The sequence below is a fragment of the Mytilus edulis genome, chromosome 3 (assembly GCF_963676685.1).
Source record: "Mytilus edulis chromosome 3, xbMytEdul2.2, whole genome shotgun sequence".
Lineage (NCBI taxonomy): Eukaryota > Metazoa > Mollusca > Bivalvia > Mytilida > Mytilidae > Mytilus > Mytilus edulis.
The window spans coordinates 50,215,166-50,327,493 of NC_092346.1; the positions used below are offsets into that span (position 1 = coordinate 50,215,166).

Sequence of the window (112,328 nt, forward strand, 5' to 3'; positions counted from 1 at the left end):
CAAAGAGACAACCCTCCAGAAGAGACCAAAATGACATGGAAATTAACACCTATAGGTCACTGTACGGCGTTTAACAATGAGCAAATAGTACTCAATTTTTAGATCACCTGGCCTAAAGGGCTAAGTGAGCTTTTCTCATGACTTGGCGTCCGTCGTCCGTCGTCCGTCGTCGTCGTCGTCTTTCATCGTTAGCTTTTACAAAAATCTTCTCCTCTGAAATTACTGGGCCAAATTAAACCAAACTTAACTACAATCATCATTGGGGTATCTAGTTTAAAAAATGTGTGGCGTGATCCGGCCAACCAACCAAGATGGCCGCCATGGCTAAAAATAGAACGTAGGGGTAAAATGTAGATTTTGGCTTATAACTCTGAAACCAAAGCATTTAGAGACATGTGGTAAAATTGTTTATTAGGTAAAGATATATCTGCCCTGAAATTTTCAGGTGAATCGGACAACCGGTTGTTGGGTTGCTGCCCCTGAATTGGCAATTTTAAGGAAATTATACCGTTTTTTGGCTATTATCTTGAATATTATTATAGATAGTGATTAACTGTAAACAGCAATAATGTTCAGCAAAGTAAGATATACAAATAAATAAATGTGACTAAAATGGTCAGTTGACCCCTTAAGGAGTTATTGCCCTTTATAGTCATTTTTTACCAATTTTTCGTAATTTTTTCTAATCTTTTACAAAAATCTTCTCTAAAACTACTGGTCCAAATTTAACCATACTTGGCCATAATCATCATTGAGGTATCTAGTTTAAAAAATGTGTGCGGTGACCCTGCCAACCAACCAAGATGGCCGCCATGGCTAAAAATAGAACATATGGGTAAAATGTAGATTTTGGCTTATAACTCTGAAACCAAAGCATTAAGAGCAATTCAGACATGGGGGTTAAATTGTTTTGCAAGTCAAGATCTATCTTCCCTGAAATTTCCAGATGAATCCGACAACTGGTTGTTGAGTTGCTGCCCTTGAATTGGAAATTTTGAAGGAAATTTTGCTGTTTTTGGTTATTATCTTGAATATTATTATAGATAGAGATAAACTGTATACAGCAATAATGTTCATCAAAGTAAGATCCACAAATAAGTCAACATGACCAAAAAGGTCAGTTGACTCCTTAAGGAGTTATTGCCTATATAGTCAATTTTTAATAATTTTGTAAATTTTGTAAATTTTTGTAAATTTTAACAAAATGTTTTCTTCTGTAACTAATGGGCCAAATTCATTATAAATTGAGATAATGAGATAATTGTAAGAAGCAAGAATGTTCAGTAAAGTAAGATCTACAAACACATCACCATCACCAAAACACAATTTTGTCATGAATCCATCTGTGTCCTTTGTTTGATATGCACATAGACAAAGGTGAGCGACACAGGCTCTCAAGAGCCTCTAGTTTATTTACATCTGTATGCATCTGATTTATAATATGAAGGGTACCAATTTTACTGCATCTTCTATAATGCTCGAGGTCAAATATTTGAATAGCAAAATACTAATACAAATTTTGATGAGCTAATCAAACTAAAAAAGTATCAAAAGAATAGCTAAATCCTAAAAAGGAATCAGAGCTTAGTATGAGGAATGTCTATTTCCAAATTCGATTGATTTTCAAATTTTATAACATCTAATTTCAATCAAGACAGTATTCGTCTATTTTCATGCGATTACTGAGGTCATGGCTAATGAGCCGGTGATACCCTCGGATACCAACAGTCATCCAGCAGAGGTATCGACACAATGGTAAAAGAAAAAAAATAAACGGTACCAATTTTGCTGCAACAGAGGCGCATTTCGACAATAAATGTCTCTTCAGTGATTTTCTAGGCAAAATATTTTAATATCCAAAGACTAAGACCACAGTTGAAGAGCTTATCAAAACACGATCTGAAGTATATTAAGACACGACAATATACCACCATGCATTTCTTTAACAAATAAATTACGAAAATCAGATGAATGTATGATGTATTAGTAAAAATGTTCATATAATTAAAACAAAAGAAAAAGGTAGAAATCGCATCGGAAACTTTCTAATTTTCATGCCTTCGACCTCAGTACACCTATACATGTTGTAATCAACACAGATTATTGCTCGAATAACTAGGTCATTTCTGTTGAGATAAAAGTTCCCATCTAAAATGGACGGAAAATTGTGTATTTTGGTATTTCTATTGTTACTTTGTTTTAGCTCCTGCATGTGTGGTGAGTATATTTTGAAATGGATGATGAAAGTTAAGACTGAAGATTGTTAAAAATCTAAATAGTCATCTTTGTAGATCTTGAGTTTCCTCGGTTTATTAAAAGGGTGGCCGCCGAATTCTTTCCCACTAAATTGACCAAAGCTCTTTAAGTTGTTTAAGGAAGTCAACATTAACCCGAAGATTATACTGTTGACCAAAGCCGAAGACTGACGAAACAGCTCAGTATAAGTTCTAATGTTCAACAGTCTTTGACCGAGCATAAAGTCAGTCAGTTGTCTCATACCACCATCCTATCAACTGTGTTTCTTATTTGTTTATCTGAAATCATACAAAAAGCATCTGTTGACAATGCAGAAATAGCTATAGTTTATAACACTTTGCATACGGATTCTAGCTCTTCAAGTCAGCTCTTGCACTTAAGGTAAGGAAGTTTTAAGTCAAAACAATTATTTCATTGAAATACTTCAATGCGTTTCGAACCAATTAAAAAAAGTTACGAACACAAAAACACAAATGAATAAAGACAACGGTAGTATACCGCTGTTCGAATAACAACGTTGTTATCTTTTTTAGTGGGCGTCGTTTTTTGGTATGATTTATATTTTATGCTATTATGAAAACTGACGAAATCACGTACCATTTGTACATTTCAGCTTGTCATAACAAGGTAGATTTGGTGTTTCTTGTTGATTCGTCAGGTTCTGTTGGATCGACCAATTTCAACAAAGTGAAGAATTTTGTTGCAAGTTCCTTAAACAAGTTTCACATAGGAAATAGAAGTACACTCGTCAGCGTCGTGACATTTTCATCTAAAACGCATGAAGAGTTTAAATTGAACTCTTTCCATCATAAGTTGCCAATGGTAAATGCTATTCATGGAATTAGATATGACGCTGGTACTACACATACCGGTGATGCCCTTAGATTTGTTGGCAGCCATATTTTTCAACCTTCCTCTGGAGATAGAATCGATGCAAGAAACATACTTGTGGTTATCACAGATGGACAATCCAATAACCATGTAGCCACTATTGCACAAGCCAATCATTTAAAGCACAATAATATACTGATCATATCAGTTGGAATCGGCAGAGGCATTTCTAAATCTGAACTTGACGGCATGGCGTCCGGTTCGTCATACGTTCTACATGTTGAAGATTTCGATGCATTAAGACATATTTACGATACAATCCACTCAATTGCTTGCGTACCGGGTAAGACTTACGTTACGTTATTCATTCTTAGATCAGAAATTTAAAGATAAAGAAAATATAATGCATAAACTTTTCGCAAGTGTCGATCTTTTGAAGTTACATTATAACTTAACGCCTACTTTACTATTTTTTTAAAGTTAAGCACAGTCGAGTCGAGATTATAAAAAGTAACACACTTTCTTAAAATGTTTTATACTTTCATATTAACCGTTTCTTCTCCTTTGTTTTCAAGTAACCACAATACATCATACTTTAAAACAAACAACAACTAAAACAGCTGCCCCAACAACAACAACCGTCCCGACAACAACAACTACTACAGCTGCCTCAACTACAACAGATGCCCCAACGACAACAACGACAACAAGTAAGTTGCGGTTAATAATAAATTGTATATTATAATTATCATTTGCTGTTATCGGAATTAGCAGAGGAATCGAGTCATTTCTGTGTCAACATTAATTATGCTATGAATTTCTTAAACACTCCTTTAGTAATTTTTTCTCTTTTCCTGTCCCCACAAGGATACAAGCCCATCTGGTTGCAGTACACAATAAAAAGGTCAGACTATAAACTGATCTGTAAAAGTACTATAGTATTACTCTGATGAGAAAATTGGAAGGAAGTTAAGGGTTAAATCCGTTATTTTCAATTTAAGTGAAACAACACTACTTAATATTCTTATTAAATTATCGTAAATTGGTCATGTCACCAATTCACTTATTTTGGTGACTTTTATATAGACAATAATAGTGCATTGACTTGACATATCAACGATATAAGGATGAGGCTTTGAAACGGGGAAATGCGAGGCTGTTCTGAGCATTTTCCCCGTTTCGGGCCGAATCCTTATATCGTTGATATGTCAAGTCAATGCACTATTATTGTCTTTATACTGCAATCTAAAAAAACATTTTCAATTGTTGTTTATTGTGTTAATGTTATTTATTTGATTTAAATATTGGGAAAAATCCCCCTTTAAAAAGGCCTCATATCACACAGACGGAGAAATATAAAACACGATGAAATGTACATCATTACCACAATCAATGATGAACGAATTCGTTGCAGACTAAAATATCATCAATAAACATAAAACATAATGATTTATAGGTTGCAAACAAAAAAATATTAATAAGTGAAATATGGTTTCCCAAAAATTGCAAAAGAAACAAGTTTGAGTCGTTAAACGCATCGTTGTTTACATTGGAAAAAAGAACATGTTGAAGAGGTCGTATGAATAATTAAATATAATTTCGACAATTTCTATTTAAATATTCATGAGGAAAAGTGATATCAGGTCAGTGACCGTATATGGCATAGAAATATACAGTCAACGCATTTTGACTGCTCAAATAGAACGAGTGCAGTATAAATAAAAATGCAACGGAGTTTGAAATTTGTTTATCTACATTATGTATTTCAGCTGAGAAGAACGAAACTTATATAAAGCAATAATTCATTTAAGTTTTTGAAATACTCAGGCTGTTTTACCTCAGGAATAGATAACCTAAGCTGTATTTGGCAAAATATTTAGGAATTTTTCGTCCTCAATGTGCTTCAACTTTTTTCTTTATTTGACTTTTTTAAGTTATTTTTATTCAAGTATTACTAACAAGTCTTTTGTATACGAGATGCGCGTCTAGCGTTAATACAAAATTTCATTCCTGTTATCTATGATGAGTGTATTCACTTGGCTTTGAATCCAAAATAGATATATTACTACTATCAGGATATTTTATCCTTTTAGGACCTTGCAATGATGTCATATCGAATTGTAAGCAGTATGGTGCAACAGTGTGTGAAGGAACTTACAAACTATGGGCATCCAGAAATTGTGCATATTATTGTAACTTATGTAATGGTAATTATTGTCACAAGTACGTGCTGCACACGAAACGTGTACCTATATTGGGTTTATATATGTTCGCAAAAATTAAAACATCATACATTGTTATAAAAAACAATCAGCAAATAAAAACATCAAGTGCTATTATACAGACGACCGACTCTTGTAAGGGTTTAACTATCTAACAGTTTTTATCCGTTCGTTTGATGTTTTGGAAATTTTGATTTTAAAACTTGATTCCAGATTTTTCATTTAGAATTTTCCTCGATGTTCGGCACTTTTGTTATCTTACTTTCTACTGGTCGAATGAAGACCAAAGTGACTACATTTCTATATCCCAGCCATCCTTAGGGTGATCAAAACAAGATACAAATATTGATAGCACATGTACAGCAGGAGTGCCCTGGTGCCGCTCATTTGAAATATATATCATAAACTATAGAATAGAAATTGTGAATGTGTCAAAGAGACAACAACCCGACCAAAAAGCAGAAAATAGCCTTAGACCACCAATGGGCCGTAAACACAGCGCGAAAATCCCACAGTGGAGGCAGACTTTAACCGGACCCTTAACAAAATATGTACAAGTTCAATGAAAATGGATGTCAATCCAACACAAAAATATGTAAATGACCTAAGATTAAAAAACATACAAGACTAACAAAGGCCAGAGGCTCTTGTTTTTAAGTCTGTAAATAATAATTTTAATCAACCTCTGTATATTTAGATCAAGGACTAACACCAATAACAAATGTAAGGAGTTAAAACATCATATAACAAAAGTGGTTATAAGTGTAAGTCCATGATTTGAAAAAGATCATTTGATGATGTAGATGATGTATATTGCTAAAAAAGAGGGACGTAAGATACCAAAGGGGTACAATTGGTTCCCATTGGAATGCCGACAGTTTGATAAAAAATATGTTTTCCAAAGTCTACAAATTTCAAACAAGTAAATGTCAATTTAAAATATATGATGTATTAATCTCCACCACATGTACTATTCATTGTATTGAAAAGTCGGGAAGCCTATATAAAGTCTCTTAAAAATTATCAGTAGTGTCCAAGTTTATTTTCTTATTTTCATTTTAGTTGGGTAAATTAAGATTAGCTGATTTTAACTAATTTTCATCATTTTCTTTTTTCAGCCGTACCAACACTATTGGCCATCATTGGAAAGTAGAGTATGACCGTAATATTAAAGTTTACAATTCAAGTATTTCATTCTTTATAGTTAAATCATATTAAAAGACAAACATTGAATCAGGGGGCCTATAAAAGCGCAACAAAGGACGAAATTACTAAACTCAGAAAGTACAAGAACGATTGATAATGTTAAAATGTACACAAAAGAAAACCTGAAATCTTTACAATTTTAAACAGATAGTACATAAAAAAAAAACACAAACATTTCACCAAAACATGTGGAATCATTTAGTGAGAATTTGTAAATGAAAATTATTTAGATATCTCACCTTTGAAATATCTTTCGACATACTTCTACATGTTAACACTGATACCATACATATATTGTAACATGTTCTTCCCTCTGAAGACAATTTAATCCTTTGACTTATAACTTTTTTTATCTGAGCGTCACTGATGAGTCTTATGTAGACGAAACGCTCGTCTGGTGTATCAAATTAAATTCCTGGTGCCTTTTATAACTATAATGATAGATTCATTAACACTGATACCATACATATATTTTAACATGTTCTTCCCTTTGAAGACAATCCTAACGGCTCATTTTTTCAATGTTCTATGCCATCCAACTTTATGTGAAAAACTTTTTGGCTTTAATGGTATGAAATTATAACCAGTGTTTAATTTAATTATTTTAGGGGCAATTACTCCTTAAAATATCATTGGACTATTTCGGACCAAATGTATCAAATATTCATCCTCACAATCAACAATTTGTTTCAGTTCTTATACATCTATATTCTATTGTTTAAGAATAGATGCCTTAAGAAAGATCAAAACTAAGATGATGAACTTGACCTTGGTCTTTATTTGGAAGATATGTTTAATCACCATATATTTGATGATTACATTATACAGTTTTACGAGTTAAACTAAGGCCTGTATCAAGTAAGGAATATGACAGTTGCTTAACATTCGTTTGATGTGTTTGATCCTTTGATTTTGCCATTTTATAAGGACATTTCCGATTAAGTTTTTTTTGTAATTTTACTTTATACCGCTTTACTTAAAAGGAAAGGGTTTATAACATTTTTTTGAATGTTACCGGACCAAAACTTTTCCTAACTTAAAAACAAACATTGTTTTAATCACTTTTTTTGTGTCGGAGGTGCGCAAAAAAAAAAACAGCTTAAGGGGGTTGGCGGGTCTAAATCATTTATATAGGATTTCTCTATATTTTTCTATAAATGAACTTTATCTTATAGTTAATAGAAAAATAAAATAAAAGTGGGGTCACCGTTCATTTGCGCTCACAATCTGCCTTCGAAAGAAGCATACATTTTTGTAAAGGTGGTTTTTTTCTGTTGAAGTAATAGGAGAAATAAAGGTAATATCGAAATAAAAAAAAGAAATTTATTACAGAAATCGCTAAAATTTTACAATAATTTAGTTTTAGTACAGCTTATATGGAAATTATATTAAAAAAGATAGGTCACCGATAAGTTGAAAAAGATATTTCAATTTTAGAGCCAAAAAATGGCATTTTTTCCACCAAAGGGAGATAATTTGGAACTTTTTCAATGATGTATACATTTTGAAAGTCATCTGGGGCCAACACAAATTGATTGTTTTGAATGATTTTTGTACCATATGATAAAGTAACAACTACAAAAGGAAATAAATAAAATTTGTAATGAAAAACAAATGTTTGATTTTTTTCTGAAATTTTTATACCCTCGAACCTCCTTAAGGGAAGATTGGTTTTACAAGGAAAAGTGTTGGGTTACAGGCTGTGAGTTTTAGAATCGCAATAAGTGTTCGGTATCTTAAAATCAAAATTGCACTGTCATAATTCCGAAAAAATATGGTGCAAGAAAAGATGATAGTAGATAAAAAAAAATAGACAAAAATCAAAAGATCTTTCATCAGAAGTGACAACCATTTAATAATTCTAATAAACAACTAATTCATCTCTTACTGGCATGCACATCCCGAGTATGGCTCGAGTCACTGATGATAGTTATCAAAGGTACCAGGATTATAATTTAGTACGCCAGACGCGCGTTTCGTCTTCATAAGACTCATCATTGACGCTCATATCAAAATACTTATAAAGCCAAACAAGTACAAAGTTGAAGAGCAATGAGGATCCAAAATACAAAAAAGTGATGCCAAATACAGCTAAGGTAAGCTATGCCTGGGATAAGAAAATTCTTATTTTTTCGAAAAATTCAGAGTTTTGTAAACAGGAAATTTATGTCAATGACCTCATTATTGATATTTACGTCAACACCGAAATTAGAGTCTTTTGTAGACGAAACGCGCGTCTGGCGTATATACAAAGTTTAATCCAAATATCTATGATGAGTTTATGATAGCGCACAATAGGAATAAGACACAATAAGGAATAATATCGACTAGGGCTCAATTTGGACAAGGATACAATAAGAAATAGGACACAATCGGTAAGAACCCTACAAGCAATATGAAAAATGTCAATACTTGACCCGTAAAAATTGCAAAATTTGTTAATTTTTCAAGTCTATCAAATGAATGTTAATTTTATCACTTTATGATAAGCTTGATATAATCTGGGTCCGTAGGTGCAGAATTTTTATGATATCCCTATTAAAGAGGGACAAAAAGATACCAGAGGGCATTCAAACTCATAAATAAAAAGTACACTGACAACGACATGGTTACAAAATAAAAAGACAAACAGTCAAACAATAGTACAAAACATAGAAAAATAAAGATTAAGCATCACGAAGCCAACCAAAAACTGGGGTGATATCAGGAGCTCAAGAAGGGTAGGCAGACCCTGCTCCTCATGTTGCACCCGTCTTGTTCCACATGTTATTAGAAACTCGGTAAATAGTCTAATTTGGTAGGTCACATATGTAAAAAGAGGATGGGATTGTACATTAGGACATCAGGAACATATCCGATATTTTCTGTGAAACTGATATTTCATAACGGTCAACCAACTCGTGATGGCGTCCTTAAAATTCACGAATGAGTGATTTCAACCTCCCCCTTTTTGAAACTCTTGGTTAAATAACCACCGTGTGAGCAACAACCCTCTATCAGAGAAACCATGGTAGGAAATACAAGTCCGGGAATATCGTATCAATTTGGAAATAATATATACTCCGTATTCAGGCGCTGCTGAAATGTTGCTACATAGAAATGGAAAGTTCAAAAGTTTTGTTTTCAACCGACATTCAGTTTCTCGATTAAGTCAAGATATGACGCAGCTTTTTGAATGGTTTTACACTAGTCATTTTTGATGTCCTTTATAGCTTAATGTTCGGTGTGAGCCAAGGCTCCAAATAGTTATCAAAGGTACCATGATTATAACTGAGTACACAAGACGCGCGTTTCGTCTACATAAGACTCATCAGTGACGCTCATGTCAAAATATTTATAAAGCCAAACAAGTACAAAGTTGAATAGCATTGAGGATCCAAAATTCCAAAAAGTTGTGCCAAATAGGTCTACGGTAATCTATGCCTGTGATAAGAAAATCCTTAGTTTTTCGAAAAATTCAAACGTTTTGTAAACAGGAAATTAATAAAAATGACCACATTATTGATATTCATGTCAACACCGAAGTGTTGACTACTGGGCTGGTGATACCCTCGGGGACGAAACGTTCACCAGCAGTGGCATCGACCCAGTGGTGTAAATAGTTATCAAAGGTACCAGGATTATAATTGAGTACTCCAGACGCGCGTTTCGTTTACATAAGACTCATCAGTGACGCTCATGTCAAAATAATTATAAAGCCAAACAAGTACAAAGTTGAAGAGCATTGAGGATCCAAAATTCCAAAAAGTTGTGCCAAATAGGGTTACAGTAATCTATGCCTGGGATAAGAAAATCCTTAGTTTTTCGAAAAATTCAAACGTTTTGTAAACAGGAAATTAATAAAAATGACCACATTATTGATATTCATGTAAACACCGAAGTGTTGACTACTGGGCTGGTGATGGGGAGTTGTCTCATTGGCACTCATACCACGTCTTCGTATATCTATCATCTATTTTGGTCCTCAATGCTCTTCAACTTCGTGCTTTAATTGACCTTCTTTAATTACTGATTTTATTCAGGCGACACTGACGAGTCTTTAACACGTGTCAAGTGATAAAAATTTGTGAAAAAAGGCCTGGCATCTATCATGAGTTCATTATCAGATTTATAATATTGAAATTAAGATCGAAGGGGAAGGGGGTGAGAAGTTGTGCTAGTATCATTTTCGTATATGAGAGCAAACCTGAGAATCCTACAATTTTCATAAAAAAATGCAAATCCGTCCTTCTCTCGCCGTTGGTATATATGAACATAAAAAATGATATTATCCAATATTTATACTTGGTAAGGGACCGTTCAATATTTATCAGATGGATGGGCCGGTGCAAAATGGGGCGGGGCAAGCACTTTTTTTGTGGAAATATTTAGATGGGCAAGAACTTTTTTTAAATATTTAGTAGATGGGCCACATTCCCCATTTCCATTCTCAATTTTACAATGGTGTCAAAAGATTTTATTCGTAAGTATACAGTGTATATGTTGTTGATAACTGGTTTTGTAGTTTTTATCATACCTATTATCGCTTCTTTTTTTTCAGGTTTATCAGAATAAATATCAGTATTTAATTGACGTTTTCTAAGTCAGGAATATGAGAGTTGTTATCCATTCGTTTGGTGTGTTTGAGCTTTTGATTTTGCCATTTGATTAGGGACTTTCCGCGGAGTTTTACGTTTTACCGCTATACATAATTAAAATGAGTCACTTTCATTCGCAACATTCTATTTCAATTCTCTTTTGTTCAATTTTCATATGAAATTATGTAATCGTGAAATATCAATCAAACATTGAAAAGAGAACAGCATTTTTTACAGAGAGTCGTAAAAATAAAACACAATATCTTCTTAACTAGTTTGTAGAGGGATAAAAAGAAATATTTCAGTAAAGTTTTATGGGATTCGAAGTGAGGAGAAAACTAGCAGACGTATGTATTTTCAAAATAATTAACGAAAATCAATAAGTGACGACCGCTTAATTACAGGCTCCTTACTTGATGTAAGCTCACATAGAATATCCAAACAATGAGCCCAAAACAATTATTAACCAACAATGTGTATTTGACTTCATCCAATGAATTGTTTTGCAAAACAATTTGGATTTCGATTTGAATACATTAAAGATTAATTGTTACGTTCAGAAGCTAGCTAAAGCTGATACATTATGATAAATTAATGAAGCTGTTAAATTTGATATTTGCCTTTTTGTGCTTCCTTGTTATATATTTGTTTGATTTTAAAGTGATCATTATTAGGCAACAACCATTTTCTTATCTGGTGGTGGGCTGGGATTTTCATTTTTTTTCAGAACCTTTTTTAGATAAAATATTTTTGTTCTTATGAGAAGGATGTTGCCTTATGTTGACTGCTGTACCCCTATTTTTGATATTTTTACCTATTGTAAAAAATAGATATAGGAAGATGTGGTGTGAGTGCCAATGAGACAACTCTCCATACAAATAACAATTTAAAAAGTAAACCATTATAGGTTAAAGTACGGCCTTCAACACGGAGCCTTGGCTCACACCGAACAACAAGCTATAAAGGGCTCCAAAATTACTAGTGTAAAACCATTCAAACGGGAAAACCAACGGTCTAATCTATATAAACAAAACGAGAAACACGTATGTATTACATAAACAAACGACAACTACTGTACATCAGATTCCTGACTTAGGACAGGTGCAAACATTTGCAGCGGTGTCTGTTTGTTTTGTTCACGCACCATTGTCAATATAATGGAAATTGATGCGACTATCATACAAGTGAGAGATTTAGCTAGCTATTAATCCAGGTTCAATTCACCATTTTCTACATAAGAAAATGCCTGTACCAAGTCAGTAGTATGACAGCTGTTATCCGTTCGTTTGATGTGTTTGAGCGTTTTGCCATTTGATAATTGACTTTCCGTTTTGATTTTTCTTTTTAAAGTGGTGGTAACTATAGAGAAATACCACTATGTGTTTGAGCGTTTTGCCATTTGATAATTGACTTTCCGTTTTGATTTTTCTTTTTTAAGTGGTGGTAACTATAACTACATTGAAAAAAAGAATAGCAACTATAGTTCAATAAAATATTATCTAATCATAAAATCATGGACCTTATCCGTTGATATTTTTGAATATTAGACATAATTTTCATTGACAAAAAAAAATTATGAAGTGTCTGCATAGTCTCAATTTTTTATTAGAAAATATTGCTAACAGAAATTAGAAAGCTAACCAGCAACTTTTTTTTCAATTCCAACTTCCCATACGCTGAAAGATAGATAAACCGATTTCTTCTTTTAATTTTTGTACATTAATTTCATTGTTTGAGTTCATGTAACGTATAAATACGTGGTTTAAATTTATTTCAAAAGTTTAGTTTCAACAAGTGTTTTCCATGTCAAATCTTTGCCTTGAAAAATCTCAAAATGAAATTTTTTTAACAGATTTATAAACAAACATTACTAGTAGATGCATTTAAATACATTCAAAAGGATCCATGTTTGTAACTTATGCTATATTTTTTCAGACTATACCCTTGAATTAAACAAAAGTATAAATATGTCATTTAATTTTGAAATAACCAAACAGTTCTTTTAGAATCAGTTCATAGAATGGCTTTATATTATTACAACAGGTTGGTCCTTTCATTTTTAAAAAGAAACATTCCCTCTCAAAAAAGAAAAGTAGTAAAATTAGTATTGATTAAGTTGTGACTAGCGGGTTTAAAAAAAATGAGTTCATCATGCCAGTTAGACAGTCTTGTGAATTCAGCGATCCTGATGAAGGTAAAGATAGGAAAGCGTCTGAATGTATACAATTTATAAAGTGTTGTTTTGGTTGGTATTTTTGTATTGTCAAAGAGGTGTATGACATGGCATATTGAATACAAACTGAAAAAATTATGGAACAAAATGAAAGAGATAATTCTAGTCCCTTAAAGCTGAATGTTTGAAGGCCAAAGGTTGAACAAAAACAGTTAAAGACATATATGACCAGAGAGGATCTAAGGATAATAGCCAATTTACCTGTGATTAGCAAACCAAAGAATTCAATAGTTAATCAAAACTTGCTTGCCCTTTGGAGAAAATGCGCTCACCATCAATTCTCAAATATCAATTTTGCTTGTAGTAATATGTACACTTGTTTTGCTTTTTATTTTTTATTAAAAAAAACACATAAAAAACAATGCCGAATCTTTTAAATTCATTATGACCTTTAATATACCTATATTATTATTCACAGGCCTATCTTACTGGCTAACGAATGAGCTTTTCTTTTAATCCGCTAGTCACAACTTAATCGATACCAATTTTTCTGCACGACATGATTTCAACAATAAGTTTTTCGAGCTCGTCGGTGAGGATCGATTCTAAATAGATGAAAAACCATAAGGTAAAACAGAAGAGCTGACAAATCGAAAACATAAACAGCTGAGGAAACAAATTTCTTGAAGAGATAATAAACTGAAAAGAGCTTAAATCATAGCCAAATCCAAACAAGGACTCATATATATTCCTTAATCTAAAATAATTTAAAACATTTATAATATCAAATTTCATTCCAACAATATCCATATGTTGTTGCCAGTACAGAAGGGGTGGCTACTGGGTAGCTGATCCCCTCAGGGATTCCACTAGCTGTGATATCGACCAAGTGGTATCAATGCACTCATCATGGAAACGAGGACACAGTGGTATTTATGACATAAACGGTACCATTTTTTTTAAACGCCAGATGCGCATCTTGACACTAAATGTTCTTCAATCCTGCTCTAGCTAAAATAAATGAAAACCTAAAACACAAAACAACCGTTCAAAATCTGGTAAATCAAGAACATTGAAAGATTGATGAAACCAAAAAGGTTAAAGAGATGATGGAACAAAAACCCAAAGTCAAGTCCTGACAAGGAACAATAACTAAAATTGTTTATATATACATTGAATTTTTTAGACACTAAGGTTTTAACTCCCTCACCTTGACCTTAAATGGAATTGGCTATTTTCATGTCCGTTTTTGTCATTTAACTGTGTCAGTTCTTATTTACCCTTGGCTTTCAAATGTTCGTCTTCCTGATGAAAGTTAATTCAGGAAAGCGATTCGGACGCAAAACATTTATAACGTATTGTTTTCATTTTGTAATAGAGTTTTAGGTAAAATACAAATACAGTAACTGTTGTTTAAGGTTGAAAATATCAAAAGTAGTAACTATATAGATATAGGAAGATGTGGTGTGAGTGCCAATGAGACAACTCTCCAGTATAGAAAGTAAGTAATAGGGGCAATGCGGTATGAGATACACTGACTGGGCTGTCGGTCCTATTGTGTGTACCTTATATTCACAAATTTAAGCGATATACTAAATGCGTAAGCATATTTCAGTGATTAAGGAGAGGGTCTATTATCAATTTGATCATATTTTATGGTAAAGCAAGACACATGGAGTGTATTCAATTACATTTCATAAGATCATATATATGTTGTAAGTGCTTGCTGATATCTTTGCATTTGTTTTATTTCTTTGAAAAGGCTTTTCACGATTAAGTCTGTCATTGAAATAGTGATAGTATAGTCAAGATATCATGATATATATGGGTCACTGAGATAAAGGGGTTAGATTATATTACAAAATGTTGAACTTGTTAAGTTATATTCTACTGTCTCTGTTAGTCTGTGATTTTAAGTTTATTGAATGTGGTATGTATTAATTACACTGCTGCTTTATCTTATATTGTGAGAAATTTTTTGCAGATCCATTTGTTTGCCATGAAGTGTGTAAGCCCGAGAACACAGTTATTTCCTAGTGTATTTCTTTTAGATAATAAATTCAAATTAAAAACAATCTCTCCATCTTTATCTCAAAACGATGTTCACATTGTAGTGTACTACTATTGGGACAAGTAATACCAAACTATAGAAAAGTATACCAGTTTTAACTTAAATTGTGGACAATTCTATGTTAAGGGGGTCTAACATTCAGTTTCATAGCTTCAGACATACTACTTTTTGACCTTTTTATGCCCAATTTACGGCATTATGTTTTCTGGTCTGTGCGTCCGTTCGTCCGTTCGTCTGTCGCACTTCAGGTTAAAGTTTTTGGTCGAGATAGTTTTTGATGAAGTTGAAGTCAAATCAACTTGAAAATTTGTAAACATATTTCCTATGATATGATATTTCTAATTTTAATGCCAAATTAGAGATTTTATCCCATTTTCACGGTCCACTGAACATACAACATCATGTCTACAATAAATTGACGTAATAATAAACAGTTTATAAAACAAATCACACAGCTAACAATTGAACAATCCAAAAAGTATCTGGGGTTAACTCATTGTGTTTTAATGGCTTGTTTTAGGTTATGAGATTGCAGAATTTACTGAACCGAAATACAAATACATGGCAAAAACAAAACTAGCAACCATGTACAAAACACTACATAGAAAACTTAAGAAAGACCAATTCAAACCAAATGCCCGGACAAGATAAACTGATTCCTTTGATGGAACCCGTCACATCTCAATTGTAAAAAGACATATTCAATGATTTCAAAATGTGGAAAAGACGATTATATTGTGTCAATTAAATTATAATGGCGGTCTGACATTTTTGATTTTACGACTTCAAATATAATTATTTCAAAACCCTTGTTTCAAACATTTCTTCGTAAAGAGCAACCTCTTTTCATGGAAATTATGGCAGAAAACGGAAGTCTTTGTATATATTGTCGTCTGTGAGATAATATCTTATTCTAGTTGAAATTGGGAAAGTTCAATTCGTCTGATTTGTCGTAAAGTTCAGGTTGCACTTTTTAATTACAGCTGTTCTCAAACCACTTCTCTTTTGGTGAGAAATAGAATATTCATAGATTATTAATTTTGTTTACATACTGGTTCCCAGGTCTGATCTGTAGGCTGCATCTCATAGAGACATAACTTGAGAATGTTACCAGTAAATATACATCTGAATATTGTTTATTTTGAAAGATGTGGTAACCCCACAGTCGAAGTTGGGGTAGTTAAGAAATTTAGTGTTAGTTTAAACTCTTAGAAGTTCAAGGCATATAAACGTTGAAAATATACCGCACAGACCTATATTTTGACCTTTGAAAAAAATAGTAGTGCATATGAACTTTCCATTCTAGAATATGATTGTTTTCAAAACTTCCTAGTAAAAGTGGTACAGTTTTAGCCGTAAAGGGAGTTCCTATAGGAAAATGCATTGTCAATATTTACAGAAATGCAACCTTCAGGGTTTATTTGATTAAAAATGTTTAATTTTTTCCGAGAAAGAACGTTATTTATGTAGCAGAACGTGAAGTTGAAGAATATAACTGGTTGCTATAGACGCCCCTGTATGTAGTCTACATTAAACGAATGAAAGTAAATAGTACAAGACAACTAAAAGAGATCTTGACATATGATTACTGCTGTTCTTTTCCTTTTTTGTTTCCCTGTTTTAAAAAAACACTTTCACCAATAGATACAATAAGATTTAAATAAAAATACTGTCAGTTTAACACGGCTGGTAATCTACACACGCAGAACATTTGGTTCTGCAATGAAAACCGTGAGAGGATTTTCCGGTTGTGCTTAAGTGGAGTAATTGTCACCGCTTCAAAAGGTATGTACATTTCTAAATCTCAATTTTCTTATTCAACTGATTAAAATATTAAAAATCAGAGAATGCTATGCTGTGGTGAATACTTTAACGAAGAAATACATGTAAAATTCACTGTGGTACGTAGAGTTGAACTCTTACAAAATCAGTTGCCCCACGAGATATTGCTTAAAAAAGTGACATTTCAATTTTGAAATGGTTCTATTTACAGACCTACAAGTTCAAATTTAGTTTTTTTTAGGGCAATGGGTATGCATGTTGTTTTTGGCGGCGTGAACGCTGTCCGGTGTTGATAGACGTCTTCATAATTCCAAAAACTACATTTTTTTCATTAAGTCATGCGTGAGGGGATCGGTTCTGATTGAAGACATCGTGTATGCGTGAGGGGAACTGCAAATTATATCTTTATATTCAAGCTATGAGTCGTTGAAACTTACCTAAATTAGGCTAGCTTGTTCATTAAAAAACACATAATAATTAATATGTGTGCTTAGAAAAATTTATGAGATTGAATTATCAAATAAATTGTGGGAACCTAGGTTTAATAATATGTTTCACGAAGAATAAAAACAAAAAATGTTGTCAACGATAACCAAAAATACTGCAGAGATGTTGGGGAGTATCTCATTCGTCTTGATTCGTCCTTTTCAAACCGCTCAACAATGTCCAAAAACAGTTCGAATGCAATATTGTTCAAAGGAAAACGTCCACTCTGTACTAAAATAAAATCAAAATTCTTTCCCTTTTCCCTACGTCTGAGAGTTTATCTAAAGCACTTTCAAAAACTTTATCTTCTTCCTCAATGTCTTCCATAAGGTCTTTCTCGTGGTCTACTACGTGGTCTTCTTCTATGACTTCGTCGTTGTCTAATACATGCTCTTCCTTATGGTCTTCCTCGAGGTTATCTTGGCTTTCATCGATGTTCGTGAATAATAAATTCTGTATATCTGCCTTTTTTGTTTCGAAAATTTCGTGATTTTGGGTGAACAGATTACGTCTAATATATATAGGTGTTGACGTTTTGATCGGCGATATACATTTCTTAAATATATGTGGTGATCTCTGTGACGTATATTTGACGACAGGACTAGTCCTCTTTTCCTTTTTCCTTGGAACAATGGCATTTTCTGAAATTGAACAAACAATTAATAGTTTGATTTCATTGAATCAGTGATCAGTTTACATCTATTAAAGTATAAGGATAAATCTGTGCTTTTTAATCAGCATTGATCACATTTATTGAGTCAACAAAAGTCACAAAGCCAAAGATTAAAGAAATGTGTGTCCTTCCCCTCACGCATTCACGATGTCCTCAATCAGAACCGATCCCCTCACGCATGACTTAATGAAAAAATGTAGTTTTTGGAATTATTAAGACGTCTATCAACACCGGACAGCGTACACGCCGCCAAAAACAACATTCATACCCATTGGCCGAAAAAAAAACTAAATGTGAATACTAGGTCTGTAAATAGAAACATTTCAAAATTGAAATGTCACTTATTTAGGCAATTTCTCGTGGGGCAACTGATTTTGTAAGAGTTCAACTCTACGTACAACAGTGAATGATACATGTATCTCTTCGTTAAAGTATTCACCACATCATAGCATTCTCTGATTTACAATATTTTGTTCAGTTGAATAAGAAAATTGAGATTTAGAAATGTACATACCTTTTGAAGCGGTGACAATTACTCCACTCAAGCACAACCGGAAAATCCTCTCACGGTTTTCATTGCAGAACCAAATGTTCTGCGTGTGTAGATTACCAGCCGTGTTTAAGGAAAAGTTATACTTTTTAAATAAGCTTGTTATTTCCACACGTAATTTGATTAACCATGAACCGTAGTGTTCAATGCTGATGAAATAAATGACTGATTTTTAATCATATCAATTAATTTGACTATTCATGCATATTTCAGCTTGTCATGACAAAGTAGACTTAGTTTATCTTGTCGATTCATCCGGGTCCGTTGGATCAATAAATTTCAATAAGGAAAAAGAATTCATCAACAATTCCCTTTCACAATTCGTTATTGGATATAATGATGCCCTTGTGGGTGTTGTTGCGTTTTCAACGGTTCCACATGAACAGTTTAAACTCAACGCATTTCTTGACAAACCTGCTTTAAAGTATGCAATTACAAAAATTCCATATTTGACTGGAAACACACACACAGCTGAGGCCATTAATTTCGTCAATAATCATATGTTTATACCTTCCGCTGGAGACAGACCAGATGCACAAAACATATTGGTGGTTCTCACAGATGGACGGTCAGGTGATCCTGCTAAAACACTTCAAGAGGCTAATCGACTTAAACAAAGGAACACTGTTATTATAGCTGTAGGAATAGGGTCTGGTGCTTCAAAATCCGAACTAAATGGCCTGGTGTCCAATCCTGCATATGTATTTTTTGTAAATGATTTTGATGCTTTGAAGCAAATTCATGATGCTGTCCATTCAGTAGCATGTAATCTTGGTAAGCATAATTTTATTTAAATAAAGATAGCTTGATTTTGAAACAATAGATTAATGATGATAATGTTAATAAAGATAGCATTAATAAAACTATAAAATATGTATATACATATATATCGGAGGGTCGTTGTATCTGACACAAATTAAGGCTTAGAAAATAAGCACGTCTGTTTGCAATGATACTTGTATTGGAACTCTGAATAGCTAACGTCACAACAATGGTTACGTCGTGTACAAAGAGAGCGGTAGCGGGAACACCTCATGTGTAATTCTTAACATTCTAGGGGCCCGTAAATGAATTTAAATACAATTAAATGAAAATAAATTATAAACATTTCACTTTGAATTACTGTCTCTGATAAATATAAAACTTTGAATATCTTTAACTGTCTTTGATAATGATCACGAATCAAATAAAATTATTTCAGTCTGTAATAAGGCACGATCAGTTAACAGTCCATAAAATTATACGATAGTCTCATTTGGTCCACATTTTTATCTTTTCTTTTGCATCGGCCTTCGGTCCTCCTGCGGGCAGTATTTCTTCACGGTCCTATATATTCTTCAGTTGTTAGTTCTAGCGGATATAATATAGCGGTTCCTTTTTAAGTCTTTTAATAACATTTTCTTTTCTCCATTTTGAAATCTCTTTGTTCACTGGTAAAGGTGTGTGATCATCTTTCCGGGATAAAGTATCGAAATGTCTGTTGTCATTGTTACTTATACATGTCTTCTGATATGAATCGAATACTTTCTTCTCGTCAATATGTTCAATACCAAATGATTCTGTCTTCCATAACTTCTCCGGGTTGCATTCTTATGTCTTTTGTGATATTCTTACATTCATTGTAGATGTGTGCTGGTTATTGTAGCTTGATGTACCGTGAATTGGTCCTGATAATAAATATCCAATTCTTGATTTCACGGCAGTAGGTCCCTTGCCTCTAATGACATGGTTTTCTACAATTGACCAATACTAGTCGGCTCCTACGAGTACTGAGACTTGAAAATTGTCGTTCGCGTTAACTGGATGTGCGAGTTTTATCCCGGATAAGTACAATAATTTAGCAGCTTTGCGGATGTAAGTTTTGAGCGGTGCGGCGATTTCTGGTACGAACAACACTCTGATCGGCAGTTGTCCTTCATCAGTAAGCAAATAAATAATTCTAGTTTTTAAGTTTCTAATTCTTGTACTTTCTGCACTGTCCCCAAATCCGGATAAGTTTAAAGTCTCTGTGCCAGTTATTGATAACTGTAATTTAGCGGCTAGGTCTTCTGTGACGACCTATGTGCTCCTTCATCAAAAAGAATGTTGGCATCTGAACAGTATCGTCCCGATCTTACAGGATTAATTGCAGTTTTGAGCAAAACATTTGTGGTTGCCTGTGAATGTAAAATTGTGTCCGGTTCTTTCGCGTTGTTTTGTATGGTACTTACGTTTACACTGTCTATATTATCATTTTGTGTATTCTCTTTACATAAACTCGTGTGATGACGCTTGTCATATTTTATGCATGATTTGAGTGACTTACAATCAACCAAATTGTGATGTCCCAAACAGTTGAAACATAGGCGGTCTCTTTTTACTATTGACATGCGGTCTTTATTTTCAGTAACTTTGGTACAATTTACCGAGGCATGTGATTCTTTACAAAATACGCATGACTTTATGTGCATTTGTCTGCTGGCTTGCTTGTTTTGTGTGTACTTTTGTACTGGTGTTAAATGCTGCAGTAGCGGTATGAGTTTCCGTAAAATCAGCGGATTTGCCTTCCTCCATAATATTGAGTTCGTGAAATATCACTTGTCGTAGGTCTGATAATTGCCAACTGGTCGAACCATGGTGTCTTGTTAAATTTATGCGTACTTCTCCCGGTAACTTTTTCAATATGATAGGGACCATAGGTATCCTCTGTCTGACCAAGGGATTCCAAACCACGTGCATATGTTTCTATTTTGTCATAATAATTACGTAAGCTTTGTATGGTATTCTTAGGTGACGTTATTTCAAGTAATGCATTCATGTACTTTTGTGTGATTTTATGAACTTGCCCGTACCTCTGTTGTAATAACGAAACTGCTCTTTCGTAATTTAAGTTTGTAAGCGCAAAGCCATTTACGGTTTGGAATGCTTCATCATGCAACTATGACTTCAAGTAATTGAACCTCTGGACGTTACTCAGTTTTGGATTTGTATGTACGACTGCTTCATACGAGTCCCAAAAGGACTGCCATTGTAGAATGTCGCCATCAAAAGTTGGTAGGTTGAGTTTATGGAGCTTATTGTACTCGCTAGCAATTGATGAATATGAGCGAAAATCTGAACGGAAATGTGTATTGTGCTGATTTTCTGTGCTTAAGAGATTACTACATGTAGGATCTGACGGCGGAACGTCGCTTCTAGAATTTGTAAAGCTTGTTGCATTTGTATTTAGCGTTGATGTTTGTACTTTGATATATTTTGCTATTTGACGTAGTTTTGTTTCTAAATTAATGGAATACTCATCTGAATCGACGATTTCTGTTTCAATGTCCTCTTGATCCAAATCCTGAATTATTTCCTCATCTATTTTCCTTAACAATTCTTGCTTCCTTTTCAAAGTGTCTAAAATGTTCGAAAGTTCATCAGAATCAACAGCTTCTGTTCCGTTCTCCCGAATTTCGTCGAATTTCTTGAATATTCTTGAAACGGCGCTTCTATGTCCTGCCATATCGACTTCAGCTTCAAATTCACTTGGCACCTGAAAGATCGGAGCAAGACTTGATGGTTCAGATAGTAATTTAATAATGGCTGACAAATATACAATTGGTATCGCTGTAGCGACGTTACGTAACAAGTTATTGTTCCGAAGGTTTGTGCGTGACGTTCCCGGAATAATCACAGATATTACATTCCTCCTTAACTTTGAATTAGAAAATGACTTTATAAATGTAAATTAAAATGTGTAAAAATAAAGTTTGTTTACATTAATTAAATTATCACAGTCTCTGTATTGTTCACTAATGTTTTTGTAATAAATAAAATATAGATGTTCACTTTCTCAATTTGTATAAATTATAATAGTCTCCCTAATGTTCACTAAATTGTATCGGTCTCCTGGTTCTTCTGCTTTATGTTTCAGTCCTGGTTTCCTGACTTTTCCAAAGTTCTCTTTATCCGCCCCCTCCCGCGCCTGTCTTGCGGGGGGCCCATAATTTTGTATGTCCACTGCCCCCTCCCGCGCATGTCTTGCGGGGGGCCATTTTCCTCATCTTCCTGTTTCTGTTTTCAGCATACCCTTTGATTTTCTCGTTGCATTGTCTGTCTCTTTCATTTATCTCCTCATATAAGTTTGAGTGATATCTTCTATTAATCTCCTGCTTAGCAGTTTTAGTGTTTTTCTTTTTTAATTTTGTTATTTGCTGTGTTTTGTTCATGGGTTTTCTAAATAAGTTCACTTCTGTATTTGCTATTTGGCGTCCTGGTGTGACTTGGTAGTGTTTAAATCCCTTATCAATAGCAAGTTTCTTAGAGTTGAAAGGTGGTCTATTGTCTGGTATTCTCAACTGGTTTTTCTTTACAAAAGAACCATCAGTTCTAATCTGTATCATCCCTAGCTCAATCAGAGTGGATTTGCTTAGTAAGGGTGGAGAATTGGTTTTTCCTTTTACCACAATGAATTTTGTCTCTGTGCCACATGTTTTGTTTCTTATGATAGTTTTAAATTCTCCCTTGATTGGTAATGAATTTTGCAGTGTGCTCAATTTGATTTTACTCTTTTCTAATACTGGATTGCCGTATGTTTTGCTCTGAAATTTTACAAATTGATTTTCATCCATTACATTTACATCAGCGCCACTATCAGGTTCCACCTTCACATCTACGTCGTCTATTCTTATTGTCACTGTTTTGTCCATGTCTCTACTGCCTTGTATGGTATTTACCTTTCGTATTTTCATTATATGTTTGGTCGTTCCTCCAAAATAATCTTCATCTTTATCATAATCTGATATATCTGTATTCGAATCTGTATCAATCGTGTCCTCCGATGTTTACTTTACACTTCTTCCTTCTCGTCTAAAATTGCCAGCTCTGTACTGCTGTTTTTTTTTCTTTTCCGTTCTGCATACTGATGCAAAATGATTATATTTCTCACAGTTTCTACATTGTTTACCATATGCAGGACATTTGTTTCCCTCACAATGTTCAAATCCACAATAACCACAATTAGACTTGGTTATATAATCCTGTGACCTATTATAGCTTGACCTGTTGCTTTGTATTTCATTTATGGAACTTGTACCTATGTCTCTGTGATCTCCTTTCATATCCTTCATCTGTAAACATGTGTCTTCCATCTGTCCTGCTTCTTCTACAAATTTATCTAAATTCCATCCTTTGCTTATAGCCCTCTTTATCAAATCCTGCTTTGTTATGGTTTGAATACAATGTTCCAATATTCTTTCGTCGCATGTAGCTTCAAACTCACACTCATGTGCCTTTTCTCTCAGTCTCATTACATATGTTACTGTGTATTCATCTCTAAATGGCTTCATTTTTAAAAATAAATACCGGGCATGATGTTTGTTTTTCTTTGGTAAGTAATATTTATTTGTTTTTAATCCTCGTCGCCATTGAAAGATCGGAGCAAGACTTGATGGTTCAGATAGTAATTTAATAATGGCTGACAAATATACAATTGGTATCGCTGTAGCGACGTTACGTAACAAGTAATTGTCCCGAAGGTTTGTGCGTGACGTTCCCGGAATAATCACAGATATTACAGCACCAATATCGTAGAGTGGTTGTATCTGACACAAATTAAGGCTTAGAAAATAAGCACGTCTGTTTGCAATGATACTTGTATTGGAACAACAACAATGGTGACGTCGTGTACATGGAGAGCGGTAGCGGGAACACCTCATGTGAAATTCTTAACAATGTATATTATATATGTACCCCTACAAAAGTTAAACTTTTGATTTTGACATTTGTTAATGGACTTTCCGTTTTTAATTTTCCTTGGAGTTCGGTATTTTTGATAATTTCCTTTTTTTATATATGTACCGCAATGACGGTTATCCCATATATACTCCTACAACGGTATGTCATTCTTTAATGTTCCCCTATACAACAATAATAACCATATATGTACTTCTACAACAGTATATCATAAATGTACTCCTACGAAGACATATCCTATATGCATCATTGATATACCGTTGTAGGTGTACATATACAACGGTATATTCTATGTGTACCCTTCAACGCTATATTTTGTATCAACCCCTACAACGGTATATCCTATATGTAACCCTACAATGGTATATCGTATATGAACCCCTACAACGGTATATCCTAAATGTTCCCCTATAACGATGTATCCAAATGGTGAAGTTAAAAGCATCCCTTTGTAAATCTTACGGACGCTATCGCGAGTTGGTTGACCGTTATGGAATATCCGTTTCACAAATGATATCGGATATTCGATTTATGTCGTAACTACGATCCCGTTCCCATTTTACGAATGTGACCAACCGAATTAGATTGTAAAACCGGGTTTGTTAATAACATGAGGAACACAATGGATATCACATGTGGAGCAGGATCTGCTTACCCTTCCGGAGCACCTGAGTTCATCCTCAGTATTTTGTGGGGTTCGTGTTGGTTAGTCTTTAGTTTTCTATGTTGTGTCTTGTGTGCTATTTTTTGTCTGTTTGTCTTTTTCCTTTTTTAGCCATGGTTTTAGCCGTGGCATTGTCAGTTTGTTTTTGATCTATAGGTTTGAATGTCCCTCTGGTATCTTTCGCCCTTCTCCTATATAAACCTCTACATCGGTAAATCCTGTATAGACACCTACAACGGTATACCCCAACCACGGTTTATCATATATTTACCCCATCAAATGTTAATCCTATATGTATTCCTACAACGGTTTATCATGTATGGCCCCTTGTGATTACGTTATAAACATATGTGGATTCTAGAATACTCTAAAGAATCAAGTCTGTCTTTTGAGAAATATTCACAAATATGTTGTCCATAAGACAAGTGCATTTTCAAAATATTAATTTAGTAAATGTTTTGTCAGAATCAAGTATTTTGCACGAAATACTTTACTGTTTGATAATGGTTTGTTTAATTAAGACAAGAATAAGATAACTGATAATACTGCCACGCAATCTGTAATTGAAACAACTGATGGTTTAACTACTAAAGGTTGACTAGTAGTTCTATAGCGTTACATAGAGATAATAATAAGAAGTGGTATGAGAACCAATGACACAACTATCCATCAAAGTCACAATGTGTAGAAAATAAACAATTATAAGTGAAAGTACAGTCTGTCAAACTAATGTGATTTTCTATATGCATCTTATTAAATTACATCTGTCTTTGTCATCATGTTTAAACAGTTGAATAATATTATCAAAATATTTTGATATATATATGTATATATATATATATCTAATCACAGGACCATGTGTGGATGGCGATCCAGACTGTAGCAGATACGGACCGATTACATTATGTACTACATACAAGGGATGGGCAGAGATCAATTGTGCACATTATTGTGGATTTTGTCAGGGTAAAATCCTGTTATCAATCAATCTAAACATCGATAAAGCTAGTTCAATTCTTTTTCCTTCTTCTCAACGTTAGTATACAACGATAACATTGATCCTTGTACCCAACAAACCGGATTTAAACGAATTTGAAATTAATTAAGGTATAACAAAACTAGAGGCTCTCAAGAGCCTGTGTCGCTCACCTGTTAATGTGTTTACTGATGTCGGCCATCTTCGTTGGTAGGCGGGGTCATTAGACACTTTTTTTTTAAATAGATACCCTAGTATTATGATTGTGGCCAAGTTTGGTTAAATTTGGCCAAGTCGTTTTAGAAAAGATTTTTATACAAGTTACAAAAATGACGAAAAGTTGTTCAATATTGACTATAAAGGGCAATAACTCCTTAAGGGGTCCTCTAACAATTTTGATCATGCTGACTTATTTGTAGATCTTACTTTGCTGAACATTATTGCTGTTTACAGTTTATCTCTATCTATAATAGTATTCAAGATAATAACCAAAAACTGCAAAATTTCCTTAAAATCACCAATTTTAGGGCAGCAACCCAACAACAGGTTGTCCGATTCAACTCAAAATTTGTGAGGGGATATATCTTATTCTGATGGACATTTAAATCTTGAAAGATTTGCCCTAAATGTCTTAGTTTCAAAGATATAAAGCAAAAACTGCATTTTACCACTATGTTCTAATTTTAGCCATGTCGGCCATTTTGTTTGGCAGGCTGGGTCATCGGACACATTTTTTAAACTATAAACCACAATGATAATTGTGGCCAAGTTTGGTTAAATTTGGCAAAGTAGTTTTGGAGAAGAAGATTTTTAGAAAAGTTACAAAAAATGACGAAAAGTTGTTAAAAATTGACTATAAAGGGCAATAACTCCTTAAGGGGTCAACTGACAATTTTGGTCATGTTGACTTATTTGTAGGTCTTACTTTGCTGAACATTATTGCTGTTCACAGTTTATCTCTATCTATAATAGTATTCAAGATAATAACCAAAATCTGCAAAATGTCCTTAAAATAACCATTTCACAGGCAGCAACCCAACAACAGGTTGTCCTATTCGTCTGAAAATTTCACGGCAGATAGATCTTGACCTGATCAACCATTTTACCCTTGTCAGATTTGCTCTAAATGCTTTGGTTTTTGAGTTATTAGCCAAAAACTGCATTTTACCCCTATGTTCTATTTTTAGCCATGGCGGCCATCTTGGTTGGCTTGACGGGTCACGCCACACATTTTTTAAACTAGATACCCCAAGGATGATTGTGGCCAAGTTTGGTAGAATTTGGCCCAGTAGTTTCAGAGGAGAAGATTTTTGTAAAAGTTTACGGACGACGGACGACGGACGACGGACGACAGACGACGGATGCAGGACGACGGACGACGGACGCCAAGTGATGAGAAAAGCTCACTTGACCTTTCAGGTCAGGTGAACTAAAAATGAAGGATAATTACCTATCACTTTACCCGGATTCTTTCACAATTTAAAAAAAATGAACGTAAAAGAGCTGAATCAAATACACCGAAAGCAACTAGCTGTTACCTATAGATTAATTCAGTATTTTGAGGCAAACTATTTGCAAAAATCTAAAGTGCAAAGATAAAGATAAAATTGCCTTAATACTAACAAAATTATAAAAACTATAAAACCAGAATAGCAGTAAATCAGTATCTATCAGTTGGCAGTATTCATTTCGACCAGTCTTAAAGCAATATAATAATCAATAACAGTACAACTAAATAATTTTAGAAATTCTTATAAATTATACATAGTATAAAACTTGTAAAAGAATGCTAAGGGTCCTTTTGATTACATTAATATCAATATTTTTATTTTTACAGTTAACACAGCAACAACTCATCGTCCTCCTCCAGTGACAACAATTTTAAAAACGTTACCTCCTCCTACAACAACAACAACAACAGCGACAACGACAAGTAGGTTACTAGTATGTTCTATTTAAAATGATAGATAAACAAATCTGACAGTGAACATTGTCTTACATCTCTTATATTCAAATGTATTTGATTTTTTAAAATGACAATGCTTACATCATACAATAGGCTGTCTGATGGATTACGTCTATCGGTTGATACGAAAAGCCAGTCCATTATCTCGTCATCACAATGTCACTAACAGAGGGGCGAAGGATTCCAGAGCGACATTCAAACTTATAAATCGAAAATATACTGACAACGCCGTGGCTGAAAAAGGAAGCAGAGAAACAGACAAACAATAGTACACAAAATACAACATAGAAAAATTAAGACTAATTAATACGTATCTCGGCGTGATCTCAGGTGCTCCGGAAGGATAAGCAGATCCTACTCCACATGTGGCACTCGTGGTGTTGCTTATGTTATTACAAACCCGGTTATAAGTCTTATTCGGTATGGCATATTCGTGAAAAAGGAACGGGGTTGTAGTTTCGTCATAAGGAATATATCCGCTCTTATCTGTGAAACGTTATTCTATAACGGTCAACCAACCACTAATTGAGGTATCTCAAGCATGGTTTCTACTATGGAAGAACATATAACTTTTAAATTTTCGAAATTCAAATATTCGTTTGTTATACGTTGGCAAATGAGAATTAATCAGTTGACCGCAACACCCTACCGAAGTGTAGGTTCTGTCATAGTTGAGTTTTAAGTAAACGAAACTACTGGTGTCTGGTGTATTGAGATAAAAATTTGATAGATTTTTCGAGTTTTGATAAAAACCCAAATTACAATATGACATTTGCTCTTGTACTATCACTTTTGTCACTTTCCTGTTCAGACACTTAAAAAATAATATAACAGATATAATTGTATGAAAATTATTAAATTGATCACAAGCTATTCATCTAGTCTAACTCCTTTTTTAGTTTCACTGATTTTTATCATATTTAACAAAAAGTGTTATCTTCGCAAAAGTGGAACCACGATTTGACTTTGTTTAAGTCTTATGAAATCACATGTTTGTTTATAGGTTCCTGTGTAGACGTAATACCAAACTGTAAACAATATGGTCCAACAGTGTGTTTAGGAACTTACAAACCATGGGCATCTAGAAACTGTGCATATTATTGCAAATTATGTTACGGTATAGTAAACAGTTTTTTTTTCTCTCTGATGTATATTCAAACAAACATTTAAAAGAAAAAATGAGTCTTCCAAATATTTATATGTTCAGATTCAGAAATGTTGTACTGCAAGTAAATAATGTCATGAAAGTAAGATCGAATGCATATTGTTTTACACAATGTCGTTATAAAAGGGATGGCATATAACTTGTGTTTTGTACAAAATGCAATGACCGAAATGAGAAAGATTGAATTGTATAAGTTTCAGCAGCAGAAGGTGTAGATATGTCGCATCGCACGACATACGTTTCAGTTGTTGTGTTAATTAAAACTAACAATATACAAGTTTAAGCACCCTTGTAAACAAAGTATTCTATAATGGTTTACTTTTTAAATTGTTATTTGTATGGAGAGTTGTCTCATTGGCACTCACACCACATCTTCCTATATCTATTCATTTATTTGTGAATTAGTTTTATAATAAATACTTATTGTATTATTTCTAAAACACACCAAGCTCTTTACAATTGAGTCAAATTATGTTTGAGTTAAACATTGAATTTATTTTTCAATATGTTATATTTGCAGCGCTGACCGCAGTAGTTCCAATTGTTGGAAAGTAGTAAAATATCGATTCTACATACAAAACAACGTGAATAAATTATGGAAATATATATAATTTATCAACATATTTGTCGTTATGATTGTTGACGCTTCAAATATAAAATGGCTTTATTATTTGTTTTTAAATTTTACCAATTCAAGCAAAACTAAATTAAAACGTTGAAACTGTTGAATTTGAAAAAAAAAATAATACACTCATACTTAATTGTGAAAAGAGGGCGATAAAAGTGACGAACATATCTCATATACATATGATCCGGATACCTAAACCTAAACTTATGGATTGATCGATTGATTGTCTTCATTAATGAAAAATTAACATCCAAGGAATTAATTACTGACGAATATAATACACAGCAGTTGCTATTACTTTGACTTTAAAAACATATTAAATGACTACATTATATGCAGATGCTAGATGTAGCTAATGATGATATTACTTTCGTGCCAAGTTATATGGAAAGATGATCTCCCGTCTAATAATAAATCAGTGGAATTGTTTCAAACGTTTTTGACCGATGCCATTTATAATTAAGGCAGCAGTAGTATACCGCTGTTGAAAAGTCATAAATCGATTAAGAGAAAACAAATCCGGGTTACAAACTAAAACCGAGAGAAACTATGAGAGGAACACAACGGAACAGCAGAAACACTAATTTGCAACACAAACCAACGTCTATCATAGGAACGGACTATTTGATAACAGTTGCCATATTCCTGACTTTGTACAGGACATTTTAAGAAAAAAATGGTGGGCTGAACCTGGTTTTATAGCTAGCCAAACCTCCAGGTGATATGGCAATGCTAAAAAATACTGTTAAAATGTACAAACAAACGCAAGTTCACTCAGCACAGAGAACTATATAAATAGATAATATAACACTAGAAGTATATTACAACATGTAAACCGGAGAATAATAACGGACATCTCTGATGAATTAATGACAGCACAGGACATTAGACAAACTGCGCATGAATGAAGCAATGCCACAAATTTCATACAATCATATGGTACAAGATAAAAAAAATCACATTTAGTTTCACTATACTAGTCCAAATAATAATCATGATTGTGATGGTCCTGAAAGGCTATTTCATATAAAAGCTGTGACGACGTTTTAATTTAACTAGTCTTTTTTTTTTGTAATATCCATTCGACGCGGCTCGGTACTTATATATCCTGTCATTGTATTATTGTGCTATGGTAATTTTGTATTCCTTTCTTTCGGTTATGCTAATGTACTTTGTCTATATGTCTTTTTGTTATTGTTTGTTGAAATTTTTGTTTATTGTTCTAGTGATTATGATTATAACACCATGATGACTGCTATACCCCTATTTTTTACACTTTTACTATTATGTTTGGTGTTTTTTTTCACACAGTGTTGTCAATACTTTGAATTCAGAAATTATTGCTATATTTTTATTTCTGCGAAGAATGCAACAGGATTATGATTGCAATAATTTAAACTCGCATTTTGAATTTTTTAATATGAATCAGGCAGGAATTTTCTCAATTTCGCAAAAATTATAATCGCATTTTAGTCTTAAATAACAAAATCGCAATAATAAATTCACGGAATAATTTCTGAATTTAAATGATGCAATTGTATACTGCTGTCATACAAGTCAGAGATTTAGTAAGCTATGAAACCAGATTTAATTCACCATTTTCTACATAAGAAAAAGTCAGGAATATGGCAGTTGTTATCCATTAGTTTGATGTGTTCGGGCTTTTGATTTTACCATTTGATTAGGGACTTTCAATTTTGAATTTTCTTAGGAGTTCGGTATTTTTGTGATTTTCAAAATCATTGAGTCAGTGCTATAACTGGTTAAGGTTTATTCTCGAGGTAATCACCAGGCCGGTAGTTGGCATTCTTATTATTTTGTCTTGTTATGTCATTTGTACAGTTATTCTAATTTGAATATCCGAAACTCTTTTGTTTTGTCGATTGTTGACCATTTTTTGGAATGTTCGACCTTTTATTGCTGTTCTATATCCTTGTGATTTAACTCTTTAACTGTTTTAGTTAAGAGTTCCATTGGTGAGTCTACTGTAAACGATACGATTGTTCGCGCAATATCATCAACAGAGTTCATATTTTAAAACATTGTCACCATACTAGAATACTTCCTCGATAGATATGAAAGTATATTGATGATGTATAATAATGTTTATGTAATAACCCACATTCGTGTGACTGTATATAACACATATCGAAACGAACTTGAAATTAAGAACACTACCTAAAATGTAAGGTGTACTTCATATCTTGCTATTTTTCTTGATATTGGATTTTTATAACTAGAATTTAATCAAAGATGAAGATTTCAAGTTCCGCTTCCGTCAGTTAGTATAGTATGATTTTGTAAGGATTTATGCACTGTCCCCTTTTATAATTTTACCTTTGAATTCGGTATTTTTTTCATACTTTTTGCCAACTACCAATTTCTCAGTATTCACATTCCGTGTGACTCATTGTTTGCAGTGTGCATATCTCAAGTGCTACGTTGTGCTTGTGTATAGTAAAAAAAACACAATTAACAGGTGTGTGATACCAAGAAAATTAATTCTAACAGTGTTATGAGGAAAAACGACTCACTGATACTCACATTAAATAGGTTTTTCGGTCTTCGTAACAAATTGATTGAATGATACGATGCGTTTATTTACACAACTGGGTCGATGCCACTGCTGGTGGACGTTTCGTCAACAGCCCAGTATATCAATAATGTGGTTATTTTTTTTTAATATCCTGTTTACAAAACTTTGAATTTTTCGAAAAACTAAGGATTTTCTTATCCCAGGCATAGATTACCTTAGCCGTATTTGGCACAACTTTTTGGAATTTTGGATCCTCTATGCTCTTCAACTTTGTACTTGTTTGGTTTTATAAATATTTTGATATGAGCGTCACTGATGAGTCTTATGTAGACGAAACGCGCGTCTGGCGTACTAAATTATAATCCTGGTACCTTTGATAACTATTATTTCCCAAACAAATCGAACTGTCCTCGTATTATTTAAACTTTGCATACCGGAAACGTCGTCTGATCTGTAAATTGCCGAATGATCACATCTTATTCTCTATTATTATTTTGGACTTAGTGTAGATCAAGATGCCGGATTGTGAATTACTTTTCAGAAGACACTTTTAATGTGAGTATCAGTGAGTCGTTTTTCCTCATAACACTGTTAGAATTAATTTTCTTGGTATCACACACCTGTTAATTGTGTTTTTTTACTATACACAAGCACAACGTAGTTTTTGGTGGGGTTCGTGTTGTTTATTCTTTAGTTTTCTATGTTGTGTCATGTGTACTATTGTTTTTCTGTTTGTCTTTTTCATTTTTAGCCATGGCGTTGTCAGTTTGTTTTAGATTTATGAGTTTGACTGTCCCTTTGGTATCTTTCGTCCCTCTTCTTTTACCACGTCAATGCACTTAATCTTAATATCATTCTTTTTAGAGTTCACTGATTATCATCCTTTAAGTTTTTACCTTGTTTTGTGTACTCTTAATGATAAGGAGATTCGAAAGAATCGCTTAACTACTGTTCGCTCTGATACATTCATTAACATGTAACATGGATTTTAGCGAGTGTTTTGTCTTATTTTTTCGTCTTTTTTTCCTACGGTGTTGCCATCCAGTCTAACCGGTTTACGATTGACCCCTTCGTATTTTAAAAATTTCTGCATTTCTTATTAAAAAAAGGTAAAACTACATAAAATCGCTATGCTATGTTAAAATCAGTTTGGTTCGAATTTCGTCAAATGGCATCTGTGATATTATTTCAGCCTCTAAACATCTTATCTTATCTGTTCTGTGACTGAATTGGTGGTAGCTATGTTGTTGTAATTTGTTTTGGTAGGCGGCTTACTATGTAGTAAAGATATATGTCAAGGATGTCGTGTTATAGGACAATAAAATGAAATTTAAAGATAATACTGTGGATTCATTTATTTTCGTGGGTATCAATTTTCGAGAATTAAAAAAAACTTGCATTTTGAGGTATTTGATATCGTGGTTTTGCCAATCTCTGCATAACAAGCCTATAGAAAATTTGTTATTTGTTTAACTTTGGATTCGTGGTTTACCTGTTCCCACGTAATAAAATGTATCCACAGTATAGCCGAATGAATGATTCATCATTTATTTTTCTGTTGCTTTTTTCAGGTTCGGATAAAAGTTAGTGTGGTGAGCTTGGACTTTTATAGACTTATTATCAAAGTCATGCATATGAATTTTAGTTTTGTTTCCTTTGAACATAAACGGATCTTCATACAGCTAGCCTGGCCGATAACACATTTTCAGACTGTCGTCCACTTGTATGAGATATATATATTTTCAGATAATTTTGTTTTCTTTCTTCTTTTTTGGTAAGATCAGGCTGTCGATTGTTGACAATTTTATCTTTAGTTTATATTCTATGCTTATAATTTCATATATTAAAACTTGCCAAATATAGATTTCGTGTTATATCATACACTGCCAAATATTGATATTAATTTAATGTCTTAATATTTTATTTTAGTTTTTGTGTCAGGCCGTGCATTGCAGGTTATTGGATAATTTATTTTGAAGTGAAGAATGAAATGAAACGAAAAACTCTAGTCTTTCAAAACAAATCTATCTACAAATATAAAAAAAAAAAAACAAGATGTGGTATGATTGCCAATGAGACAACTCTCTTTTAGTGCCTGTTTACTAGATGAAACCATATTGGATTTATTCCAGACATATAAGACATTCAAAATAATTACAATCTGTATGAATTTCTATCACCTATATAAGTGATAACAACTTTCCTGATAAGTTGCAATGGAAATGTATTGTATCACCGCTCCCAACCACGTTTTGAAATCTTGTGAAATTTGCGACCGTCTGTTCACTGACGTTTTCGTATATGCATGCTTGGCTTTACTTGTACATCAAATATGTATGTATAGCATTTGGTTGGAAAAATTTCTCCCGATCTCTATGTTGAACTAAGTGAATGTAATGATAAATCAGTATTTAAAACTTGTCTAGGGAAAGAGCATATAACTGTGCTCAGTCAGTGATTCAGACTTAGCATCATTTTAGGAAGTTCGATACTACGTTTCAAAATAAATAGCTTTCCATAACACTAGTATATATTGATAGGGGGGATTAATTGAGGAATCAATAAAGCAACAAAAAATATAGAGGTCAATGTGCTTGTTTTCGAGATATTAGCCATTGGAATTTTGGCAGTAAAATGTACTCTTGACTTATAATTATACATGTAAAAGATTTATCAAAAGAAAATGGGGGTCAATCGGTAAATTTTTTTAAGGCATTGAAATGGATAAAACCAGATGATATCGAAAATCTGACAACAATTCCAAAACATGTCACGCGACTTTGCTATGTCTATTTAATAAAATTGGCATCCGAATACAATCGTCAATTGCACAAAATAGTTTATTAATGTTCGCACATTTAATATCGACAGCTCACAATACATACTCCTGTACTCTTGTATTGTATATCTTTAAGATTGTCATTTATATGTAAATATTACGTATTATTCATAACTTTATGTTATAAATTAATTTATTGTTCATAAAAAAGTTCATGTAATTTCTATGAAGAGGAAATAAAGATATGAATCAATGACTGATGCTGAAGAATAAATTACATGATTAATTGAATAATCCAGTCTTGCTGAAGAATAAGGTCACAATCGGTAAACTTCGGCATTAAAACCCGAAAGGTAATTAGCAGCCAAAGATTCGTATTTACAATTACTGAATTCAGTATATATGTGGCATGTGTCCATTAATTTACTGAACAATACATTTCCAAGAAACTCGTTTCAAATTTTCGAAAAAAAAGTTAAATGGCTTCTTACAATTTCAATAATTAAATCACAACTATTCACAATTCTTAGTGACATGACGCAATAAATTATTAAACGTTTTGTTTTCCATTTTTTGTCTATATAACAGTAGAACTGAACTGTGTTTATGCAGGCAAGATACACATGTGACCACTGCCCTAAATGCAAACAAGTTATGCATGTGACCACTGCCCTAAATGCAGGCAAATAACGCGTATGACCACTGCCCTAAATGCAAGTAAGTTACACATGTGATCACTGCCCCTAATGCAAGCAAGTTACACATGTGACCACTGCCCTTACTGCAGACAAGTTAGACATGTAACCACTACCCTAAATGCAAGTAAGTTACACATGTGACCACTGCTCTAAATGCAGGTAAGTATACATGTGACCATTGCCCTAAACACTACGATACAGTAGAACTGAGTTAAGTATGTGCAGGTAAGTTATACATGTGAGCACTGCTCTAAATGCAGGTAAGTACACATGTGACCATTGCCCTAAACACTACGATACAGTAGAACTGAGTTGAGTATATGCAGGTAATTTATACATGTGACCACTTCCTTAAATACTCTGATAATGGATAATGTATGCTACTGTGAGTACAGACGTAATAACAGATATTAACACAACGTAAACATAGAAAAACACAGTGTCCATTCCTACAGCTACTATTTGCCATGTCAGTTTGTTGTCTTCGTGTTCGAATTCTCCTACATCTGTTTTTTCTAATATTTCAACATCAACTTTTGAATGTGATGTACATCTGAATAAAATCTTGAACACTTTAGGAATTTCACCGGTCGCGTAGTGCGCACGCAACACAAATATGGTCAAAACTACTGACATTGCAGCAAGAAATAAAACAAACGCCAGGTACAAGGCTGAAAAAGAAAGAAAAACACTTTCTTATATCAATATAGTAAGACAGGAGTCAAATTTTTTGTTAATCAAATAATATATTTGTTATTAACGTTGGATTATAATTGTCTCAAAAATGATGGAAGTTCTGTTGGGTTTTAAAATATTGGTTTACAGTGAGTGTTACCCGTAACTGAAATTCCCAAATTGTTACCACAGTTTAAATGTAGAAAACAACAGAAAGAAATATTATTGGAGATATGAACAATCATATAGTTGAAAGAAAAACAACAGCAATTAAAAAACAGCACCAAAAAAAACTACATTGCATTGTATAACATTATATATAAAGAATTCTTTTATATTCCAATTGTTTACTTTCAAAGTAAGATCTAACTAATCTATCGAGAACACCGATTTAGACATTGATAAAAACTCCTCGTTTGCATGAAGTAATTTATAAAAGATTTTTCAGCGTGATAATGAAATAATTAAGTCATTGAAGTAATTTACCTTCTATCTACATAATTATGTACAACTAAATATTGCCCGGTCTTTGAGATCAGAAAAATTCTGTATACTTACATAGATAGCAAACTGAGATAAAAATGCTTGCGAGTATTTTCTGCAATTACCTGTAATGATCATAATCATTTACACATAAATATTGCCCGGTCTTTGAGATCAGAACATATCTGAATACTTACATAGATAGCAAACTGAGACATAAGTGTTTAGAATATTTCATGTGCCCGGTCTTTGAGATCAGAAAAGTTCTGTATACTTACACAGGTAGCAAACTGAAACAGAAGTGCTGGGAATATTTTCCGAAATGATTGACAGATATACAGCATAAGCCAGAAGCACTGTTAAAGCAAATCCGTTTCTCTCGCCAGAGTCGACAGGAAGTTTGAATACCATAGCAATCAAAATGGCCATCAAAACAACTGGAAACAACGTATTTATAATGTGGAAGATTGGACGACGTCGAAGTTTGATATCAAAATCAACACTTGAAAACGAGGCCTGTCCAATGGGGGTATCCCTGACATCTAATCCTGATGCTGACACGAGGTCCCATTCTCCATTTTCTGAATAAAAATTTAAGATAACAGGATCCAAAGTCAGCACTAAAGATACCTCGTTGATTGTGTAGGCCTTTGAACTAACTTTAAGTTTGCAGTCTTGTGTATCTAATGGATAATACGTGGTGTCAGATTCACAGCTTACTACAAAAATGCCCGATGGGCTCCAAACAACCATTCCCCGGTTTGTTATACGCATGGGTGTTGATTTGTCGCTGATTACTCCCATGTCCTGTATTCTGTAAGTAAAGAATAGATTTTCATGATGTCATAATATGATACTAGTAGTCAATTATAAAATGCCCCGAAATGACAAAAGCCACGGTAAAACAATTCGAACAAGAAATATAACGGCCTGGTTCCGGTAGATAAAAACAATTAACGAAATACAAATATGATATACACAACAAACGACATACAACCACTGAGTTACAGTCTCCTGACTTGAGACGGGCATATAGTACAGAGTGTGGCAGGGTTAAACATGTTGAAGGCACTATCGAGATATCACATGAGAATATACCCCAACAAATATCCTTTCAATTTAATTTCAAAATGCACAAACTTTTAAAGGTAATCGTGCCTTCTGAATGTATTAAAATAATGACAAAGTCATCCCAAGAACAATTTATATACATAAGTTTCATAGATGTTTTTTAAAAAGGCTATTATACCAACTGAGACAGTTGATCGATTATTTGACAACATCGGTGCTCTACTTACGAATTTTCAATGATGATTGACGGTCTCCAAACATATTCTTCGGTACTGAATAAAAAGTCAACATTCCCATAATCCTGTGTGGTGTTAGTAGGGTCCGACCAATCTAATCTAGGGTCTTTCCAATTCTTAAGAAAAATAAATTAAAAATCAGGTTAAATAATTCAAAAACACGTGTTGGTAAGTTTCAAGTACCAAGCTATCGCAAGTTCTCAATTAACTTGCGATAGCTTGTACAACACAAATATATGAAACATTTAGAGAAATGGAACAAGACGTGAAAGATCCACCGCATTTTTCGCCTGTCCCAATTGAAAAAGCCTCTAACCTTTATTAGTCATGTGTGCGGTTTTTAGTTTAGGTTCGTTTCAATGATTCTGCGTTAAGTGTGACGTCTATTTTCGCTGTTATACATTATTGTTTAGAGACTAACTAAACCCCGCATCCAGGTGAGGGATTTTCTTGTTCCATTGAAGATCCATTGGTGGCATTGGGGTGTTTTCTACTCTTACATCGGGTAATCGCGTTATCCAGAAGCTTTGCCAAATCTGTATATGATTGAGAGAGAGACAACATTTGAGAACTGAACGAAATTTGTGACAACAGATAAAAAAAGAAGAGTGGATGCTACTACAGTGTGTGTGGTTTTTTTTTTTTTTTTTTTTTTTTTTTTAATATAATAGAAAACACAGGGACATGGGATATCCATCCATGGCACAATATCAGTACTTGCATACTCAGCAAAACAAAACACACAAAAAGTAAAAGAACAGCGCTTGTATTACAGTCAATAATCTCATTGTTACAATGAGACCTTCAACTCCTAGCACCGGATAGATTGGATTTTTTTTTTTGCAATAAAATTTTTGTTTTTGCTTTTTGGAGGGACGAGGGTGATTGTTTGTTGTTTTCTTTCTTTGTCAAAACATTTGTTTTGTGTTTCATCTTCAAATTCGTAGTTTATTTTACACTTTCGGTTCATTAAAGTAGTCAAATTACTTACAAATGTTAGATATCCTGATATAGAGAGTGCCTGGTCTTTTATGTTCTGAAAGCATAAACATATTATTTGTTACAGATATTATAGGATTAAACACATTTTTTCTAGAGGTTATTGATGTGTAAACCGGGGCGATTAACTCACAAACTGAATAAAAGTCCGAAGGACTTTTATGTTGAGTTTGTGAGTAAGAGCCCCGGTTTACACATCAATAACCTCTAGAAAAAATGTGTTTAATCCTTATAATTCTTCAGCCAAACATTTGTGATATCTAATAAACATTTTTTTTTTATGATGGCTACTATATATATATTACCATCAAAAGCACAATGGCAAGTCGTAACTAAGGAGTACGCCGCCATCTTGACTTTCTAAAAACCATAAATGTCAGATAAATACAACGGTATCTTAAATAAAATAGCACCTACCTCAAAAACTTCATTTTAATTAAATGTTATTCGAATTTGAAGCGTACACGTAACGAAATAATCTTTCCCTTGAAAATTTCTATTCGTATGACGTCGTGTTTTGCCATGACGTAAAATCGCCAAATCCTTCATGAAATTTCGCGGAATTTTATTAAATTTTATTTTTATACATTTTCGAAGCTTACTGAATTAAATTTATTTCTTTTTTTTTGTTATATATGCACTAGAATAGTCAAAACTGTTATGCAATTGTTTTTAAATCTCAAATTGCTGAAAATCATGGGATCACTGCAAGCTTGTGTATCGCGCATGAATAGATTACAAAAGTAGTTTCGGAAACATGGTTTATCGAAGTGTAAACTTAGAGAAAAATTCTAATTGACCAATCCAATTCAAGTATTTATAGATATGCAAATCATATAAGAATTATACACTGGTATCAAGCTTAAATGTTTCACACATATTATCAGATTATTACATGGCATTTTTCATATCGCCTGTATTATCAGCCCTAGGTTCAATATCAGCCCAAGAGCCGCATGGCTCGATGGCTGATATTGACCGAGGGCTGATAATACATGAGATATGAAAAATGACATGTTATGATCTTTTTATCATATGCTTCAACAATGAAGAAAAATCACAGATTCATACATTGATCCTTTTACGTGGTTCCAAAATAGAAGTTCAAAGATTGAAAAGTTCACGAACGTCGGACCCCAGATTTAGTACATTCGATATGAAATCTTTCTCATCGTATGCCTCAACAGAGAAGAAAAATTTATGGACGAATCGACAAAAAATATAATTCAACAATATACCTAATGAACAATGTTAGGAAAAGTCAACTTTTTTAAAGTAACTTTCTATATTATGTTTGAAACTTTTTATACAGTAAAAAATGCATTTATTTAATTTTTCATTTCTTGTTTTTTTTTTTTTTTTTTTTTTTTTAATTATTATTATATATATATGCTTTTCAGTATCCAAATGTTTGTTTTTTACACTACTTTGTCAAACTCCGAAACAGTGGTGACGTTGCTTCGCTAAACTATCATCACTGCCACCAGCACTTCGCATCTCTCGGGTCTCTTTAATAGAGGACTTCTTCCGGGATTCAATAACGTAAACAATCGTCTGCTGCATACACCAACCCAGCTTCTAAGATTGAGATAATGGTAAAGGAAACACAAAGCACAAATCGAATGCTATTATGCCTATTGCTATAAAAATAACTATTTTGACGGCACCGGCATTTTAAATTTAAAGAAGTGAAATTGCTGCTGATTTTGCCAGTTCTATGACTATGTAAAGAGTGAACATTATTTCAATATTTACTTTTGCACTACGACAATGTGCACTGTCAGAACAAGAGAATATGTTTATTATTGATATACAAGGCATATAGTTAAATAGGAAAAAACAGCTACCAATACTTGAGACACATATGATCGCTTTAAATTTATTTTGTCAATCAAATTTATTATAATAAATAAACAAATACAAAAAAATATTGAGAATCCATTTGCTGCAACGAAATCATCATCTATCTAAAACTGTAGCTGAAATTATTTCTACATGTATACATAATGCCATATAATAAGGTGTGTATTTCCTAAACTCCCTAGGTACCCTCTCTTCTTTTTATGCTCAAAAATAGCCTACCCTAAAGCTGTATTTAGGCAGCAACCATTTGATTTTCTGGAGGGGGCTATGGTTTTTTTTTCTGTGCAAACTTTTTTTTTCGCCTTCGGCGAAGAACAATCTATTTTTTTAGCGACAAACCGAAGACAAATTTTTCTTTCAATTTTAGCATTACATATAGTGGCAGCTGAGGGTGAAACAAACAATTTTTTTTACTCAGGGTCCAAAACAAATTATTTTTTTCACCAAAACCTGGAAACAAACAAAAAAAACCATAGCCCCCCAGAAAATAAAATGGTTGCTGCCTTAGCTGCATTATTTAATTTGTGCTTTCTTGAACAAAACAAATCACCATGAACATGATGAATCAGGTTGCCAAAAATTAGGTTATATATTTTTTATTATTTCTTTTGATAACATTATTTATATAAACAAAATGGAGGAAATTAAAAACAGAAAGCTTAAATGATCCGATCTTATTAATTTTCACATCTTTCTTCTTGACTAAGTCAACATGATGTCAATAATTTATGAATCAATAAGCCTTAATACATGTTATTTCACCTCTAGTCCTATAATATATGCCTTTGCATTATATAATTCACTATTTAATGTTTTCATGTTGATATTTTCATTTTTTATTTTTTGTCTAATGGGTGGCACTTTGATAGTGAAAAAAAAATCAGAAAAATAAATAGAAATAGTAAATAATGCCCCTGAGGTCATATGTTATAGGACTACAGCCTCCTCCATATTTTCTATTATGGTTGTGGATGAATTTAGAGGAAAAAATGGTAGGAGTATGAAAAAAGGGAATACTTGAACAACAATAAATAATGTTCACCAAAGATTTAAACTTAATTTAATAAAAAAAAAAAAAAGCTGTATTTAGCTGCATTATTTCATTTGCATTTTAGAAACAGAAACAAAAGATCTCAGTGGTTCACTTAGGTGTCAGAAAGCAAATTTATATATAGGATCAGGTAAATGTATAGTAATTAATGACTGGTGTTACACAGTTTACAAAAAATATCTTAACTTGGAAAAACTTGAAAGATTGAATTTTATATTTAGCCTAAATATTAGAATAATAGTAAATTTACAAATCGTTTTTTTATGCTTGCTTATTTTTTGTATAATAATTCCTGAAGTATTGGTTCAGGACAGGGACTAAATTCTTAGTATTTTGTATATTTTAAAGTAATAATCTTTTTCAGTTTTATTTTAACAAGCCTAAACATTTTAACATTTTAATGAGAACAAATATAATTTTGATCGATCATGTTGATTATTTCCAATTGTTAGGAGACCATTTTCATCACTCAATATTGATATTAAGATGATCAGATAATTCTAATTATCAAAACTATACAATTTGTCATCTCTTTTAGAAATGGAAAATAAAGATCATGTGCCAGATACCACACCAACAAAAGAAAACCCATTTGATTGCTGTTTTTGCCTTAGTTCTGGAATTTCTGTTAAATTTAATTTCAATGGAAAGAAATGTTCCGATTATGACTTTAGTTCTAAATTAAAATTAGTTTTTGGTTCAGATAGTTTTGATTTGATTGATGAATTATATCAAAATGAAGCCTCAGTTTGTAGAAATTGTTTTTCCTCATTTTCTCGTTTATTTGATTTTATTTCATCTAGCAAACATTGTTTTTCCTCTTTTTTGTCTCAAAAAACACAGAAGAAGAGAATGGCCAATTTTTCTCCAGAAATATGCCAGGATTTGGGGTAAAAAAATAGATATAGATTTAGAATATGAATTAATATATTCTATTTTGAATAAGCTATATAATTGTTGTAGATTTGATGCCCCACCTAGGAGCATTACATTTGTGTCTGTGGATTATTTCCTTCATCTGTTATTCTGTCTGTCCCTCTTTGAGTTTCAATAACAAGTTGCAGTAGTTTTAAATGAAGTTGAAGTCCAATCAAGTTGAAACTTAGTACACATGTTCCCTGTAATATGATCTTTCTATTGTTAAAGCCAAATTACAGTTTTGACCACAATTTCATGTTCCAGCAGTGGTGGATCCAGCAATTTTCATAAGTGGGGGCCCACTGACTGACCTAAGAGGGGCCCACTGCATCCACGCTTCAGTGATTCCATATAAAAGCAATCAAACCCCCCCCCCCCCTAAATCCGCCTCTGTCCGGTGAACATCGAAAATGATACTGTGAGTGCTGAATGGGTGTTCTATGAACACATTCTTGTTAACGTATGAAATATAATTGAATACATATAAAAGAAGAGGTCTGTGTCATGTTGGTCTCTTAAGGATAGTTACCTCATTGGCAATCATACCACATCTTATTTTTTATATATATGTAGGACTCTAAAGTGCGATGGTACTCTAAAGTGCGATGGCCACGCTAAAGTGCGATGGTCTACGCTAAAGTACGATGGTGTCTCACGCTAAAGTGCGATGGTTGTTTGTTCGCTAAAGTACGATGGTATATCATGCTAAAGTGCGATGGACCAAAAGGGTAAGATTCGAGGGATTAAAACATCGAGGTTAAAAAATAGTATTTTTGCAAAAGCTAATATGCTAACGTATAACATATTGGATATGCTTTATAATTTACCGGTAGTCTTAAATAATTGTTTCTAAATTTAGAAGACCGAACACGTTATAATTTCTAAAAGGGTAATTTATTTGTCGTAACATATTATATTTCATGTAAAATGATTTTGTAACAATTCGGAGCTTATTGCATATTTGGATAATTAGTGTAGATTGCCGTTCACACTCATGTTACAACCTCCCATGCAGTCGTCATTGTAAATAACAAATACAAAATTCGTTCATTGTCGGAATATGCAACATTGATTAGTATAAAATTTAATTTGAATGCGAGAGAAAGGCAATGTTCGCCGAGCTTTCTCCTTTTCCGTATTTTCCTACAAATTACAGAACATACTAATGTTTTAGAGCAAATAATTTATAATTCACGCATGCAAACATGTATCTCTATTTTACCGACGTTACTTTCATCAAAGTCGACAGCATTTTAACGAGGATCGCAAAGTAAACTGCCATTTAAACAATGATTCAAATGTTTCCGTTTGCTTCAAATATAACTTGACCAGGATAAGTATGCGTATACTGTTTTATATTTATATAGTAAAATGGTCGACTGTAAGATACAAGTCCTTCTTCCAGCACCATAAGAACAAACAATGTGCTTCATCCGACAAAGAACGGTTAAGTTTAAATCAATAACTAGTAAATCATGAACATTTGGTGTAAAAGTTTTTAATCAAATATTCATAATGTATCTTACGGCATGTTCATTTTTGGTTTGTATGTACGACTGTTAACGTCATAATCCAACTACGTTTCGGACGTCTAACCTTTCGCGAACCATCGTACTTTAGCGTATGAAAGCATCGCACTTTAGCGTAGACCATCGCACTTTAGCGTGACCATCGTACTTTAGCGTCCCCATCGCACTTTAGAGTCCTACATATATATATTATGTTTTCAAGATTACCCATGAGAAAAATAAACACCAGAAAACAGACTAGTTACCTCTATTTATGTATGTAAAAAAAAAAGGAATAAAGTCCAAAATTCTTCAAGATGAAACATTTATTCTGTACTTTTATTAAGAATGAATATTGGATTATGGATACAATAAATTGGAATTAATTATTTAAGAGACACTTTTACTTGTATTTATACTGAGTATGACAGAAGAACAAGTTTTTTTTTTAAATTTGTAGTTTAGAAAGACTTATTTTTTTTCAGATTCACATCAACATCAGTAACAGATGAAGTACCAGTCCCTGATGATACTTTGATATTTAGTCAGTAAGTTTTTTTGTAGACTTTTTGTCTTACGTATTCCTAAAAAGAAAGGAATCCAAAAAGTACATGTACAAAATATTTTGTCAATTTACACAAAAATATTACAGAAACGACTAGGCTAATCAAACTGTTATATAGTGTTTCTCTTAAAATTTAATATTGCATTAGGAAATGGAAATAGCCACAGACAATTATTCAATATAAATACAGCTGGAATTTACAACAACCTTGCAATAGCATGTAAATACATTTATTTATTGAGAAGAGACTGCCAGATATTTTAGCTTGCAGAGGAACTGTTTTTTCTTTTTCAAAAAATTATGTTTAACAATTAAAAAAGAAAAATCTGGCTAGGATTCAAACTCATGCGTCTGAGATATCATGACATATATAATATATATATATAAGTCTATAAAAAAAGGAGCAACCAGCAATTTTACTAAGTTACCGGATTGTCTAGGAGAGACGATACTGTGCAGATGAGGAAATAGGGAAATTTATAGGGAAATTTGCAAAAATATGTATATTTCAGTTTAGATGCAAGTATTGTACTACATCATGGAAATACCAAGGTTAAAAAGACTGTAGGGTTAAGCAAGTAAGTTTCATAAATTTACAAGCAAATTTTCTTGGAAGTTTTGAATAATCGAGAGAAAAAAAGAGATGCGTTTAACCGATTATGATCTCTTATGCTTATATAAAATTAGATATATTTATAAAATTATATTTTGATACTGCTTGAATTTTTTAAACAAAATTAATGCTTTTTATACATGAACAACCATGTTCACTGCAAATTATTTATATCATTTATGAAATCTAATTTACTTCTTCACGCTTCTTCAGTCTTCACGCTTAATCACAAATCCTACGACCATGGCTTGTAAAATTGTTTTCGACCTTGTGAATTTCTTCTCTACAAGCCAACATATTCCAACTATAATGTTCCAAAAAATTAATTTCGGGCTTGTGGACTCGAAAGTTAAGCGTGAAGACTGTCTACTTAATGTGTCTTAAAAATGCTGTAAATATAACTATAAATGTGTTGATATGCTATACTTACTGATTGAAAGTTAAACATATGCTTAAAATTCTTCTGCTTTTTTTGTTGTTGATTGTTATTTCCAAGTGTGACAGCAACATAAATAAAATCTACTTATAAATCAACAGAGAACATGGTTATAGCAAGACACCAAATATCAGAAGATCAACTGCTAGTGTTAGTGCAAATGAGTAAGTTACCTCTTCCATTTGATACTGCCAATCTTATGAGTTTATAATCAATAGTTACAAAATATGAAATTAAATTATCTCATCTAGCATGATTTGTTTAAAAAGGGGATGTTAATAATTTAAATGTTCAATAAAGACAAACAGCACCATAACCAATACATCTTGTATTAGAGCTATTTTCCTAAAGTATGTAGTTTAAAGGTTTGGTTTGGTTTGCTTGTGTGTTTGCTAATTTGTTTGTATAAATTTTGCTCAAGCATCCTATGGCATTATATAGCTTTAGCCCCAACTATCTTTTGATTGAAATTTTAAATTTATTGATTATTCTCAAAGAAACAGTTATCAAAAAAGAAAGCCAAACCTTTGAACTACATGCATTAGGAAAATAGCTTTAAAGGGTATTAAATAAAAAATCAATTCTTGATAACATTTTATATGAACTTTATTTTGATTGTATTTAACTAGTGAAATAGAAGAACATGCCTACAGCAGGCCCAAACCCCCCTCTTGTAGGGAACTATTTCAAGAAAGTGTATTGGACTCTTTTGTTGAAAACATCAGAACAAATGACAAAAACCAGACAGAACCAGGTATTTTGACTCTTAACCTAGTGGATAGCATATGAATTTAGAACATCTTACATTTACAGGATTTGTTTTTAATATTTTTTTTGTCAACATAAGAAATGTTATTATTATACTTCATGTTAAAATGCCATATTTTGATTGGCTTACACGAGGGTGTTAATTTACTGTATCACATGGCTGAGCGGGTAACATTTTTTTTTAATGTCACCCTCTTGTCTGGACCAATCAAAATCAATAATTTAAGGACAATGAACTGAATTACATCAAGTAATTAAATACAATGCTTAAGTTCTGTGTTTTAGCTAAGATTTTAGTATTTAACTGGCAAAATAAAAAAAAATTAAAAAAATCTTGCCTCACTTTTGTTATTTTTCTAATACCTTGGCTTCACCGCGATTGACAATGTTTTCTCAAGGTAACAATCTGCTCTATCACCCTCTCCGCTATGTGTTATTTATATAATGTTGTACCTCAAATACTATGTCAAGATTACATTTACAAAATACAACTGCCTGCATAATATTTATTCCCTGTTGACTTTCTCATAATAAATGAAATAAAACTGGTAACACAAAAAGAAGTACATTAAGTGAAATAATTTGTAAATTGGACAAAAATTTGAATGCTTTTATATTTGCAATGATTGAATTTTAGATGACATAAGAGTAAGTGATGTATTTATAATGCAAAGAGCAAGATCATTGATAAATCAGGAAGTTAAAAATGTAAGCACTAAAAGAATGGGAGAACAAAGTCTGCTACTAACCAGGAAAAAAATGGAGCATTTATCAGAAGATTCAAGTAAATTGTGTGATTCCATTATAGAAGAAATGAAAAACAGGTAACAATATAAATTACATTATCCTGATTTAGAGTAACTTCTCACAATTTGAATGGCTGATATTGCCCTAATAAATTTCTGTAGAATTTTTTTTTACTTCAATTGGAATTATCTCCCTTACACCATTGACCTAATGAAAACAATTGAGTTGCTTTATAGGCCTAAAATTTTGAATTTTATACAGATTTAGGTTAAATATGTAACATATATTTTGTTGATAGGTTTGGCTTCCCTTCACCTGATATGAATTTTATTGACCCGATAAATAATCGTACTGGGACAATTGAACACTGTGTAACTAATAATATAGCAGGTATCCTGCTCTGAGCATTCCTGTTAAAAAAATTTTTTTGTTTAAAACATTTTTCCAAGTATCATTCAGCATACATTTTAAAAATTCCAATCTTCTTTACAGTGCTGTATTAAATAATTGATTTTTTTTTCAGAAAAAAACTTCCATCACCAAGGGGAGATAACTTTATTGATTTCAATAAGACACAATTTGTGTTTCTTGAAGTTTTTAGAATATATAAATCATACGTTTAAATTAACAATGCTCAATATTGTATTCAATTATCAATATAATCATGTTCATGTTTTAACTACTGATTAATTTAGGACACCATTTCTATTGGAAATAATGCTGTCTGCATTTGATGAAAAACATCTACAAGGGCAAAAAAGCAGAATAACTGGATCATTGGCTATAGTATACAGCATTCTTATGTTTGCAAGAAATGCGGAAATGAGTGCATTCCAAAGAATGATGACAGCAATTTGTATAAGGGGACGAGCAGAAGATATGGTATTCAAAAAAAAAAATGTTCAGATACTCAGTTAATTTTTTATTTTGAAAAATTTATAGATAAATTTTATATTTACTGTAATACATGCAACTGAAAAAGTCTGAATTCTTAGTATCAAATGTAATGATTGATAACAAGTAATAGTAAATTACAGAACTATTTATACATTGGTCTGAAATGTATTTTGAGGCACACGTTAATCATGTTAATAATTATAGTTGTAGAAATATAAATTTAACAATTCATTAATCATGTTAATAGATAATAATTTTTTTATTCATAGAAGGTTTGATAATAGTGTCTTCTGTCCAAAATGTGTTTGATTAATTTATTACTTTTAGCACTTATATATCATTTCAATGAAAGATGCACATTTTGTTTTGTTTCATAGCTTATTACTAGATTGAATAGAGTAGGTGTTACATTGTCACCAACCAGTAAGCAGAGATTGATAAAAGAAGCAGGAGAAATCAGCCATAAAGCTCTGTGTGATTATTTGAAGGAAAAGCCACTGCTAAAAATTACTGGTGATAATCTGGACATCTACATTAAAAGTCGATGTGTATCAATAGATAAAGGAAATACAGATTTGCATTTATTTGCCTCGAATGCCTTAACTAGCAGGTTATCATCTGTAGACATGGACAACAGAACCCCTTTAGTTCCTGAAGTTAATAGAGATGTTTTAAAACTAACAGAAGCAGAAATTGACAACATGAAATATTCATATTCAATATTGGTAATAATTTAAGTAGATGAATATAAAGTAATTGATAAATAATGTTGAAATTGTTTTGTAAATTTTATCCTACTTTAATTTTAGAAAGGAAAAAAACCTTTTTGATTTTATTTATACACAACTTTGTTCGATGATTTCTTTTATCTCATTGTGGAGATAAGCAGTTTGAAATGGTAAGTATATAAACACATGCATGCTTTTCTGCTTATAAAAAATGCTTAGATGTATATCAGTTTTCAACTAACATCTAACATGCTTACATTAATGGTGGTGGCTTTTTGTCTTTATCCTTCTTTTCAGCTTAATTGCACTTACAAAATATATGTAAATTCAGAGTTTTAAGTTACTTACCTTAATTGAAAATTTATTTCTGTATTTCTTAAATGTGGATGCCAAAGGATATTATATTCAAAACTGGAATGATGTTTCAATTTTTAATTTAAGTTTTAATAACACCATGAATATCTGAATTTACAGTAGTTTGGTCAGTTTTATAGAAATAGTTAAACTCAACTAGCTTACAATTGCTGCTTAACATTTCCACTGCATTTATATGTTGCCTTTCCAAGCTTTAGCACTAACATGAAAATTGTACAAACAGAGTCTTTATCAGGTGAATACACATTTAATACTACATTTGTATCTAAATGTCAAATGAATGTGATTGTATTTAGAATTAATTGAATACTATTTTTCTGAATGTGATTTGAATTGAATGCAATACTATTCTACTGAATGTGATTTAAATTGAATGCAATACTATTCTAATGAATGTGATGATATTTAGCAGGTTTAGCTTGAATGTAATACTATTCTACTGAATGTGATTTAAATTGAATGCAATACTATTCTAATGAATGTGATGATATTTAGCAGGTTTAGCTTGAATGTAATACTTTTCTACTGAATGTGATTTTAATTGAATGCAATATTATTCTACTGAATGTGAAGATATTAAGCTTGAATGCAATACTATTCTACTGAATGTGATATTTTAATCGAATGCAATACTATTCTACTGAATGTGATTTAAATTGAATGTAATACTATTCTACTGAATGTGATGATATTAAGCTTGAATGCAATACTATTTAATGAATGTGATGGTATTGAGATTTATTGTTCAGCCCATGAATTTTATATGAATCTGACAAGTAATTGTTGGGTTGCTGTCAATAAATTTTAATTGAATGTGATGCTCTTAACTAACTTAAGTGTTATGCTTTTTTGATTCAATGTTATTCAGCGTTAATTGAGTATGATGTTATTTTGATAGAGTGTCATTCTATTTTGAATGAATATGCTATTTTGATTGTATGAGTGTGATGCTATTTGAATCAATGTAATGTTAATTTGATTGAATGTAATGCTATTATATTGAATGTAATGCTATTATATTGAATGTAATATATTCTGATTGAATGTAATGCTATTTTGATTGCAGACAATGCTGTTATATTGATTTTAATGCTACATGTATTTTGATTGAATGCAATGTTGTTAAATTGACTGAATGTAATACTTTTTTTTAATAACGATACTATTTTGATTGAATGGGCTGCTGTTTTATTAGAATATAATGCTTTTTAAATTGATTGTGATGCTATATAGATTGAGTGTTATTTTATTATAACTGAATGTGTTGTTTTTTTGTTGTTGAATGTGGTGCTTTATTGATTTAAAGTGATAATATTTAATTTAATGAGATACCATTTTGACTGAATATGCTGCTACATTGATGTTCATTAATGTGTTGATTTATTGCTTGACTGTGATGTTAAATGTATAAATAGGTATAATATAAAGAATTTTACAATCTGTTTTACATGTTTAAAACAGGGTATATTAACTTTATCTAAGAAACTATGTAAATAAATATTGCCTTCAATCATATGAAATGGAATGTGATATAGTGATTATATGAATTAGAAAGAAAAAAAATCTGTGATTGTAATTATTTGTATGTGGTGCATGTATGAATATATTGGTTTTCTATCTGTGACTCTATTTATTTTGATGTTTGTTCAAATATGAATTAATAGTATTTGTACATGTATAAAATAGTGAATAAACAATTATTGTGTACTCAACGTAAATTTATGATTTAATGTATTGTACCTATAGATACTGTAACAAGTTATATATCTGTTAAAAAAAAACCTTGTGCAAATACATATGATTAAAATAGGGTGGTTGGAAAACCTCTTGTTAACAACATTGGAAATTTCTATAACAAACCAAGTTAAGTTAAATTTCAAAACTTTGAAATTACAACAACTGAAACACTTAAGAAACCAAAGTACGTTCCAAAAACTAATAAAATTGTTTTCCTTGTTCAAAGAGAAGTTATGAAAGGCTCAAGTTAACAACTTTTTGTTATTATAAAAAAAATAAAAAAAATTGACATTTCAAATTGAGTTATTTCCCTTAGTCCATAATGTTACCTTAAAATTTCTTCTGTGTAAACATGCCAACCAGGCTATAAATCAGTAATAAATCGAAAAGAATAATGTATTCCACTTGAAATTGAATTAAATTAATTTTGTTAAATTATCAGAGTTCTGATAAAAGTGATTTTATGGCTACTGGTAATCTGTACTGCAATAGTGTGCATAAAACTACAAAATAACTAACAAATAACATTTTAACTTTCAATAACAATTTCAGAAATTATACAAAATACAAAAGCCTTTAAAAAAATCTAATGTTCAACAATGGAAACTTCTGAATTACCAGTCATCAATTTTGTGACATTCATCAATGACAATTGCGCCAACTTTTCCCTCCAATGCTCGTAACAATTTAACACCATTTTCTGCAACTAACAGTCCCTCAGGGTGTGTCAGAATGATACTGGCACTAAGTGATTCCTGTATGACTATATTATATACATAGATAAGTAATTTGTTCAGTTTGAGAAGTAAGGGCTTGACCTCAAAGGGATTCGATCCCATGCATCACGCAACCCTTCAATGTACATCAATGCCAATATCCATTTAAAAATGAAGATAAAGGCACCAATATGAGGAGAATCTTTTTCACTTTTGAGTATTTAATATTTCTTTAATAATACAGTAATAAATGTGAAAATTTTCTTAGTTTCTCAGACAGTTGATTTGTCATTAATCAAGTTAATGTTTCATTTCGGCAGAAAAAGATAAACCTCAATTATAATAAAGAGGTCTTTCCCATACTGAACTTATTACAGAAAATAAACTCAAATTATTAAAGTTATTTTAACATTTACATTCAGAATTGCTATAATGAAAACATTATAAAATAATTCCTTCTTATTCAGAATCAGGTATTGTTTAGAAACAAATGCAAAAAAGTATATGTTGCCTTCTTGATGTTATTGTTTTATGCTACATTTTGTATATTGTTTGGTTGCTATATATTCATCATGTACATATTGATAATACCATGAATACATACCATTTTCACAGCTGTCTTTGTTGTTCTCAATGATCTGGCACTTCTGGCTAAGCTGAACAACCTTAACATTAATCTTGTTCAATTTTTTACATTGATCTTCCATAATGGCATTTAGAGGAGACACCACCAATACCTTATTCTGCACTCTTCCAAGGTCTTCAAATATTTCTTTAAAAAATATAAACATTCAGAGATATACAACTGCAAGTAATATTTTTTGTATGTAGAATCTGTTGGCAGTTTGCATGAACTAACCCCATTGGAAAAAATCTATAGAGCTTAATCATTATTATTATTATTATTATTATTATTCAGAAGCATACATTTTAGTAGCCCAGAGCCCCTATCAAATATGTGAGCTGTAGTCACAATAGTTGTCCATATTTTTGATTTATCATATTGATGATTCAAAATAAAATTTGCTTAGTTTCAAGATGTCCCCAAAATTGCTTGGTCTTGTGTAAGAGAGGTTGGCTGAATCGCTAAAATACCAAAGAGATAATAAAATTCCAACAATTCAAAAATGAACTGAAAATACAATGGCTAAAACATGAAATGCAAAATTGACAAACAACAGTTACATGTATATCAAAAACACAAGATAGAACCTACACAGAACACCAGCCTAACAAAAACTGGTGGTGATCTAAGGTGCCCAGGAAAGGTAAGCAAATCCTGCTCCACGTATGGCATCCAATGTGGTTATACTTGGATACAAACAAAAATATGGAAACAATTATTCAGTATATCTATCAAATCCTGTTACAGGAAGCACTCTTACAGTTAGGTGTGTACATGTATTTTCCCATTTTGGCACCTGTGGATTTTTGAAATAAGAGAGCAAGATGCAATAAAATTCTTGTTTGGATATATAGCTGAGGATTAATTTATATGAACATGAAGATTATGTAATGTATGTAATCATGGTAATAGAGGCTGTTTCCTGTATGTCAGTCGGTATTTGCATATCCATACCAAACATTGGTCCAGCATATATTGTAAAGTTCTTTTTCAATTTTTTGGGGGGAACAAACTTTGTGATTATACATGTATATTAAGAAAAATAATGAGGCGAAATAGACCCATTTTTTATGTGATCATGTCATAAGGTAGATTACTGTCAAGAGTTTCTGAAAAGGAAACGCTCAAAGGCATTGTAATTCTAGTTCAGTTCAAAATTGAAATTTTATGGGGTATATGTGACATTTTCACCCCCTTTTCGCAATATTCCATGGTAAATAAATGCAGAATGTTGCTATGAATACACATAGAGGAATTATTTTTCACCATTTTAACTTTTGAAAATCTTTGGAAGATACTCATTACATACATATGCACATGTATAAGCTTTCGGGTCGATCCGGGCCATATTTAAAGTCGATACGGCCCCTCAAAAAAATAATTTATAAGGATAAGGAATAAAAATAAAGATATATATTAATTGTAATTCATAAATGTTTATGATTTATTATATACAACCCCGGCCAGGATTTGATTGAATTTAGTGATTACAAGTGGCATTACCTTAGTTCACAATCATCAGACAATTGTTGAATAAACAAACCAATTATAGACTAATGATTTCGTTTATATATACTGTTCAAATTTGTCACAAATTCCTCCATATAGTGAATATAGTTTATTCCTATTTTATTATCGGGCCGGATCGACGTGGGCCGGATCGACTTTGGGCCGGATTGACTTGAGGCCGGATCGGTTTGGGGCCGGAACGACCGGATACCCATGTATAACACAAACAGCTAAGGTTAAAGTATTACAAAGCCAGGAATAGAGAATGATAAAACATTTTGTGGTTCAATTTTAATTTTATTTTCTTACGGTGAATAGTGGAGTGCTACCATTATATAACTAAACCACAAATTAACAGGTTGGGAACAACCCTTCATATATATACTTCTTATATTTAGGGGTACATTTCAATTTTGTTGTAAAAACCCATTTTTGTTACAAAAGGGCACACATCTGTATTTTTGAAGATAAAATAGCCTTGCCCGTGTGACCTCACAATTATTTGAACTCATCTACATTGAATGTTTCCACATTTAAGTTATGTTTTTCTTTTTAATATATTATAAATGATCACTTGCAGACTTGGCCCTTGTCTGAGCCGAGGGACAGTGACTGATTTCAGGCCTGAGCGATTCTTTTTGTTAGGTGGTGTTCCGAACCCGATTTAGGACTGGACAACTATTTAAAAGAGCCGTCAAGATCGAATTATAATAAAAGTTATAGTGTACAAAAATATATATTTCCACGATGTTTCATAATTTGTTTGATTAGTTGAATATAAATAGTTGATGGAATTAATAAACTCACTGGGCAACAAATGGAATATTATACTCTTTCCAAACCCAACAGGCAGATTGACTATAATATTATTTCCCTGGAGAATGTTTTCTATGGAGGAAATTTGTTCATGTTTCAGTGTCAACTGTGGATACAGCTGACATTGTACGTTCCGTATCGTCTCTGTAACATCCATGTTGGATTTGACAAGGGTGAAATAAGTATACATACACCAAAATATATCTCCAGTTTAAAATATCATTTTCTAAAAATTACTGCTAGCTTATATTGTAGTCTTTAAAATCTGTATTCAATTATTAATATAGTATAAAATTCCATACAAATAAAAACAATTTGGACATATTTAATTTTTTTTCAAGAATGTTGAAAAAAACCTACGCTAGCGTTAGGAGTTGGTGGCAGTGTTTAAAGTCAACGTAGCGTAGTAAAGAGGACGTAACCGCTGTTTCGGAGTTCGCTACTTTGTAATGTTTTTCACTGAAAACGTAGCATTGAGGTGTATTTTCCGGAATTTGCCGAGTATCACCGGAATGCCATGCGATAACGTTACGGAAAGGCATGTGATAACAATCGAAGCATGTGATAAACTTTTCAGATCAGCCCGCTAAGCACCAATTCGACAAATATGGAGTTTACGTTAATTTAATGTTATTATCATACAGTAAAAATGATATGTTATTAAGTCTAAGTATATGATAAAACTCCTTAATAAATATTGTTCTGTTCTAAGATCTAGATTTAAATTGCAGTTTTATTATTCCATACTATGGTGGAACTTTCATCAATCAGTAAATTGAAAATTAAAAGATGTACGAATAGTCATACATCTACATACCAAAATAAAAGTCGAGACAAAATTCTCTATTTTTTTTATTTTTTCTATTATACATTACTGTGTTAATATGTATCTTAAGTTGGCATTGGATAAAGTAAATAAAAAAGGACACATGTTTTATTATAGTCAAATTAGCCGTTCAAGTATTTATAAAACATTTTCATTTTTGTAGTTAAATTTGAAGGATCGTATGACTTTAAAAATGATTTCAACAGTAAAAGTAAATATTTTCCCGTTATCAAAATATTTGTTATACTTATTGTAATCCATTGGTATGTCACTGAGCTATACATTTTTTTTTGTGTTTCTTTGAACTTGTGACTTTTAACTTCATATGTAAAGTACTATCCCTTATGTAAAAATATTTCGACAAACAATCTTTTTCTTTTATTTCCTCGGTTTATTTCGTCTTTTAATAATGCAAAATAAGCCGCATAAATTGAGATATGATGTAAACTTTAATATAAACAAACATCAAAAGATCAAACACAGTTTTCAACATTTGTATGGTTTTGTATGACAATATTCGCCTGGTACCTTGTACATGTCCTGATCAAGTTTATCAAAAGATCAGCAAAAATCAAGTCTTTAAAAAAAAAAGGTTCAAAAGAATAAACACTGTAAAAGTGTTTCAGACTTGGAACATACACATGTAGCAAGATTAAACTAACCTTTTTTTTTAGTATTCGACCCTCTATACCTTCTATTTCGAACAATGTTCAGTTAAATAATGGAAAATACAGAGCAGAGCCTACACGAAAGAAGATCTAAAAGAGTTTTGATAACTATAATACAGATAAAAAAAAACCACCTGTACCGAAAAAAAAATTTAAAAAAATTGTACACGTGAGAACACTTACACTACAATTTTCCGTATAATTAATATTTCTAGGAGACATAACTTTTTATAAATTGTCAATCGGCACTTATTTTCGAATTTGTCAAACTATAAATATATATGTTTATAAAAATCTAGGAGGAATCGTACACGTGAGAACGCTAACAGGACAGACGGACGAACGGACGCCCTACCGGTTGTTCTATTTCAACCGTGCGGGGGGAGGGAAGGAGGGGGATAATTTCAAACATTAGTTTACCATTATATGATCTTTGATAATATAAAACTACTAAGAATATGAAATAAATTAGTCATGTGTTTTCGATAAAGGTATAATTAGGATTAATAATGCAAAAATTAAAAAGTAGCCATGGTGAATACGTCACAGAAAACAACTCAAAAACACATCAAACGATCACATATCAGAGATCTAGAGGTCAATAAACGGTCTTCAACCATAAAAAGGCCTCGAACAATAGTCATGATAGTTTATAATTCTTTAACATAATAACAATATCAGCGTATCAATATAAAAATACAATATGTCCTTGAGGTCGTTTGGCCGATGGGGTATGTCTAATTCACACCATGATATTAAAGTTGATCCAAAACAAAAGCTTTTAAAATCATTTAAAAGAAGGTGTTTCATGCATTTGACCTTATTTTCGGATAATCATCAAAATGAGGAAATGAAGTGTTACTGCCAATGATACAATTATTTATAAAGATCAAACAACAAATATGAAAACTTATAACAGGTCACAGTGCAGATTTTTCAATGAGCAAATACATATATTTTAAAGTAATTAAGCTACCTAAAAGGTCTAATTATGACATAATGATAATGAATCAATTCGAAAGAGAAAACTAACAGTATGATTTATAGTACAACACTGAACGCAAAAACAAACATCACTAACAATGCAAAACAATAACCAGCATGTATTCAAGTTCCTGGCATGGGACGTGCTTTTAAGAATGTAGCGAGATTTATCATGATTATAAGCGCAAAAAACCTCCCCTCACCTGGGACAATGGCAGAAATAATTTAAGTTGGTAGAAGCTTGATAGGTACTAAGCTAAAAGAAAAAAAAAGAAAAAAACATAACAAAAAAACATAACAAAAGAAACAAGGTGCGGATCTAAGATGATGATATCAGGATAATGCAGATTTATCTGGCTACATGGTACGAATTCTATCTACTGCAAAATAGGAGGCAAAATCATATCAAATAGTAATAATTCTTACCAAATCGTTGATTGTAAGAATTGTAATACTTATTCTCACTATAACTTTTTGCTCGGGTCTTTGCAAAACTTCATAGTTATTAGTAGTGAATAATTCTGCTCGGAGTGCTGATTCTAAGCTAATCGAATAAGTAGGTCTTCCAAAACTGGTTGGTACAAATACTAGTGCAAGTAGTCCTTTAAAAAAGAAAGATATAAAAAACTGAAATTATAAAGTTCTTCAGTTTCTAAAATCAACCAATAACATATATATGTTGTGTACAAGTTGTAATGTTGTACAAATTATAATTTGTACAGATTTTTTGTACAAGTTATCAGTGTTTTATGACCTACTGAACACAAATGAATGATGCAAGCACACAGTCTTTTGCTTCGCATATTTCTGTCATATTTTCACAACTTCATGATACAGTCTAATACTGAGCATTGATACAAAAACATTATAAGACCACACAAAGATTTTGTATGTAGATGAATATGGTATAAGGAAAAAAAATAAAATTAGAATTTAAACCATTCAGGTATCCTCATTTCCAGTTTGAAGACAAGGAGAATAGCACTAAATGTTAGGTTGAAGTATAATATTTTGAATTTAAAACATTCCACTGGTACATTTTATAGGATACACCTGTATCACCTGTTGCAAGAAGGAAGGTGTCAAAAAACTTATAACTTGTACAAAAACCCTGTACAAATTATAATTTGTACAAACTTACATCTTGTACACAACATATATATTCAAAAAGATATTACACACTTGCTTTTCTGATTTTTTTCCTCAATAACTGCTATTTCTTTGTTAAATTGTGATTTTGGAAAAAAAAACTACAAAGAATCCTGTCGAGCTTTTAATTATTTGAAAATCAACCACATACTTTGCTAAATATCCCCAAGCGTCTTCCAGTTCTGCGGCATTAAAACAAAAACATATTGCCAGACTGCGAGGTTGCATTGCAATGTGCTAGAAACAGCTTTAACTTAGACATTTTGTTTCATTTGTTTAAAGATACGACATTTTCAGCTTTCCAAAAAGTAAAATCACAAAAACACTGAACTCCGAGGAAAATTGAAAACGGAAAGTCCTTAATCAAATCAAATCAAAAGCTCAAACACATCAAACGAATGGACAACAACTGTCGTATATAATAATTGATTATTATGTCATGACTAGGGGGGTTCACAAAAGAGAATTTGGTGTAAGGACAAATTAAAAAAGAAATTTAGGAATTCTTAGAGACTGTGTATAAATAATACACTTACCATATAATGTTAGTGGTAATCGTCTGCATTTCCAATCCATTTAGAATATAATACACTCGTTCAAAAAGTAAGAAAATCTAATAAATGTGTTTATGTATTCCTTTATCTTCGCTGATATATAATGATACTTTGTATTTGTCATAAGCCTATGTAGTAAGCTGATTCGTTATTACAGCCAGGTCATTAAATCAGTTCATTCAACCTATGCCAACATTTTGAAATTTAGGTATAAAATTGTATGAAAAAATGTTGGCATAGGTTGAATAATTTGTTAAAGATTAAATGTTATAAATACATAAATTAATTAGGGGCTAATCAATTTACAACCAGTGTAAACCTACCGTTAAAGTATACTCAATAAACAAAGTCTTTTACAAGTACAAGTTAAAATTTTGGTATAATTGTGTGTGTTGAGGATCCCTATTTCATATAGGAATTAGTTTAAAAACTAATATAATGAAATAATGAGAAAAAAAAAATCTTATGGATTTTTATTAAAGGCGCAGTCATCTAGTCATATTAAATATATATCAGTGTCATTATCGTGAGTAATATGAAAATATATGATCAAAATATTAAATTTTATATATATATAATAGTTTTCTTCAACTATACAATGACATAATACACCATTGAAACTCGTGTATGTAATAAATACTGACTCATGTAAAATATCTATTATAAATGGACACTATAAATTCCAACACATACATAGAATTTGACAAATTTCACTAATATGATTGTCTCAAAAGTCATACTATAAGATAAGATGCTGCATCTGCACAATCAACTGGTGTCATGTTATCCTTGGGTCTCATGGGCAAGTTTCACAAATATATCTCAGGAGTTAGACATGTCTAAGGATGGTTATATTCTAGTCCCGTTAGTGGGTTTCACAAAGTGGTCCTAAATTTTGACATTTTCTAAAGTTGGTCACAAAGTAAGGACTACACGTGAGGTTTCTTATGATGGTCTTAGCCGTACGGTGACCTATTATAGTTGTTAATGTCTGTGTCATTTTGGTCTCTTGTGGACAGTTGTCTTATTGGCAATCATACCACATCTTCTTTTTTTATATTTAGGATATTCACAAGTTTGTTTATATAAATTATTCTCATTTTTTTAGTAATTTTGCAAATTATCTATTTATCAATTCGGATGATGGAGTCCCACATTAGAGACACAAAATGTAACCATAAATCTCACAACTCAATATACAAATAAAACCAAACACCTAAGCTTTTTGAAGTATGTTACATATTAAATACAATAAAATAATCAACAAAAATTATCATAAAACTTTGCACCAATGAAATAGCTTTTTAACTCTTTTTTTCTCAAGTATTGTTATATTTAAGTGTTTAATTTCAGAAATTTAGTCTATTTTTTTATTATAAATTTTATATTTTTTTCAACACAAATTGCACAAGTTGCATGGTTCTATTTAACAATTTTTGGGTTTTTTTTCGATTTTTTTTAATTATTTCATTTTTACAGTAACAACACAATTTTGCAAATACTTTGTTTTTGTTTCTGAATTTTCAAAGAGTAATATTATAATGCTTAAATATACTGACTGTATTTTACCTTTTAGTAATTAATAATTGCTATAACAACACCTATTGTATTTTGTTTGTAGGCATAGGTTGAATATATTTTTATCAAATGTTGGCATAGGTTTGGCCACGAGCATCACTGAAGAGACATTATTTGTCGAAATGCGCATCTGGTGCAGAAAAATTGGTACCGTTAATGTTATTGAAGACACCATTAAATCATGCTTAAACAAAGCCGATTTTTAAAAATCTGTTTACGTGTTATTTAAATTATTCCTCTAGAGCGTAATCAAATTCCTATAGCACTGTGTCTAAACCACACCGGCAACATTTTATCGGACTCGATGGTATCTAACATCCGGCACAATGACGGAACATCAATAGACAGAAGAAAGATTGGTTTCTCCTTATTTTCTTATTTTTTTAATGATATCGAAGAATATATATACATATACAACTATTTTCTATTGTGATATGCAATATTTTCTACAACCGTTCTATATTCACGAAGAAATAAGTAAAAATGCATGTCAAAATGACGAATTGAGTGAACCTTGCCTCGAAATTGTTTAATTTCTCGTTAAATTGTTCACATTGTACGGAAAGAAAGGTACGGGAAGATAGATACTGACACAAAGATTGCAAAACTAGTCATTATGAGCATCTCAATACTTGTATTTCTGTGTATGGAACGAAAGAAATGGGTCATGTCAAATTAAAATACACCGGTTTCGTCATTGTTGTTTACTACACAACACCCGGTTTCGTCTATATATATCACCCGGTTTTTTAAATTTTTTTAAAACTAACAATTTATGAAAAGCAACGTTAACACGAATCTGAACATTGTCTTTCGAAAGAATTTAAATATATATTTATTATAAAGTAAACTTAGCGTGTTTACATTTATTTACATAGGAAATAATTATAGTACTACACATTTTCCTTATGAAAGTCGTATCCGTTATTTCACTGATCTTCAAACTAATTTTAAATGGAATATAAATACTCAATAGCAAACACTGATATCTAATTATTTTTATAACATTAACATTATGATATTTTTTATATAGGTTTTGAGATACATCGCAGTATGTGACCCCCCCTTTTTTTTACAAAGAAAACCTAAATAACGCTTAATAAACAAAATTTAAAACATCACCAAAAGTATGCAGACGTGTTCAGATTTATATAACTAAGAAGTGTGTAAAGTTTGATGCAATAATAATAAATCGTTTTGAGATATGGCGTGACATGTTAACTAAAAAATTCACTGACTGTCTCCTGTTTTACTTACAAACTTCTGTCACTTAAAAAAGATTTAATTTGATTTTCTCTAAAAAGTTTACAGATCGTTTGACCATTTCAAGAAATAACTTTGTTAAGTTTCATGAAAACTAGATAAGCTGTTCTCAAGTTAAGGTGCAACATGTTTGCGCTGGACAGAAGGATAGACGGATAGATAGACGGACGGACGGACAGAATGACTGATAGATGGAGAAACGGACGGATGGAAGGAAGGACAGACGGACGGACGGATGTATACAATAATACGTCCTGTCAAAATTGTGACGGGTGTGTAAAAACGCAATGAAATGAAAAAAACTCTGAATTAAAGGTCAATAAGTTTCATTGGGATATCGGCCAAGTCGATTTATTTGTATATCTTCTTGACTTCCTACGTCATTTTTGCTATATGACTTTTATACATATGTTTGAAAATAATAGATAGATTTTGACAAAAAGAACTTCAAATTTGTCATTTAAGAGCAGTGCAATAACTCCTTTAAGAACTAATGTGAGAATTTTATAGTAATTGGACAAATGTTAGAGCTCAACATTTTGAAGATAATCATCTGGCCCTTTCGAATTGTCTATGTCTACGGCTGTTTTTAAATAATTGACATCATGCACTTGCATGCCCTACCCCCCCCCCCCCTTTTTTTTATTTCTTAGCCATGAAGGCCATCTTGGTTGACAAGCGGTGTCACAGTAAACTTTTTAAAACTAGATACCCTAATTATAATTAAAAAAGACATATGATTTTAAATAAGGTTTGTTAAATGCAGTCTAGTAATTTTAGATGTGAACATGTATGTAAAAAATTGTATTGAAAGATAATGAACGACGGTCGACCGGTGCCAAGTGATGAAAAAAAAAACTTTTCCTGTTGGGTCAAGTGAGCCAAAACAATCAAGAATTCCAAACAAAATTACACCGTTCTTGAATTTAAAAAAAAATGTGTAACAACTGAAAATTTCAAATTTCACGAATCGGATCGGACATAGCAAACAACTTCACTGGCGGTTTTTTTTCAATAAATAAAATAAGACATATTATTTATATTTACATGTACGCATTGACATGTCACAAATGCTTAAATGGTCGCAATTCAATTTATGATGAAGGTCTGTGGCCAAAGGAAAAATAATATAGAAATGAGGTCAAGGGCAAGGTCAATGGACATGGCAAATTGGAAAAAAAAATCGTTAGATCTGTGTTCCATACTTGTATATGTTACAGTCAAACCTTCTAACTTTTGACATATGCAGCTTTATACAAATAGTACAAAACGCTATGAATTCGAATCACTTAGTGTCGTCGCTTGTTTAAAAATATCAATGAGAATGTTTATAATAAACATAATCAAACTCACATAATCCGATTTCGCGGTTGTCCCTGTTTTCTTATTTCTTACAATATTTTAATTCGGTATACACTTTATAAGATTATAAGTGGCGAAGAATTTATTATTTAAATTATTAGAAGACGCTTTAACCTCAATTTGCGTTATAACCTTCATTTCTATCTATTCTGCTGTTAAAAATGTTTGAATGCAAAGTAAAATTAAAATTATTTGTGTTCTATAAGAGTAGGAATTCTAGTGTTTGCTTATTATTTATTTGAATCTGAGACTAATCATATACTAGTAAATAATTATGCCGTTTTTAAAAAAAATTAAAACTCCTTTTTAACACTGAAGTTAAATTATCAATAATAATGCAATGCGATTATGATTTTTTTTATTTGACCAAACCGGGTTATGTATTGTGAAATCTATGACCAATCCGGGTGGTAAACATTGACGAAACCGGCCAGTTCCATTTTGATATGACCCATTTCTTTCGTTCCATACTCAGAAATACAAGTATTGAGATGTTCATAAAACCAAGTTTTGCAATCTCCGTGTCAGTATCTATCTTCCCGTACCTTTCTTTCCGTACAATGTGAACAATTTAACGAGAAATTAAACAATTTCGAGGCAAGGGTCACTCAATTCGTCATTTTGACGTGCATTTTTACTTATTTCGCCGTTAATATAGAACGGTTGTAGACAATATTGCATATCACAATAGAAAATAGTTGTATATGTATATGTTACAGTAAATAGGTGAAATTAGGAATTACACGTAATTACTAAACATTTCAGTAAATACCTGTAATTACTAGCCAATTTAGTAAATACATGTATTTACTAGTTGTTTCAGTGATTACTGGTAATTACTGATTTTTTTTTGTCATTTTTACAGCTATTTACTAACTTGATGTTTTTGTTTTAAAATGAAAAACATAATTCAAGATACCAAATACGAAAGTAAAGGGTAGGGATTTTAAGGGAGCTTACTTAAGGATGTAGGAATATAAGGCACATCAAAAGTGCATACTCTTTAGTGTTTATGAATTGAATCTGGAAAATGGTTGTTTTATAGGTCTTGTAACTCAGTCACGATATGCATTTATATATGCAAGACAATGATATCAATCCAAAATTGATTTTCATAATTTTGTTAACTAAAATCTCAATCATGCACTGTGGTTTAAAACTTTAAAATAACTTTCTCCAAATATCGTGGATCTCTACCAAACTTGGACAGAAGCTAAATGTTTATGATCATAAGATAATATCCGAAAGTAAAGTTTGTAAAAAAAAATCCTTTTTTTCCCTATATTACTTATAAACATCATAAAAGGTCCAATTTTTTTCCCAGTTAACATGACATACACTCCGCAGTTAAAGATTTTAAAACATTAGATTTTATAAACCATCCTGGATTTTTACCCAATTTTGACAGAAGCTTCTTATAGTACTTAAGTCAAAAGATAGTATCAAGAGGAAAATTTTAATATTTTTTCTTCATTTTTGTTGAGCCTGCGATTAACAGCAAAAGTAGGCGAGACTATTTGTTCTGCAAAACTCTTACAATTGTAATAGCTTAATACATCGATAACCAATCTCCAGCTAGGGGTTGAATTGAAGGTCACATGAATACGTATTCAATGAGGTCCAAATATTCACTAACAAGTACACAACTCATCAACCTTGTTTCGCAGCTAATTTAACAAAATAGAACCAGATTGGCTGCTAACAGTGAATTATAATTTCACTATATCATTTTTATTAATGATTTAACATATATATATTTTTTTATATCTGGAAGCTAATGCACATAACAGTTCATTCCAGTTCTTAACCTACATAACGTTATCTTATCTTTATAAGTTAATAAGTCTAAATATTCTTCAAACTCAAAGTTTTTTTTTTAAAGTTAAAACATAATGCTTTGAGAGAATTTTCCATTTCTGATTTCCATGTCTGCTGAAATTGGTCAAAAATTCTCTGTTTAATGCTCATCTTTAACCATTTTGGATTAAAACTAAAGTTACTCTGATTTAACCAAATATTTGAAAGTCCATATTTATTCAAGATATTTTTAATACAAATCAACTATTCAATATTTTAAACGTACTAACTGATCTTAAAGCTAGTATTACCATATAACTTTTGATCGTCTGACCATAATACAATATTGTTTTAGCAGTCAGTAAATAGGTGTAATAATTCATTTTAAAATTAGTAATTACTGGTAATAACTGGGCCGTTTAAGGAATTACTTGTATTAACTAAGTGCATCGGGAATTACCTGTAATTCCTAAATTTTAGTAATTACATGTAATTCCTAATTTCACCTATCTACTGTAACATATATATATTCTTCGATATCATAAAAAAAATAAGAAAATAAGGAGAAACCTAGCTTTCTTCTATCTATTAATGTTCCGTCATTGTGCCGGATGTTAGATACCATCGAGTCCGAACAAATTTTGCCGGTGTGGTTTAGACACAGTGTATAGGTACTAAGTACAAATGTTCGATTTCTGGTTCATGTCAATACTATAGCCAGACTATTTGCTGGGTATTAAAATGAAGATTCAAGTCGGTATAAAGTTTAACAATTTAATAAACGATCCAACAAGAATATAAACGATGTTACAATATTGAGTCCGGTGTTGACGGTTTAAGAACCTATCCAAAACTGAATATAGATTATTTTTAAGAAGTATATAAAACAGAATAATTTAGAAATACATGTAACAACGGAAGTCCATTATCGGATTAGTAGAAACATACATTTTAAACCAAAGATAATTGTGTGGGAATATTTAAGCTAAAAATGACAATTGAAAGATATAGTAATTAAAGTCAGAAAGATGATAGTCCAAATAATTAGCAAGCTTTTCGTCCGGTCATAATACCCTCTTTGGCATCATATAGTTTAAAGAATGTAACAAGCTTTGCCTCCCGAAAAAAAAACCCGGAATAGCATAAATGTAAAGCAGTATAGACATGAAAAGATTGTTGCTCTCAAAATAAGATAGTTGCATTCCACTGTGCTATGGTTGAATTATTGAAAATGATATATGTTATATAACCATACTTTTAGCATTGGTCACTATGACGTTTTCGGTTAAATTTTGTAGGGTCTGCTAACTTCGTCCGGGAAATACAAGATATAAAAAAATGCAGCGACGATAATAGATGAAAGTTGTGTAATTTTTTTTTAACTTGGGTACTTAGTTCATACGCTTGACTTAAGCCATTGATGGTCTGCTCCTACATTTTTAATGTCTTTTTTCTTTATCCTTTTGGATTGTTTTTTTTTTTTTTTTTTTTTGGGGGGGGGGGGGGGGTCTTTTGTGTATTAATCGTTTCTTACTTCAGCTATATAAAAATGTACTTACCATTTAAAAATATAAGCCAATTAATCTTAAGAAAAAGTTACCGAAATAATTAACCGGCGACGGTCAACTTAAGGTTGACGTGCCTATTAATACAATTAAATGCACAGAGATTAAAGAAGGGAATAAATTAAGATATGTATTTGTGAGGACAGAAAATGACTATAACCCATTCCGTTGTTGTATTTGTTGAATTGTTTACAAAACATAATGATCCAGAAAGAAGCATTACAAAATAATTTTTCTTCTTGATCCAGTAAATGACCTGTGTAATTAAATTGAAAAAGGTCCCTACTTAACTTATACATTTTGCATTTAGTTATCTTCATATCCGATTATGATGCATAGCATTTGGGATTTATGCCAATAAGTTGAAGGGAAAGTACTATTATTCGCTCGATTGAGTTTTTGTTTCGAAGTACCTACTCTGTATGATATACGGGTCCTTGCTCTTTGAACTAGAACTCTTTGGTACACGCATTTATAAAAGGAACATTCTTCCTACACACGAAAATTCGGATTAAACGTCTCCATTCCGGCCGGACATGGCTGCATACTTGGACATCCCACAGAGCTAAACGGTTTCCAGCCTTATAAAAAGTTGTAACTGTCGGATTGGGAAAAGTCCATTGAGCATATACCTATACCCCAGTCAAAACAATCTGTATTTTCCGAATATAAATGACTACTTCTTAATGATCACTTTATCATCAAAATATGGTCAAAGTGATCAAAATTCATATACATTGTTATTTGTAGGTAAATGTCACAACAAATGTTCTTTCTTAGCTGAGGACTGGATTCCTATTAGAATATTATAAGTCGGACTGTCCACTAAACAAAGAATGAGACAACAACTCTCCTGTAACTAGACATAAAAATTCCAAGATATATACAATTAAAACTATGTACACTTGGTGCACTATTGTTGGATAGTGCACACTGGAACCCCTCTTTTGTCAGAGCTTCTTTTGTAGCTGTTTGGGGTGGTTCCGCTCTTGTATTGTCCGGGTGAAGTATGACTACTAGTATTTATAAACTCTCTGGTTTGCTGGTTGTCGGTTTGATTGCCTCTAATTCGCCGATCGTTTTGGCGTAAGATGAAACTATGCTCTAGCTCATGCTGGATTTCGTCTTGAAGCTAGTCGATTTATGTACTCAGCCGGTAGGAGGGTCCAAAGCCGTACTTGCATATTCTAAAGTTGGTCTGACCAGAGAGATAAAGGCTGCATTTCTTACGTTCTTTCTGCATTCTCTTAGGAATCCGATGGATTTGGATGCTTTTTTTTGGTAGTGACTACAACATAATGTTTCCATTGTAAGTCCTCGCTGAAATTTATACCTAGATATTTGCTGGGTGGTGCAGGTACGAGTGTGGCCCAGTTGCGGATCCAGAAATTTTCATAAGTGGGGGCCCACTGACTGACCTAAGAGGGGGCCCGCTCCAGTGATTCCCTATATAAGCAACCAATTTTTTTCCCAAAAAGGGGGGGCCGGGCCCCCTGCCCCCCTAAATCCGCCTCTGTGGCCGTCTAATGTGTATCTTTTTTTCAAATTTAATGCTAGTCCTAATACGAATGACGGTGCATTTTTCAGGATGGAATTTCATCTGCCATTTGGCTTCCCAATCTTCTAGTGCTGAAAGGTCCTGTTGTAATTTGGCTTCGTCCTTGGAATTTTTTATGTGATGGACAAGAAGGCAGTCGCCAGCGAATAATTTGACCGTCGAATGTTGGACTGATTCTGGTAAGTCATTAATAAATACTAAGAAGAGTAAGTGACCTAACACAGTACCTTGTGGAACCCCTGAAAATGCATCTCAAAGTGATGACTGTCAGCCCTAAACTATCACTTGTTGTTTTTAGTTTTCTAAGAAACATTATCCATTTTAGGTGTTCGTCTCTAACGCCATAGTGGTTCAGTTTATAAACGTTCCCTGATTTCAGTTGTTTGGAAATTCCTCCGATTGTTGAAATCAGTTGTGTCTCACACGATCTACGAGCTCTAAATCCATGCGGTTTGTCTTTCAAGATATTATTCTCTTAAAAAATGTGATGATTGAGCTGCAAATGCTGCATGAAATAGAAGTAACGGAAACTGGCCGTTTGTCAATGGAGATTTTATAAAGTTAGGAAAGGATGGGAACCATTTCATTTGCTGCTTCTTTAAGTATAAGTGCTGGTATGTTATCAGGACAAGTCCTGTAGCTTTGTGTTGTTTAAGGTTTTTTAATAGCTTGTGTACACTATTTCGGTTTACATTAATTTTCCCAATGGTAGGATATGCGCTTGGTCCTTTGTTAGGTATGCCGCTAATTTCCTCTTTAGGCAGCAACCATTTGATTTTCTGGGGGGGCTATGGTTTTTTTTTCTGGACAAGTCGAAAACAATTTTTTTTCTTTCAATTTTAGCATTACATATAGTGGCAGCTGAGGGTGAAACAAACAATTTTTTTTTCTCAGAATCAAAAACAAATTATTTTTTTCTCCAAAAAATGGAAACAAACTTTTTTTCCAAAAAAAAACCATAGCCCCCCCCCCCAGAAAATCAAATGGTTGCTGCCTTAGGAGACTGGTTAAAGGCAGCCTTTTGAGAGCTTTCGCTATGTAAAAATCCATCATTGTTGGTAAGGGCAGAAACATCCGATGACTCTTGTTTCTTATTTTTTAAGGTTGTGTAGATCGCTTAGAATTTTCTGTAAAATTGTTGCTGACAACATCTTGGATGTACTTTCTATAAGCTTTTCGTGTCTTATTTTGAGTGTTGGCTTTCAGTCTTTGTAATTTTCCCAATCGGTAGAGTTGTTGGTACGTTTAGCTTTAGAGTGGGCTCTTTTTTTTCTCTTCTCATTGTTCTTCTTGTCTTCTTATCCATGGATGTGAGCGTCTGGTCATTGCAGGTTTTGTTTGTATGTGTTTTTCGATTAGATGTTCAAAGATTGCTTTGATTGCATTCACATTGCCTCCACTAGTCTGATATTTTGATTGCCAGAATTGTTCACCAAAGGCCTTAAGGAAAATGTTTATTGCTTTCATGTTAGCCTTTTACCACAAGAAAAGTTTTCTCTGTGTTGGCTGAAATCGACCTGGTTGTATGGTTGTGTCATACAGTACTATATCATTGTTGTATACCTGGAGATATAAAGGTAGTCTAACTAGTTGAGTTAGGGAAGATCTTCTTTGGCTCAATTGGTTAGAGCGCTGCCTTTAGATCCCGAGATTGAGGGTTCGAATCCCGCTGGTACCATCCAGGGATTTTCACAACAATGGCGCTGCGAGCATCTGCTACTGTTACAAAAATTTTTATATATAATATTGTCTGGCAGTGAGATGTTAGAATTGGTCATGAGGTTTGACCAGCCGGTCATGACAATTCTAGGTGACATCTAAGGAACTGGCCAGAGGGTTTCCGAGTAGAAGTCTCGGGGTTGTACAGTAGTGGACCTGTGAGTTGCTCGGATGGATGGTACGCAGCCCGAAAAAAGAAAAGGGGGAAGAGTGTTGTTTACCTGGAGATATAAAGGTAGTCTAACTAGTTGAGTAAGGGAAGATCTTCTTTGGCTCAATTGGTTAGAGCGCTGCCTTTATTAGATCCCGAGATTGAGGGTTCGAATCCCGCTGGTACCATCCAGGGATTTTCACAATATCATGGTCACTTTTTAGTCCTATACGGGCAGAAGTGCCTTACAATGGAAGGATGACTTGTAAGTATATGGTCGAGTGTGTTTTGGAGTCTCGTTGTAAATTTTACAATTTGTTCTAATGACATATCCACATACAATAATCTTGTATACAAGTACTGTAATGGTGCTGTAATGCATCAACATGAGGTCAGGAATTTTTGAAGATTTAGATCATAAACTCACTAACCAATTTACGTATAAAAATCTCATACCCGTCTTGTTAATAAACTGTGGAACAGACCTAATCCTGAATACTTCACCTGCTCCCAGTAGCATGAAAATAAAGCAAAGGTCAAGGTTAAGGTCGAGAGAAATGTGTCAGGATTCAGATGGACATATAATTACTAAAACGAATATCATATATTTGTCTAGCATGCTTTCGGGTCGATCCGGCCCCATGTCGATCCGGCCCCATGTCGATCCGGCCCACGTCGATCCGGCCCCACGTCGATCCGGCCCATATGTAAAGTCGATCCGGCCCCAATAAAAAATATATTTATAAGGAATAAAAATAAAGATATATATTAATTGTAATTCATAAATGTTTCTGATTTCTTTTAATTATAATGTAAAAGGTGTACGGTGTACGGTAAAAAAAAAAAAAAGCCTTTGAAAAATATTTTCTTTAGATGAGCATACAAAAAGGGTTCTGATCTTCTATCTACAATATACTAGAAGTAAAAAAAAATATGAAAGTTTCACCTTAGTGAAAGATGATGATGTCGGAATCGTTATATTTTTGTGTTTCGCCAACTTGAAATGTCTTTGATTGTCTATGTAATGAAATAACTCAAGTGATATTTGCATGGATGGCACGGCTAACTATTCGATACATGGGTGTAAAATGGCAACTTCATTCCTCTTGTGTTTGTGTTACTTCCACTTTTTATCAAAATGTGGGATCTGCTTATTGATTTGTGCACAACCCGAAGACTAAATCTCCAGCCCGAGGTAGATAAATTGACTTTAAATGCGCAATGCATACTGCTATTACAAAAATTTCATGATACTACAATCAACGGTTCAAGGTACTCAGATTAATTATATTTAATATATTTTTTCCGGAATGGTTACTATTTTCGCGGAAAAGTAAGGTATTTATTTCCGGAAATGTAGACTTTTTTTTTGCGGAAACGTAGACTTTTTTTTTGCGGAAACGTAAAACGCCGACTGTAATCCAATACGTCTTTTATCTTGTGTTATAACAAATAGCTACATGCACAACGGTACAGGCCGATCCCCAAGCTGATACATACAAATTTTGTTTTTCTTTTTTAAAAGTTCTTAAAATTCTCAAATTGAGAAATGTTGTTTGATTTGCCTAGTCCTTTCTATAAAAGAGAAGACAGAATGCGTTTGTTTTTATATCACAATGGCTTTTCCTTGTGTGTTTTGGGACCAACATGTGCATTTAGTGTCATTGGTTTGTTATTTTCTTGCAATAAAGAATAATGGATACTCATATTACTTGGTTTTTTTTTTATCTACACACAACTATTCAAAGTATTGTCAATTTTAAGAAAAAATAAATTGACTTTATTCGATATTACAAAAGAAAAACAAGTGTAACATGTGTTATAGAAGCCTCTGATGTTACCTTAAAAAAATACAATTAATTATTATTATATAAACACCAAACACCAAACAAAAGATCAAACTACAAAGACCTTGTTGATAACGTAACTTTAATTAATCAGGATTTGATTGAATTAAAGTGATTACGATTGGCATTACCTTAGTTCACAATCATCAGACAATTATTGAATAAACAAACCAATTATAGACTAATGATTTGGTTAAACAAGACATTAATGATGAGTTAAATTTTTACGGTTCCATTGGACTGTTAATATTTATTTAGCTACTCTGTGTGAGAAGTAAATAAAATAAAAATCGCCATGACATTCAAAGTCAACTTTGAAAATATCTTCACATTTTAAAATATCATTGGAGCTGCTGTACAAATAGACACAATAACTATAGTTCAAAGCCCCTAACAACTAATAAAAAAATCATGCATCTAAGACTAAACTAACACTCAGTTTCGTATCGATTTTATATAGTTCTTTAACTGGTACTTCAATACTTCGTTTACCTGTTGTGATCCATCATCGACACTTTTTGCAAATTCCGTTTATACAGTTCAAATTTGTCACAAATTCCTTCATATAGTGAATATAGTTTATTCATATTTTATTAGGGGGCCGGATCGACTTGTGGCCGGATCGACGTGGGCCGGAACGACTTGGGCCGGATCGACTTGGGGCCGGATTGACTTGGGGCCGGATCGGTTTGGGGCCGGAACGACCGGATACCGTCTTGCTTATATACTTAGGAATATAGCCAATTCTAACAAAGAAAGGACTTATGAACATGAGCACAAGATACAAGGTCATAGAAATTTGACCAAGTTCAGATGGACTTGGACTCACAACAAAAGTACATATGAAATTTGACAATCTTTCCTGCATAATGTTATCCTGGAAACTGAATCAGATTTTTGCAGTATGAAGGTCAGATGAGAATAACTGACTTGTATTAAAATGGGGCAACATTTTTCAGATAATTCTTAGACAATCAAAGCCTTTCATTTATCAACCTTTTAGATATGAATTCCTGCATAACTTTCATTATGTTACATCATAATCATGTTTAAATAATGTGATTTAAGAAATATGTATTCACTAACATAACAATCATGTTTAATAATGTGATTTAGAAATATGTATTCACTAACTAAACAATCCCTGATTATTGCTTTAAAACACAAAATTACTAAATATTTAAAAAAAAAACACATAAAGGAAAACAATAACTTGTGTCATGGCAATTTATATAATCAAAAACAATCTGTAAAAAACTTAAATCGAAAAGTAGTGTACAAAAACATCTAACACTACATCCATAAAAAAAACTTTTTATGTATTACTATACAAAAAAATAAGCAACATATAAGAAAAAGAAAAGTAATAAAATAATGCCACAAGAGCAGGATACATCTATGGTAGGCAATGGTTACAATCAGCTCACCTTGTCTAGGAACAGAACTGGATAGTATCCTTTTGCTGCCAAGATAAGTTATTAAGCTAATGTTACTACAATAGAATTATGTCTTTTTCATTCCTCAATTTGTATTTCCTTTCTTTGTAAGGTTCCTTAACTATGACTAGATAAAAACAAACACCCTCTGTTATAAATATATATTTTAATGTAAACTAATACAGCATATAATCAAAAACTTGTAAACTATTATTTATGTACATTGATTAAACGTAAGTATTAATTTAATTAGCACTGAAACAAGAACATGTACTCCTAGCAAACCGAGCTGCACCCACTACTTTCTTTCCATGTTCAATAAATCAGCACATCTTCATCAAAACCCTAATTTGCAAACGAAAAATGGGGCTATTGGTACTTTACGGAACGGAACGGAATTTCATTTAAGGTATCCAAAGGGGGCATTTATCAAAATTTCGAAAAATCTTTAAAACAAAACAAACTTTAGAATTTCTGTGTTTTACGGTTTTCCATATACAAATAACACAAATGTATACTTAATCTCATCTTCACAGGTGAAATGTGTAATAATGTATAACATCGGGAAATATTCTGTAGATGAATATGTCGGATTGTCCTGATAAATTATCATGAAATTAACGCATTTGCAAGTCATGCATTATGATATCTAGACTGACCTCACGTCGTCCTTGATTAGAGACAGTGATCAAAATGAATCTGATTTAAACTTTTTAATTTATTTTTCCGTTCCGTTCCGTTCCGCAAAGTACCAATTGCTCTGAGGAATTGGTATTTAACGGAAAAAACGGAAACAGACATCTTTAATGTAATTAAAGCAGTATGATAAAAAAATTGTCTGACACCTCTTTTTGCATGAGTGGTATGTGTTTTAGATAGCATTTTCGACTTGATCAATAATAAAAAATTTAACACAAAGGCAGGTTACACAAAAAGTCTTTCTCCTTCCATCGGTAATTATATTTTAAAAAAGAGGCCTTCAACAGCCCGTCCCGACGATGATTAGAGACAGTGATCAAGTTGAATCTGATGTAAACTTTTTAATTTATTTTTCCGTTCCGTTCCGTTCCGCAAAGTACCAATTGCTCTGAGGAATTGGTATTTAACGGAAAAAACGGAAACAGACATCTTTAATGTAATTAAAGCAGTATGATAAAAAAAATTGTCTGACACCTCTTTTTGCATGAGTGGTATATGTTTTAGATAGCATTTTCGACTTGATCAATAATAAAAAATTTAACACAAAGGCAGGTTACACAAAAAGTCTTTCTCCTTCCAACGGTAATTATATTTTAAAAAAGGGGCCTTCAACAGCCCGTTCCGACGATGATTAGAGACAGTGATCCAGTTGAATCTGATGTAAACTTTTTAATTTATTTTTCCGTTCCGCAAAGTACCAATTGCTCTGAGGAATTGGTATTAAACGGAAAAAACGGAAACAGACATCTTTAATGTAATTAAAGCAGTATGATAAAAAAAATTGTCTGACACCTCTTTTTGCATGAGTGGTATGTGTTTTAGATAGCATTTTCGACTTGATCAATAATAAAAAATTTAACACAAAGGCAGGTTACACAAAAAGTCTTTCTCCTTCCATCGGTAATTATATTTTAAAAAAAGGGGCCTTCAACAGCCCGTTCCGACGATGATTAGAGACAGTGATCCAGTTGAATCTGATGTAAACTTTTTAATTTATTTTTCCGTTCCGTTCCGTTCCGCAAAGTACCAATTGCTCTGAGGAATTGGTATTTAACGGAAAAAAACGGAAACAGACATCTTTAATGTAATTAAAGCAGTATGATAAAAAAAAATTGTCTGACACCTCTTTTTGCATGAGTGGTATGTGTTTTAGATAGCATTTTCGACTTGATCAATAATAAAAAATTTAACACAAAGGCAGGTTACACAAAAAGTCTTTCTCCTTCCATCGGTAATTATATTTTAAAAAAGGGGCCTTCAACAGCCCGTTCCGACGATGATTAGAGACAGTGATCCAGTTGAATCTGATGTAAACTTTTTAATTTATTTTTCCGTTCCGTTCCGTTCCGCAAAGTACCAATTGCTCTGAGGAATTGGTATTTAACGGAAAAAACGGAAACAGACATCTTTAATGTAATTAAAGCAGTATGATAAAAAAAAAATGTCTGACACCTCTTTTTGCATGAGTGGTATGTGTTTTAGATAGCATTTTCGACTTGATCAATAATAAAAAATTTAACACAAAGGCAGGTTACACAAAAAGTCTTTCTCCTTCCATCGGTAATTATATTTTAAAAAAGGGGCCTTCAACAGCCCGTTCCGACGATGATTAGAGACAGTGATCCAGTTGAATCTGATGTAAACTTTTTAATTTATTTTTCCGTTCCGTTCCGTTCCGCAAATTACCAATTGCTCTGAGGAATTGGTATTTAACGGGAAAAACGGAAACAGACATCTTTAATATAATTAAAGCAGTATGATAAAAAAAAATTGTCTGACACCTCTTTTTGCATGAGTGGTATGTGTTTTAGATAGCATTTTCGACTTGATCAATAATAAAAAATTTAACACAAAGGCAGGTTACACAAAGTCTTTCTCCTTCCATCGGTAATTATATTTTAAAAAAGGGGCCTTCAACAGCCCGTTCCGACGATGATTAGAGACAGTGATCCAGTTGAATCTGATGTAAACTTTTTAATTTATTTTTCCGTTCCGTTCCGTTCCGCAAAGTACCAATTGCTCTGAGGAATTGGTATTTAACGGAAAAAACGGAAACAGACATCTTTAATGTAATTAAAGCAGTATGATAAAAAAAAAATGTCTGACACCTCTTTTTGCATGAGTGGTATGTGTTTTAGATAGCATTTTCGACTTGATCAATAATAAAAAATTTAACACAAAGGCAGGTTACACAAAAAGTCTTTCTCCTTCCATCGGTAATTATATTTTAAAAAAGGGGCCTTCAACAGCCCGTTCCGACGATGATTAGAGACAGTGATCCAGTTGAATCTGATGTAAACTTTTTAATTTATTTTTCCGTTCCGTTCCGTTCCGCAAATTACCAATTGCTCTGAGGAATTGGTATTTAACGGGAAAAACGGAAACAGACATCTTTAATATAATTAAAGCAGTATGATAAAAAAAAATTGTCTGACACCTCTTTTTGCATGAGTGGTATGTGTTTTAGATAGCATTTTCGACTTGATCAATAATAAAAAATTTAACACAAAGGCAGGTTACACAAAAAGTCTTTCTCCTTCCATCGGTAATTATATTTTAAAAAAGGGGCCTTCAACAGCCCGTTCCGACGATGATTAGAGACAGTGATCCAGTTGAATCTGATTGAAACTTTTTAATTTATTTTTCCGTTCCGTTCCGTTCCGCAAAGTACCAATTGCTCTGAGGAATTGGTATTTAACGGAAAAAACGGAAACAGACATCTTTAATCTAATTAAAGCAGTATGATAAAAAAAAATTGTCTGACACCTCTTTTTGCATGAGTGGTATGTGTTTTAGATAGCATTTTCGACTTGATCAATAATAAAAAAATTTAACACAAAGGCAGGTTACACAAAAAGTCTTTCTCCTTCCATCGGTAATTATATTTTAAAAAAGGGGCCTTCAACAGCCCGTTCCGACGATGATTAGAGACAGTGATCCAGTTGAATCTGATTTAAACTTTTTAATTTATTTTTCCGTTCCGTTCCGTTCCGCAAAGTACCAATTGCTCTGAGGAATTGGTATTTAACGGAAAAAACGGAAACAGACATCTTTAATGTAATTAAAGCAGTATGATAAAAAAAAAAATTGTCTGACACCTCTTTTTGCATGAGTGGTATGTGTTTCAGATAGCATTTTCGACTTGATCAATAATTTTTAACAATTATTTAAGAGTGCTCAACTAAATAGAAATTTGTATAGTGAAAAAGTCTTCTCTATAATGATAACAATTATCTTTGCTGTTTCTGAACACCTCAAATATATGTACACAACTCTTAACATGGGCGATCTAATATTAAACAGAATTTTAATTTAACTAAACGAGTTGTACTATTACACCATTGCTCTTGAGGGGATAGAGCGCTCACGGCGACTTGAACAGCGCCTCATTATATAGATCAAGATCCGAAAGCGGCAGCTTTTAATTATGCGTGTTATATTTGTTTATTGCTTTTTTTTCTAGAAACCGGAAACGCTGTTTTTCTCGCTTTTTATTGGTTTACATTTAGTAGTGAGTGCAAGTAAAGGGGTCTCTTATAACTTACTATATTGGATGTGCTTTGTTCATGATTGTTGAATGCCATTAGGCATACGATGTTTTATTGGGGTATACATCTTTATTAGTTCGTCTTTTGATAAAAGTTGTCTCATTTGTAATCATACCCATTATGTCTGCTATGTTTATATAGACTACACTGCATTGGCTCTGCGATTCCAGTTTCCTTCTGTCGTCGTCAGGCAAGTATAATATTACATGAACATTCCTTCTGTCATCGTTGATTGAATTTATTTCCAAAAGAAGAATCATGAAATTTATAGTAGGATAAACAAAGAAGATTAACACATAAATTTTTTTTTATATATAACCAGGAAGATTTGGACTATTTGCGATTAGATATAAATCAAATTCAGACAATATATTTTAAGTGCTATAGTGACAATATATTAATCCGTTTATCAAACCTTTTACATTTCTTTGTGTCTAATTAATTCTATTGTTAAATATATGTTTGTCGTGATGGAAATCACTCTGACCATGACAAGCTAATCCGTTGGACACTAATCCTTTTCTATAGTAACTGTTTTTTATATATGCTTTTGTATGTCATTTTGTAGTCAGATTTAGGTCTTAGGTCTGGTACTGTCCGGACCTTGCTAATAAAGTTTAAAGTATTGGCATTCCGTCTTTGAATCACTATAACACGGAAAACTCCCGGTTATATATTGGTGGAGGACCCGGGCACGATCTTGAGCTAGTTCCCCCAAACTAGTAATGAATACCTCCAGAAGCAACAATATGGAAGGATCCTGGAATTACCAGCCTTGCAGAAATGGACACCCGTTTCCGATGAGAAAAGCAGATACTTGTTTGGACTTTCTATGCAAATATTGCGGTAAGACATTGAACGTTTTCACCTACCATCAGTGTTATGCAGTTAACGCTTATTGTTACAAGTGCAGACATCATGGACATTTTGCCCGTATGTGCAATTTTCACGTTAAGTCATGTGAAATCCGAAAACCGAGAAAAAGGTCAAAATCTAAAATTCAAAGAGACAGCGACAGAATGAAAATATTTATTGAGAAAAAACAAATGTCTCAATTTCCGTTTCAAGGACTTGAGGACAAGGAACTCTCCGCTTTTACGTGCTCCATACAGGACGAATCTGCGAAACTAAACATTAACAAGTTGAAAGAGTCTAACCGAAACTTCATCAAAGAAATCGCTGCGCTGAAGTGCGAAAATTCTAAATTAGATACAGTAATACAAGAAAACGTGATGTTAAGGAACAGTTTGGACAATTTAAATTTGGAACGTTTAAAACATGTTCGGTTAATCCAAACAATCGAGCTGGAGTTAGCTGAACATGCAAGTGGAACTCAAAATTTTGAAATAGAAATAATGCGTTTGAAAGAGGAAAACCGTAATTTAACCAACACCAGACAACGTTTAACAATGGAGTTCAAAAATTCTGACATGCAGTACAAGCGCATCTTAAATGATATGGAAGACGAAATTCAGAGACTTAAGGAAGAGAACGTTAATAATAAACGCGAGATTCAACATCACGACATAAAACATTCAAACCAAGATGTGCGTTCGACCCTTGCAATTTGCTCGCGTGGCAATTCTCAGCAACGTCATCGGCGAGGAGGAGGATACCCACGACGATAACAAAATTCATTCGGCAAACTCGGAGACCGAGTTTAGGTGGAGTAGTGGCGAATATAACCAGGAAGATTTGGACTATTTGCGATTAGATATAAATCAAATTCAGACAATATATTTTAAGTGCTATAGTGACAATATATTAATCCGTTTATCAAACCTTTTACATTTCTTTGTGTCTAATTAATTCTATTGTTAAATATATGTTTGTCGTGATGGAAATCACTCTGACCATGACAAGCTAATCCGTTGGACACTAATCCTTTTCTATAGTAACTGTTTTTTATATATGCTTTTGTATGTCATTTTGTAGTCAGATTTAGGTCTTAGGTCTGGTACTGTCCGGACCTTGCTAATAAAGTTTAAAGTATTGGCATTCCGTCTTTGAATCACTATAACACGGAAAACTCCCGGTTATATATATTCAAACCAAATTAAATCAAAATTCAAATCCCGTGTCTACTCTTAAAAAGTTTGCGTACAAGGATCTGACAACACTCCGTTTTACTTTCTGTCCTGGTAGTTTTTACATCAGCTAATAAAAATTTAAGCTTTCAAATTTTAAAAGTGTGTATTAATCCGACAAATTAAGAAAACCTCAAAAGATCTTTAAACAGAAAGTAAAATTGAGCGTTTTCAGATCCTTATAAGCAACGTATCGACACATTTTATATGATCTTTAGGGACGGACCATTTAACTTGCAGAGGGGGAGGCATGCGCGCATTTTATTTTTTATTTTTGGGAAGTGGCGCGACAAATTATTTTTTTCAAATTTAACATTATTTTTTATGGTAAATATCCTGTCAAAAAATTTTTTCTCCCTTTGCTGGCCAAATTATTTATTTTCTCTATTCAGAATCAACATATTTATTTACGAAAAAAAAACATGCCCCCCCCCCCCCCCCCCCCCAATTGCAAGTTAATTGGTCCGTCCCTTACTTTAGTCCGATTGTATTCAAACTGACGAAAAGGTCAGTCATTCGATTTTTTGGCCTTCGCAATAAGGTAATATAGCCCGGGATATTGAATTTATGTCAGTTTTCAAATTTCTTATGAAAATGAGATGAAATAATGAATTTATTTTTCTTTCAAACCAAACCCCCAATAAGGTTCTCGTATTGCTTATCTTTTTTTAAAAGATAGCAACCTGTTTTAATTACGGAGTGCAGGACTCCTCCAAATACGCGCCTGAATACAGTGTTTTTACTTTTAAAATTGCATTAAGACAGTACATATTCCAACTTGTTTGAGCACGCCTAAAGATTTTTGACGTGAAATTATAAGTGTATAATGATAACTTGCAGATTGGATGCATTTTATGTTATAATTGGCCTTATTGGAATTACGATCCATGTCAACTTTAACTTGCATTAACCTCGGGGTCATTCGTATAAATAAATAAATAAATAATTAAATAAGAATAAATAAATAAATCTTTATTTTAAGAGAGTAACTCATTTGGATTAAATCAATTTTCAATAAGGCTCTCTATAGACACAATATTAACAACATGAATAAACATAATCTACTACTACGGGTTTTTTTAACGACCTTGACAAAAGCCCTTGCACGGTTGATATAAACCAAATCAATCTAGCAATACACAATGATGAATAATGGTATAAATATTAAATTACATAAACAAATACATGAACAAAACGGATTACATGATAGTGCTTTGAGTTTTATTGTTAAAATATATAATGATTTGTAAGTATACTTGAATGACGATACATTTTTTTGATTTTTTGATTTCTTTGGATAGTGAATTCCACACCTTTTGACCACTAAAAGAAAAGCTTGGTTTGTATAATTCTGTATTTGATTTTGGAACAATTAAATTATCTGAAAATGAGAGTCGAGTACTGTATGACTGTTTGCTATTTGTAGTTACAATAAGATTTGACAAGTATTGGGGTACCAATCAATTGTTTTATTCATACATTAATAAGGACTTGTGGTATAATATTCTATTACATGTATTTACTGGAATTATTCCAGATTCTTTAAAAAGTTCAACAGATGGTTTTTGAAAATCGTGTTCATTTAAAATAATTCTAGCTTCCCTTTTTTGTAATTTAAGCAAACTGTCGATTAAAAATGTGTTACAGTTGCCCCATATTGAACAACAGTAGTCAAAATTTGGAAGAAGGTATGCATTATAAAATAAAATTCTTGCATTATGATTTAAATATTTCTTGATCCTTTTTAGTAGAGCTAAAGGAAGAATTTACCTTAAAGTTTTTAATAACATATTTGATATGATCAGACCAAGACAGAGTTGCGTCCACAAAAATACCAAGGACTTGTTCACGCTGACTTTCATTAATATATTGATTATTAATGAAGATATTAAAAGGTTCATTACACATGACAGAAAGTTTGTGTTTTGAACATAAACACATTTTCTTTGTTTTGGATACATTGATTAACATTTTGTTTTCATCACACCAATGAGAAATATTTTCTAACACAGTATTTAGTGTCTGGCTATACAACTTTTGTTTTTACCAGTAACAGAAATAGTACTATCATCAGCCAAAAGATCACTGTTATGATTTGGATTACACAAAGGCAAAAAATTAATGAATAATAAGAATAATATGGGACCTTAAACGAACCCTTGAGGTACACCTGTTTTTACTTTTAATACACCTGAAAAAGTATTTGAAATGTATACAACCTGCTGTCTATCAGTTAGATATGAAGTAAGCCAGTGCAGTGAAGAATAAGAAAATCTGTATTTTTGTAATTTCTGGAGGAGCAGTTTATGATGAAGAACATCAGAAGCTTTACAAAGATCCAGAAATACTGCTCCTACTAATTCGCCTTCATCAATTGCTTTTAACCATTTATCTAACAAAGTTGTCATGGCAGTTTGACAGGAATGGTTCGAACGAAAACCTGATTGCAGGACATACAACAGATTATATGTGTCCGTATAGTTCATTAAATAAGTTTTTACGTGTCTCTCAAGTATTTTAGATACTAATTGTAAAAATGCAATTGGTCTGTAATTAAATACATCATTTTTTAACATTTATTTTCAAAAACTGGTATGACTTTAGCTAGTTTGAATAATGATGGATAAACTGATTTTTTAATGCTTGAATTAAAAATTTGACATAAGGGAACTGAAATAAGATGAGAAGTAATTTTTAAAAACTTTGCACTGATATTATCAAGACTGCTTTTATTACATTACAGATGCCTGTTTCCGTTCGATTCCGTTAAATACCAATTCCTCAGAGCAATTGGTATTTTGCGGAACGGAACGGAAATCAGATTCAACTTGATCACTGTTTCTAATCATCTTCGGAAGGCCCCTTTTTTAATTTATAATTACCAATGGAAGTAGAAAGACCTTTTGTCTAACCTGTCTTTGTGTTATTTTTTATACGTCCGTCAATTTTGACGGGACGTAATATGGTATACAAATGTCCAGTGTCCGTCCGTCCGTCCGTCCGTCTGTCCGTCTGTCCGGTGTAAACATGTCGCACCGTAACTTGAGAACGACTTATCCAAATTTCATGAAACTTAACATAGTTGTTTCTTATGATGGTAAAATGATCTGTATACTTTTTTGTGAAAATAAGATTACAACTTTTTGAGTTACGGCACTTTGTAACTAAAACAGGGGTGTGTTTTTTTCACATGTCGCACCGTATCTCAAAAACGATTCTTGATTATGGCTTAAAACTTTAAATACTTCTTAGTTATATTAATCTTAATATCTGTATACTTTTTGGTGATGATTCAAAATTTCATTTTTGAGTTATTGAGTATTTTGTAAAAAAAAAGGGGGGGTTTACATGTCGCACCATATCTCAAAAACGATTTATGATTTTTGCTTAAAACTTTACACACTTCTTTGTTATATTAATCTAAAGATCTGTATACTTTTTGGTGATGATTCATTTTTATATTTTCGAGTTATTGAGTTTTTTGTAAAAAAAAAAGAGGTTTTTTTTCACATGTTGCGCTGTATCTCTATTGCTTAAAACTTAACAGGCTAATGTTGCGTCGGGTTTCCAAATACATCTTGTACAATCTTCCTATTGAGCGGGAATAAGGAATGAGTCAGGATATACTAAGCATGACATCCTGTACAACCCTGTGTTATTCAAAAAAGATTTATGTTTTTTTCACAAGACGACAGGCGTATCATGCGTTCATGGCGCAGCTGTTTATTTAAATATTGATCAAGTCGAAATGCTATCTAAAACACTTACCACTCATTCAAAAAAGAAGGGTCTGACTTGTTTTTATCATACTGCTTTAATTACATTAAAGATGTCTGTTTCCGTTTTTTCCGTTAAATACCAATTCCTCAGAGCAATTGGTACTTTGCGGAACGGAACGGAACGGAAAAATAAATTAAAAAGTTTACATCAGATTCAACTTGATCACTGTCTCTAATCATCGTCGGGACGGGCTGTTGAAGGCCTCTTTTTTAAAATATAATTACCGATGGAAGGAGAAAGACTTTTTGTGTAACCTGCCTTTGTGTTAAATTTTTTATTATTGATCAAGTCGAAAATGCTATCTAAAACACATACCACTCATGCAAAAAGAGGTGTCAGACAATTTTTTTTATCATACTGCTTTAATTACATTAAAGATGTCTGTTTCCGTTTTTTCCGTTAAATACCAATTCCTCAGAGCAATTGGTACTTTGCGGAACGGAACGGAACGGAAAAATAAATTAAAAAGTTTAAATCAGATTCAACTTGATCACTGTCTCTAATCATCGTCGGAACGGGCTGTTGAAGGCCTCTTTTTTAAAATATAATTACCGATGGAAGGAGAAAGACTTTTTGTGTAACCTGCCTTTGTTGTTGAAGGCCTCTTTTTTAAAATATAATTACCGATGGAAGGAGAAAGACTTTTTGTGTAACCTGCCTTTGTGTATTTTATTATTGATCAAGTCGAAAATGCTATCTAAAACACATACCACTCATGCAAAAAGAGGTGTCAGACAATTTTTTTTATCATACTGCTTTAATTACATTAAAGATGTCTGTTTCCGTTTTTTCCGTTAAATACCAATTCCTCAGAGCAATTGGTACTTTGCGGAACGGAACGGAACGGAAAAATAAATTAAAAAGTTTACATCAGATTCAACTTGATCACTGTCTCTAATCATCGTCGGGACGGGCTGTTGAAGGCCTCTTTTTTAAAATATAATTACCGATGGAAGGAGAAAGACTTTTTGTGTAACCTGCCTTTGTGTTAAATTTTTTATTATTGATCAAGTCGAAAATGCTATCTAAAACACATACCACTCATGCAAAAAGAGGTGTCAGACAATTTTTTTTATCATACTGCTTTAATTACATTAAAGATGTCTGTTTCCGTTTTTTCCATTAAATACCAATTCCTCAGAGCAATTGGTACTTTGCGGAACGGAACGGAACGGAAAAATAAATTAAAAAGTTTAAATCAGATTCAACTTGATCACTGTCTCTAATCATCGTCGGAACGGGCTGTTGAAGGCCTCTTTTTTAAAATATAATTACCGATGGAAGGAGAAAGACTTTTTGTGTAACCTGCCTTTGTGTTAAATTTTTTATTATTGATCAAGTCGAAAATGCTATCTAAAACACATACCACTCATGCAAAAAGAGGTGTCAGACAATTTTTTTATCATACTGCTTTAATTACATTAAAGATGTCTGTTTCCGTTTTTTCCGTTAAATACCAATTCCTCAGAGCAATTGGTACTTTGCGGAACGGAACGGAACGGAAAAATAAATTAAAAAGTTTAAATCAGATTCAACTGGATCACTGTCTCTAATCATCGTCGGAACGGGCTGTTGAAGGCCCCTTTTTTAAAATATAATTACCGATGGAAGGAGAAAGACTTTTTGTGTATCCTGCCTTTGTGTTAAATTTTTTATTATTGATCAAGTCGAAAATGCTATCTAAAACACATACCACTCATGCAAAAAGAGGTGTCAGACAATTTTTTTTATCATACTGCTTTAATTACATTAAAGATGTCTGTTTCCGTTTTTTCCGTTAAATACCAATTCCTCAGAGCAATTGGTACTTTGCGGAACGGAACGGAACGGAAAAATAAATTAAAAAGTTTAAATCAGATTCATTTTGATCACTGTCTCTAATCAAGGACGACGTGAGGTCAGTCTAGATATCATAATGCATGACTTGCAAATGCGTTAATTTCATGTAATTTATCAGGACAATCCGACATATTCATCTACAGAATATTTCCCGATGTTATACATTATTACACATTTCACCTGTGAAGATGAGATTAAGTATACATTTGTGTTATTTGTATATGGAAAACCGTAAAACACAGAAATTCTAAAGTTTGTTTTGTTTTAAAGATTTTTCGAAATTTTGATAAATGCCCCCTTTGGATACCTTAAATGAAATTCCGTTCCGTTCTGTTCCGTTCCGTAAAGTACCAATAGCCAAAAATGGTACCCAACCCTTGAAAATAAGTGTCTGTAAAGTGAGGGTTTATGTTCAAAGCTGAAAAAACAATATACATAAAAGTAAAATTAGTTCTAGTTGTTCATAAAATAAAAGATTAACTAGCAAATAACAAGCTTATACTTAATAAACCAGCAGTACACTTGAATCTAACTCAGTATTTAACTGACAGCTGCTGTTCTTAATGAAAGGTCAGCAAGGATTTTCAGATACTTAATTAATTAAAGAACCTTAGTGAGCACGCTCACATACCCCACGTCCCACATTGTCATTGGAGAAATTAAATAAGTATAAGAAAAAATATTGAATAATAATTTCCTGTCAATATACACATCTACATAGTATGTCCTTATTCTCTACAAAATTTCATGAAATTCTGTTGTGTGTTTTCAGAGGAGTTGAGATGACAAACTGTTGCAGAAGTACATTGAAGCAAATAAGTTCAAAGGGGCGTAACTCCTAGAAATAAAATTGAATCGTAATTTCCCGTCGATATGCACAACTACATAGTATGTCCTTATTATCTGAAAAGGTTTCATGAAATTCTGTTGTGTAGTTTCAGAGGAGTTGCGATGACAAACTGTTGCAGTAGTACATTGAAGCAAATAAGTTCAAAGGGGCGTAACTCCTAGAAATAAAATTGAATCGTAATTTCCCGTCGATATGCACAACTACATGATATGTCCTTTTCATATAAAAAGATTTCGTGAAATTCTATTGTGTGGTTTGAGAGGAGTTGCGATGACAAACTGTTGCAGTAGTACATTAAAGTAAATAAGTTCAAAGGGGCGTAACTCCTAGAAAAAAAATTGAATCGTAATTTCCCGTCGATATGCACAACTACATAGTATGTCCTTATTATCTGAAAAGGTTTCTTGAAATTCTGTTGTGTGGTTTGAGAGGAGTTGCGATGACAAACTGTTGCAGTAGTACATTAAAGTCAATAAGTTCAAAGGGGCGTAACTCCTAGAAAAAAAATTGAATCGCAATTTCCCGTCGATATGCACAACTACATAGTATGTCCTTATTATCTGAAAAGGTTTCGTGAAATTCTGTTGTGTGGTTTGAGAGGAGTTGCGATGACAAACTGTTGCAGTAGTACATTAAAGTAAATAAGTTCAAAGGGGCGTAACTCCTAAAAAAAAATTGAATCGCAATTTCCCGTCGATATGCACAACTACATAGTATGTCCTTATTATCTGAAAAGGTTTCTTGAAATTCTGTTGTGTGGTTTGAGAGGAGTTGCGATGACAAACTGTTGTAGTAGTACATTAAAGTAAATAAGTTCAAAGGGGCGTAACTCCTAGAAAAAAAATTGAATCGCAATTTCCCGTCGATATGCACAACTACATAGTATGTCCTTATTATCTGAAAAGGTTTCGTGAAATTCTGTTGTGTGGTTTGAGAGGAGTTGCGATGACAAGAAACAGGACTGACGGACGGACGGACGGACGGGTCAAAAACATTATACCCTCCGCAACTTCGTTGCGTGGGGTATAATAAAAATGGGATATATCAAAGTATATTGTTTAATAAAGACGTTCTAAGCTTTTGCAAATCATGTCCTATACTTTATTCTACTAATGCTTTTGCAAATACTGAACATTTCAGTTAGAAAACGGAATTACTTTTTAGATAATCTTGTCACACTAGACCTACTTTTTATTCATGAGTTGCATGTATAAATAAAACATCACACTCAATCAATCCAACGTACTTCACAATACATTAACTTGTGGAGCACTGTTCCTACTAACATGGCGTCATTATACAAGGAGGCCACTGATGATCCATACAATGTATGACCATCATCAGCAAAAACTTCTGTCATCTTCGTCACAGCACCATCTTTCATGTGAAGTTTAATTACCTGAATAAATTAATCATTACTTGGATTATTCAGTACAAATGTATTGTGTATATAAGGCATTAAGAAAGTGATTAAACAGTGAATTCATAGAATTTTTCAAATGATTGAAATATATTGATTATCCCCAAGATTAATGGTCTGTGATTTTCATTTGTAAAATAATTAGTTTGGTTTTTGTAATATTGGTCTTACTTATCTAATCTCATGGCAATGAAAAGAGCTGGTTTTGTAAAGACACTTGACTTATTTTAGACTGCATGTTGTATTTAAGTATTGTGTGTTCTTTGGTTAAAATATCTGATTGATATTTAAGTTACTTCCTCTTTATTTCATATCACTGTATTTCCTGAACATTATATGCTATTCAGATGTGTTCTGATTTTTCATGTTGTTTTGCGCAAGTGATTTCCAGGTATTGAAAGTATTTCAGTGACTTTCAACACACTTAATACTACCTGTGAAGGAGCTGGTGTTTCTGGGTTATCCATATGTCCCATAGCTTGCCATATTATTGGATGAGTACCAAATAGAACATTGCCATCTTTATCTAAAGTTGGGTTGTCAATTGCTGTTTTAACGTTAAATTCCTGAAAACAAAACATTTATAATATATTCAAGAAATAATGCATATGCAGACACATTAATTTATTCACATTCATTATTTTTTATGTATTTTTAAACAAGAATAAATATCCAAGGGAACACCATGCCCCACTCATAGTTTAAACTGGTGTGACTGTAACAATTTAACTTAAACCAAAACTTGAACATGATATTGTAGGAATAGAGGGATCCACAGACAGGTGTTTGGAATTTTAAAACTTTCATTTGGTCTGTCCCCATCAACCTAACCGTGTTGTTTTAAAAGTTAAAATACCCTGTGAACACTATATACATTAAACTGAAGTTGACAAGAACAATTTCTTGAGGGCAATTGAAACCAATTTTCTTCATCTATTTATTTTACTTACATTTTTATGGATATCTATTCCTACAGAAATATGACTTCTTGTGTCAAATGCCAAATATGAATAAAATCATAGAAAATGTGTTTTTTTTCAAACCATGTAAAAAATCATTCATATTTAAAATGTTGTACAACTCAAGGTGACAAACAGTGTACAATATCATTATATTCAGATAAATAAAGGCAACAGTAGTATACTGCTGTTCGAAATTCATAAATTGATTGAGAAAAGAACAAATCCGGGTTACAAACTAACGCTGAGGGAAACACATCAAATATAATTGACAGAAAAACAACATTAAAATGTAACACACACAGAAACGAACTATAAAATGACAATGGCCATTTTCCTGACATGGTACTGGACATTTTAATAAAAAAAAAATGGTGGGTTGAACCTGGTTTTGTGGCATGCTAAACCTCCCGCTTTTATGGCAATGTTAAATATAACATTAAAATGACAACATTACATGTTAGGACTTCAATACAAATAAATAGGAGAACATATAGTACAGAGAAACACACAAATAATAGCTAACAGATAAGTCATTGATCAGGTGACAAACAGTCAATAATATCAGTATATTCAGATAAGTCATTGATCATTTGACCAATCTGAAAGTCATTGATCATGTGACCAATCTGAAAGAATCTAGTACCTGGTATCTACTAAGTGTTCCATTCTTCTGTCTTGTAAAAGTATGAAATTTCTGAGGGATTGTTTCTCCTGTGTACAAATACCTAAAAGAAAAACAAATTTGGAAAATAATCATTTTGAATCATAAAAAAAAACAGTTGAAAATGCATCTTTTCCGGATATATCTGTTTGACGTTGCAAAAATATTATTTTATGTTAGCAACGTCATAAACTCCCCTGTAACTGTTTCTTATACTCTTTATTGATACAGTTACATCACTTGATAATTCTAATCTATTATCCAGTAAAATTATAGTCAAACCGGCTTAAGAGACCACCTGTATTAAGCAAAAACATGTGTTATTATAATACCATTAACTTTAGGTCCCTCTGCAGTGCCTTAAATATAAATCTAAGCTCACTCACAGTATTAAAAGACCACTTGTCTTATGAAACCATTTTTTTGTTCTCCCTTAAGGTCACAGGTACCAAATACCTTGACTAATACTAATTTGGCTTGTTGAGTCTTGACAAAGTTTTGACAAAATATTAACTTGATCCTTTAATTTAAAATATAACAAAAAATTAAAAACTTGAACCACACACTTTATTAAGAAATGTTTCCTGGATACATAGCAGTTTGACAAAGACTAGTTTTGATCAATCAGTAGCTTAATACTTCCTCAACAATAGATTGTTATTAATACATTCAGCTAATTTTTACAGAATTATCTCCCTGTAGTGGTATGTCCCACCTTTAGTGGTTTCTTCAAACAGATTTAACTGAATATACATGTATTATCATCAAAATTAAAAAAACATGTATTTCTTACTGTTGATCATGTGATAAAATCAGACCATTTAAAGTAAAAAATCCTTCATCTTGTTTGTGGTATGCTTTCCCGTCATAATACATCAGATTTCCATAGGCTTATGGTAGGACCGCCTCTAATACGTGAAAAAGTCCACTCTTATAGTAGGCAAAATTTGTGAAGTAAAAACTATATTCACTGTCCATTGCTACATCATTTACCCTGTAATAAAATTTAAATAAAATTGAGAATGGAAATGCGGGAATGTGTAAAAGATACATCAGTCCGACCAAAGAGCAAATAACAGCTGAAGGCTACCAATGGGTCTTCAATGCAGCAAGGAAATCCCGCACCCGGAGGCGTGCTTCACTTTGCCACTAGCCAAAATGTATGCTAGTTCAGTGAAAGGATATATACCATAATCTAATGTTAACATTGACCTATAATGGTTTGGATGGAGAGTTGTCTCATTGGCACTCATACCACATCTTCCTATATTTATTTAAATTGAAATATAATTCATAGCAGTTTGAAGTTTGGATCTTTTAATGTACAATAAGGGCATCACCAATTAATTCCAAATCATGACATTAATTTCTAAAGTAAATGGGTATATTTGCATGAACAGTTGCATTTAAAATACACTGTTCATTTATTCAGCGCTTACAGGAAAATTGGATTTCCAGCATCAATACAACTTTGTTTTCTTTTTATTGTGGTAAATAAAAGGAAAATGAATCCCGTTTATTTCTCATGCAATAGATGAAGGGATGTCAGGAAGGATTTTCTATTTGATAACGCCTACATTTTTTTTTTACTATAAACAAGAAGATTGGGTATTATTGCCAATGAGACAACTGTCCACAAGAAACCAACATGACGCAGATAGTCCATCAAGCATATAGATGATAAATTCTTGAATGCCCAAGGCATAAATGTTTTAGTCCCAAACGAAGGGCTTGTGGATTTTTTAACCCATCGGAAACATGTCTCTGTAAATAATGCCCTTATTTCCCAACAATAATAATTATAACTGAATTTAATAATGGAACTGTTTTATCTTTCAAGTGATTAAAAATACTTACATATGTATAGTTGGGTCTCTGTAAGTGTGTACATGCTTCAGCTGTTTATCTTTAGCTATAAACAGGAACTTTTCTATAGTATCTCCTGCTGATCCATGATTTACCACCATAACTGCCACTTTATCTTTAAACACATAAAGATTAACAATATAAATATTTTCCGGTTGATCTTGACATATTGTATGTACTCTAGTCTAGTTAATCACCGAAGTTTATCTGTTGTCATTTTGCAGTCCATGTTATATTGTGTTGGTAAGTTGGTGTTTCATTGCTGCTAATACAGCTCCATCGTTTGTCCATACAATGAAATACATTTAAATGATGGAACTGTACAACTCAAAGTAAAGAAACAGTATGTGGTTCCTGTTTACAAAACACTTTTTTATAAGTGACGTGCAAGATCTACCATTTTCCTTTTTTGTGTTCAGTTGCAGCAATATATTAAATCTTTATCAAATGTAAATCCTTAATTATGGCATAGAGAAATTTTGCTAATATCAATTTTTTTAACTGCCCAAATTAGTATCACATTATATGCATTTATACCACATAATAAAGCACATCTATTACTATTAATACCAGAAACAACTTATTTTTGAATCGAAGAACATGGAATCATTTGAATGACAATGAAAGCCCTATTCCTTAGCAAAAACAATTTTTCAGTCCTTAATGTAAACACTGTTAGTTTCTGTGACAATTCTTAAGCCATTTTCAATTTGGTAAAATGTCAGACTTTTATGATTTTATAATGCACATTTGTAAGTTTTCTTCTGACATGTTACTTAAATAAAGTGCAGTGCCAGAAGTAATTCATTGAATATTATAGCAGTTAAATCAGACTCTACCACTAAATTGAACAGCAAATCTACGATTTAGATCTTTACAAAGTTTACCTTTGTCTTTCCACAAACTAATGCCACCAGGACCAAAATCAGAATGATTAAACTGGTCTCCTACAATTGTCAGTTCTTCTATGCCTTTATCTGGTTGATTAAAATCAAACAAATATATTCTTCCTTTTCCATTGTGCTTCTTACGGTGTTCAGAAACTGTAGAAGAAGCTATTGGCATAACAAGGCCCTAAAAAACAGCGGTATTATTAATGAAGAGCGAGTATTTCATACTTATTGAAATTAATTCATTCCAACTATAAAATGGCACCAACTTGTACCTTCTCGTTTAATTTTCTCAAAATTTCAAACTTCAATCAATTTGATTATATGCATTTTCACATTTGAGTCCAATTTAAAACCATGTCAAACATATACCTGATATTTTTCCATTTTCAAAACCTGTTTTGTGAGAATATTTCATTCCTTCTTTCTGATTTATCTGCTGTATTGTTTCCCTGTTTGAGCTTATATCAGCTTTTTTATCAAGTGTTTTTCTTTTACAATATAATGCCTAAATATGCAAAAGCAGTGAGTTTTACTTATGTTAATTTGGAATGAGTCCACTACATTTTGTTCCTGTACCAAGTTAGGCTATCAGCACCAAGTGTTGTCTCCATGTCTCATCACCAATTCCTGTAATCAATATTAGTGAACCAAGGGCAATAACTCGGGGCAATACTATACTTACTGATGTAATAAGTGTTATACCATTGGTTAATATCTCCATGTCCTCATATCCAATTCCTGTAATCAATGTGAACCAAGGGCATTAACTCAGGGTAATACAATACCTACTAATGTTATCAGTGTTAAACCATTAGGTATTGTCGCCATGTCCTCATATTCAATTCCTGTAATCAATCAATGTGAAACAAGGGCAATAACTCATATACCGCTAGGTAATGTCTTCATGTCCTCGTATCCAATTCTTGTATCAATCTATGTGAACCAAGGGCAATAACTTAGGACAATACTATACTTCCTGATGTAATAAGTGTTAAACCACTAGGTAATGTCTCCATGTCCTCATATACAATTCCTGAAATCAATGTGAATCAAGGGCAATAACTCAGATCAATACAATACCTACTGATGTAATAAGTGTTAAACAATTAGGTAATTTCACCATGTCTCATATCCAATTCCTGTAATCAATGTGAACCAAGGGCAATTACTCAGGGCAATACTATACTTACTGATGTAACAAGTGTTATACCATTGGTTAATATCTCCATGTCCTCATATCCAATTCCTGTAATCAATGTAAACCAAGGACATTAACTCAGGGCAATACTATACCTACTGATGTTATAAGTGTTAGACCATTAGGTATTGTCGCCATGTCCTCATATGCAATTCCTGTAATCAATCAATGTGAAACAAGGACAATAACTCATATACTGTTAGGTAATGTTTCCATGTCCTCATATCCAATTCCTGTATCAATCTATGTGAACCAGGGGCAATAACTTAGGACAATACTATACTTCCTGGTGTAATGAGTGTTAAACCATTAGGTAATGTCTCCATGTCTTCATATACAATTCCTTAAATCAATGTGAATCAAGGGCAATAACTTAGATCAATACAATACCTACTGATGTAATAAGTGTTAAACAATTAGTTAATTTCTCCATGTCTCATATTCAATTCCTGTAATCAATGTGAACCAAGGGCAATAACTCAGGGCAATACTATACTTACTGATGTAACAAGTGTTATACCATTGGTTAATATCTCCATGTCCTCATATCCAATTCCTGTAATCAATGTAAACCAAGGGCATTAACTCAGGGCAATACTATACCTACTGATGTTATAAGTGTTAAACCATAAGGTATTGTTGTCATGTCCTCATATCCAATTCCTGTAATCAATCAATGTTTAAACAAGGGCAATAACTCATATACCGTTAGGTAATGTCTCCATGTCCTCATATCCAATTCCTGTATCAATCTATGTGAACCAAGGGCAATACTTAGGACAATACTATACTTCCTGGTGTAATGAGTGTTAAACCATTAGGTAATGTCTCCATGTCCTCATATACAATTCCTGAAATCAATGTGAACCAAGGGCAATAACTCAGATCAATACAATACCTACTGATGTAATAAGTGTTAAACAATTAGGTAATTTCTCCATGTCTCATATCCAATTCCTGTAATCAATGTGAACCAAGGGCAATAACTCAGGGCAATACTATACTTACTGATGTAACAAGTGTTATACCATTGGTTAATATCTCCATGTCCTCATATCCAATTCCTGTAATCAATGTAAACCAAGGGCATTAACTCAGGGCAATACTATACCTACTGATGTTATAAGTGTTAAACCATTAGGTAATGTCGCCATGTCCTCATATCCAATTCCTGTAATCAATCAATGTGAAACAAGGACAATAACTCATATACCGTTAGGTAATGTCTCCATGTCCTCATATCCAATTCCTATAATCATTGTGAACCAAGGACAGTAACTCAGGGCAATACTATCCTTACTGATGTAATAATTGTTAAACCATTAGGTAATGTCTCCATGTCCTCATATCCAATTCCTGTAATCAATGTAAACCAAGGGCATTAACTCAGGGCAATACTATACCTACTGATGTTATAAGTGTTAAACCATAAGGTATTGTTGTCATGTCCTCATATCCAATTCCTGTAATCAATCAATGTTTAAACAAGGGCAATAACTCATATACCGTTAGGTAATGTCTCCATGTCCTCATATCCAATTCCTGTATCAATCTATGTGAACCAAGGGCAATACTTAGGACAATACTATACTTCCTGGTGTAATGAGTGTTAAACCATTAGGTAATGTCTCCATGTCCTCATATACAATTCCTGAAATCAATGTGAACCAAGGGCAATAACTCAGATCAATACAATACCTACTGATGTAATAAGTGTTAAACAATTAGGTAATTTCTCCATGTCTCATATCCAATTCCTGTAATCAATGTGAACCAAGGGCAATAACTCAGGGCAATACTATACTTACTGATGTAACAAGTGTTATACCATTGGTTAATATCTCCATGTCCTCATATCCAATTCCTGTAATCAATGTAAACCAAGGGCATTAACTCAGGGCAATACTATACCTACTGATGTTATAAGTGTTAAACCATTAGGTAATGTCGCCATGTCCTCATATCCAATTCCTGTAATCAATCAATGTGAAACAAGGACAATAACTCATATACCGTTAGGTAATGTCTCCATGTCCTCATATCCAATTCCTATAATCATTGTGAACCAAGGACAGTAACTCAGGGCAATACTATCCTTACTGATGTAATAATTGTTAAACCATTAGGTAATGTCTCCATGTCCTCATATACAATTCCTGAAATCAATGTGAACCAAGGGCAATAACTCAGATCAATACAATACCTACTGATGTAATAAGTGTTAAACAATTAGGTAATGTCTCCATGTCCTCATATCCAATTCCTGTATCAATCTATGTGAACCAAGGGCAATACTTAGGACAATACTATACTTCCTGGTGTAATGAGTGTTAAACCATTAGGTAATGTCTCCATGTCCTCATATACAATTCCTGAAATCAATGTGAACCAAGGGCAATAACTCAGATCAATACAATACCTACTGATGTAATAAGTGTTAAACAATTAGGTAATTTCTCCATGTCTCATATCCAATTCCTGTAATCAATGTGAACCAAGGGCAATAACTCAGGGCAATACTATACTTACTGATGTAACAAGTGTTATACCATTGGTTAATATCTCCATGTCCTCATATCCAATTCCTGTAATCAATGTAAACCAAGGGCATTAACTCAGGGCAATACTATACCTACTGATGTTATAAGTGTTAAACCATTAGGTAATGTCGCCATGTCCTCATATCCAATTCCTGTAATCAATCAATGTGAAACAAGGACAATAACTCATATACCGTTAGGTAATGTCTCCATGTCCTCATATCCAATTCCTATAATCATTGTGAACCAAGGACAGTAACTCAGGGCAATACTATCCTTACTGATGTAATAATTGTTAAACCATTAGGTAATGTCTCCATGTCCTCATATACAATTCCTGAAATCAATGTGAACCAAGGGCAATAACTCAGATCAATACAATACCTACTGATGTAATAAGTGTTAAACAATTAGGTAATTTTTCCATGTCTCATATCCAATTCCTGTAATCAATGTGAACCAAGGGCAATAACTCAGGGCAATACTATACTTACTGATGTAACAAGTGTTATACCATTGGTTAATATCTCCATGTCCTCATATCCAATTCCTGTAATCAATGTAAACCAAGGGCATTAACTCAGGGCAATACTATACCTACTGATGTTATAAGTGTTAAACAATTAGGTAATTTCTCCATGTCTCATATCCAATTCCTGTAATCAATGTGAACTAAGGGCAATAACTCAGGGCAATACTATACTTACTGATGTAAGAAGTGTTATACCATTGGTTAATATCTCCAGGTCCTCATATCCAATTCCTGTAATTAATGTAAACCAAGGGCATTAACTCAGGGCAATACTATACATACTGATGTTATAAGTGTTAAACCATTAGGTATTGTCGCCATGTCCTCATATCCAATTCCTGTAATCAATCAATGTGAAACAAGGGCAATAACTCATATACCTTTAGGTAATGTCTCCATGTCCTCATATCCAATTCCTGTATCAATCTATGTGAACCAAGGGCAATAACTTAGGACAATATTATACTTCCTGGTGTAATGAGTGTTAAACCATTAGGTAATGTCTCCATGTCCTCATATACAATTCCTTAAATCAATGTGAACCAAGGGCAATAACTCAGATCAATACAATACCTACTGATGTAATAAGTGTTAAACAATTAGGTAATTTCTCCATGTCTCATATCCAATTCCTGTAATCAATGTGAACTAAGGGCAATAACTCAGGGCAAAACTATACTTACTGATGTAACAAGTATTATACCATTGGTTAATATCTCCATGTCCTCATATCCAATTCCTGTAATCAATGTAAACCAAGGACATTAACTCAGGGCAATACTATACCTACTGATGTTATAAGTGTTAAACATTTAGGTAATTTCTCCATGTCTCATATCCAATTCCTGTAATCAATGTTTACCAAGGGCAATAACTCAGGGCAATACTATACTTACTGATGTAACAAGTGTTAAACCATTAGGTAATGTCTCCATGTCCTCATATACAATTCCTTAAATCAATGTGAATCAAGGGCAATAACTCAGGGCAATACTATACCTACTGATGTTATAAGTGTTAAACCATTAGGTATTGTCGTCATGTCCTCATATCCAATTCCTGTAATCAATCAATGTGAAACAAGGGCAATAACTCATATACCGTAAAGTAATGTCTCCATGTCCTCATATCCAATTCCTGTATCAATCTATGTGAACCAAGGACAATAACTTAGGACAATACTATACTTCCTGGTGTAATGAGTGTTAAACCATTAGGTAATGTCTCCATGTCCTCATATACAATTCCTGAAAGCAATGTGAATCAAGGGCAATAACTCAGATCAATACAATACCTACTGATGTAATAAGTGTTAAACAATTAGGTAATTTCTCCATGTCTCATATCCAATTCCTGTAATCAATGTGAACTAAGGGCAATAACTCAGGGCAATACTATACTTACTGATGTAACAAGTGTTATACCATTGGTTAATATCTCCATGTCCTCATATCCAATTCCTGTAATCAATGTAAACCAAGGGCATTAACTCAGGGCATTACTATACCTACTGATGTTATAAGTGCTAGACCATTAGGTATTGTCGTCATGTCCTCATATCCAATTCCTGTAATCAATCAATGTGAAACAAGGGCAATAACTCATATACTGTTGATAATGTCTCCTTGTCCTCATATCCAATTCATGTATCAATCTATGTGAACCAAGGACAATAACTAAGAACAATACTATACTTCCTGTTGTAATGAGTGTTAAACCATTCGGTAATGTCTCCATGTCCTCATATACAATTCCTTAAATCAATGTGAATCAAGGGCAATAACTCAGATCAATACAATACCTACTGATGTATAAGTGTTAAACAATTAGTTAATTTCTCCATGTCTCATATTCAATTCCTGTAATCAATGTGAACCAAGGGCAATAACTCAGGGCAATACTATACTTACTGATGTAACAAGTGTTATACCATTGGTTAATATCTCCATGTCCTCATATCCAATTCCTGTAATCAATGTAAACCAAGGGCATTAACTCAGGGCAATACTATACCTACTGATGTTATAAGTGTTAAACCATTAGGTATTGTCGCCATGTCCTCATATCCAATTCCTGTAATCAATCAATGTGAAACAAGGGCAATAACTCATATACCGTTAGGTAATGTCTCCATGTCCTCATATCCAATTCATGTATCAATCTATGTGAACCAGGGGCAATAACTTAGGACAATACTATACTTCCTGGTGTAATGAGTGTTAAACCATTAGGTAATGTCTCCATGTCCTCATATACAATTCCTGAAAGCAATGTGAATCAAGGGCAATAACTCAGATCAATACAATACCTACTGATGTAATAAGTGTTAAACAATTAGGTAATTTCTCCATGTCTCATATCCAATTCCTGTAATCAATGTGAACTAAGGGCAATAACTCAGGGCAATACTATACTTACTGATGTAACAAGTGTTATACCATTGGTTAATATCTCCATGTCCTCATATCCAATTCCTGTAATCAATGTAAACCAAGGGCATTAACTCAGGGCATTACTATACCTACTGATGTTATAAGTGCTAGACCATTAGGTATTGTCGTCATGTCCTCATATCCAATTCCTGTAATCAATCAATGTGAAACAAGGGCAATAACTCATATACCGTTAGGTAATGTCTCCTTGTCCTCATATCCAATTCATGTATCAATCTATGTGAACCAAGGACAATAACTTAGGACAATACTATACTTCCTGTTGTAATGAGTGTTAAACCATTAGGTAGTGTCTCCATGTCCTCATATACAATTCCTTAAATCAATGTGAATCAAGGGCAATAACTCAGATCAATACAATACCTACTGATGTAATAAGTGTTAAACAATTAGTTAATTTCTCCATGTCTCATATTCAATTCCTGTAATCAATGTGAACCAAGGGCAATAACTCAGGGCAATACTATACTTACTGATGTAACAAGTGTTATACCATTGGTTAATATCTCCATGTCCTCATATCCAATTCCTGTAATCAATGTAAACCAAGGGCATTAACTCAGGGCAATACTATACCTACTGATGTTATAAGTGTTAAACCATTAGGTATTGTCGCCATGTCCTCATATCCAATTCCTGTAATCAATCAATGTGAAACAAGGGCAATAACTCATATACCGTTAGGTAATGTCTCCATGTCCTCATATCCAATTCCTATAATCATTGTGAACCAAGGACAGTAACTCAGGGCAATACTATCCTTACTGATGTAATAATTTTTAAACCACTAGGTAATGTCTCCATGTCTCATATCCAATTCCTGTAATCAATGTGAACCAAGGGCAATAACTCATATCAATACTATACCTTCTGATGTAATAAGTGTTAAACCATTATAGGTAATTTCTCCATGTCCTCATATCCAATTCTTGTAATCAGTATATGTGAACCAAGGGCAGTAACTCAGAGCAATACTATACCTACTGATGTTATAAGTGTTAAACCATTAGGTAATGTACCCATGTCCTCTTATCCAATTCCTGTAATCTATGTGAACCAAGGGCAATAACTCAGAGTAATATTATACCTACTAATATAATAAGTGTTAAACCATTAAATAATGTCTCCATGTCCTCATGTCCAATTCCTGTAATACTAATATATGTGAACCAAGGACAATAACTCAGGAAAATACTATACTTATTGATGTAATAAGTGTTAAACCATTGGGTAATGTCTCCATGTCCTCATATCCAATTCCTTAAATCGATGTAAACCAAGGGCAATAACTCAGGGCAATACTATACCTACTGATGTTATAAGTGTTAAACCATTAGGTAATGTCTCCATGTCTTCATATCCAATTCCTGTAATCAAATATAATAATAAGTAAAAATATATATAAGCTGTTTTTAATGGAGCAAAATACCCAATTTCAGAGTAATAGGAAAGAAGTTTAAGATGATTTTGATCATATATTAGATGATAACTGTATTGTAATTAAATTTTGCAGACACAAGTTTCTTTAATTTGTAACTAAAAGTGTTTTGATTCTTAGCTCAAAGAACAAAATTCCAAATAAGATCAATCATAAAAGTATATATATCTTTTTTTGTTACATCTTCTGACATCAGACTCGGACTTCTCTGAATTTTAATGTGCGTATTGTTATGCGTTTACTTTTCTGCATTGGCTAGAGGTATAGGGGGAGGGTTGAGATCTTACAAACATATTTAACCCCCGCTGCATTTTTTCGCCTGTCCCAAGTCAGGAGCCTCTGGCCTTTGTTAGTCAAGTATTATTTTAACTTTTAGTTTCTTGTGTACAATTTGGAGTTTAGTATGGTGTTCATTATCACTGAACCAGTATATATTTGTTTGGGGGCCAGCTGAAGGACGCCTCCGGGTGCGAGAATTTCTCGTTGCATTGAAGACCTATTGGTGACCTTCTACTGTTGTCTGCTCTATGGTCGGGTTGTTGTCTCTCTGACACATTCCCCATTTCCATTGTCAATTTTATATATATCCCATTAGCAGTGTAACATGTTTTGACTTAATAGTTATACACAATTTTGATAAAATTAAAGGATGCTTGAGTTGGTACAGACTGTCAAATAACTACATGTTTGTACATATATGTAATATTTTTACACACCTACCTAAAAACCATCAAAACTTAATAAGTACACATTAATGTCTTTGTCTGAAGTTTATTAAGATTTGATGAATGAATGTCCTAATGCGAAGTTGCACCAAAGTTTTTAAACAAAATCTATGATTCCTATGAAGTTTCAATTTACCAAAATACACAGGAACTTGCATGTAGGTCTTACCTTTTTGCTGAAGCAACTTTGTTTTAAAATAGAATAATGATTTAGTGCATCAATTTGAAAAAAACATTACCTTTTCCATGAACAATTCTGCAGGGTCCGGGTGTATGGTTATACACATGTTTAAAAAGCTCAAGTTTAAGTCTGGAAAAAAACCAAAAGAAACAAATATATTTATGAGAATGTTTTTGTGTGTTTTAACACTGAAAAATAATTATGTACATATTTTGATTATAATTATGCATCTGTTCATGTACCTTATCTGTTTTTCAAAAAAAATATCTATTGATCTCAAATGCTATCATGATTATACTGTTTCATGGAGATATAAATGTCAAATACATTTGAAAAAGCCTTCCTCCCCATCTTTGATCATCCCTGGAGAATTTACTTTTTACCTTGTCCTACTAACATGACTAAACTATACTATTTTTACAAAGGCACATGTTTTTTTTTTATAAACAAGAAGGTTGACTAACCATTGATTATAGGATTCTTCTTGAAAAAGTCACTAGAACTGAGGGCAGGGGACTCTTAAATTTTGATGCTGTTTATATTGTGTATGTTTGATAGGTATGTATATATAGTACTTATTGTGTTAATGTCTGAGGTTAATATGTTGGGCACAAACTGTAGTTATAAAATATGACAATAAAATGTTTGATTTGATTTGATTTGATAATTGAATGCTTCTTTTCATGATTTAATTGGTGTGCAAATTGCATTTACTGAAACCAAAGGAGTAGGTCCGGTAAGGGTCGATTTTGGCCTCAAATTTCAGGTTCATCAAATGAAAGATTTTTGACACTTTTTAAACACTTAAGAGTCTATTTCAATTAATTCAATTAGTTTATGTGACAGATTGTAACTGATTTAGGCATTAAAACGCTCCGATTCTAGCTTAAATATGAAAAATCTATCAAATATGCCAAAAAACGTCACTTTTCAGATGGTTTTTGTCAAAAATGAAAGTGGCCGCATCCGTGTTCATCCTCAACCTTTATATATGGCATGTATTATAATCAAATACAACTTACATTTCAATATTATGAATGAACACGAATGCGGCCACTTTCATTTAAGATGGAAACTGTCTAAAATCAAACTAAAATGCTAAAATTGTGAAGATTTCAGTAATTTAGCACGACTTCATGGTGCTAGTATCCGATATATGTGCATTGTATTGTCAAAAACAGTCCATATTAATGTAGCAGAAGCATTCTACTTTCAAATAAATTGCTAAAAGATTATATTTTCACAATTTTGTAAAACTGCTATATTTTGGGGCCAAAAAGGGGTCTTAGTGAACCTACTCCTTTTGGTCTTAACTTGTAATATAGACACACAATCAACATTTGTTCAAACCTATTATAAACATTGTACAAATTATGTGAAAAGGGAGACAACAAACACAGTGTAAACAGTAAGTATACAAGCAATCTGAGAAACATTGTGGTCAGATCTGACCATTACCTAAGCAGGATTTGTACGCATTTAAAATCTTACAGAAATTTTACAATAAACTGAATTATCAGTAACCCAATAACAGCCGCAATTGCTTTCTTGATCATTGTTACGACCAACAGAGAAATTCAGTCATGGGACATCAGGTATGTTATGTAATGTGAGAAATGGCGGGGAATAAAAGATATATATAACTATCTGATGTGCTGTAAATAGACACAAGTATTAGCTTTATAAAAAGACTTGACTTAAAACCTATCAAAGAGCACTACTAGAAGTGTCAGTGTGTGCAAGTTCTAGTAAACATAGGTTTAGAAGTTCAGTTATAAAGACAGTTTATATTAAACTGAACTGAATCGGCTTTTTTAATATTTGTATTTGAATGTTAAAGTAAAATCTGATATTGTTCTCAGTTTCTATCAAAAACTGGATGAGCAATTCGTGACATGTTTAAAATATTTTACTGACGTCAGAACAGCAGTGAGCAACTCGTTATTTTTTACTTGAATGAAAAAAATGAGGAACAAAACCAGGAACATATATATTAACAGTTAGATATACTGTTCCCAGACAAAACATACTCTTTTAGTGGTTACTATATTAATGTATAAAATACGCATTGCCACCGGCCAAACATGAGCCATAAGAATTATGTTTGAACCAATTATCCCATGTATGGAAAGATGAACTTACTTAAATAGCATGAAATATTTCTGCAAATATAGATATAATGTTTAAAGAATCGATGGTCAATAGTAACGTAGGCATGAGAAGCGAAGACACAGAATTATGAAGAACAACTTAGTGCCTAAAAAGTTAACTGGTGCTTAAATTAATTTTAGGAATCGGCCAGTGGTAAATATAAAGATTATCATGTTTGCAATATACTTACAGAAGCGACGATCATGTGTCAACGGGAAAATATGGATAATAAGCGACTTAATAGGCAGTTCCCAGTCGAAGAAAAATGGTCCAAGAAAAATAGTCACTCTGTGTAAGTGCTTCTGAAATTAAGGAAAGTTCGAAAAGCACAATCGACTGACCAATGAAGAAGCAAAGAAAATCCAACATTCGTATATAATAAAATAGAATAGAATGGAATATTTTTATTTCCCAAATTAAAGGGCCCCCGCATACTGAAGAGCATAAAATCATGCAGATAAATAGATTTACATAATTGGTGAACAACAACAATAATAGCGGCATATAAATATATATTTAGTTATAAGCATTGGTCCGAATCAGAGCCAAAACTCACATATATATTGTGAATAAATAGTGGAGCGGCGGAGAGGACAATTTTAGAAATTTAAATTACCTAAATACCTCATGGGATTTTAATAGCTCATTGGAAAGCTGAAATCCTGTACTTTTTGAAAATATGTGTCGTCAATATCAAATCTGGTACAATAATATCGAAAATCAAGGTCAAAGGTCATCACTTAAAAAAATCCTACTTTTATCTAGAGAAACAATACCATTGATATTTTTCAAAATTAATAATCTATTCAATAAATTATAAGAGTAGTATTATGTAGAAAAACGTTAGTTCATACAAAATCTTTTTCATATTTGCACATGACGTCAGAACAACGTTTTATTTAACTTTTTTAAAGGTAGTCCATGGTACATACGAATTTTAATGCCTAATGGAAAACAGGAACATATTAACATTGATAATTGACATCGACAAATAGCATTTCTTGAATACTTTAATAGTTGAAAAGTTTTCAAAGAGTATCTGAAATGCATAGCTAATAAATCAAACCAAATATGCAGCCATGAAAAAATTCGTTTCAGTTTTCAAGGATTCGACGTGTCACTGAGTTTTCTTAAAATGAATTCAAACTATCTCAATACAAGATACCTTTTTATTTAATATAGTTAATGGAGTTTGATATATTACTCAATTAGTGCAAGCGTGTTGTAGAACAAATTCCTAAAATTGAGACATGACCGTTATGGTATCTATAATGAGTTTATTTTCATACCAAATGAAACGTCGAAAACATTATAGCAAATTAAAATAAAGTTACCAAATATTACAAGAAATATTTCCATGGTATTTCATTACAACTACCTACATTTTGACAAAAACATAAATCAGTGCAAGTAAGACCCTGCTCCTTGCAAACACGTGCTGCCTAGCATGTTTTCCCCCTTACATGAACTAATTAGATCTTGTAGAAAGTCCGATGCCATTTGTCCCTCAAAGAAAACTGGCTCTAACGTGTCATGTTGCGCAGTTTTCCAACAAAGGCACATGGGGAGCCATTACTTCGGTTGGCTAGATTTGCCGACAACCAAACTTTGCTTTGCCACATTGTACGTAGTACGTGATGCTTAAATACAAATTCACATGCCGAAAGCTTTTCGGTTGAATTGTTTTACACTGTCTTATCGGAACCTTTTATAGCTGACTGCAGTATGGCCATTTGGGCTTTGCTCATTGTTGAAGGCCGTAAGGTGACCTAAGGCTACATGATTACCGAAACGGCTTGTTTTTGTCCTAACGAGGTTGAATACCGACTTTTAACCGATTCAAAAAAAAACTTGAAGTGAAGTCACACCAACCCAGAGCATGAACGACCGGCATAATAAGACTTTAAATGGAGTAAGTATGTTATTACAATTTGACACCAGGCACTCTGCGAGAGTAGCACATTTTCTCCGAATGTCATGCGAAATATTCATTGATACTGAAGAAAATGTTTCAAAAGACTTTGTCAAGAGACAAGTAACAAAATTTATCAAATAGGTTGACAACATTGCTTCTGACATTTCCAACGATATGCATTTGTACTTGGTTACATGTATTTGCACGATAATAATACCTAGATATATAAATATTTTCCATTTTTTGTCATAAAATTGAGGCTGCTTCATAAAGTACATACATACCGATTTGTCGTTGGTTTTGGTGGAGCTACATGTACTTTAGTCGGCTTTTATCCAACCATTTTTATGCCCCACCTACGATAGTAGAGGAGCATTATGTTTTCTTGTCTGTGGCTCCGTTCGTTCGTCCGTCCGTCCGTCCGTTCGTTCGTCCGCAGGTTAAAGTTTTTGTCAAGGTAGTTTTTGATGAAGATGAAGTCCAATCAACTTGAAACTTAGTACACTTGTTGCTTATGATATGATCTTTCTAATTTGAAAGCCAAATTAGACTTTTGACCCCAATTTCACGGTCAACTGAACATATAAAATGAAAGTGGGATTTTCAGGTTAAAGTTTTTGGTCAAGGTAGTTTTTGATGAAGCTTAAGTCCAATCAACTTGAAACTTAGTACACTTGATGCTTATGATATGATATTTCTAATTCTAAAGTCAAATTAGATTTTTGACCCCAATTTCACGGTCCATGGAACATCGAAAATGATAGTGCCAGTGGGGCATCCGTGTACTTTGGACACATTCTTGTTAATTATGCTTTGATGTTATTCGCTGTCTTACCAGCGTCTCCAATGAAAATATCGCTAGCAAATACAATGCTAGATTTATATTGTCCTTGTTGAGCAAAAAAGGCAATGGCATCCCTGTAGTACCTCTCAAGTTTAGCCTTATGTTTAGAGGAATTACAGTATGTCTTAATTATTTTATCAGGTAAAAAAGACTGATACCTTGATGATTAAACAAGAGACTTTTTGTCAAGAATAAGGTCTTTTTTGGCATCTAGCGGGACCCGTTTTAACGAGATTGTTAAATTGTCCATGTGATTGAATAAAAAAAACAAATCAAACACACCTGAAAACCAAACGAACCCGAAAATGAAATTCACTTTCCCAGTTCAATTCAACAAAAACGAGTATACAACAATACCAAACAACATAAATTAATCACAAGGCTTTGGAAATTATAAAATGAACAAGAAATATGCTTAAAAATGACTATAAATGACCTTCGCTAAATCGCTGAATGTGTGACTATAACTAGAAACCACAACAATGTCGGTAAATCTGTGACAAATATTCGGACTTGAAATCTGGATAAAAAGCAGATATTTAGTCAAATATTTATATTTTTAGGAATTAACTTCAAAAAGTAAATCGGGTCGATTGAAGTATTATACGGCGGCTTCATTGTTGTGCCTTTAAAATATACCTATACTGCACGTGCAAATAATGCTAGATGAAAAACGATGATTTTTACAGTGTTATTTTCAACCATTTTCAGATGCATTAAGCATTAAATTTAGGACTATTTGGAAATGCCCTTACATTGTATGAAGTTCACGAATAACTTTATTTACCTATTTCATTCAAAAATTATTTTTAGAACGGGTTTGTTGTGAAATTTGACTACCGAATCGGCAGTGGGGTATGCGATGCAAGTTGGGTAACGTCATTAAAGGCTATTTTAAACGTCATTTGTACCACATTTGATATTGACGACAAATATTTTTCTAAAGCTGAATAATCGATAAACATTTTAGGACCTTAAATTTCCATGAGGTATTTAGGTAATTTAAAATCGTTAACTAAGCGACTTTTTCAACATTCGCCGCTCCACTAAAAAGGATAAAATTACATTATATGCATTTATTCTCAAATTATTTACTTGGCTTATTGTCAATATTCATACCTGATCTCCTTAATTCAAAACAGTCACAAATATAACAGCTCAGTTTTTCCATATGAGTTACATTTTCTTGGGTCAAGAGCCATAAAAATTTAGAAGATTTAGTAAAATTTATAAAATTATAACAAATGTTAAAAGTGTATTAAAAAACAATCTTCCCTTTGAATATCATAAAGAGGGCAGTCTAATAAAAAATGAAGCTCATCTTTAACTTTACCAAGTGAGCAATTTGAACAAAGACGCTCAGATCTTTATATATGTTTTTTTTTAATATCTGTCTGTCTCAATTTTTAAAGAGTGAGCGCTTATTCTTTATTTACAAATTGACTGTCTTTAAAAAAAAATCCTAGACATGTAGAGACAAAATCAAACTATTCGACTTTGATCATCATCTGTATTTAATTACCTGGACTCAACGACAATCATGCATGCCTTTAAAAAAAAGGGATATTGGTGTATTTATCCATATACAAGCACTGTAAACCAATATTAGTAAAGGGAACGGTTTGATAAATTTATATTGATAAGGGGTCCTATAATAGATAATATAAGATATAAGATAAGATATGGATAACTAATACAATGAACTACACGACAAGGTTTTTGGTGAAACACACAGACTAAAAGAAAAAAACTCTCATTAATCCGTTAAGAATACAAATTACGGTAAATCAAATATCAATAACCTGCGATAATCTCATAAACTCCAAACAGAGCGATACTGAGTAAGCGTCTTCAATGCACGGCCATGCAAGACATGCAATGTATGCACCTGTCCTAAGTCAGAAATCAATAGTTGTCGTTTGTTGATGTGGTTTATAAGTGTTTCTCGTTTCTTGTTTTTTTATATAGATTAAACCGTTGGTTTGACTGTTTGAATGGTTTAACACTAGTATTTTTTGGGGCCCTTTATAGCTTGCTGTTCGCCGTGAGGATCCGTGCTGAAGACCGTACTTTGACCTATAATGGATTACTTTTATAAATTGTGACTAGGAGGGAGAGTTGTCTCCTTGGCACTCATACCACATCTTTTTATGTCTAAATACCCATCCAGTCAAAATGCGTCAATATCGATAAAAATCTCGCTACAATGCAGATTTTCAGGAGTATTCTTAATTGTGACTTAATTCAGTGGGATATAGGTTCTGAAGATACCGCTTCATATGAATGCAAAAATAAATTTTCCAGTAGGTCACAGCTGTATTTGTGAAATTACCTCAGCTTCATGACTATCGGAATTTTCGATTTTCAATGATTTTCGATTTTATTTGATTTGGCCTTTGGTTGTTGTTGAGGTTGAACTACGATTACGGACAAACTAAGAAAGATAACTCCAATTCTAATGCAATTATTTTATATCAATGGTTCTGATTGGATGACAATTAGCGTAAAATTCTCTATCTCCTTGTCTGTAACTAAGGAATCCGACATTTTGAATTGCTGAATGTATTGACATGTAATTTCTACAATAATAAGCCAAAAAAACTCACATGTTACACCTAAAAATCTTCTTTTAATTAAATTCTATTACATTCTGAAGCGGCACAGAAGCCAGAAAACGCCTGGTATTTATGTTTGACGCCGGAAGCATACATATGACGTCACCTAGTGAAGGGAGCAAAAAAGATAACATCTTTTCGCGGAATTTTCTTTAATGAAGATTTTACACTGAAATATTTATTTAAATTTAGTTATGAACTTGTTTTGCATTAGAATAGAGATAACTGTAATGTATTGTATTTGCTGCTACGCGTCGCCAGGTAAACTAAATTTGCGACAGTAAAACTACCGATGGACGTCCTTAAAGGTTCAAATACAATACAGTTATCTCTTAATTTTAAAGATTACTAAATACTAATGACATCATTGATATTTTTAGAATAGATATAAGATAACACCTTGCACAAGTTATGTTAATTTCTTGACAAGTATAACATCATTTTGTAACTTGTATATCTGAGCATATACTTCATTAAATTTCGGAAAATGTACATGGATATGATATATAGAATGTTATGATTAATGCACTATATTTTGTGTGGTAAACGGGAAAAAAGTCACAGGAAAAAAAAGTCACAAAATCCCTAGGAAAAAAAGTCACAAGAAAAAAAGTCACAGGAACACAGGAAAAAAAGTCACAATATATGTTTTAGTAAAATTATTTATCAGAACTTGGAGTATGTTTGCACATGAAAAGACACTATATGTACATGTATGGAATACATAATTAAACTGAAGTTTATGAAAAAGTCATAAAATACTTGTATCAGATCAATTAACGTAAGTGGTAATTTTTTTTTAAAACCGTAAAGGGACAATTAAACTCATTACATGTGATATATAAACTAATAACAGAGCCAGTAATAGAATTTTTTTTTTTTTTTTTTCAAAACTGACTTTTAAACAAAGCTTATTTTTTCCTTTTATTTGATAATGAGTCCAAGTTGTATTGCATTGGTATGGCTTCCTACCAATACAAGAAGTGAAAGGTCTACAAAGGGAAATGTGCCACAAGAAACCACTAATCAATATCAACAGTCCCTATCAATAGTTGTTGTAAATACTAAATCATTATAAATGACAAAGAGTAAGGTTGTTTGTTTAACACTAAATTGAAGGATTCTTATCTTCAAAAATCAAAATATTACATATGGTCAAGCCATATACTGAATTTCTTTCATCTTTAACTCACATCTCCTTCATAAGAAATATAAAACAAAAATAATTACAACAAAACATGTATCAGAAGGGCACCAACATGTACTCAATTCATTTAAATGCTTTGCAATTTATATCTTTTCTAAAGTTAAAGAGTATAAAACTGAATTAAAATATGTTCATTTTCATAAAAAAAATATATTGGGAATGTTTTTTCTATAAATACATGTACAACCATGTGACCTTTTCACCTGTGACTTTTTTTCCGTGACTTTTTTTCCTGTGACTGTTTTTCCTACATTCATTCTGTGTATATCAAACTGAGAAGTGATAAACCTTGGAAGTCCTTCAAGATCTAGATATCAAGCAAGTACCATGGGATTTTTATGCATTTCATGCAATATTTACCCCAAATTATAACACAAATTTCAAATTCAAGGTCAATAAAAACTGACAAATCCGTCAGAGTATAGAATGTCCCTGTTGTATGACAGTGATTTCCGTCATAGTATAGAATGTCCCTGTTGTATGACAGTGATTTCCGTCATAGTATAGAATGTCCCTGTTGTACGACAGTGATTTCCGTCATAGTATAGAATGTCCCTGTTGTATGACAGTGGTTTCCGTCATAGTATAGAATGTCCCTGTTGTATGACAGTGGTTTCCGTCATAGTATAGAATGTCCCTGTTGTATGACAGTGGTTTATAGTTGTTGTATAGAATGTCCCTGTTGTGCGACAGTGGTTTATAGTTCTTGTATAGAATGTCCCTGTTGTACGACAGTGGTTTATAGTTCTTGTATAGAATGTCCCTGTTGTACGACAGTGGTTTCCGTCATAGTATAGAATGTCCCTGTTGTATGACAGTGGTTTATAGTTGTTGTATAGAATGTCCCTGTTGTATGACAGTGGTTTATAGTTCTTGTATAGACTGTCCCTGTTGTACGACAGTGGTTTATAGTTCTTGTATAGACTGTCCCTGTTGTATGACAGTGGTTTATAGTTCTTGTATAGAATGTCCCTGTTGTACGACAGTGGTTTATAGTTCTTGTATAGAATGTCCCTGTTGTATGACAGTGGTTTATAGTTCTTGTATAGACTGTCCCTGTTGTACGACAGTGGTTTATAGTTCTTGTATAGAATGTCCCTGTTGTATGACAGTGGTTTATAGTTGTTGTATAGAATGTCCCTGTTGTATGACAGTGGTTTATAGTTGTTGTATAGAATGTCCCTGTTGTATGACAGTGGTTTATAGTTCTTGTATAGACTGTCCCTGTTGTATGACAGTGGTTTATAGTTCTTGTATAGACTGTCCCTGTTGTATGACAGTGGTTTCTAGTTCTTGTATAGACTGTCCCTGTTGTATGACAGTGGTTTATAGTTCTTGTATAGACTGTCCCTGTTGTATGACAGTGGTTTATAGTTCTTGTATAGAATGTCCCTGTTGTATGACAGTGGTTTATAGTTCTTGTATAGACTGTCCCTGTTGTATGACAGTGGTTTATAGTTCTTGTATAGACTGTCCCTGTTGTACGACAGTGGTTTATAGTTCTTGTATAGAATGTCCCTGTTGTATGACAGTGGTTTATAGTTCTTGTATAGACTGTCCCTGTTGTACGACAGTGGTTTATAGTTCTTGTATAGAATGTCCCTGTTGTACGACAGTGGTTTATAGTTCTTGTATAGACTGTCCCTGTTGTACGACAGTGGTTTATAGTTCTTGTATAGAATGTCCCTGTTGTACGACAGTGGTTTATAGTTCTTGTATAGACTGTCCCTGTTGTATGACAGTGGTTTATAGTTCTTGTATAGACTGTCCCTGTTGTATGACAGTGGTTTATAGTTGTTGTATAGAATGTCCCTGTTGTACGACAGTGGTTTATAGTTCTTGTATAGAATGTCCCTGTTGTATGACAGTGGTTTATAGTTCTTGTATAGAATGTCCCTGTTGTATGACAGTGGTTTATAGTTCTTGTATAGAATGTCCCTGTTGTATGACAGTGGTTTATAGTTCTTGTATAGAATGTCCCTGTTGTATGACAGTGGTTTATAGTTCTTGTATAGAATGTCCCTGTTGTATGACAGTGGTTTATAGTTGTTGTATAGAATGTCCCTGTTGTATGACAGTGGTTTATAGTTCTTGTATAGAATGTCCCTGTTGTATGACAGTGGTTTATAGTTCTTGTATAGAATGTCCCTGTTGTATGACAGTGGTTTATAGTTCTT

At 32.7% G+C, this 112,328-nt stretch overlaps 6 protein-coding genes across 7 annotated transcripts; 2 read left to right on the forward strand and 4 right to left on the reverse strand.

Annotated features, from left to right (window-relative positions):
• The first annotated feature begins 2,031 nt into the window (after positions 1–2,031).
• Positions 2,032–29,932, forward strand: LOC139515302 (cartilage matrix protein-like). Its single transcript, XM_071304869.1, has 12 exons — positions 2,032–2,217; positions 2,870–3,430; positions 3,663–3,797; positions 5,181–5,294; positions 6,428–6,458; positions 14,094–14,194; positions 15,103–15,195; positions 19,041–19,601; positions 26,059–26,172; positions 28,020–28,115; positions 29,152–29,265; positions 29,834–29,932. Exons 1-12 carry the CDS (start codon positions 2,154–2,156, stop codon positions 29,866–29,868), a joined length of 2,019 nt encoding a protein of 672 aa, XP_071160970.1. The 5' UTR covers positions 2,032–2,153; the 3' UTR covers positions 29,869–29,932.
• A 5,555-nt stretch (positions 29,933–35,487) lies between these two features.
• Positions 35,488–59,493, reverse strand: LOC139515303 (acetylcholine receptor subunit delta-like). Its single transcript, XM_071304870.1, has 6 exons — positions 59,454–59,493; positions 58,195–58,370; positions 39,411–39,455; positions 38,411–38,535; positions 37,391–37,926; positions 35,488–36,625 (listed from the first exon to the last, which is right to left on the reverse strand). The coding sequence occupies exons 1-6, from the start codon at positions 59,491–59,493 to the stop codon at positions 36,306–36,308; spliced, it is 1,242 nt and encodes a 413-aa protein (XP_071160971.1). The 3' UTR covers positions 35,488–36,305.
• On the forward strand, positions 40,857–49,521 carry LOC139516712 (uncharacterized). Its single transcript, XM_071306971.1, has 10 exons — positions 40,857–41,013; positions 42,397–42,462; positions 42,871–43,222; positions 45,244–45,306; positions 45,836–45,901; positions 46,474–46,536; positions 47,002–47,126; positions 47,778–47,964; positions 48,583–48,769; positions 49,162–49,521. The coding sequence occupies exons 3-10, from the start codon at positions 42,873–42,875 to the stop codon at positions 49,519–49,521; spliced, it is 1,401 nt and encodes a 466-aa protein (XP_071163072.1). The 5' UTR covers positions 40,857–41,013; positions 42,397–42,462; positions 42,871–42,872.
• LOC139516713 (uncharacterized) lies at positions 52,111–55,520 on the reverse strand. The gene is made up of 3 exons (XM_071306972.1): positions 55,282–55,520; positions 52,945–53,112; positions 52,111–52,387 (listed from the first exon to the last, which is right to left on the reverse strand). Exons 1-3 carry the CDS (start codon positions 55,478–55,480, stop codon positions 52,239–52,241), a joined length of 516 nt encoding a protein of 171 aa, XP_071163073.1. The 5' UTR covers positions 55,481–55,520; the 3' UTR covers positions 52,111–52,238.
• Positions 59,494–87,778: 28,285 nt separating the features above from the next.
• On the reverse strand, positions 87,779–90,469 carry LOC139515304 (serum paraoxonase/lactonase 3-like). The gene is made up of 4 exons (XM_071304872.1): positions 90,387–90,469; positions 89,576–89,657; positions 88,405–88,536; positions 87,779–87,949 (listed from the first exon to the last, which is right to left on the reverse strand). The coding sequence occupies exons 1-4, from the start codon at positions 90,467–90,469 to the stop codon at positions 87,779–87,781; spliced, it is 468 nt and encodes a 155-aa protein (XP_071160973.1).
• Positions 89,576–103,034, reverse strand: LOC139516736 (serum paraoxonase/arylesterase 1-like). Of its 2 annotated transcripts, none has more exons than XM_071307018.1 (7): positions 102,911–103,034; positions 101,478–101,548; positions 95,466–95,521; positions 92,347–92,533; positions 91,451–91,574; positions 90,387–90,587; positions 89,576–89,657 (listed from the first exon to the last, which is right to left on the reverse strand). In XM_071307018.1, exons 1-6 carry the CDS (start codon positions 102,973–102,975, stop codon positions 90,485–90,487), a joined length of 606 nt encoding a protein of 201 aa, XP_071163119.1. In that variant the 5' UTR covers positions 102,976–103,034; the 3' UTR covers positions 89,576–89,657; positions 90,387–90,484. The 2 variants fall into 2 exon arrangements, with proteins under 2 accessions (XP_071163119.1, XP_071163118.1); XM_071307017.1 differs by lacking the exon at positions 95,466–95,521 and adding an exon at positions 100,387–100,442.
• Positions 103,035–112,328: the final 9,294 nt, after the last annotated feature.

Excerpts from the sequence above, each read along its gene's own strand:
- LOC139515303 (XM_071304870.1), bottom strand. The coding sequence starts at position 59,493 with ATGGATTGGAAATGCAGACGATTACCACTAACATTATATG. Across the intron at positions 38,536-39,410 it reads TATCAGGATATCTAACATTT|AATTGGAAAGACCCTAGATT; the intron begins GTAAGTAATTTG and ends ATTTTTCTTAAG. Across the intron at positions 36,626-37,390 it reads TGTTTCAGTTTGCTACCTGT|CCTTGTACCTGGCGTTTGTT; the intron begins GTAAGTATACAG and ends TTTCTTTTTCAG.
- LOC139516736 (XM_071307018.1), bottom strand. The coding sequence starts at position 102,975 with ATGATCAAGAAAGCAATTGCGGCTGTTATTGGGTTACTGATAATTCAG. Across the intron at positions 92,534-95,465 it reads GTTTAACACTTATAACATCA|GGCCTTGTTATGCCAATAGC; the intron begins GTAGGTATAGTA and ends GCTGTTTTTTAG. Across the intron at positions 91,575-92,346 it reads TAGTTTGTGGAAAGACAAAG|ATAAAGTGGCAGTTATGGTG; the intron begins GTAAACTTTGTA and ends ATGTGTTTAAAG.
- LOC139515304 (XM_071304872.1), bottom strand. The coding sequence starts at position 90,469 with ATGTATTATGACGGGAAAGCATACCACAAACAAGATGAAGGATTTTTT. Across the intron at positions 89,658-90,386 it reads ATTTTATCACATGATCAACA|GTATTTGTACACAGGAGAAA; the intron begins GTAAGAAATACA and ends TTTTTCTTTTAG. Across the intron at positions 88,537-89,575 it reads GAACACTTAGTAGATACCAG|GAATTTAACGTTAAAACAGC; the intron begins GTACTAGATTCT and ends TTTTGTTTTCAG.
- LOC139515302 (XM_071304869.1), top strand. The coding sequence starts at position 2,154 with ATGGACGGAAAATTGTGTATTTTGGTATTTCTATTGTTACTTTGTTTT. Across the intron at positions 15,196-19,040 it reads TTTTAAGTTTATTGAATGTG|CTTGTCATGACAAAGTAGAC; the intron begins GTATGTATTAAT and ends TGCATATTTCAG. Across the intron at positions 26,173-28,019 it reads TTATTGTGGATTTTGTCAGG|TTAACACAGCAACAACTCAT; the intron begins GTAAAATCCTGT and ends TTATTTTTACAG.
- LOC139516712 (XM_071306971.1), top strand. The coding sequence starts at position 42,873 with ATGGAAAATAAAGATCATGTGCCAGATACCACACCAACAAAAGAAAAC. Across the intron at positions 45,307-45,835 it reads GATACTTTGATATTTAGTCA|TTTAGATGCAAGTATTGTAC; the intron begins GTAAGTTTTTTT and ends TGTATATTTCAG. Across the intron at positions 45,902-46,473 it reads AAGACTGTAGGGTTAAGCAA|AGAACATGGTTATAGCAAGA; the intron begins GTAAGTTTCATA and ends ATAAATCAACAG.
- LOC139516713 (XM_071306972.1), bottom strand. The coding sequence starts at position 55,480 with ATGTATACTTATTTCACCCTTGTCAAATCCAACATGGATGTTACAGAG. Across the intron at positions 53,113-55,281 it reads AATATTCCATTTGTTGCCCA|AAATATTTGAAGACCTTGGA; the intron begins GTGAGTTTATTA and ends TATTTTTTAAAG. Across the intron at positions 52,388-52,944 it reads CAAAGACAGCTGTGAAAATG|TCATACAGGAATCACTTAGT; the intron begins GTATGTATTCAT and ends TATATAATATAG.